The sequence below is a fragment of the Amblyomma maculatum genome, chromosome 10, assembly GCF_055883805.1.
Source record: "Amblyomma maculatum isolate TAMU_Amacu chromosome 10, ASM5588380v1, whole genome shotgun sequence".
Lineage (NCBI taxonomy): Eukaryota > Metazoa > Arthropoda > Arachnida > Ixodida > Ixodidae > Amblyomma > Amblyomma maculatum.
Window position 1 is genome coordinate 98,273,418 of NC_139353.1, and position 144,179 is coordinate 98,417,596.

The 144,179-nt window shown below is 45.9% G+C and overlaps 2 protein-coding genes, 1 long non-coding RNA gene and 1 pseudogene across 3 annotated transcripts; all 4 read left to right on the top strand.

Annotated features, from left to right (window-relative positions):
• The first annotated feature begins 48,776 nt into the window (after positions 1-48,776).
• LOC146177089 (uncharacterized) lies at positions 48,777-110,635 on the top strand (annotated as a pseudogene).
• LOC146177090 (uncharacterized) lies at positions 69,053-70,478 on the top strand. Its single transcript, XM_084580742.1, has 4 exons — positions 69,053-69,262; positions 69,887-70,011; positions 70,110-70,295; positions 70,361-70,478. Exons 1-4 carry the CDS (start codon positions 69,116-69,118, stop codon positions 70,476-70,478), a joined length of 576 nt encoding a protein of 191 aa, XP_084436868.1. The 5' UTR covers positions 69,053-69,115.
• LOC146177091 (uncharacterized) lies at positions 71,313-75,474 on the top strand. The gene is made up of 5 exons (XM_084581090.1): positions 71,313-71,703; positions 73,304-73,525; positions 74,740-74,914; positions 75,013-75,086; positions 75,163-75,474. The coding sequence occupies exons 1-5, from the start codon at positions 71,587-71,589 to the stop codon at positions 75,421-75,423; spliced, it is 849 nt and encodes a 282-aa protein (XP_084437216.1). The 5' UTR covers positions 71,313-71,586; the 3' UTR covers positions 75,424-75,474.
• A 19,677-nt stretch (positions 110,636-130,312) lies between the features above and the next one.
• Positions 130,313-138,907, top strand: LOC146177092 (uncharacterized). Its single transcript, XR_014701259.1, has 4 exons — positions 130,313-130,600; positions 131,495-131,554; positions 132,761-132,970; positions 138,227-138,907. It is a non-coding gene; the product is annotated as an uncharacterized LOC146177092 (long non-coding RNA).
• The last annotated feature ends 5,272 nt before the right edge of the window (positions 138,908-144,179 follow it).

Below are 144,179 nucleotides of genomic sequence, written 5' to 3' on the forward strand. Positions count from 1 at the left end.
CTTTCCCTACAGGCTGATCCCGACATGACGGAATCAGCGAAGTTGCGCCACCTGATGCAGGGCGTAAAAGAACCCCTCTTCGCTGGTCTGGTTCGGAGTCTACCTCAAACCGTCGCGGACTTCATCAGTGAAGCTACCCTCATTGAGCGAGCCCTGCAGCAAAGATACCGGCGCACGGAGTCTGCCTGTGGTCAGCCCTTCAGCAGTGTGGCCACATTGAACAGGTCCACTGACGATCACTCTCTGCGTGAGCTTTTCCGCGAGGTAGTTCGCGAGGAGCTCCTCAAGTTCAATCTTGGATCGCCTAACCCGACTGCCGTGGCTGTCACCGAAGCCGTGCGGGAAGAAATACGTCAGACATTGTCACCGCCTGAGTCGGAGCCACGTTCTATGAACTACGCAGCGGCTCTTCGTCGGCCTGCAGTGCCGCCTGCGCAACAGCTTCGTTTCGAAGCACAGCCGCCGCCCACTTTGCAGCCACCGTTCTACCAACCATCCTACCAGCCGCCATCCCAGCAAAGCCTCGTAATGCAGCCGTCCGCTCCTCAGCCACTGTTCTACCAGCCGCCATTCCAGCAGAGCCCCGTCATGCAGCAACCGGTTCGGAAGGCAGACGTCTGGCGCACTCCTCGCCAACGGCCGCTGTGCTACCACTGCGGAGAACCCGGCCACTTGTACCGTCGTTGTCCATACCGGGAACTCGGTCTTCGGGGTTTTGCTCGTGATTCCCCGCGTCCCCGGGCCGGCGAACGCCCTCCAGAAATCGAAGAATATCTGGCAACCCTGGCAACCTCTTCGAGCGACAGTATACAGTCTTCTCCCGTGCGCTATTCGTCACCCGGCCGCCGTGAGTTGAATCATGTGCCGAGGCGCCGGTCGCCAAGCCCACACCGGGGAAACTGAAGGCGGCGACCTCAGGGGGGCAGGTTGCTGACGAACGGAATCGATGTCCCGAAGACCCTCCCGTGACGACTCAGTCCGATGCTGTGACTACAATGCCTCCGCCGCCCCATGAACCCGAAACTCCCAGTCAACCTCAAGCCGATCACATTGTTAGCGCCGACCTTTCCGTTCTCGTCGACGGACACCCAGTAACCGCTTTGGTAGATACCGGCGCAGACTTTTCAATAATAAGCAAGAATTTCGCAGATCGGCTCTCCAAGGTTAAAACTGAATGGCTGGGGCCGCAAATTCGTACTGCTGGCGGTCACCTTTTGACGCCGATCGGACGATGCACTGCCCGAGTAACCATCGCCGATTCAATCTTTGTAGCCGTTTTTGTTATCCTGCCACACTGCTGCAAGGACCTCATACTCGGCATGGACTTTTTACGTGAGCATGGGGCCATTATTAATGCTCCTCGCCGCACTGCCACATTTTCGACGCCTGCAACGACGACCGCTGACTCCGAACGACGCCACGCACCTTTACGCATCGTTGACGCGGATGTATCTATGCCGCCACGTTCGTCTGCTCTCGTCACAGTCAGGTGCGACGACCAGTCCTGTGCTGCCGGCGTTGCCGAACAGAACACAGAGCTTCTGTTACATCGTGGAGTCTGTGTTGCACGCGGTATAGTTCATCTGACTAATGGTCTAGCTCACGTGCTGATTACGAACTTCAAGAACGAAGGGCAACGGATCGCTAAGGGCACCACGGTAGCCTACTTTGAAGGTGTTGCAGAAGCAGCCCACGACTGCTTTGTTCTTGAGACCAACACGTCTGCCAGCCAAACGCCCAACTTCGACCCTGATGTGAATTCCGCTCTATCACCGGCAGAGAAGGACAGACTCGTCGGGCTACTCTTTCAGTTTCAAGACTGCTTCTCATCCGCCTCCACGGTTAAACAGACGCCCTTGACCAAGCACCGCATAATAACCGACGACCGCACCCGACCAGTCCGACAGAACCCCTACCGAGTGTCACCGCGGGAACGCGAAGTCATTGCTCAACAGGTAGACGAGATGTTAAATGACGGTGTCATACAACCATCGAGGAGTCCCTGGGCTTCGCCTGTTGTCCTCGTTAAGAAGAAAGACGAAGTTTAAGGTTCTGTGTGGACTACCGTAAGCTCAATCAAGTCACAAAAAAAGACGTCTACCCGCTGCCACGCATTGATGACTCATTAGACCGGTTGCGCCACGCGCGCTACTTTTCATCGCTTGATCTTAAGAGCGGTTACTGGCAGATTGAAGTCGATGAACGTGATCGCGAGAAGACAGCGTTTGTCACGCCCGACGGACTTTATGAATTCAAAGTCCTACCTTTCGGATTGTGCTCCGCTCCAGCGACATTCCAGCGAATGATGGACGCAGTTCTATCTGGTCTTAAATGGCAGATGTGTCTAGTCTACCTGGACGACGTTGTTGTGTTTTCACCAACGTTCGAGGAACACATCCAACGTCTCTCCGCTGTGCTACGGGCTATCAGATCTGCCGGCCTCACGTTAAAACCACAAAAGTGTCACTTTGGCTATGAAGAGCTCCTGTTCTTGGGCCACGTCGTCAGCCATCGAGGAGGTCGTCCCGATCCTGCTAAAACAACAGCCGTCACCAAATTCCCTACTCCATGTAACAAGAAGACAGTTCGCCGTTTCTTTGCCCTCTGCGCCTATTACCGCAGGTTTATTGAAAACTTTTCGCGCATTGCCGCTCCGTTGACACGTCTCACCCGGGATGATGTCACCTTCACCTGGACGGACGAAGAGCAAAAGGCATTCGACGAGTTACGGCACCGCTTGCAAACAACACCTGTGCTTGCCCATTTCGATGCGAATGCCGAGACCCTGGTCCACACAGATGCCAGCAACGTGGGTCTAGGCGCTGTACTCGTCCAGTGGCAAGACGGTGCCGAGCGAGTTATCGCATACGCCAGCCGGACTTTGTCCCGTGCCGAACCAAACTATTCCACCACCGAAAAAGAATGTCTGGCTGTTGTATGGGCGGTGATGAAATTTCGACCCTATCTTTATAGCCGGCACTTTCGGGTTGTGAGTGACCATCACTCTTTGTGCTGGTTAACGAACTTGCGAGACCCCTCCGGACGCCTTGCACGATGGATTTTACGGCTACAGGAGTTCGACATGACCATCGTGTATACGTCTGGACGTCTGCACAACGACGCCGACTGCTTGTCCCGTTCACCTGTCGAGGCTGCGCGGGAAGACGAAGAACCAGACTTCCCCCTTATCGCAGCCGTCGACGCGCTCACTCTTTCGCAGCAGCAACGTGACGACCCGGCTCTCGCACCACTTATCAATTTTCTGGAAGCGCGCTCTACAGAAGTTCCCCGTCTCTTCGCCAGAACGCATTCATCGTTTTGCATGCGAAACAATGTTTTATACAAGATTAAATTCGCTCCGACGGGAAGAGATTACCTCCTCGTCGTACCACAGTCTCTTCGCGAAGAAATCTTACAGGCATGTCATGACGAGCCCACCGCGGGTCACCTGGGGTATGCTCGAACTCTGGCCCAAATTAAAAAGAGTTATTACTGGCCAAACCTTGCGGCCGCAGTACGACATTACGTGAGGACATGCCATGATTGCCAGCGACGGAAAACACCGCCTGTGAAACCGGCCGGTTTACTGCATCTTGTTCAAGTGCCAAGATACCCATTCGAACAAGTTGGCATGGATCTGTTGGGTCCTTTTCCAATTTCTGATTCGGGCAACAGGTGGATAATTGTCGCTACAGATTACCTCACGCGTTACGCTGAAACGAAGGCTCTCCAGCGCGGTACAGCAATCGAGGCAGCGAAATTTTTCATCGAACGCATCGTCCTGAGGCACGGCGCTCCGACAGTTATAATAACGGACCGAGGCACTGCTTTCACTTCCAAGCTACTGGAATCTGTCATGCAACTAAGCGGCACTACCCATCGCAGGTCAACCGCCTACCATCCACAAACTAATGGCTTAACAGAACGTCTGAACAAAACTCTCGCCGACATGATGTCCATGTACGTGGATGTTGAACATCGGTCGTGGGATAACGTCCTGCCGTACGTCACGTTTGCGTACAACACGGCGCAGCAGGAAACAACACAATTGACGCCGTTCTCCTTATTGTATGGCCGCGAAGTTTCGACAATGCTCGAAGCCATGTTGCCCCACGACGGCTGTGACCTCGAAGTTGGCGCCGAGGAGTTCACTCAACTCGCAGAAGCGCGACAGCTGGCGAGGGCACGCATCCGGAACCAGCAAGGTCGAGGCGCCCAGCGTTACGATCACCGCCACCGTGTAGTGACTTTCGAACCGGGCGATAGAGTGTGGCTTTGGACTCCGATTCGACGTCGGGGACTATCCGAAAAACTTCTGAAGCAGTACTTTGGCCCATACAAAGTGCTCCGTCAGCTGAGCGACGTCACGTACGAAGTGCTTCCGCACGGCTTTTCTTCTACTCGTCGCCAGCAGAAATCTGAGGTTGTCCATGTCGTGCGCATGAAGCCGTACTTTTCGCGAGGAAATTAGCGCACCGCCTACCGCATGTTTCTTGCTTTATTTTTTTTTTATCTCTGCTTTCGAATTCATCAAGTTGACATTTATTTTTTTTAGAGAGGGGGGTAATGTAGCGGGTGCAACAGCAGCCGCTAGGCGACTGCTTATCGAGAGTCTCGTGCACGGACTCGAAGAAGTGCCCCGTGGTGTTCGAGAAGAAGCTGAAGTTAGCTGCCGTCTCTCGGTGCTCCGATCCTGCTGTTCTGCGCCTGCTAGCTCAACCCTCCATTAAAACCCAACCTTCTGGTTACGGGCCTAAACGGCTACGTGACAATATTCACGTTAGGGATATTATTAAGCAGCCTTAAAATAACTCAATCCAGGATCCACCTTTCACTCATGAAGAAATTGAGGCTGTTACAACTTCAATGAATTTAGCGTCTTCTGCTGGTCTTGATCTTATCTCTCCTCGTTTTGTCGTTTCCTTGTTTAATGCTCATTCCTTCTTCTTTTCCTCTATTTTCAATTCATCTCTGTTTTGGGGTCATTTCCCTCAACGATGAAAAACAAGCAGAGTTATTTTTATTCCCAAATCCAACAGACCACCGGAACTTCCGAGTTCCTACCACCCGATTTGTATTATTTCTTCATTTGGTAGAGTACTAGAGCGCTTGCTTTATGGTCGACTGTACTGCTTTTTATCGAAAAATAACTTGCTTCACAGGAATCACTATAGTTTCACTCACGGCCGGAATTCTGTCCGGGACCTTTATAAATTACGTGAATTATTACAGGATTACAAACAACAGAAGCATCCTGTGGTTTTAATTTCTCTGGACTTTAAAGGTGCATTTGATAGTGTTTGGCACCCTTTATTTTTACGTTTCCTAAGGCAGCATCGATGCCCAAAAAATGTATATTCCCTTTTAGCTTCTTCCTTAGATGACCTGCATTTGACATATCAATCTCCTTCTTGTTCTATTTCCGCTCCTCCTCCTCCTCTTGGTAGTCCACAAGGATCGCCCCTTTCCCCATTACTTTGGAACATTGTGCTTTATGACCTCTAAATATATCTCTTTTTTTCCCCAATACACATTCAGGCATATGCCAATGATACCATCATCCTTGTACCTGGTAAGACAAGTCGCGAGTTATCTACAAGGGCAACCAGCGTCCTAACATTAGTCCAGCAATGGTGCACCGAAAATCATGTTCAGTTAAACGCACAAAAATGTTTTTATGTTTTATTTCGTAATGGACTACCAGCATTACATAAGCGTAAACCCAACACCCATCTTGTATCTCACAGCCCTAAGTGCGAGCCAACTATAAAATTATTCGGGGTTATTTTTGATTCATACCTTACCTTTATTGCCCATGTAAATCATTTGCATACTAAAACTTTGTCCTCCACCACTAAGCTCCTTAATTGGTTTAATTTACACTTTCGCGTTTCACCTTCTTATTTGCGTCAAATATATCACCAAGGTATTCTGCCTTCGATTACATATACTGCCCCTTCATGGTGGTATCACTGTCGTCTTTTTCGACTAAGAAATCGCGTCCTTTCCCTACAACGAATACCACTCCTTGCTCTTACTGGTGCCTACGAAACCACGCGAACAGCTGAACTTTATGTTCTGGCCAATGTTGTTCCATTGCCTATTCATGTAGACCAGTTATGGGCCGAGTTCAAGCTTTTTACACTCCGGCAACCTATAGTTTATGGCAACGTTACATACAACCCTCCTGAAACACGGCCATTGTTCAATTCCTGGACTGATCATCCCTCAATGAAGTTTAAATTTCATTCTATTAAACCAGTTATGGGCCGAGTTCAAGCTTTTTACACTCCGGCAACCTATAGTTTATGGCAACGTTACATACAACCCTCCTGAAACACGGCCATTGTTCAATTCCTGGACTGATCATCCCTCAATGAAGTTTAAATTTCATTCTATTAAACTCAACTTTCAGGAAGCCATGTTTTGTTCCTCTCCACGCGCACTGCATATCTATACTGATGGGTCATTCACACTTCACTCCGCGGGCGCAGCTTTTGTAGGGCTTAACTCAACCCAAAACATATTATTTGTTCATCGCCTTTCTTTGCAGCCACCTTCCAGTGCGTATGGATTATGCACTTAACAACCCTCCTACTACGGCTATTTATTTCTATACAAATTCTCTGCCTCTCCTCTCTGCCATCTCTTAAGTAAATTCTTTTAACCCCACAATTCTTACCATTAAAAAGAACCTGTCGCGCTTATCGTCTCTCGCTCCATACACGTTATTCCAAATCCGGGGCCACTCCGGCATTTATGGTAATGAGTTGTCCGACCAAGCAGCTGGTAGCGCAGGCCAGTACGGCCGTTTACATCCTTCTACCCTTTCAAGACGTTATGTCCGTTCACGCTTACATCGTTCTTCCCTTGTTTTGTGGAGCTCATATTGGAGCAAAAATAATGGCGGCACCGAATTCTTTAATTGGATACCTAATACCCTCAATATACCACGTATTTGTCCGCCCAAGTAATGCGCTAACAACTCTAATTACAGGGCATGGCAGATTTCCTTTTTACTTTAAAAGAGTACGTCTATCCTCCTCTTCACTTTGTTCCTGTGGCAAGATGTGTAATGACCTCCGTCACTACTTCCAAGACTGCTCTCTTACTGCTCCTTTTGTTCTTGCCTAAAGTCTTTTTGCTCATCAGATATTATAACTTGTCAATACCCCACGGTGCGTCGGAATCACGTCGCTTGTGCAATTTTAATTTAAATGGTTCAACACATAAGCAGCACTATACCTGACTACTCTCGCTGACAATCTTCTCGCAAGTGAACAATTTGCTTGTTATTTCGCATTCTTTAAATTATATGCCGCGGGGTTTATTTTTCTACATATTTGCTCTGAAAGGTTACCTATGTTGTTTGTTTTGCTCTTTATTTTTTTCCTAATTCAATATAAATATATATATTCTTTTGTTCTCAAATATTTTCCTAGAATCCATTATTTCTCTTCTCAGGTATGCTTTATTTCTTTTGTTCTGGCTGCCTTAATACTTGGATGCATTTTTGACCTGTTTCCTGTTTCCTGGCACGCTGCTGCTGGCAAAAGTTCATCCTTGGCTCTACAAGCACCAGTGGATTTCCGTTAGATCCTGTACTTGAGACTGGGGATGAGGGGCTTCTCGGAGTATCCTGCCGACTCCCAATTGCGCTCTGTGCAGGAGAGGAAGATTGTTCTTCCTTTCCGCCTGTCTGATTCGGACACGCCCACTTGATGGCATGGAGGCGCCTGTGGCTGTAGTGCGCAGGCCACTTATGCCTACTGGATCACGTTTCTACGAGTCCATTGGTATTTCGTCGTGGCGTGCCCTTGGATGCCGCCAACTCTTCATCTTCGTTTTTACAAGCCCCAGCGGATGACCTGCTGATCCTGTTATTGAGCCTGACGGTGGTGGGGGCGAGGGTCTCGTCGAAGGGTCCTGAAGACCCCCTACCACGCTCTGCACAAGGGAGGGCTCCGTGCTCCTGTGTTGAGCAGAGTGCTTAAGGCATGCCTTTCAGTTTTCTGGATCTGCCCGTGACTGCAGTCACTCTTGCCTACAGAGCCAGGTCCACATGGGCAGCATGCATACTGCGATGAAATGAGTGGAGTTATTTTTTTTTTCTTATTCCTCAATGATATACCTTTTTTACCCTTTCTGCGGCGGTTATACCACGAGTCCGATATAGTGGTGCAGTAGTTTTTTTTTAATGTAATATTATTTTGAATTATTCCCATCAGCTGTCATGATTAGTATAATAAAAAATTAGCTATTGAAGTCCATATTCTTTACAGCAAAAATAAGTGGCGAAATTTGTTACCTATAGAAATTTAAGGTTTGAATCAACGTACATTAAAACAATTTACTGCTAGGATATTGTTGCTCCCTGCTTTTTGCGATTTTTTTTTGCGAGACTAAAGCCGTTGTGTAGCAGGTGCATCATTTGAACATTGTAGTGGTTTCCAGCAATGTTGTAATCGAAGTGTTCACAAATACTAGACTGTTACATTGTCTGTGAGTTAACCATAAATGCCTGTCTGCTTTGAAAATAATTTTATGTAAAAATTTACAGGAACTCTTTAAGGTCTTTTTGAACGACGGACCGTATCGCAGATATCGAGGGCCAATGGCGTTCGACGTCTTTTGACGTCATGCACTGAGCCTGGCTGGAGAGCGTTTACTAGCTCGGAGAACGGCCTTTTCCTGCCGCCCTCTTGACGTAACGACCATACTCAGAAACCATTCGCAGCTGAAATTCTGGGAATGAAAAGCAGCCACTTCTGCGTTCACACAGAGCATCTGTAAAAAAAAACGAATATAAAAGCAAAATCATAATACAGTTACAAAGTAGAAATCAGGCTGATTATTTAGGCAGACACACATAGAAAGCTAAAGCACCGACAGCATACGTATACGTGTAATTGCGGATAATCACGTACTGCAACCATTGTAGAATAATTAAATATAAATCTTAAAGGATGACACAGACCACCCTATGAGAAACTTGTTGAGCTATAACAACGGCGTAGCGGTCACCATAAACTATATGCATTGTTGCAATAGTTGGGCATCCTGTTATTTAATGATATAGAGATACCATATTGTATATACAGGCTGCTGGCCGGTGCAAGGAAATCGGCTACGGCGCTTTGTCAACAGGTGAACTCAAAGCGCTTGAAAGCTTCTGCTCTGCTTGAATGGTATTTGTTCCTTCCCATTTATATAGTGTTGTGACAAATGAAAGAACAGAAAACCATACTGCAGCAATACATGTGGAATGCAAAAATGAATATTTCTTAGTATTTTGGGAATTCAAACTGACTGCAGTACCTAATTGCTCCGCTTTCAAATCCGAATGAGCCGTGTGACACCGCCAAACTAACGTTTTCAAAACCAAATGTCATATTTACTCTTCTATACAATATGACGCTTTTTTTAACCGCGTATAGATATGACATTTTTTAACTTCTTTGAACATTTTCTTCACTGTTTCCACGCAAATACGCCAGTACAGGTCGCTAGATATGCTGAACGAATCAATTGGATAGCAGTTTTATTTTCTGTAGCATAAATTAAAGTACACCCTATATACGTTAGTGTAACTGGGAGAAGACAGTAAAGGAAAACGTCGGCAGAATTATCTGGGACCAGAAATTGCGCACCTGAGGGAATTTATGCGCGCCATAAAGTCGGGATGCAAAAAAGAAACAACATGATAACATTAAACACTTCCTTAAGGCCGTTTCACATGAAAGTGAGCACGCTCGCCATTTCTGCCACTACTTCGCAAAAACGTATTCCGAGTAGTTGCAGCGACTCAAGCTGGAAGAACGATGAGATTCAAACAAGTTTCAAATATTTTGCCGTATCGATGCCGGTTGTTACGAATTGTGCTCAGTTGCCTGTGAACTAGACGTTACTGACTTGATGCATTGATACAGGAAGCGCTTATTAATTCTCTCGTGAATGAACGGTAGATCACCAACGTGCGCAACAGATGGAATACGACAAAGTGAAAGGGGTCAAAGATTCCAGGTTCAATATCATCAAAGATAATAAATCTTACCAATCGGTCAGTGCTGATTTTTGCATGACGTCAAGCTAGAATATTGTTAATAAAAAGGTTTACCAGCTTTTTGTCTCATTCGCCATTTGTGCGAATAAAAATCAACTGATATTTAGACTACATTTATTTCTGAACGATTGACAACATAAAATAACGAAAGGAAGGTGTTACTCATAAATACAGCCTTGCAAGCCGGGTTCTGAGGTACGCCGGAGCCATCACGGTCTGTCATATGTGGCGTTTGCTTCCGCAGATTACGAACAGCTTCATATATGCTAAGTTGGATCGTGCGACCATGAATCTTGCCGGAAGATGCACTGACGACAAGGGGACGCACTCGTTAACACAGTCAAAGAAAGCTAACTTGAATTACAAAAGGAGGGGTTGGCCAGAGACACGCACGGCATCGTGCTGTCGAACATCCGCCTATTCGTACTTCGAGGAGCAATGGAGGGCTTCGGCGAGCAACTTTACTGCTCTTTCTCTGTAGCGCCGCAGGCAGCGACAAACAAGTCGGATCTCCGGTCAGCAGCAGTAGCAGAGGCACGAATTCCGACGCCCCGTTCTGTTTCCCTACGGCCTTGATGCCGCGCACACGTGTGGAACAAACTCACCAACGGAATTGGAGGAGAGATTGGGAGCAAACAGACAACGAACATAGCGCGCTGTAAAAAACATCGAGGCACCTTATACGCTGACACATAATTCACAAAGCCCTTCTCTTCCCCCACGCAGCATCCCACTCCAATGAAAAAAGAACGCATACATAACACAGGAGGAGGGTGAACGCGGAGCGGCGCACAGTTGGGAGTGGGTAAAAACAAGTTTTGCCTCGCGCGGGGGAAGCTAGAACTCTTGTGGGCAAGGAGAGCGGGAAGAAAGATGGGGGAAGCGACGAGATTTTTCCTCATATGCAAAGCGTACTTGGCGGTCGTCTTTCTCCAATCCACCTGTCAGTGCTGGTATGTAAACGGCGGCAGCGGAGACAGAACCCGCGCTCTTGGTTTGTACTCGCAGTGACGAGCGGTATAATAAAATTGCAGGCGGTGGTCGCGCTCGTTTACAGACTTTGTTACTATTAACTTCTCTCGACCTACACCTTTCAGACTCCCTATCAGTCCTCTATTTTATTTCCTCTTGCTGCCCATTCGCTCACTCTTACTGCCAGCCGCGGATATCATGCTTGAGGCCGCAGCCCGCACAAATCTTTTCATATCTGTTTGTGTTATATTTAATTAATAAGCTCTTGCTACAGCTACTTTCCGACGAAAAACGTCCAAAACAGCTCCAAAAACTTGCTTTAATGTGCGGTGGTGTGTTACGGCCTGTTTGTTCATGCCGGAATAAAAAGTCTTCTCAGAGATAACAACAGATAAAAACAATGTCTAAGACAATAATCCAGATCCAGCCTCTTTGATAAACTATGACGTCGCACAATGAAAAAAAAAAAAAACAAATCGTAAATTTATTCATTCTCTTGCAGCTCGAGATATTCTATCCTTGTTACGCAAAACGTTTGGCAGGTTGGCCGAGCCTGTCTAGGCTATCTAGAAATAAGGCGAATGCATTGTGCAAGGCATTGATCCTACTCGTACTGCAAAACAACGAATAAATCAGGAAACACAAACCAAAATGACTAAATTTATAACTGACAGCTACTTCCCGTTCTTTATTTAATAATTTCTATTCGTACAAGTCAATAATTTGACAAAAACGAAATAAGAAACACATGGCACGGCACATTAAAAAAAATTCCGCAAGAGTTGAATGAGTTAGCAAGAAAACAACATTTACTGTATCACATTCGGCAGAGAAGGGCCGACATACCTCAACAAAGAACGCAGGAAGAAGCGTTATTACTCACTGCGTATTCTAGATCACATTTTTATCACGTCACTGATACAGTGTACAATTTTTCGTGCCTATACACGTTTTGCATGAATTGCGGCAGTAAATATAACTCCCTCTGTAGTTTGAGCAACGTCGAACGCGAAATTAGGTCACAATTAAACGTCTGACTGCTGATGACTTATATTGAATGCACCGTACGCTTTGCTTCATATGTCAACTCATTTATCAATAATTCGCCAATAAGGTATATAGACCACGGTATATAGACCACTGGGCACCCCAAATTTCAGTCCATTATTCCAAGTAGGACAGCAGCATTGCACCGATAGCGACTCCCGATTGGAAACTGACATCAATGTCGTACCTTCATTAGCACTAGATCCAAAAGCTAATATATAGCCGGGCTAAAACAAATGTAGGACCTATATTTAGCCATTAAAAAAGTCGGCATGCCTACGATGCTAGTTTTCCAGTTACAAACCGATAATTATATATATATTCCTATTGAATGGCTCTTTATATTGGCAACCTAACCGTATTTGTCGGCTATCGTAATTTTGCCATCGGATGTTCTTTACTGGCGTCTCAATATTTTCATGTTCTCAAGTTCATCGGCACTGCAATATTTGTAAGCCAAGCCTACCTTCTGGCATGCATAATGATAGTATCGGGATTTACTTATTGGTTTCATTTTTTTTTTTCAATCCGTTGTTTGGACCCATTCACATACATAAAGCTGTTTGTGCAACTCATTGAGAAAGTGCGCTGAAGCAAAACCAGAAATATGTATTTTGAAAGACGTTTCTTTATTTAGTAATGCAAGAGAGCGCATGTGGCCAAGAGATTTGAGTAATATCGGGTGCGGAAGTTGTGAGTGGTGCCAGGCTCACTGGAAGGCCCAGTGGCAATGTAGGGGAAGCAGAATCTGTATTTAGGTTGCTGATGAGTGGGGACTTTCTGAAAGGTGGCGCCGGTAGTGTCCAATAGCAGAACCAGGGGATAAATGGTGGGCATTTCCAGATGCCGTCTCAGAAAACAAAACCAGCTGTCTCTTTCAGCTTCTCCCGCGATCGATTGCTCTGGGAATCCATCTGATGATGAATACCAGTATTTCAGCGCTGTCAAGGTCGTCCATGTAATAGATAAGGCATCTGCGGAAACAGAGAAAATCAAAGCTAATATACTGTTAGCGCGGCTGGCCACGCGATATGTCCGTCAGGTAGATCTCAGCAGCAGTCTACCTGCCAAACTCGTTCAGGACGTGTAATATATGCTCAATCGTTTTCTTTTGCAGTGAAGTCTATAGTCACACTACCAGGTTTTGTTTTGGCGTTTTGGCGTTATAAGCCAGCACTGCATGGGAACAATAATTTAGGATGGGAAGCTCGTAGTACTGTAAGCATCAAGGAAAGCTCTTTTTTGCAAAAAACAAAATGGCCTCTTGCGCTGCATAATAATGACACGTGCGTGGAAATTGAGTAAACATGTGAAAGTCTACATTCGTGCTTTATTTCAGCTAATGCAAAAGCGGAGCGCTTTGCGGCTCGAAAGCGAGCTATATCAAATATCGCGCAATTGCAGACAATTAGCGGGAACAAAATACAGGACGCATAGACGTAATTTCTTTCAGGCGCATGGCAAGGTTCGTCTGTGGCAACGGAATTCACGCCCATAAAACATGTGACGAGGTCCATGCAGGAATAATTATTGCGTATCTTTATGGCAAAGAGATACAATGAGACAGCTGAACTGCTTAGAGGCATTGGAAATCTGTTATGGTTTAAAGTAGAGAACAAGGGCCAATGGAAGGTACGAAGCTCTGGACAATAAAAAACGCAGGACAGTTATAAGTTAAAGTGAAGTATGACCCGTTTATATAAAGCATCGCCTACTACCACTCCACACAACTGCAAAGTGCCTAAATGCTTGTTTTCTTTCTCCCATGCTTCTTTACGACATCGATGCTGATGGCACTCAAGGTATTGTGTTGCAGTCGCCGGAAGGATGGACAGCGTAATTGCAAGTGGCGCTGACTCTGAAAGCAGAATTTAAGATGAGATGGGCCTGGAAAGCAAAAAAAAAATTGAACCTTTATGCAGAAACGGATCAGACTAAATATTTCTGGTCATTAAAAAGGAAGTTAGAGCTAACAGCATTCTATGCGTACATCGTACATCGTACATCGCGCAGCAGTAACACATCACAGCATATGTGTACTCTCCAAGACTTATTACAATAATAAGAGTAATTTTCATTTGCACAGGAGATGTGAAAACAAAGGTCGCACAGAACCGCCTTTAGGCTTTGGAATTCTCGCCACACTACAGAATTTTATTCAACAAAATCATAATGTTCACTCAGTAACATCTGCACATATTTGGAGCTAATTGCATCTGTAAAGAACGCAAATTATTATAAATAACAATACTATTGCGTACAGCAAATAAAGCCCTAATTTTGGCAAAGTAATGTACTCCGAACTTAAGTCGGCATAGGGTGAGCGAAAAGCAACTCTGTCGACTATAGTTAGCGTAAAAAAAGAAAAACTAGTCCCTGTTACCTTAGGATCGCTCGCTTTTGTATGCGACCCTTTTGAAATGATGTACAAGTGCATGGAGCATGAAACTTTAGTAGAAGTAAATATATAAGAGGGTCTTCCTTGGGAAAATGTTCGCTTCAGCGTAAGGGCATATCTACACGTACATGCAAAAATAAAGTTAGGATTTCCTCAGGATCTCAGAAGAATAAAAACCTGTTCTAATCAGGCAAAGAGCTTTATAAAAAGCAGAACAGAATAACTTGAAATGAGAGTTTCATCTTTGGAATAATAAGCGAACATTTGGGAAGCCTCGGAGACAAAGTAGGGTTTTTTTTTTGCATTCTGCAGCTAGCCAAACATTAAGCGGAATATGCGTACAAAATATAACTTTTAAAATAGAACCAAAAATATGCGCGCTCATTTGGCGGCTAGTGCTGATAAGTGTACTGATGGAATTTAAAAATTTTGTTTTGCTCAGAAAGGGAAGTCTTGTTTCGAAAAGGCACATCCGTAATCAACCGTCCATCTTTTCAGTCGGCTGCGGCGCGCACGAGTGTTGGCGCTGGGCACAGAGGGAGCTCGAAGAGTAAAGCCGCGTTCAGACTACGTGCGCAACGCACGTATCGTTCGTAAGGATCGTAAGCGTAAGCGCAAAAAACGTAACGTGTCTGTTCAGACTGCTGTCGTATTGAGCGTAAAATGCGCAACGTACGCAGCAAACGTGGGCGTAAATGTCGGAGGACCCGCGACTTTTACGACTATTACAGATACGTCTGTTACGCGCGACCAATGCGCACAGCCGTTTCGGTTTTCCCTTTCCGGTCACGGGGCTTCCGGTCCTTTCAGATTTCGCGCGCAAACCACTAGTAGGCGACATCATCCAACGCTCCTACTCTGCTGCAGTGTCTCGGCTCGCCAGTGTTATTGGTGTTTTGTCGGTGATTGTGTCTGTGTCGGTGATTGTGTCTGTCCGCAGCTTGATCATTTGCAGTGCGGAATCTTCGCTGTGGAATTATCAGCCTCTCATAAAAAAAGTTCGGCAGAGGCCGGCTCTCTACTGTCTCTACTACGAGTAGCTGAAATCGCACAGAGAGAAGTGCAAAACGATGCCTGGTTGCAAATTGCCAGTGCGCTGAGTCAAAGTAGTAAGTGGTTTATCAATCCGTTTTTTCATGCGCGAACAAGCTCTCAACAAGCAAATGTTTCCTCTAGTTTAGAAAAGTGAGGTTATGGAGGCGGGGGATGCCCGCTTCATCCCCGTGCATTCTCGCAGCCCATCGGCTCCGTTGACAAGTGAGGAAACAGTTGGCCTGCAGCGAAAGGCCGATGCGGGGAGACGTTGCGGTCGGGCCGCAGAACGGAGCTGGTGGGGACTCGTCGAAGTTTGAAAGAAGCTCACCGTAAAAGAGAAAAAGAAAACAGCATTTTCTGAGGGGGGACGAGGTTCCGCGGACGTTTCCGAGTCTGCCGCGCGCCCCGGCTCATTGTTTGGAGTCAGTAGTACGGCCTTTGAGTCACCGCCCCGGCCCGTCTCCAAGATCGCTCCGGGGCACTGGTAAAATCGCAAGCAGGGATGCAGGCGGACCGTACGCCTGTTTTGGTGCGAGAGAGTGCGATCACGGGACACCGAGCTGGAGTGCGCAGTGCGTCGACAGTGAGAGCGGGCGCGTGAAATGTGCGAAGGAGTGAGCGGTGCGTCAACACGGTGAGCGGACGTTTGAAAACTGTGTGCGAACGTGCGTGTGTGAAACGAAGTGTATTTATAATCGAGTTGTTAATTGTTAATATACCCATTGTTCTTTTTCGTATTTTATTTGTGTGTCCAGTCTTTTCTTTCACATCTCATTTTGAGCTTGAAGAGCCCAGACCTCCGCTATCAGCCGCTGCTAACCAGCGCCATGTTGAGAGCGCTGATTGGCCGGTCGTAAAGAACGCATCTTACCGAACGGCCCAGTGTGAACATGCGCGGTCGCAAGCTACGTAAACGGGAGTTCCAGCCACTATGCGCACTGCGATAAATACGATACTTACGACGGATGCGCACTTAGTCTGAACGCGGCTTAAGAATCTTCATAGAGGATGAGAGGGGTGAAAAGAACAAAGAATGCAGCAAGGTTCAGTAAACAATCGAACGAAGCAAGCGTGTTCCTTGAGCAGTAGGAGGGACCAGGGGGGGTGGGGGTGGAGCAGTACTGCTTTTAGGTGTCTTCATTGCTTCAACATTCAACAGCTTGAGGTTGGATGAGGGGGGATAGCAGAGAAGAACGAGGTGTCCGTCACGCTTTGGCGGCCAGTGCATTGTTTGTACCCATTCGTTTCTACATATTCGCTACAAGAATATTCGTGTCGCTTCCAAATGCATGCGTCTTGGCAGAAAGCTTCTGTTGGAGATAATCAGTACAGTGTGCCCTCAACCGAACAAGCTTTTTGGTTCAACTGTGCTTGCGAATGAGAAAACATATTGGTTAAAATAACTGAAGACTTTGGGAACCTTTTATGTTACCGCTGTAGAGTGCATTCAGTTAACTTTGAAAGATTTGCGCTCAGATATAACTTCCGCAAACTTGTGAGGCTAAAATATAAAGAAATAGGTTAGACCATGGTTTATTGTACATTGGATTTTCATTCTACGTACACCTATCTGCTAACGAGTAAAAAGAATAAAATTTTCTGACATCATCATCATCATCATCAGCAGCAGCAGCAGCAGCAGCAGCAGCAGCAGCAGCAGCAGCAGCAGCAGCAGAAGCAGCAGCAGAAGCAGCAGCAGCAGCAGCAGCAGCAGCAACAGCAGCAGCAGCAGCAGCAGCAGCAGCAGCAGCAGCAGCAGCAGCAGCAGCAGCAGCAGCAGCAGCAGCAGCAGCAGCAGCAGCAGCAGCAGCAGCAGCAGCAGCAGCAGCCGCCGCCGCAGCAGCCGCCGCCTGACTGTACCATCTGTAGGGCGAAGAACTCTCCCATATTTCTCTAATTAACCCAGTTCTGCGCTAGCTGCATCCACTTCACCCCTGCGAACTTCTTAACCTCAACCGCCCACCTAATATTCTGCCACACCCTGCACGTTTTCCTTCCCTTGGAATCCCGTTTGCTACCCTAAGCGACCACCGGTTATCCTCTCTTCGCACTACATGTCCTGCCCATGCCCATTTCTTCTTCTTGATTTCCACTAGAATGTCAGTAACTTGATTTATTTCTCTGACCCACTCTGCATGCTTTCTATCTCGTAATGTTACCCCTACCATAGCCCTCTGCCTTGTCCTCAACTTAAGTAGAACCCTCTCGGTTAGCCTCCATGTTTCAGCCCCTCTCTGACAGAATTCTCGTGAGTAAGCTTATCGTTATCTTGGCTAAAATTTACAAACAATAAAGAATTAGGTGCCTATTAATATAAACACATTTGCTTTATTTTGATATGGTGTCCAGCGCAGGTATATGGGTATATCTAGCAATATTTGTATTCTGTAGTTCTTGAGCGCTACACAAAAGAGAAAAGCGGGATAGCGCACAGCCAAATGTGCCCGTAGAAAACAGGAGCGTCGCTTCTCTTTACGAAATGCAGCTGAAATGCCACTGGTAAATTTGATCAGAGTAACGTCACGTGGGAGCTTTTTCGAGACGCACTGACCGCATTAATCAGGTCAACGTGTTCCGTTTCTACATAAATCAAAGCATAGAGATAGTAATATTTTCTAGATGTTTTGTTGTCACAAATGTTTGATTGTGTGCAATGCTGCTTGTCTTAATCTTTTTAATTATCCCGTCTCATTGTCATCTTTTCTTCTGTTAAACTATGTCCACAGTGTCGTCTTTTTTGTGCATAGTCCAGCGCCATTCTTGTAAAGTGCATCGTCAAATGTAAGCTGCTGTGCGTGGTTTGTCGGCATGTAAAAATGACAAATCATTGAGTAAAATAGTTTGGCGCGGCTCATCTACACACTCTGGCGATTTTTAACAATACATAATCGCACGTACATCAAAGCTGTTTCGCAAGTACGCTATGCGAACAGGTGGACAGAAAAAAGAGTAATTGCTGTTTGTCACGAAATCGGCGCCCATTTTCATCAAGCCGGCACGGCGCGAGGCCCGCGCGGCGTCGCGTGGAAAGCATGTAGAGAAAGGCCCCTTCCCCGCGCGGGAGAGCGCGTAGCTTTGTACGCGTTGCCGTCACCCTCTTTTCCATTGCCCGGGGAGGACGGTGATTCATCGGACTGGAATCAGCCAGAAAATTCTAGCATCCTCTATGGGACCTAGCCAATGACGACGCGCGGCTCGACGGGAGGAGAAGAGGGAGCTATAACCAGCGAAGCTATGTGTGTGTGCGCGCTAGCTTTGGCGCGTGTTAACAAACAGACGCGGCGCGCCCTATTTAAAGCGACCGCGCCGCTTGATGAGTCAGTCAGTCAGTCAGTCAGTTCGTCAAGTGTTTTGCGACGTGATCGCCTGTGTTTCGGCTGGACTCCCGGGGATCACCCGCTGCTGGCAAGCCCACGGACTTTCAAGGGAGCGGCGCTCGCCTCGTATGGCGGCCACATCGTGATTCTTGAGGCGTCGGACTGCAACAGTGCCCGGTGAACAATTTGGTGTTTGTTTATGTACTCTCTCGTGTTTCATCTGTTGTAAAGCCTCTACGTTATTGGATACCTGTGTAATTGCATGCTTAGCGTTTGTATTCTGTGAACCTCTCGTCTGTGTATTGCAAGCGATCTTGTGTATTCCTTTGTACCGTCTCTTGCTGTGCATAAATTGTGTTTTGTTTGTTACTTCTGACTCCGATTCTTACTCTGGTTTGAACCGGCGACCGCTGGACACCAAACGACCACCCCCTTCTGTCGCTACAAGGTAGTTGAATTCCGGCTGAGCTTGCCATGCAGGTCGAGGGCATCTCCTTTGCGACCGGAACAGCTACCCCCAGTCACTCAAAGGGTGTCTGGGAGTGTTCGCACCGTTAAGGGCGCATCGTTAATAATACCCCCTAATTATTAACGGGTGACACTGTTGTCTACCCACGATTTTAGAAACGATGCATTAATAAAATATTTAGCCTCGTATACTGTCAGTTTGTAAACTTGGAAACCGTCACATTTCTAGATAGCTCCAATTTGTATAACGTTTCAAAGCGAGTGTGGCATCAGAAATTTAGCTCTAAATATTCAATTTCGATTTTCGTATTTACGCGTAACTGTTACGGTGGCCGCCTAAATGGTTTCAGCTGTGACTAAGTGTTTCACGACTCCTCATATGCCATTAGCATACTAGGCAGGGTTTGAACTTTTGCTTTAGAATATCGAATTGGAAGAAACGTTCCGATCCGAACAGCTAACCGCGTCAAGTATGTTTTTCATGGACTGTCGCTGCCTTGCGTGTGTTCACATAAACATAAAGGTAACGTTCTGAGCTTATGTTTCGAATCTGCACGTACACCGAGATGCGACTGCCTATAGTTTATAATATAACAATGCTCGGTATAGTTAGCGGCGGTTCATGAACATGAACATATCGTTCAAGTCTCAAATGTTCATGAACATATTAGCTGTTCATGAACATTCAGGCAACACTAGCATATTGCCTCAATTTTAATGTACCGCTATTAGATAAGGCGGACGCGAATTATTTCTGCAATTTGTGTACGCCTCGTTGCATAACATAAACACACGAGCAAGTTCAATGTGCTGCTTATTGTTTACCTAAGAGCTGTAAACACCATTTTAAAACACCAAGGCTCGTAGAGGAAGATATGCTTCTTAAAAGCCGTATCTTAACCAACGAAGCATTGTTGTCAACAAGTGCATGCCAATATATGTGAGATGCTGGCACTTTAAGGGAAAATGTTGACCAACGCTTGCTATTAGTCTGGATAAAAAAACGGGTAATGTTGAACAATATATGGCAAGCTGTACCTCATGTTGGCAGCGCGATCTGAATGAGCGCAAAATATTGGTCGGCATATTGCCAGGGGGTGCTGCGACAAAGAAAGAATACGTTGACGTGCCGTAAACTGGCGCTGTCGGTGACTGCCTATTGTGCCCACGTCTCATCTAATATTGGGCATCAACGCCGTGACAAATCTGGTGGAGGTAGGTGTACGCCAATCGCCTAGCCCTTGCCAGGAAAACTGAAAACAGCGACCCTCAAGGGTGGGCTTGCTGGACATCGCAGCGTGAGAGACCCCCCCCACTGCGAACATGAAGTGAATACGCATCGATGGTGACTACGTCCGCGTTTCACAATCGCAACGCCATGTCGACGCCCCAACAACGCATCGGAAATGACGACGAATTGCTGGTGAAAGAATGCCGATGCAGCAACGCACTCGGAACGAAGACATATTGCCGGTAGAACGGACGTCCATAACGCAGCCGCAACTACGGCACATTGCCGCTGAAACAGGCCGCTGGACACGACGCAGATTACTCAATGGCTCAGGAGGCTGATATGCGCGAACGCATATCGTTGGACATACCTGTGATACTTGATGGTCACCACGTTCGCGCTTTATTGGATACTGGGGCGGATTATTCTATTTTGAGCCGCAAGTTCTCTGCAGATCTTAGGAAGGCTCTCACTTGATGGGCTGGCGCACACGTTCGTACCGCGGGAGAACATCTAATTACTCCTCTAGGTGTGTACACTGCCGGAATAAAACTCCAGGAATAGAGGTTCGTGGTCAGGTGCCTTGTTTTAGAAAATTGCTACAGTGACCTCATCCTGGGCGTGGATTATTTCCGCGAGTATGGAGAATGTATTGACCTCCAAAACGGCAAAGTTTTCATTTGCAATGAGGAAGCAACAGTTTTCAAGCGACCGCGCCCAATGATTCAAGTTTCCGAGGACAATGTCTTGCTGCTACCCTGAACCACGGTCCCAACGAAAGATGGATTTTACAATTTTCTGGTGTTCTCCAAAGGAACTACAGAGACCTCTTCACTAATGTGGGGGAGCACGAAACCCGCTTTTCTTTGCACAAGCTTCAAGTGTGGGCCCTATTACTTTAGGAGACCAACGCATTGCCAACAAATACAGGCTTTAGGCATTACGCATCCCCATCGATGATTGACCATTGTGTGCATACTGCTTCCCTTCCAGGAAAGGCGGCGGTGTATGTTAAGAAACGCTTCCTTCACACATGCGTCTCTCTGGAAAACTGGTGCAACTCATACCAGTAAGTCGTTGCTGCTAAACTGCCAAAGGCAACTGTTTTGGCATTTTGGTTTTACGTTAGGCAAGCAGGTGACGCTCACTCACTTGTAAAAATAGGTTGGCTGTTCATTGCGCGTAGGAAATACTCCTGTTGCCCGATTCTAGACGGAGGCAAGTTCAATGCTCCATATCAAGATTAGGGGTATCTTACTTAAAGCCCCCTTCGCCGGCATGTGCGGGACGCCTTCGCGGATGCGTTATTTACTCTTCTAAACAATCCCGGCTCAGCAAAGCGGGCTGTTTGCAACATTCGCACTGCCACATATGCTCCTGATTTGACGTGGTGGTCTGGCCCTGGCACTCTCTCGTAGCGCATTGAATCTGATTGCTTGGGGAGTAATCATCACCCAATCATCAGCAGTGTCCATCTATCACTAGCCCGCCGGTTGCACCGTCAATGCACGGTAGTCAAATGGGATATTTTCCGCACTATTCTGCAAGATCTGCTTTTGGAGGCGTCACCACTGCTTGTTAACCACATACAATGTGCTTTAGACTGGGCTACCACTACTACACAGACAGATGTCAATCGACCGGTTCATGACATTGGTGCACTCAACTTGTGGGCTGCTCGCCTACAAGCCGACCTGGCAGCTACACGGGGCCATTCATCAACCCAGGCACGTATAAGGGTGAACCATAATACTGCTAAGGCTCGCAAGTATGAACAGTATCTAGTACGAAGGCAGTGGCGTAATTGGTGTGAGCAGTTTAATATAAATTCTTGAAATGCATCTCTCTGGCGAACGTTCCGGGTTATAGAACAAGGTCTCCGTCGCCAAAACACAGTGACTACCGCATACTTCGCAGCTAACTCGTCTCCGGACGATTTTGCAGAGAAGCGGCGAGGAAGGTTTTTTCCGAAGCATGTTGAGTTGCCTCCCTCCACTCCAATTTGTAACGTTGTAGGGATTGCAGCACACATAGACAGACTGCCAACAGTAGACAAGTCCAATGGTATTGCGAGTCCGTTCTACACGCCAGAGCCATTGTCGGCAATAGATGAGGCTAAGAGAAGACATCACCTTGTCAAAATGCCATTACAGACGAAGCGTGCAAGAGCCTGAGTAACGCTGTACTCCCTCAACTCCTGGACAGCATTTACTAGCTATGGCTAGAGGGCTCTGTACCAGAGATCTGGAAATCGGCCATTGCAATCGCAATTCGAAAAGAAGGGAAGCAACCGACGGACATCGTCAACATCCGGCCTATTTCTCTAACGTCAACATTGCACAAGCTGACAGAAAAAAATGTTACCCACACGATTGTCAGGTGGCTGGAGCACCAAGGTTTCTATTACTCCGCAAAAATTGGCTTTCGTTTATTCCTGTGTCACCGAAAATAGACTGGCTGTTATGGCCTCGCAAGTTCTGACAACCCGCAAAAGCAATTTACGTACCATTCTCGCGATAGATATCAAAACGGCGTATGATAACCTATAGCTATGTCGCCATTTTGAATTGTATTGAGACACTACATTTCCCTCTTATGGTACTCAGTTTCGTAAAATCCTGCCTTGAAAACAGAAGATTTGCATACGGCGTAGTGGCGATTCCATCGGATTATTTATCCCTGTTCGCGGTGTACCCCAGGTCTCGGTACGTTCGCCAACGTTATTTAACAGTAGTTTCATTTCCCTTGCACGGCGTTTACATAATGTTCTTGAATCAAATTTTTACCCTGTGCTGATGACATCACGGTGTGGAGTACACACCATGACCTGTTGACTCAGGTGGCAGCTTTACAGTGAGCCTTAGAGATTACTGCCCATTAAGCTAAATCTGCCGGCCTAGAGCTTTCCACTAGCAAAACTATGTTCATGCCGGTCGCTAACCGCTGGGGTTGCCGTAAACGCGTTGCGACAATCCTTTTCCAGCTATCGGTAATCCCCCTTCACTAAATTCCGACATTGAAAATTCTGGAATTTTCGATTGATCAGTCGGGAATGGGGACTGTCTGGCTTTCTCAGGCTATAAAGCAGGCGATGTAGACTTAGGGCCTAATAAGACGTTTTTCTCCTAACTCCGGTGGCACTCGCTCCCACGTCGCACGAAATTTGATGACAGCGGCTCTGCAGCCACGCTTCATTTATTGAGCACAGTTTCAGCACTTGACAAAAGCTCAATGGGATCGTCTGGAAGCAATAATTAGAGAGGCTATAAGAACCATCACTTGTCTCCTCCGCATCACATTGGTCGTGGCACTACAAGAGAAAGCTGAGCTAAACACACTAGATGAACTGGTACAGCAACGCCGCGACGCTCGTAGCCTTGAGGCTACTCTTTTTTACTCACCGCGAGCACTCCGAGCCTATGCTACATCGCACAACATATTGCCGCCGCCATCGCCAGTTATTGTTCCAGTGAATTTTGTTCAACTGATCAAAACCAAACCTACTGATCTTCATCGACCAACCACATCTTATGTGGCATCCTCCCTTCGTGAAAGGATCAGAGAAAAAGATGCCAAGCTGCCGCAAGGCTCCATAAGTATATATGTAGATGCCAGCATTGACGAAGTTGAACTACAATTGAACTTTATTGTCCTTGTAAGCCGGCATCCAGATATCGATTGGCAGAACCTCCTTCTCCTTTCTGTGCCGAGCTGGTTGCCGACCATGACGCTCGATCAAATTTCACGCTCGAGCATCGACATCTTTTCCGAGGCACTTCGGTATCTTTCGCCTAGCAAATCTGTGATATTGCTGAGTGCTTCATGTCAGAAACCGTGCCGCCACTCACGTCCGTCGAAAATTTTCATGTCAGCGCAGAGCTTTCAGCCAACCAGCATGACCAGCTGTATTCTTTGTAACGCGAATTCAAAGAATGCTTTGCTTCTTCGTCGAAAGTGCGTCAAACTAACATCGCCAAGCAAAAGATCGTGACGTTCGATGACGTTCACACCACCCGTCAGCACCCCTACCGCGTCTCTTCGACCGAGCGCGAAGTAGTTAAGTCGCAGGTTAAGGAGGTGTCCGACGATGACGTTATCCAGCCTTCAAACAGCCCGTGGTCATCCCCGGTTGTTTTCGTTAAAACGAAAGACGGCACGTTGCGTATTTGCGTCGATTATTGGAAGCTAAACACAGTAACCAAGAAGGACGTTTACCCATTACCGCGGATTGACTAGGCTCTCGACCTCCTTCGGCGTGCTAAGTATTTGTCCCCTATCAATCTAAAATGTGGCTACTGGCTGATTGGGGTGGATAAAAGAGACCGCAAGAAACAACCTTTGTTACTCCCGACGGCCTTTATGAATTTAAAGTTCTGCCTTTTTGAACTTGTTTTGTGCAAGCCACTCTTCAGCGGATGATGAACATTGTACTCACCGGCCTTAAGCGGCAGTGTTGCTGAGTCTACCTTGACGACGCGGTGGTCATCGCAGAATCGTTTCCTCAACATCTGGAGCGCCTGCGGTCTGTTATGGAAGCCCTTCATTCAGTTAACCTGACAATAAAGCCGAAAAAATGCCATATTATCTACCGAGATTTCAAATTTCTCGGCCATGTCGTCAGCGCCGCTGGAGTGAAGCCCGAACCTGATAAGCTTGCAGCTTTTGTAGAATTTCCAACTCAACGTGACAAGAAAGCTGTTTGCCGCTTTCTCGGCTTGTGATGTCTCTATCGGCGTTTTATCGAAAATTTCACAGACTAACCCGCGGACACGCGCTGTTTTGGACCCACGAGCAAGCAGAGGCTTACGCGAAGCTGCCCCTCCATGTCCAAACGCCGCCTATTTTGACCGATTTCGATGATCAGGGTGACTAAATTTACGCCATGTCAGCAACATTGGCCAGGGAATGGTCCTTGTGCAACGAAAAGTCAGCATTGAACGAGTCATCGCCTATTTTCATCATCATCATCATTAGCCTGACTATACGCACTGCAGGCGAAGGCATCTCTCATATTTCTCCAATTAACCCGGTTGTGTGCTAGCTGCATCCACTTGACCCCTGCGGACTTCTTAACCTCATCCGCCCACCTAACGTTCTGCCGCTCCCTGGTACGCTTTCCTTCCCTTGGAATCCAATTTGTTACCCTATACTATAATGCTCGCCTATATTACTATATAACTCGACTATAATAGCCGCACTCTATAACAGCAGCAAAAAAAAAAAGGAATGTCTCACCATTATTTGGGCAGGTGCTAAACTTCGCCCCTACCTTTATGGTCGCCCTTTCAAAGTGGCTAATGACCACCACTCTTTGTGTTAGTTGGCCAGTCTCCATCTGGGCGCTTAGCGCTGGAGCGTTCGCCTGCAAGAGGGCGACCTCACTATCGTCTATAAGTCCAGGCACAAGAATTATGATGCCGGCACGTTCTCTCATGCCCCTGTCGAGCTAGCTTCGCAAGACACAGACGGCGCCTGCAGCTTCCTCGGAGCTGTTGATACTTCTGATTTCTTCAACTAGCAGCGTGGCGATCCAGAGTTGCGACCCCTAATTGATTATTTAGAGAGCTGGCCAGCCACCATTGATGTGTGTTTCTCTAGAGAACGCCCTTTCTCTCCAAAACGGTGTGCTATATAAGCACAACATTAGATCCGAATCTAGAGCTTATTTCCTCGTCGTACCCACAGCTCGACGAGAAGAAACTCTTTCAGCGCGCTACGACGAACCCACTTCTCGCCACTTGGGATACTCTCACATGCTTGCACAAATAAGACAGACGTTCTACTGGCCCGGCCTCGGCACTGCTGTTAAGCGCTATGTCCAGAGCAGGTCGGCAATGTCAGCGTCGGAAGGTTCCAACATCAAAGCCTGCCGGCTTCCTCATACCCATTGCACCACTGAGTACACGTTTGATCAAGTGGGAATGGATCTTCTCGCCCGTTCCTTTTGCCATCTAGAGGGAATCCCTGGATAATCATCACCATAGATTATCTCACTCGCAACGCCAAGACCGAAGCGTTGCCTTGTGGTACACCGTCCGAAGTGGCCCATTTCTTTGTGTATCACATCGTACTTCGGCACGGCGCCCCTACCCATATATGTTATTATTGATGGAGGGACTGCCTTTATCTCCCAAATGATGGCGGAAATTTTTCAACTCAGTGGTGCAACCAATCGTAATGCTACTGCTTACCCCCCGCAGACAAACAGGCTGACAGAGAGGCTTAATAAGACCATGACGGACATGCTTGCGACGTATGCCGATGCCCAGCACAAAACCTGGCGTTATCTTACTGTACGTGACATTCGCGTATATACGGCAGGCCAAGGTACCATTCGTTTCAGGCAGTTCCGCCTTTTCTATGGAAAGGACGTTCATGCGATGCTTGGCGAAATGCACCGTGTGAACCAATTGGCCAGCGTTCTTCTGATGTCAAACAGTTTGCTTTTGATGTCGAACAGTCTGCCCAAGATTCCAAGCACGCACGTCAGCTAGCATGCTTTCACATCGCCCACCAAGACAAACATTCGCGGCGATACAACCTACGCCACAGGCACACCTGCTGCAACTTAGTCAATCAGGTTTGGGTGTGGACTCCTATTCGAAGCCAAGGATTGTTCGACATGCTTATTTGCCGCTATTTCTGTCGGTATAAAATACTGCGGCACCTCAGCGACGTCAACTGCGAGGGGCTCCCTGACTGCCCCGATCAGAGACGCCGCCGACTACCCCGTCCAGAGACTATCCACGTGATACGCATGAAGCTGTTTTTAGCGGTAAACCATGTTCTAGTCAAGACGTCATTGTTTTCCTCACGATAACCGGATAGCGTAGTCTGTCATACTTTTTGTTTGTTTGTGAGCGCTCTTATACACGTGTTCCGGTGCGCCTTCCCCTTAGAAAGGGTATAAAGCCAGGGGGCGCTCCGACAAAGAACGAAGTTGATGCGAGTCCGCTCCAGGCCCGGCAGCACATGCTGTCAACTGATGCTGTTGCTGACTGCCTGCTGTGCCCGCGTCTTATCTGATATTCGCCATCAACGCCGTGGCAATATATAAAAACCTTTATCAGAAGCTGGCAGTCATACTTAAATGAGCGAAAAATATCTGAAAATGTACATGAAAGTATGTGAAATGTTCACATTCCAATCTCAAGCAGTGACGAATATTTCATATCATTTATTAATACTGTCAGCCACTATACGGTGCAGTAACATGAACGAAAAATCCAGAACGTAACAGCAAGAGTTATGCAGAATACGATGAAAAGCAATAGTCAATCAAAAATTGCCTCTGAATACACACACAAACAAAACAAAAATGCATCACGCAGAAATCGGAACAGCAGCCATATGACCAAACAGCAATATGGCCCCATCGCACTGTGCTAGTGCCATAGATAAAATTTTCTAAATGGCGCGAAAATTTCCATAATGATAAAGATTGAAACGCAGAATCTGGAACAGAGTTCGCGGAAAATAACTAAACTTGAAGCGATTATTTTTTATAGCCCGCAGTGGGATGCGCTTATTATGAAAACGGCTTGATGTCTCATTAGTTGTGATCTCAATGTAATCTGATTTATTTATTTTTAGATAATTATTGATAAAGAGGCAAAGAGTTGGTAGACCAATCGAAATCATCGACGATGTTGCCGACCTGACACCAACGTATGCGAGATATTGACGACGCAGACGTGTATCTTGGACAATGTTAATTGCTTTTTTCCAGACATAGCACCAATGTCAGCAGGCAATGGCATACCTGGCGCGTTGTAAATTATAGATTGGCATTATGATAATTACACTGATAACAATGTGCAGCCCTCGGGCCGTGTTTTACCAGCATGTTTCCAATATTGGGCCGGTTAACTGTGCTACCTTGGGTGTATTTCACTCCCGGTTATTAGTCTTGCGAGTTTATAAATTGTAACATACATTTTGCTGGGCACTAATATGCAAAGAACACACCTAAATAATAGCATGTTTTAAAACAACGAGATCGCACACGAGGCATCGCGAGGACTCAACCACCGCGTCCCCCGCTACTCCACATATCGAGTACAGATGTCAATTATTCACGTACAACAAGCTCAATAAGCGCTTTTATCTTCAAGATAAGAAATTAACCCGCAGCCAGTCAGTAACGTTACGCTTGCTCCAAACGAACTCATACCCTAACCCCTGGCGCATGAAGCACATCGACCCAGACAATGACGGACAACATGTGTATGAACAGTGTAGACTTAAACCATATGCTGTGTGGTTGTGTATCGAGCGACGCCTACACCAAGAACAAGGAACATTGGGACAAAATGTTAAAAGGTGCTTCACTTCGTGTCAGCTTCGGGCTGTCCAGGATGCCCATGCGGCAGCGGTGAGCTTCGGGCTCTCTGTGCCGACGTGGGAGCTGCCCTCTACACCTGGCGCCTAGCTATGTTTCCTTCTGGACCCCTACTGTGGGAAATAAAGTATTACCAAACCAAATCAAAACTATTTTTCGCGATTTGGTATACGAACGACTTGCGTGCTCTTCTCAGGAGCCAAAGTATTATATTAAGGAAGCCTATGAATATCAGATGCACAATAAATTAGTGGACGGCAGAATCGAAGTTGGGCGAGTACAGTGATGCTGTGAATTCGTTTGAAGGCCATTACGCTCAAATATCAGTGTCACGAATTTGCAATGTCTTCTACATGCATGTTAAAATCATTACACTACTTATTTTGTAATAGCCAGGTCTTTAACGTGGTACTTTCAATAGGGGGACAACTTGTTCATCGTCTGCGGTTTTTAAAAACAGCATGATAGGTATCAGAAGAGGAGACAAACTGTTTATTATCGCCCGTTTTTAGAAACGGCACTGCCATTTTCGGAAGAACACGAGATTGGTTGGTCGCATATCAGCAATTTCGAAAGTAGCTCTTCTGATATCGGGAGGACACAGGAGAAACTGGTCCAGCGTTGCCAATTTCTAAATACCGCTAGTAAAGTATCGGAAGGGCACAGAACAATCTGGTCAAACATTGCCAGTTTTGAAATACGGCTAGTCCAATCGCGGGAGGGCACAGGAAGAACTGGCCTAATCTTCCCAGTTTCTAAATACAGCCAGCCTAATATTAGGAGGCCACGAGATAAACTGATACAATGCTGGCCGTTTCTAAATACGGGTAGTCCAATATCGGGACAGCACAAGGCAAATTTGTCCATTATGCCCGCATTTGATAACGGTGGTGCCAACATTGCGGAAACATGTGAGACTTTGTCCATCATTGGATGTGCTGTGTACCTGCTGAATCTGGCCGGAAACCACCGAAAATCCTGCACCATCGCAGGACCACCGTTATCCGATAATTTTCTAATATTGGACAATTTCCCTGTGCTGCCTGGATCCTCTTTTCATTCTAGCGGCTTACCACTCTAACCTCTTTAAATGTTGTCCTATGAGTATTTCTACCTGATCATAATACCAATCTTCCATGGGGCGTTTCTCTATTCCTTCCTCTATGTCTGCTGCTATTTGCTCTACTTGATCATCATTTATTTTTGCGTTTACTTTTTGTCTAAGTTCCAGTTCACAGTTCAGCAAGGGCCTCACCTGCAGACTAATACGTTTATGATTATTACCGAGACTACACTTCCCTTATTCGTCTATCTCCATCTTTGAAAACGTGCTATGTATTCCCTGCGACATTAAGCAGTAGTTAACGGTCGTCTGCCTGTTCCGGAATTCCCATGTGATTTGTCCCTCATTTTGTTTCTCCGTTTACAATAACTACGTTGTGTTGCTCACAGAAATTCAGCATTAGCTTTCCCTTAAAATTTGTGTATCCATGAAGATCATCTACGTGGCCAGTCATGTCCTCCACTAGAATAATATCGACCCCTTCTCCAAACTGGCTTAATAGTCCCTGAGACATTTCATGAAATCCTTATTTTCCGGCCCGGATTAGTTCAATGTCTCTAATTAAACTACCGCTAGCCCTGCCTTTATTCCGGCAATTGTTCCTGATCCCCAGATATATTCCCTTGGAAGTTGATTTTATTCTTTGCCAATTTGTTCCTTGCACATGTATCAACTTACCGCCCCGTCCCCATTTTGTTCGTTGTCATTCTCCTACACCCTTCACAGACGCAGCCTTCTATAAACGGTGGACATTCTAGATCCTTGAGATGACCCTCGCACACAGCGTACACACCTATTTTGTCGTCCTTCAACTGCTGTTCTATTTCAAGTCATTTCGCTTTCTTTCTACCCCCTTGCTTGTTTACGCAACTGATCCTACTGTTAAATGTTTTTTTTTTTTGCAAATTTATTTCTCAACCATCTCTCTGCCATTTTGTTGCGTTCAGCCTCCATTATTACGCTTCATTTGCATCACTTCCAACTATCCATGCGCATAGAGCCCTCGCTGACTCTTTAAAGAAGTTACAGCCCTGCCCGCTAGGCGCCAGCCGAACTTTGTGCCCACCCTTCTGTTAAAATGGATGAGATCTCGTAGAAAGGCTTTGCCAAAACCTGCTTTAAGCCCTTCTCTTTTTACTTCAACTACCTCAAAACGTTTCTGCAGTCTTAACATTCCTATGTGATGACTAATTGTCATTGCGTTCTTTTCAAGCTTTTCATTCATTCTTAGCACCTCCGGTCCTGTGAACACAACGATCTGCGCTTGCTGTGCTATCGCCCTGATACTGTAAACTCCCTGACCAAAACTTCAAAGCACGGTACAGCACCTCCTATGACCTGTTGCGCTAATCGTGCATGTCCTCGCTCGCGTTTTTCAGCAATCCTACTGAAACGTAGTGAAACGGTATTCGCGGTCAGAGTAATGAATATTCCTGGATAATGGCAATAATCTGCGCCATACAATTCTAACATGTCCGGGTTTTTGTATGAGGGTTATTCTGGGCACAACCTATTCAGAGAGGTGTAGCCAGCAGTACTACTCAGGTTTTTCAAGCATTTTAATATAGGAAAATAAGGCATTTGTTTAGCAAATACGGATGTGTAAAATCAATACCTTCCTCTTCATGCATAACCTGAACGTGTATAACGTGCTAGGACCCTGGCATTCACGTTCCCCTGTAGGCCACTAAGGCACGTTCATACGGCTTGGTTAAAGCGGGGCTTTATAAGTGGGCTGAGGAAGAAAGAGAAGAAGGAGAACGCTCGGTCACCTGCAGCTAATGCTTTCGCCCAATATTTGGTTCCGCAGGGTTGAACTCCTGTATTTTTTGAGATTCTAGTTGAAATTAAGAAGAATAAATGGGCATGGGCAGAGCATATAGCGCGAAGAAAGGACAACCGATGGTCTCTAAGTGTAACCAATTGGATTCCAACCGAAGGTAAGCGTAGAAAAGGGTGGCAGAAAAATTACGTGTGTGGATGAGGTTTAAACATTCGCAGGAGTCAAGAGGATGCAGCTAGCACCGTGCCGGGATATTTGGAAGAAAATGGGAGAGGCTTTCGCCTTGCAGTAGGTATAGTCCTGCAGATGAAGATGAGATGAGGTGTTACCTAATATGCCAAGGTAATAAATTTCTAAGCATGAAGAAAGGCGTCATTTTTGTTGGACATCTATACTAGTTCAGAGTAATTTCTTATTGTCTCGGCGCTGCAGGAAATATAAAATAATTGAAATAAAAACAGTGAGTGCCAAGAAAACATGTATTGCGTGCGGTGCAAAGCGGTAAAATTTCGAAAAGTTTGCCGCAGTACCTATCCGAATCTAGTGTCTCACTCCTTGTTTAAAACCATTCGGAGAACGAAATTGCAGCTGCAACAGCAGTTTTAGTAGAGAGGAAATGGAGACCGGAGCGTGTATCACAAGGTGTCTCTGAATGCGAGAAAATTGATTGCTTTTGAACTTCATCCATAGTATTTTATTGACAAGTGCACGATAGCCATGAACTGCGTCGACACGTGTCCCTGCTCTTAACAAAAAACAAATGCAAACCGCGATACCTAATGCCAGCAATGGTAGAAAAACAACAACGTTGTGGAGTCAGTGAATGCAGCTCAGTGTGCAAGCATGCCACCTGCATGAGCGCAGTACCTAGAAAGCCAGAGAGACATTGAGCACCGGAAATAATAGAGAGAAAAAAAAAACAATAGGAGGCCACCAGTCAGCTTAACACGTCAGATATAATCGGAGCCACCAGGATATTCCTGGATAAATTGTCGTTTTATACGCCCTTGTGAACTCGCGTATGCTCAAGTAGCACCGCAGCGACCGAGGGAGAGCACGTGGCAGTTTCGCAGAGCATGATGATAAATGAGCAAATTATGGGACCGCACTTGGGTTCAAAAACATAGCCAGGTCAAACGTGAGCCTCGTTCCTCGCAGTTACGACGATGTTGCTCCTTACTATGCTATGTTTAAAGTTTATGAGGTGAAAAAGTTGGGCATAACTACGTTTTTATCGTTGGGTTTATTTGACTGAAGCGAAAGAAAACTTTCAAACGAGGGCGCTGAATAGGGACATGTGCGCTAGACGCTTTAGATAAGACTCTGGAACTGACAGATTCTCGGCCTTAAAAATCATATATAAATTATTTCTTGTATCATTTAGATTTTTATGCGCAGTAATGAAAGGGGCCTGATTATAATACCATAAAAGTTTGCAGCATTTCTCAACTTATAGAATGGTGATACACAGTTCACATTTTGAAGCAGATGTAATACATGAAATTTATTTTGATAGCCGATGGCTGCGGGGAGTGATATGCTTTATAAATCGGAAACTTTTCAATTTATTTTATACATCTGCCTTTTACGCAGTGATATTGTGACGGACGAGGAAGACTCGGGCAATGGCACTGGCAGGGGGGCTCGCACTAGGCCCGAAGCGATCCATTAAAATCATCTCACGGTCATCGGTCACCTTCTCTCTGTTCTCTGTGTTCACCTGCTTGCTATAGTGTTACGGGGCGCAACACTATGGAAAAGACGGCCGGCACGGCGAGAAAGCACGCAAGCTTTGCAGATAAAATGATCGTCAGCGATTCGTCGTTGTTTCAGAGTGCGTTTTCGGAGATTGGATGGTACAAAATGACAACTGCTATATTAAAAAAAGGGAACATGACAAGTAGGGCTGGTCTAGTAAGAGATAGTAGGAAGCGGGTCCCTCCTGCTGGTGATTACTCCTGTGTAAATAGTGACCCTTACATAGGAGGAAGCGATGCTCTCAGCGGCAAGACTTCAGCAAATTTTGACCTAATAACATAGCAGATAGACGGCTGAGTGGGCGGTATGAAGTACGGAGGGCAGATGGTCTGCTACACGGAGTGTAGGAAAACAGCTGGCATTCGACGTTGTTCAGGATGAGGTCTTTGATGCTCACCATGAAGACGTACTGTTCCGAAGTTGCCAGGGTAGGCGGCAAACTAGCAATCATCATCATCGTCATCATCAGCCTGATTATACCCACTGCAGGGCGAAGGCCTCTCCCATATTTCTCCACTTAATTCGGTTCTGTGCTAGCTGCATCCACTTGACCCCTGCGAACTTCTTAATCTCATCCGCCCACCTAACTTTCTGCCGCCCCCTGTTACGCTTTCCTTCCCTTGGAATCCAGTTTGTTACCCTAAGCGACCATCAGTTATCCTCTCTTCGCACTACATGTCCTGCCCATGCCCATTTCTTCTTCTTAATGTCTACTAGAATGTCGGTAACTTGAGTTATTTCTCTGACCCACTCTGCACGCTTTCTATCTCTTAATGTTACGCCTACCATTTTTCGTTCCATAGCCCTCTGGGTTGTCCTCAACTTAAGTAGAACTCTCTTCGTTAGCCTCCACGTTTCAGCCCCATAGGGGAGTACAGGCAAGATGCAACTGTTGTATACTTTCCTCTTGAGTGATACCGGTAAGCTGCTAGTCATAATCTGCGAGTGCTTGCCAAATGCGTTCCATCCCAATCTTATTCTTCTTGTTATTTCCTTTTCATGGTCCGGATCTGCGGTTACTACCTGTCCTAAGTAGACATATTCGCCCACTACTTCCAGTATTTCGCTACCTACTGCAAACTGCTGTTCCTTCCCGTGGCTGTTGAACATTACCTTAGTCTTCTGCATATTGATTTTGAAGCCTACCCTTCTACATTCCTGTCTAGGTCATCAATCATTATTTGCAGTTCATCTCCCGAGTTGCTTAGCAAGGCAATGTCATCAGCAAATCGCAGATTACTGAGGTATTCTCCATCTACCCTTATCCCTAACTGCTCCCATTCCAAGTCTCTGAATTCTTCCTCTAAACAAGCTGTGAATAGTACTGGGGAGATTGTGTCTCCTTGCCTAACACCTTTCTTTATGGGAATTTTGTTACTTTCTTTGTGCAGAACTATGGTTGCTGTGCAGCCGCTATATATATCTTCCAGCACTTTCACGTATGGCTCGTCTACCCCCTGATTTCGCAATGCCTGCGTCACCGCCGAGGTTTCAACTGAGTCAAATGCTTTTTCGTAATCAATGAATGCTATGTATAAGGGCTGGTTGTATTCCGAGCATTTTTCTATCACCTGATTGATGGTATGGATATGACCGATAGTAGAGTACCGTTTCCGAAACCCTGCTTGATCCTTTGCTTGATTGCAGTGTAAGGCTGTCCTTATTCTATTAGCGATTACCTTAGTAAATACCTTATACGTAACAGAGAGTAAGCTGACTGGTCTGTAATTTTTAAGGTCCTTAGAGTCCCCTTTCTTGCGAATGAGGATAATGTTTGCAATCTTCCATGGTTCCGGTACCGTCGATGACACCAGCCTGGCTGGTGTCATCAAAGCCTGGCTCCGCTGGACAGACCGCCATTGGAAACTGACCCTGGCAACGTTTAATGCTAGAACGCTAGCTAGTGAAGCTAGTTTAGCAGTGCTGTTAGAGGAACTAGAGGGCATGAACTAGGATGTCGTAGGGCTTAGTGAGGTTAGGAGGCCGAATGAGGCATATACTGTACTGAAGGATGGGCATGTACTGTGTTATCGAGGTTTACCAGAGAGGCGACAACTAGGAGTAGGTTTCCTTGTCAATAAGCATATAGCGGGTAATATAGATGAATTCTATAGTACCAATGAGAGGGTTGCAGGCATCGTAATTAGGCTTAAGAAGCGGTATAAACTGAAGGTTGTACAGGCCTATGCACCTACATGTAGTTATGATGACCAGACAGTTGAAAGCTTCTATGAAGGTGTAGAATCGGCAATGCGAAAAGTAAAGACGCAGTATACTGTACTGATGGGCGACTTCAATGCCAAGGTAGGGAAAAAAACAGGCAGGAGACAATTCAGTAGGTCACTATGACATTGGTTCTAGGAATAGCAAGTGGGAGTTACTAGTTGAGTTTGCAGAGCGCAATAACTTACGAATCATGAATACTTTCTTTAGCAAACGGAAGAACCGGAAATGGACATGGAAAAGTCCTAACGGAGAGACTAAAAATGAAATCGACTTCATAATGTGTTGAACCCCCGCCATTGTGCAGGATGTAGAGGTAATCGGGAAAGTGCGATGCAGTGACCACAGAATGGTGAGGTCCCGAATTAGCCTAAATCTGAAGAAGGAACGCAAGAGATTAGTGAGAAAGAAACCCATCAACGAATTAGCGGTGAGGGGGAGGGCAGAAGAGTTCAGGATCTCGCTACACAATAGATATTCAGCTCTAACTGAGGATGGCGACATTACCCTAGAGGCAAGGAACAATAATTTCAGAGATATCATCACCGAGTGCGCGGTAGTAGTAGGCGGTAGGATATTTGGAGAGGAAACCGGTAAGCTGTCTAACGAGACGAAAGATTTGATTAAGGAACACCAGAGTATGAAAGCTTCCAATCAAACTAGCAATGCCCTCGTCGAATTAGCCAGACGGCTGCGTGAAATCGCCTTGATTTTGTACCGCAACAAAGCTATTCTACAGTGTTATAATGTCGCCTATGGAGGTGAGATTCCTGGGCAAGAGCATTTAGTAACCATCGCCAGTGATCCCTCTAATATGGTCGACTCTTTCATCCTCGAGCATGGACCTATTGACACCCTTCCGGAGTTCAATGCCGTTCTCAATATAGCTGGTAAAGTTTTCCATCAGAAAATCAGACTTTACATAGAGGTGTTGTTCAGCGCCGCTTTTACGTACACCCGCCCACTTTTTTACCTGAACGCACGAGCGTCGACCGCCGAGTCGATAAGCGCCTTACGACGGAACACAGCGGCGAAATGAGCGAGAATACGCGCGTGCGCGCAGTGAGCACTCAGGTGCAACTGTCCTCTGCCAGGCTGTTACGGGAAGCGGATGCAACCCCACCTGCTTTTTTTGCGCGTTATCGAATTTCCTTCTGTTTTCGGCATGCCGCTGGGAAAAGATTAGGAAAGGCCACGTGTACCGCGTGCTTTCCTGTATGCTAGTAAGGTGTGAATTTATAAGCGAAGTAATCCCATCAGAAGTCGTTGCCATCGTGCTTCATGATAATAACTCCTTTCATCCGTTTTATTCGGGAGTGTGCTTCGTATAGAGTGAATGATTCCGCCTCGGGTTTCAGAGGAAAAGAGAGTAGCTGCATGTCTTTGTGCGGCGCATCCCAAAGACAGATCGCGAGCACCATAGATTTACAGCTAGCTACAGTAAACAGGATAATTTGTGGGTTTAGAGATGAAGGGCGCATAGATGACGCAGCAAGAAACTGCGTTCGGAAGACGACAGCAGAGGATGCCGCCTTGGTTCTTGTCGCCGAGGCAAATCCCTTCATGACGGCCGGCCAGGTTAGAGATGCGGTGGGCGTGGATGTCAGCGAAGAGTTGGTGAGAAGACGGCTTTTGGAAGAAGGCCTGAAGAGTCGAAGTGCTGCCCAAAAGCCGATTCTATCGGACGCCGCAAAGGCGAAAAGACTGGACTTTGCCCAGGCCCATCTTCACTGGACAGCAGGTGACTCGCACAATGTCGTTTTTACCGACGAGTCTACATTCTGCACGCAGTGGGACCAAAGGCGCAAATTATACAGACCAGACCTAACCAGGTTCGGTTTTTTATTCTATCAATATTTAGTCAGTTTTTCCTGTTTCTGTTTTCAATGTCATTTTATTTTATTCGTTTTATTCTGGATTACAGAAACCGGAGCAAAGGCATAGGGCAAGCCTGATAAAGGCCTTTGCTCCGTATGCAGTTCGTCACACAGGGATTACATCGCAAACATGAGTAACTATAACTGCAAATAAATCACTCGTAATTATTCATAAATAAATGTTTCTGTAATGCAGAACGAATTTAATGTAATGCATTTTCAGCAGATTTCATGAGAATTGACCTGTTACAATGTAGCAGTTTTTCAGTGCAGTTATGTAAAGAATCGTTTTAGACTTTTCTTCCTGTGAGCCGTGTTTCTTATTGTTACTTTAGCAGAGTATATTTAGTGGGACTTGTCGCTGCTTTAAATTGAGTAATTGTTTTCATCTCTTATAGGTATGACCCCCCATACATCCAGAAAGTAAGATCCAGTGGACGCAGAAGTGTCAACGTTTGGGGGATGGTAACAAAAGAGGGTCTCGGTGCACTACACAGAATTGAGGGCCGATTTTGTGCCAAATGCTACATTAGTATTATAGAGCAGGAGCTCCTTCCTCATGTCCTCGACGGTCCTTTTGGTGACGGCTTCTTCATTCTACAACACGATTTGTCCCCCGTGCACACGTCTCGCGCTGCCAAAGGCCGCCTGGAAGAACTCTGTATCATGACCATGGCCTGGCCACCACAGGGTGCGGACATGAATATAATTAAAAATGTGTGGGGAATAATGAAAACTAACCTGTCCAAAATGGGGCTTCACAGAGCCAGCTGCGATGAATTGTGGCGCAAAGCTCAAGCCGAATGGGAGCTTCTGAAGATGGACCGCGACCTCGTATCAGCGCTGTACGACTCTCCTACGCGACGCATTGCAGCGGTTGTTCAATCTGGGGGAGGTTTTTGCAGCTACTGAAGGACAACCGGAAGCCCATAGTTTGTAAAGCAGCTGTATTAGGAAAATCTCTAATACCCCTTTGTGCTAGTACGAGCAAAGGTATCTTTATGGACTCTCTCCGTTTTATTTTTTTTTGTTCTCTAAAAAGCAATAAATTTATTTCTATTATGACATTGGCAATGAGTCTGCGCCTTTCGTTGCAAAATAGAAGTTCCTGCTCAACAGGAGTTCGAGTGGCAGATACCTTTAATTTGCCACAGGGAAGTGCTACGGGACCTATAGCAAAAAGAAACAAACTGTTTATACGCATGTAGTATAATCAGCCGGCGCATATCGCATTCCATCCAGCGTTATCACCTGACCGTTTATTTATAACTTGATGGAAGCGTTCAGGAAAATAAAAAAGACGATGACGATAACGGTGCTCAAAAGAAGCAGGGGTGACGTCCCGTTCCCGGAACAGCCTAGCAGAGGACAGCTGCACCAGAGTGCTCGCTGCGCGCACGCGCGTATTCTCGCTCATTTCGCCGCTGTTCTCCGTCATACAGCGCTTATCGACTCGTCGGTCGACGCTCGTGCGTTCAGGTTAAAAAAGTGGGCGGGTGTACAGTATGATGGCCAAAGACGTCCGCGAATCTCCTGAATGTGTAGCATTCGGGAGGCCGGCTTTTCGGTTGCGAAAGTATAGGTCGACAACTTTATTGAGGTAGAAGAGGGCGTTGCTTAGCTTCACGGAATCGGCCCACCGGTTGTAATTGCTGAAACGCTAGAGTATACCAGCCCATTGTCAACATCGTGGTCGTCGGTTTAACTGAAGGAAAGTGGCCCATGCTGCCATTGTAACCCGGTACAGAGGACGGTGGTAGGGATGATCGCTTGGAGAGTCTTTCATGCCGGCCTAAAAGCTCAGGTTCGCCTTCGAAGCTCCAGGGTAACGCCTTTTTATTAGGGCCGAGCGAAGATGGGATACCTCCACCTAGTGTAAAGGGTTTATTTGATTTTCGGTGAGTGAATACTGTTATTGTCGTCCTTGCCCCAAACTCCATTTCGTCTACTTTTTCGCTATGTCAATTGAGCTCCAGTCTCATCCTTGATATGATATGCATTCTTATTAACATGCTCTCGAGCCACTCATGACCAGTGTGTCTCCGGGATCATATCGTCCTAGCGCCCGATAGAATATTCGATGCTTGACTTCCACTCGCCGACATTCCGTTTTGCCGATGCTCTGATGATAGGGTCCTATACAAGAAAAAACTGAATGCCGAAGTTTTTAAGACAATTACGGCACGTTCGGGAGCTCCTTAGGTCCACCTTCTTCACACGCCAATGTTATTGAAGTATTTTTTCAAGGCATTTCTTTTCTCGCGCTGGTGGAAACGGACGTTGCTGTGTCCGTATTTAGTTATCCACTTTGCGGTGAAATTCGCCGCGCCAAGACGCCGCTTTCAGATTATCACCTCCTATACGTATGCAGGGTATGAGTTTGTATATACGAGGTATTGTACGTCTAGGAGGATGTTGTACTGTTTGACAGCTTTTAAGATATCATCCTCGGTTTCAACTTTCTCGAGACCTACAGTGCTGATATTGATTGCGCCTGTGCTGAAGCTGTATTTTCCCTGTGTATTGCTTCCTTGAGAGCTTATGCGCCCCGCTTAGCACCTTGTAGCTGCAGATATCGTCATTGCTCCATTTGTCTGCACTTGTTGCCATTTATGTCACCTCTGCCCTCTCTAGCCCTACTATTTACGTCCTATCTATTTACCTATATCTGCCCTCCTGCTTACGTCCACTACAGACCTCACTTGTAACCACCTCCTCCTCCTTCATTTCGCTATTCTCTCGATATTCAGTGAGAGTTGCGCCATCTGAGTCCCAAGTTTTATTCCTTCCTGAAGGCTATCCTTTGCGACAAATGCTTTGGCTACATTGAGGAGGTGGAGTCTTAACTTACGTGTTCTCCGAAACTCATGCTTTTACCCTGTCAATGCCGTGACATCTGGTACGACTACAATACATAAGCTTCCGAGCGATATTCACAAAAAATAAATGTAATAGCAGAACCATTGAATTTTGCCCTACAATAGAGATGAAAGACCTCCGGAGGGAATATGTATAACAGTAAACAACAATATTAATAAAACACGCAATTAAGCAAACAACGGGCAAGCAGAATTATCATATAAGGTAAAAATTAGGTGCACTGTGTTTAAATGTAGTTAGTTATTTGCCTTTTGGGACAATAGGTGTTAGAAGGATGAGTGGCAATAACATAGAACCAAGAAAGCCGCAGCTAATAAACCGAACATTGCACGCACACACTTATAAAAAGCAAAGAGCAGCATTACGAAAGGCAACAGTATCGATAATTTAAACAGGTGATTCCGGCTTTCCCAAGTGCTAATTATGGATAAATCATAAAAACATGCGACGCAACATAGAAGGATCCAAATTTTGTGGCGATGATCAACACGTGCTGAAATATACAAGGGTATTTTAATTAACTTTGCTTTTGGGTAATTCTTACGATAAATTTTATGAAAAGTACATAAAGGAGCTCTTTCCCTGAGAGCCTGAGATCAGAAAGAAGCGGGATGGAAAGGTTAGCTTTTTTTGCAGTAACACTGCTAGTTACAAAGCTTCAAACGACACGCGCGGTTTTGAGCAGATTGCAACTCTGAAATGAAAGTATCGATGCAGGATATTTCGATTAAGAGCGGACCGTTGTTTTACAAACTAACAATCTTAATGACAGAAATGCTTTATTATATCTCATGTCTGAGGCTTCTTTGGGGGCGTGGGGGAAGGGTTGCTCACAGAGATTGAGTTTGCTAAGCATGTAATTACTATTGCCTCAAATTGTACTTCTCGTGCCTTCGATATTGTCGCTATGACAGTCATATTGCACGACATTATGTGTAAGAGGACCCGACATAGCTCTAAAAGCCAATGAGCCTAGCACTTGTATTGCACCTGCACAGCCACAAGGAGCGTATCTGTTTCGGAATCTGAGAAACCCGATCGGATATAATCCCATGTTGCCCTTCATTCTGAACTCACCTACCTAAGCAGCGCCAGTCAACTCGAACAAGTGGCCTCGCGAAATGCAAGAAACCGAGAGTGAGTAAATGGACGGCCACATCACCTTCCAGCTACAACGTACCAGAGGCATATCCATTATTTTCATGTCACAAGGCCAACCGCACATTTCCTGGAGGTTTCGACTGTTGTAACGTCAAGCGACAAAAGTCAAACATAAGGATTGAGAAATGCTTAACAAGTAATGTAGGGAGCATGTCTGCAGACCCCATGCGCACGCGCAAGCGGTCGTCGAGAACCATTATACCCATTCGCATTGGCGTTCTAGACATACGTATAATAATAACGGAGCTGTTTGGCAGACTGCCAGGTTCACAGGGCGATAAAGAGGCGTGTAAAATTTTTTTGTACGATGCCAAGGTCTGCACTGTGAACGGCACGTGCCTACGCTAATGGCGCAAAACTCAGGATTTAACTAGATGAGCTTACCGTATAAAATTTGTTTTAATGACCTATACATGGTGTCTATTCTACGCACGTAGCAAGAAGTGGGACAATTGAAGCAAAATTAAAGGTGAAGTGGGACAACTGAAGCAAAATTAAAGGTGAAATTGGTTTCCACGCCATGCTGCTGCCGCGTCGGCTGTCAGAATCGGGAAGGCGAGGTAAACGGCATTTTTGCATTCAATCCGTGGAGCGCAAGGTGTTCTAAAGCCACAGATTCGCGGAAGAGGTTTGACTCATTTCCATTTCTCTCCCGATTTCGTCTTCCGTTGGACCCGATTACATGATTGATTGATTGCACGTCCTTTATTGATAGAAGGCTCATGGCCATGAATGGGGGTAAATGGGAGTAGGCAGAATCTTCATTGTTTGCACAGGTTGTTACTCAAATTATATTGCTCTGACCAGGTCACTAAGGGAGCAATACTTGGCAATTATCATTTGTGTGTTTCCCTGTTTTCGAAATGGCAATAATAACGTATCCCACCAACATGTAGGACTTTAGGCGGTGCTTAGTTTTTTTACGGGGGCCTATTTGTTTTATTGAAGCCCTTTCTTTCTGTAATAATGATCGCACCTCATGGTGCCTATAACTACCGGAGCGAATTTTCAAGGTCCATATTTTAAGGAAAACTAAGTAATAGCGCATGGTGGGAGCAGTAATAAAAGCTTCGTGTTTTTGTCATAGTCCTACATGCTTATAGTCGAGAACCGATGTGAATGTTCTGGGCAATATTCAGAAAAACAACGACGCTTAAGCTGGACCTGGTGTGCTTGTGTGTGAACTGATTCCTTGGGGTGTCGTTGATTCAGGGTCGTTCATGCCATTCAGAAACGCCCCATCAAAGTTTGGTGGATGGTATGTTCGAAATTACTAATTCAGGCGCACAACCTGAATCTGCGCTGCGGTTGCCAGCTTGGTCCGCTAATTATGCTTTCCGATATATTCCTATCTACAGAGGCAACACCAGCCCCTACCGTCTCCTTGGGGCAGCCTTGCGAATCGGATGACACCATCAGCACAAAGGGTGGAACATGTGTCTAGCTCGAGAAGCATGAAGAAGACTTCGCATCCTGAAGTATCTGTGGAAAGAGGATGAGAGACTTATAAGACACACGAACAGGAGGGAAAATCAGCTGGGTGGCCACGAAGATTATGAACAAGATGCCTAAGTGAAGAATCTCCAGAGTGGCTTCAGATATAGTTATGAAGCTCTAGAAAGCGTGCGATGAACTGAATTTTGTGTCTCGGTATCATTAAATCATTCCTCTGAAGGCACATGTGGAGTTCGCGGTTATCCCAAGATTCATAGAACTCGTGAGACCCTGTATAGTGCGCAGTTAATCTGTTCGGGCTGCCTGGTGTTTGACTTTGATAATTTGGTGATCGGCGAAACGGACACACAGGGTTTTCCTTACGACTAAGCGTTTAAATATTCACTCCGGTTCGGACAAATATGCACGACGATGTGTTGTAAAGGGCAATATTTTGCTAACTATAGCTACGAAATAATTTACTCCTGGTTCTCCTTAGAAAATAACGGGCTGCAAAGAGTTGAATCCAGCTAGTCTGTATGTCGCCTGCAATTTTCCTTTCCTTGCATTTTTTACAAGCGCCGCCTCCGACTGATCGAGGTCATGTTAAAACAAACATATTCACACAAATTATAGCGGCACCGTCAGTGCGCACCTCTGCAAGGTGAACATTCGAGATAGTTGAGAGCGTCCTTGCAAACGCCTGCTCCACTAGGAATTAACTGGGGCATATTTGTACAGCCTGTGCACGCTCTCATTCCAGTCTACGTGGCGTGGTTGAATTTTGCCTTACAGGTGACACTTTCACGCTTCATAGTCACATTTGGTGCCTTGCGGCCCATTTACTCCCTAAATAACGCTAATCGCTGCCATGAGTGGGCACGTGTCTAATGCAACAAACGATCCATGCATAGGGATTCGCAAACCGCTGTGCTGCGATGAAGACATGTTTATCACGAAGAAGACAGCAGTAAGTATTAGCGGACAGTGCTTGCACAGCCTTTCTTTCCTTTCAGACAATGCGTAAAAAAGATAATACAATGTTCTCCCTAGGCATGAAATGTATTATGTGTAATTGATTTTCTTACTGCGTTTAGGCTGCTACAGGTTGGCTACGTTGCAAAAATTAATTGAGTGCTTTTTTGTGCTTCAAACATACACTTTTGTGTTTCAAAATATCCAATATTGAGAATATTGTTTCGGTTCCGTGGAGAAACTTTTGACCTCTGCGCTTTGCAACATATGATGATGAGCATCATAATTTTGTGTACGTTAATAGGTGGTTATGAATGATTTGGATTGGAATTTTAAATCATTATTGTTTATGTTTTACCACAGCTTTTAAATGCGGTCGCACTGGATTTCCCTTCCTTCAAAATTCCGAAGTCATGCAAACTAAAATACGGTAGGCGCTAAAAGCAGCTGTGAAGCTTTGATACCTCTTAACATGTGGCCACGCCTTCGAGTTTCCCATCTGTGCTGATCAAATTCACCTTAGTAGTGCGGAAGCCGGTTTTCCTAAACATTTAAGAGCAATTATTCTACTGTGTACTGAAATTAGGTGTGTTTGTAGTTGCAAACGGACGTAAGGTAAGTGGGTATCACACTGCAAAAATACACACTGCATATACACTGCAAAGATGCAAAAGCCTTATTGTTGCTAGTGCACACAGTGCATCACGTTTGCTCTCAAATTATTATCAACTAAATTCAGCATCATTATCATTACTAATGTTATCATTGTCAATATTACTTACTGCAGCGCCAATGTCATCGATGCTATCATAATCCCAGCCGACAAAGCGAATTATGATGTGAGTTCCACGATCCCGGACGTGGCGCATTTTTTTTTTATTACCCACTCAACTTCAAGGCCGAAAAGAAAAGCATAAACAAACATTTTATAAACAACAACCGCACTTTGGCTGTTGGTAACTTACTAAAAGCGCTTGAGACTAGCTAGCTCGTCTAACACAGAATACCATGATGGTTGCTCTTTTTGAGCATTGAAAACTTCACGAGCGTATAAGACACTCTATATAAAGTTTACTTTTACAGATAGAATGTCAGCATCAGCGTAGAGCTAGCTATACGTGTCTTCCACACGGCATGCAAATTCAAGGCCATAAACATCATCGTCATCCATGAGCAGGAAACAGATACCCCATGGAGTTACGGGCACTTCTCTCTTGAAAGTGCGCTTAAGGATGTTGCGGTGAAAAACTCATCCATCGAAAGAAATATAATCGGCTGTTTATGGCTTTCAACAAAGGGGACCGTTCACCGTCCAAGGAACGAAAATCCCTTTATCCATGGAGCGAAGGATCGGCGGTGGATCTAAGGGAGGGATTTTTGATACCCGGTGGAAAAAAGTTTGTATTTTTGATCAGGTCATCATGATGGCATTTGTTTGACAGCTAGAGAGTGACCGAATGAACCAGCGCTGAGAGTATGAGCCCTTAAAGGCTTTCGCCTAAAAACGCCGTTTACACCATGTGTGCATACATTAAGAAACCGGCTTAGTATTAAATTCATGAAGTCTCCCTGATCAGTACTGAACTGTCCTTCTTCTAAAATAGGCGCTGCCAGGTATATTATTTGCGTGGCTATTGAATACAGATTGGCCTTGAACTCTCAGTTTGCATTACGGTAATTTGAATAAAGTTGCCGGACAATTATTTGATCATCAAGTAACTGGGATATTGCTGTGCACATATACAAGTTAATGGCTAAGCTTCTGCTGCTGAGCAAAATGTTTTAACTTGTTCTTGAAATTGTGCTTAGTATATAATTGTGCCATCGAAAATCAATATTCTTCATTTTCGAAATAATTTGTGAGACAAGTGTAGAATGTTGCGCAATACTCTTCATAACATATGTATGTGAATTGGTTTAAAGCTGAGATGAGTAACATTTGTTTGTTTCCAGGTCCCCCTCTGCACACAACGAGTAATAAAGACTGTCAATAAACAATGAAGTGCAATTTTAAAAATTAACAAGAAAAGCTACCACAATTTATAGAAAGCATTTACAACTATATTATTTTAATTCTCAGGACTGCGTAGTTAGTCATTACATCGCGCAGAGTGAAAAGAAATTAAACGAAAAAAAAGGACAAAATTACTAGTGCGGTTACTGCAGGTGCAAGTCGGTGGCATACTTAAAATTATGGGTATCCTGTATCGAAACTATGAAAAAGAGACATTGGGTTCAGCCCACACCAATTTGTTGATAAATAAATTTATAAACAGAATAGTCCCGTATGACAAAGTTTTTCTCTATATTATTGGACATCTAATAATTTTCCAATTTATTTATTTAATTTGAGCTTTGAAGACCTTGCGTCTTCCAGTGAAAGGATTCGGGACCCTCGGCTCTCCCATCGAGTGCCACAAGTTAAAGTAAGAACATTAATTTATGCTCGCAGAACAAGGAACTTGTGCCCACCAAGGCAAGAAATACGAGAAAAATTAATAATTTTGTGAAGAGGAAGAAGTGCACAAGGAACATGCCAGTTAGTGGCATCGTGATCGCTGCGCGTGCTGGATCTGACTGTGTTCGCTGCCGCTGTGTTCGCCGCTGATCTGCTCAGTCCTGCCGATCAAGTCCTGTTGATCTGCTGAATAAACCCCCCATTCTTACAATTTGTACTTGTGGACAACGCGTGAAACCGGCACATACCACTCTTAAGCAGAAGTCACTGAAGGAAGCATCAGCCTGGCTTGATAAACGCACGCATGAGCAAGCGAGGGGGGCTTTTTGGCGGCCGCGAAAGACGGTGTGTGAGGGCCAAATTGGGCTACAAACGAATGCAGTGCTTGTCCGGGCGCCTGGCCAGTTTTTCTATGAAGCAATAATCGTACATAGCAAAAAGCAATCGAGGAAAGCATAGAACAACTGGCCAGGCGCCCGGACAAGCACTGAATTCGTTTGTAGTCCAATTTGGCCCTCACACACCGTCCTTCGCGGGCGCCAAAAAGCCCCCCTCGCTTGCTCATGCGTGCGTTTATCAAGCCAGGCTGATGCTTCCTTCAATGGCCTCTGCTTAAGAGTGGTATGTGCCGGTTTCACGCGTTGTCCACAAGTACAAATTATTAATTTTTCTCGTATTTCTTGCAGTTATTTTACCTGCGGAAAACCCGCAGCTTCAAAGATAGGTCTCGCAGTGAAGAATAAAACCGCTAAAATATATTCCACAAGCAAGCCTCCTATTATGCCCTAAAATGGAGCCAAATTTCGATCACTTCCCTTCTCTCACCAAATGCTCCGCGAAATATTTTCCGATAACCACCATGTCCACGCCCAAGGACGGCAATGACAACGCCCGACAAATGCTTCAACATTCTACCGCCGATGATAAATAACCGCGGCCGCATATGCGTCCCTTTCTATGCAACAGAATCATTCGTGCGGAATCCTGGCAGTATTTGATGTCTGTCTCCATTGATAATGATTTCCGACCGCGATTTCCAAGACATCGATTGTGTCAACCTTGGCTCTTCTCATGAGGGCTTGATGGTTTAATGAAGGCATGTCTAGCACTTGTGGTCTTCATCTCTAGGCGAAGCCAGGCCCCGTCAAGCTGCTCTTTGAAGGAGCTTTTTAGCGGATGTTGCCTTCCATATTTTGAACGTAATAAAATCTATAATAATAATAATAATAATAATAATAATAATAATAATAATAATAATAATAATAATAATAATAATAATAATAATAATAATAATAATAATAATAATATTAATAATAATAATCAATCAATCAATCAATCTTTATTTAATGTGCGCAGGAACAACCATGTGGTCTTTGTGCTGCAGCACAAATAAAAAAAAAAAGAAACAAAAATGAAAAAGCACAAACATGTTTACACACACAGAGAGAACACAAAAAAAGAAATAAATAATACATGAAATGACAGACGAAAAGTATCACGGAAAGTAAGCAAACAATGAGTAGCATCACTTATATACACAGTGAGAGAATTTTTTAGCACACCAGGAAATAAAGAAAAAAAAAAGAACGGTATATAGAAGAAAAAAAAAAACAAATAACTGACATTGATTATAGTAATATAGAAATATACATAAAATAAACAACCCTTCCAGGCGCAACAAGTGCATGGTACTTAAAACACAGGCTAGAAATACAGAATAATACAATAAAGAAGTAAAATTGAACAAGGGGCAGTAAGATTCGAATATAAAGTTTAAAGTTGAAATAATAATAATAATAATAATAATAATTATTATTATTATTATTATTATTATTATTATTATTATTATTATTATTATTATTATTATTATTACTATTGTGGTTATTTTTGTCAGGTGTCACGGTAGTGCTTGAATGGAGCAGATTGCCGGCTAGTGTTGTCATATCGCCCGAGCGCATGTCCTAGTATATCCCACCGCTTCCAGTGCGCTCGCGCGCCAGGAAGGCACTCCCTGGTTTATACCTAGTAATTAATAGGTATAGAGGTTATATTTATAGTTATAGTGTTTCACGCCACGAAGACTTCACAACATGTTTACCTACGGACGCGCACAGGTGGTGGATGGAACGCGCTAACTCCTGTATTATAAGCCACTCGCGTGGCGCATCCTGACACGATAAAAAAAGCCCGCGGAAACCTACACCCTCTAGTGAGGATGATGGTGTGTGGCAGTGTATAAGCTTCCTTCATGTGCTTAAAATGCGTTGCTTGTTCTATTGACTCTAGTCAAAGATGAAGGCAAAGATTAAGGACGGCATCATTCATTCGCCTTACCCCGACTTCAAGGAGCCATCGGGTTCATTGTTCGAACTCCTCGCCGAAAGAATGCTGAGGCACACAGACAGGACGGCCATAGTGAGTCCGCCATCTTGGCTCCTGCTAACTACATTCTTCGTTAAATACCTTACCAATTCTCGTACTCGCTATGCGTGGAAGCTGGGCTACTGGTTTCTAGTACAATTGTGAGACATTCTTCCTGCGCACGCAAAAACACGGACAAAGGTAGAAGAGACACATGAAAACTGGCCCTAATGTGTGTATCTTTTAAATGTTTCCGTGTTTCTGCATGGGCTAAAAAAATGTCTCACAATTCTGCACTTGACAGTAGTGATGCACGTGACTAGTGTTCCGTGCATCACTACTGGCTGTGGCCACGCGTAGCCGTTTCCTCACGGGGCCTTTTGAAATGGAGATCGCGCTGCCATCGATTCATGTTCAGATCTATGGTGGAGAGTAAAAGTTTTTATTTAATTCTTGCGGGCTTGGGGACGTCTAAAATATTGTGCTCAAGTTACCCGAAGTATTCCCAACGTCTTTGTACAGACAAACATTTCATCATTTGAATCGCATTTTGTTTTTCATTTATCCCATAAAACTGGCTATTACGCCTTTTCTGCGCACTTAATGGGACAAATACGTAATCAGACTGCTGCTCACCAAGTATTTGTCTTCTGCGCATTGAAGAGAGGTGAATAAGGCGCAAACCCCAATGCGATTAATAGGCCTCGCCCGTGTAACATTGCTGCCTGAGAGAAGTTCCTTTAGCAGAACATTATTAGGTAGCAAGGAAAAGCAACAGACACAAGGAAAAGCAACGTAGCAAGGCATTTCTGCGCCATCTATTCTGGCTGCTCTTTTTTGGCGCCAAATAAAATTTGATAAGGCAGACTCTGCACTGTGTAACACTGTTGGTGAACTGCGCACTGTGTGCACGCACATTAATACATAGAGGTGCATGCACTATTTCTTGTTAACATATGACGGTCGTTCGGGCTTCTAGGAGACTAAAGATGTAGCCTTGATACGGAGAAACTCTCGGATTTAGGTTTTTAACCATATATTCCCCGAAGTCGTTAATTATAGCTACTTCCATTTTCGTCGGCACAAGATTCTCAGCAGCATAGAGCATAACAAAACGACGAATATATGCTATCTAGCCAATGGTTAACAAGTATAAAGTTAACATTTTCACCCATAGTATGACCCTTTATTTTCCATAGGCTTGTATTCCATCGTGATATCAAAAACAGCTTTAGGAATTTCCGAAATGTCATTGTCAAAATGCGAGACCAATATAAATATTAGGATCGGATACAAACATATGAATAATGAGGACTGAAACCCTATGCATCAAAAAGGATAACTTTTATACATCACAATATATCGTTCTCGATATCGTGTCTACATGGCATTAAAACTGCACTGTACTCCTCAGAATGCTATGCCGAAGAAAGTTGTCTCATAAGTAAAAGAATCCTGTATAGAATAATTGTGAAACATGTAAACGAATATTATTTCGCCAGGTGTACAAGGAGGAAGCTGTGTCGCACGGGGAACTTCTGCACCGTTTTCGCTGCATCACGGCCGGTCTGCAGGCCATGGGTGTGGGCAGGGGAGACCGCGTCTACGCCCGTTTCTACAGCCCTTCAATCAATGGACTGGCAGCCCTGTGCGGTGTTATGTTCTCAGGAGCTACGCTCATCATCGTGGGAGAGTTCACCAAAGGTGACTGTGGGGGACAGAATCTTTGCTGATAGAGGGAGATCACACGGACCATGCTTGCTTATATATAAATATATAAATATATATATATATATATATATATATATATATATATATATATATATATATATATATATATATATATATATATATATATATATATATATATATATATATATATATATATATATATATATATATATATATATATAGACATGGATTGCTTGTTACTAATGGGCCAGAGTTAAATTCAAACAGGGTGTCACACAACTTTCCCGATTATCTATTTTATTCCAACAGTTTCGGACGGTGGACCGTCCTTCTTCAAGGTAGCATTGAGTATGGAGAATAAGTCTGCACATTACGCCACTGTTAGGAGAGGGAGAAGGAATTCTCGCTCTCCGTCTTTGGAGAAGCAAACATTACTGAATAGATAGAAAGGGCGAAAAGCTCCAGTTGATTATTGGCTGGTGATGCAACAAAGACGGAGAAAGAGAGAAACAAAAAAAAAAGAAAAAAAAAAGTGGGGGGGGGGAGAAAAGGGGCAAAAAGAGAAAGTGGTGAGCCGACGAATGTTACATACGCGTCGTGCTTCCACGAAGACGACACTACAAGCAAGACAAGTCTCTCTCGAAGGAAATTTCAGAATAACATAAAAAAATTTTAAAAAATGTAAAAAAGAAAACAGAAAAAAAAGAAAAAAAAAGAAAAAAAAAGTGAAAAAACAGACAACGCGAGCATGCACACCAGGACGGCCCGCTCCCCAGCGGTGCAGGTGCTCAAGAAACCGTTGGGATAAGAGTTATGTGTTCTAGACGGAGTTGTTCCACCCCGCGACACGCCAGCGATCGGAGCCAGGGCGGCGCGCCGCCGCGGCGACGAAACCTTCAGGTTAACGGTACGGCGATGGGAACCAAGGTGGCACCTGCTTATGCCAATATATTCATGGCGGCCCTCGAGAAGCAATTCCTGGACACTCAGTCTCTGAAACCCCTCCTCTATAAACGTTTTCTTGACGATATTTTCCTCATTTGGCCCCACGACGAAGCCAGCCTGTTAACATTTATACAAAATTACAATTCATTTCACCCATCCATATCGTTCACTCACAGCTTTTCTAAATCCTTAATTAACTTCTTGGACGTTACAATACAGAGAAAAGGCAACGTTCTTAAGACTACCCTATACCGGAAACCTACCGACCGCCAGCAGTACCTACATTTCAAAAGCAGCCACCCACACCACTGTAAAACCAGCATACCGTACTCACAGGCCCATAGATTCCGACGGATTTGCTCTGAGCTAGATGACTTTGACCGCCATGCGGAGCAACTAAAAACAAATCTTCTGCAAAAGGAATACCCCCCCTTCATTGTTGATGATGCTATTGGGAAAGCTCGAGGCTTAGACAGAAATGAAATAATCAATTTTGAAAAATCTCAGCTGAACGACAGGCCAACAAACCTCGTTCTTACACATTCCTCAAACATGCCACGGGTTAATAATATCCTCTCGAAACATTTTAATATATTCCAGCAAAGCAGTCACTTGTCTTCCATTTTCAAACAGCCACCGAGAGCAGTGTATCGGCGCTCTAGAAACCTAAAGGACATGTTAGTTAAATCTAAAACGACCGCCAATGCTAACCCTAACCCCGGATGTAAACCGTGCGGAAAACCACGCTGTAAAGTTTGCAATCATGTGCAGGCGACAAATATTGTAAAGGGCAACTTCTCTGATTTCACCTTTAAGATCAAAGAGTCCTTGAACTGCGACAGTGCCAATGTGGTATACATGCTAAGCTGCGGTGTGTGCGGCATGGAATACGTCGGCCAGACCGAAACACCATTCAGGTTTCGTTTCAATAACCACAAGGCCCACGTCCACACACTGCCAAATCTCCCTTTTTCTAAGCACCTGTGCCTTCCAAACCACACTTTCGAAAACTATCGGGTCATTCTCCTTCAATCAGGCTTCCAAACAAATCGACAAAGAGAACAAAGAGAATCGTACTTCATACACAAATTTCAGACTCTAACCCATGGAATTAATGAAACATTGGGCAACTTTGCCTTTCTGAAAAGCCTACATAACTAATAGACAAGGCCTTTATCTCCCCCCATTTGCCCGCTCCTAAGAATATCCTCCTTCTCACGCAAACTATACTGTTCGCTATTTAGCTCCTTGGCCTCCCCCCTTTGGTCGGTTTTCTATCCCGCAACAAACGTCTTTACTTAGGACACGCTCGCGGGAACCACTTGACGCAAATGCCCGGCTGCGGCATTGGGTTTCGGGTTTCGGGAGAGCGCGTCTGGCCGACGGCTCTTTCGTCGCCGCGGCGGCGCGCCGCCCTGGCTCCGATCGCTGGCGTGTCGCGGGGTGGAACAACTCCGTCTAGAACACTTAACTCTTATCCCAACGGTTTCTTGAGCACCTGCACCGCTGGGGAGCGGGCCGTCCTGGTGTGCATGCTCGCGTTGTCTGTTTTTTCACTTTTTTTTTCTTTTTTTTCTTTTTTTTCTGTTTTCTTTTTTACATTTTTTAAAATTTTTTTGTTATTCTGAAATTTCCTTCGAGAGAGACTTGTCTTGCTTGTAGTGTCGTCTTCGTGAAAGCACGACGCGTATGTAACATTCGTCGGCTCTCCACTTTCTCTTTTTGCCCCTTTTCTCCCCCCCCCCCATTTTTTTTTCTCATTTTTTTTGTTTCTCTCTTTCTCCGTCTTTGTTGCATCACCAGCCAATAATCAACTGGAGCTTTTCGCCCTTTCTATCTATTCAGTAATGTTTGCTTCTCCAAAGACGGAGAGCGAGAATTCCTTCTCCCTCTCCTAACAGTGGCGTAATGTGCAGACTTATTCTCCATACTCAATGCTACCTTGAAGAAGGACGGTCCACCGTCCGAAACTGTTGGAATAAAACAGATAATCGGGAAAGTTGTGTGACACCCTGTTTGAATTTAACTCTGGCCCATTAGTAACAAGCAATCCATGTCTATTTCCACTGCTATGGCTGCCAGCTTCAACACAACTGAACGATTGTCAATTCACTTGCCCAGAAGACCCATCCGCACAGCTATTATTAGTGACGAAATTCTCAAGCACCTATATCAACACTTCGACCCGGACCATCCTGACACACCTGGCTTCATTATCTATAAGGGAGCAACATTCTCCGATGTTCCAGCCCTTCTGGAGTACCTTCCCACGACCACCCAGAAAGTGATTTTACATGTCGGACAAGCGGACATCGCGGCAGCCGGTGCCTCGGATGCCTTGTCATCGATGAGGGAGCTGGTGAAGAGGATAGGCCGTGAGCGGCCCTCGATCAGGCTCTGCATGAGCCTCCCTCTCCCCCGTGCACAGAACCGCCGACGCCACGGAGCCAACCGGCGGTTCGTCACCTGGTTCAATGGACAACTACATCGTTATGTGTTCCAGGTGCGTCGCTTGTGTCACCGACGACAGCTCGGAAGAAATGTGGTTTACTTGAACCACGCAATCGAGGAGCTGCCACCGTGGAGGGTCCTCGCGGCTGATGGGTTCCACTTGAGCTTCGAGGGCGTGGCTGTCGTGTGCGAACACGTGAAACGCACACTTGGCGCCTCGACCCCGACGACACGGTGGAACTCCCGTCAACATCCGACGCCAAGGACTTCAGGTGGCTGCAGGACAGTAGTGAATTCAACTGGGATTCGCCCGCTGTCTCAGGAATCCGAGACACCCCCCGTGCCACCCCGCCGCCGATACATGACCAGGAAGGCCTGCAGCGAGGCGGCACGTCACGGCCACCGCAGCGATTGACTCGCTACCGCCACAGGTACGGCCCGCTCCCCAAATACGCATTCACGTTCATTCCTAAAAATCCGTAAGATTACAGAAAAACGCGTCCGATACCGCGCTCACGTTAAAACACTTACGCAGTACTGTGAATCGAAAACAATACCAAAGGGTTTGCGGCTACAGCTATCCCCGGCTATGACAATTCTGAACGACGATGAAGAGGCGGAGTGGAATGGCATTCTACATGACAGCTCACTGCACCTTATGGACCTAATCATAAGACATAGCCATCGAAAAGCTCTCGAACTTGAACATATGGAAGAATGCTGCCGCCGCGAACAATCATTCACGGAAAATGAACTAACTGAGCTCCGCGAATTTGAAAATCGCAAAACAACAGAAATCAATGAAAAGAAAATAAAAAAACTCAGCCGGGATGGTGTGGTCCCTACGCCTAGCTATCCTCTAACACCGCCTGTGGCCAAGGATAAACCAGCCCCACCTGTGGCTAAAGATAAAGTAGCCCCTCGCCAGCCTTGCGGGTCTGCTGGAAACCAGGCTACCATGGCTAATGATAATGTAGTGAATGTGTCGAGTCTGCCGCTCTCACCTTCGGAACGAACGTTGCTCGCTAGGGGCCTAACATTCTGCCCTACGACAGGAAAATTCAATGAATTTCAGTTATTTCAAGATTTAGATAACTTTGCAAGGAGTCTGCGTCTCCGTGAATACTTCAGTAACCACGAAACGAAGCGTGAAATTAACATACCGGGGATATCTGATAAATCATGGACACCAAGGGAACACAGAGACAAACATTTAGATATGTACATCGCTGCTGTTCAAAAGGATATTCTGGCTACGTATACAAAATCAAAACCTAATGCAGTCCGTAACAACCTGTCACCCGAAGAGCGCCAAGCACTCGACGCTTTGAGTCAGCGGTCCGACATCATCATCAAACCTGCGGACAAAGGCGGCGCTATTGTTGTTATGGACAAGGCAGAATATTTAACAGAAGGTTTCCGACAATTGGAAGATAAACGTTTCTACACTAAATTGGATAGCGATCCCACAAGAGAGTTTGAAACCAAAATCAACAATCAATTAGAGTCTCTGTTTCAAAAGCAAAAGATATCCCAGGATATGTTTAAAGCAATGAAGCCCATCAAACCGGTTCCCGGGCGATTCTACCTCCTCCCAAAAATTCACAAACCCAACCGTCCCGGCCGCCCAATTGTGTCAAGTAACAGTACACTCACCGAAAATATTTCCGCAGTCCTTGACTTCCTATTTAAGGACATTATACCAACTATCCCTGCCTACATTAAGGACACAAATCATTTCCTGAGGGTCGTGTCCAACCTCGAAATTTCGACGGAAAGCTTTTTAGTCACAATGGACGTAACATCCCTGTACACGAATATCCCCCATTCAGACGGCATACGCGCGGCAGTGGATGCATACCTTAAGACGGACCCCTCGGTGAACCTGGATGAGGAAACCCTCTCCACTATTCTTAGCCTGGTGCTTAATCACAATAACTTCGAATTTGAGGGAAGACACTACCTTCAGGTTAACGGTACGGCGATGGGAACCAAGGTGGCACCTGCTTATGTCAATATATTCATGGCGGCCCTCGAGAAGCAATTCCTGGACACTCAGTCTCTGAAACCCCTCCTCTATAAACGTTTTCTTGACGATATTTTCCTCATTTGGCCCCACGGCGAAGCCAGCCTGTTAACATTTATACAAAATTACAATTCATTTCACCCATTCATATCGTTCACTCACAGCTTTTCTAAATCCTTAATTAACTTCTTGGACGTTACAATACAGAGAAAAGGCAACGTTCTTAAGACTACCCTATACCGGAAACCTACCGACCGCCAGCAGTACCTACATTTCAAAAGCAGCCACCCACACCACTGTAAAACCAGCATACCGTACTCACAGGCCCATAGATTCCGACGGATTTGCTCTGAGCTAGATGACTTTGACCGCCATGCGGAGCAACTAAAAACAAATCTTCTGCAAAAGGAATACCCCCCCTTCATTGTTGATGATGCTATTGGGAAAGCTCGAGGCTTAGACAGAAATGAAATAATCAATTTTGAAAAATCTCAGCAGAACGACAGGCCAACAAACCTCGTTCTTACACATTCCTCAAACATGCCACGGGTTAATAATATCCTCTCGAAACATTTTAATATAATCCAGCAAAGCAGTCACTTGTCTTCCATTTTCAAACAGTCACCGAGAGCAGTGTATCGGCGCTCTAGAAACCTAAAGGACATGTTAGTTAAATCTAAAACGACCGCCAATGCTAACCCTAACCCCGGATGTAAACCGTGCGGAAAACCACGCTGTAAAGTTTGCAATCATGTGCAGGCGACAAATATTGTAAAGGGCAACTTCTCTGATTTCACCTTTAAGATCAAAGAGTCCTTGAACTGCGACAGTGCCAATGTGGTATACATGCTAAGCTGCGGTGTGTGCGGCATGGAATACGTCGGCCAGACCGAAACACCATTCAGGTTTCGTTTCAATAACCACAAGGCCCACGTCCACACACTGCCAAATCTCCCTTTTTCTAAGCACCTGTGCCTTCCAAACCACACTTTCGAAAACATTCGGGTCATTCTCCTTCAATCAGGCTTCCAAACAAATCGACAAAGAGAACAAAGAGAATCGTACTTCATACACAAATTTCAGACTCTAACCCATGGAATTAATGAAACATTGGGCAACTTTGCCTTTCTGAAAAGCCTACATAACTAATAGACAAGGCCTTTATCTCCCCCCATTTTCCCGCTCCTAAGAATTTCCTCCTTCTCACGCAAACTATACTGTTCGCTATTTAGCTCCTTGGCCTCCCCCCTTTGGTCGGTTTTTTATCCCGCAACAAACGTCTTTACTTAGGACACGCTCGCGGGAACCACTTGACGCAAATGCCCGGCTGCGGCATTGGGTTTCGGGTTTCGGGAGAGCGCGTCTGGCCGACGGCTCTTTCGTCGCCGCGGCGGCGCGCCGCCCTGGCTCCGATCGCTGGCGTGTCGCATGGTGGAACAACTCCGTCTAGAACACATAACTCTTATCCCAACGGTTTCTTGAGCACCTGCACCGCTGGGGAGCGGGCCGTCCTGGTGTGCATGCTCGCGTTGTCTGTTTTTTCACTTTTTTTTTCTTTTTTTTCTTTTTTTTTCTTTTTTTTTTCTGTTTTCTTTTTTACATTTTTTTAAATTTTTTTATGTTATTCTGAAATTTCCTTCGAGAGAGACTTGTCTTGCTTGTAGTGTCGTCTTCGTGGAAGCACGACGCGTATGTAACATTCGTCGGCTCTCCACTTTCTCTTGTTGCCCCTTTTCTCCCCCCCCCCCCCTTTTTTTTTTCTTTTTTTTTTGTTTCTCTCTTTCTCCGTCTTTGTTGCATCACCAGCCAATAATCAACTGGAGCTTTTCGCCCTTTCTATCTATTCAGTAATGTTTGCTTCTCCAAAGACGGAGAGCGAGAATTCCTTCTCCCTCTCCTAACAGTGGCGTAATGTGCAGACTTATTCTCCATACTCAATGCTACCTTGAAGAAGGACGGTCCACCGTCCGAAACTGTTGGAATAAAATAGATAATCGGGAAAGTTGTGTGACACCCTGTTTGAATATATATATATATATATATATATATATATATATATATATATATATACAGTCGCAACAGTCGGCGAGGCCAAGGAAAGCATTAGGGTTGTACTTTAAGTCTTTTTTTTTTAATTTTTACTTCGGTAATCACATAAGTTAATAATGTAATCTGTCTAGGGGAAAGATAAACACAAAGTAGAAGGAAAAACAACGTGCCGATGGTGGGCACCGAACCCATGACCTCCGAATATCGCGTCCGGTGCTCTTCCAACTGAGCTACATCGGCCGCTGTCCCACCTGCTACTTTCTTGGGTATTAATGTTGTCTGTATACGAACCTTGAGAGTGTTCACTAGCTTCTTCGCACAGCACCCAAGGTTCGTATACAGCTATTCCCCTACACAGATTACATTACTAACTTATGTGATTATCTAAGTAAAAATTAAAAAAAAAAGACAAAGTACAATTCCCAATGCTTTCCTTGGCCTCACCGACTGTTGGCTTCTTTCCTTCATATATAAATATATATGCGTCCTAACTTGTGCCATGCTAGATGAGCAGCACTCGGTTCTCTGTCAGAAGATACTGAATGGTCGGGAAGAAGCGGAGATGCGCCATGCGTCCTGATATGATCACGACCAAGTAGAAATCTATCTTTAGAAACATGTGCAGGCGCAAACAACTCTGGCTATAAATCAAGTGCTGGCGTCCGTTGTGTTGGAAATCAAAAACGGCAACACTTAAAACCCACGTGTATTGATAGTTGGAGCAATAATAAACATCAGGGGCAACTGCCAAGGTTCGATAAATTAGGAGCTGAAAATAAATGCACATGTGGAACACGCTGCCGAGTCCAGTAAGTTCATTTTGACCTAGTTTCGAACTAGTAACATAGTAGGCGAATAAATCTGCAACTATATTCAGGCTCCTTCGCACAGCAGAGCGTCTGTTGGGGTGCGATTAGTGACGTCATGTACTCTGCTGCTGCGTCTGCTACATATAAAATTGAAGAAATTGAAGAAATAAGTATAATCATAATCAGCCTGACTATACCCATTGCAGAGCGAAGGCTTCTCCCAAATTCCCCCAATTAAGCCGGTCCTGTGCTAGCTGCATCCACGTAACCTCTGCGAACCTCTTTACCTAACCGCTCGCTCAACTTTCTGCCTCCCCTTGCTACGCTTTGCTTCCCTTGGAATCTAGTTTGTTACCCTAAACGACCATCGGGTATCCTCTGTTCGCAATACATGTCGTGCCCATGCCTATTTTTCTGTTTGATTTCCGCTAGTATGTAAGCAACTTGAAATATTTCTCTGGCCCCCTCTGAATGTCGGCAACTTGAGTTATTTCTCTGACCCACTCTGCTCGCTTCCTGTTTCTTAATGTTACCCCTAACATGTTTTGTTCCATAGCCCTCTGCGTTGTCCTCAAATTAAGTATAATTTTCTTTGTTAGCCTCCATTTTTAGCCCCATAGGTTAATAAGTATATTATTACTGAAATTTAGTCCATCTAAGCATTGTTTGATGGCATCGTACGACGCATCGTATGGTGTGGGCGAAGAAGGTACAATTTAGAAGTATGCAAATCCGTCACGTCATTACCACGCGTATCAGGGTATTTATAATAACAAAAACCGCTTTAGGTTCAAACGCCAATGACGTAACTCTTTCAAATACCTTCGCAAAACCATATCCGTTTTCAAAGTTCTAAGTTTATTAAGAAGTAAATACAAATCTTTTAATCTTACAGACGGTTACAAAAAGAGGTTCCAAAGCTTGATACGGTACTGGGGCCTCTATGTACACATGGAAATAAGAACAAATAACAACATGAAGGAGCATTGAATGAGGTAGAACTCGTTAACGAAATTTAAATATACAACATTAATTAGAGCACGCAACAAATACACTAAAGCTCGAAGTTTCGATAAGGGAGCAAACCGGATAGCTAAAAGGTGGGAAAAATACATCAATAATAAACAATGAATGAGCGGAGCTGACGTATAAATGCAGATACGCATGAGTCGGTGTTCATACTCTGAGGTAAAGAATTCCATACCTTTATTAGAGAAACTCCGACAGTCTGAATTCCATAATTAGTTAGAGCATTTGGAAGTGAAAAATTATTGTAGCAGGTAAATCAAGTAGTATTACGATTGAACAGTTCTTGCAAATGAATGTACTGTAGAAGGTTACGATAAGTTAACACATGATATGCAAACACTTCAAGTTTAATTTTTATTAGCTCTGGAATACGAAGTATATTGAGGTGAGAGTGTAAAGAAGAAATGGATGGATCCAGATTTGACCAAGTTATTATACGGACTGCTTTGTGTTGTGTAATCTGAAGTGCGGAAAGATGATAATGATATGTCTGACTCCAAGAGGTGATAGAATAGTTAAGGTGGCAATGAATGAAAGCATAGTTAAGTTGAAAAAAGTATGTTAACTAAAGTAATGACGTGCCTTTGGAAGACGTCTGATTCTACACGACATTTATTTCGAAGTTGTTGAATGTGGGTAGTAAATTTTAAGTGGCGGTCCAGTTTACCTCAAAAAATGAACATTTATCTAAAGTATATATAAGGTAATAGATTGAAACAAAATTTGGAACAGTAGTAAGCTTTGACCCATGAACTTGGATTTAGTACGGTTAATCAGAAGACCATTTTTGGTGCACCAAGTAGCAATGATAATAGGATCTGAATTGAGCTTGGATGTCATGATATCCAGCGATTTTTGTGAAGAGATAAGGGTAGTGTCTTCTGCATAAAGAATACAATCGGTGGTAGGAAAGAGACAGTAGGAAGATCATTTATTAAATTAGGAATAGAAGCGGATCAAGTATAGGGTTTTGCGGGACACTCATGTACAAACCTAACTCTTTTGTTAGAAAAGAAACATGGTATGCACACTGTTTGCTCGCGGTTAGATAAAAAGCTACGAATTAATTTGAAAAGAATCCTAATAATACCAAAAGACGTTAGTTTAACAATAAGAATAATGTTGAAATCCCATCTAAAAATCACCAGATGCGCACAAGGTGAAAGCACAGCAAACTGCACATAGTGGCGGACGCCGTCTATAACAACTCGAACTGCACACTTTGCTGAAGGGTGCAGAGGGACGCCATTTGCTCCACGAAGTTCAAGCCCATCATATGGTGACGTCACTTTTTGCAAACGGTGGCCCAAATCAGCGTGAATGGCAGAAATTGCAGCTCCTGTATCATTCAATGCTTTGACCGGTAATCCTTCAGCGAAAACAGAAATCACATTATACGGGCGATGAGGAGGACTTTTGGTAAGTGCACGCAGTGCCGTTTCACCTCCGGAAACTGCATCGCTTAGTTTTCCGAATGAAGGACATGGAGAGTTGGTGCTGGTCGAAGTGGAGAAACAGAACGGTGGTCTGAGAAAGGGGACCGGCGTCGGCATACATGGGCCCCACTTTGTTCAGACGAAGATACCGGTGGTGGCGTGGATCGGCGAGGTGGGCTGGGAATAGGGCGTCGCTGGTAACATGAAGCTATGTTAATTTCGAAGGCGTCGTAACCACGCCGCTCGTTCTGAATGCTTCGACGACAGAAGCGGGATATATGTCCTCGGATTCCGCAATAGTAGCACACTGGGCGAGAGGAGAGCCAAGGTGCTTGATAGGGTGGCGTTGGTTGAGCCGTCGCCATGGCGTTCATGTGGTTGTAGGGCGGTACTTGTCGGGGTGGGGGAACAAAAGGAGGAAGGGATACAGCTACGTCAGCGTAAGTCGGTGCTGGGAAAAGTGCAGGAGGGTCAGGTGCGACAGGATGGGTTATAGTTGCCAACTTTTCGTTAATTATTTTGCGGAGGCTGGCGTTATTAGAAGGCGGAGTACAATGATCGCACCCGTGCCGGTAGTAAGGGCTGAGGGCTTGGATCTTTCGCGGAGTTTCGCTCGAATTAGGGCTCGTAAATGGAAGTCAGCCAGTAGCGAAGTTGGGCTGCAATCGGAAGGACTGCAGCTGGTCGAGGCGTTGGGAGGTCTTAGTAATGGAATCAATACTTGAAGGATTCTGGGCAGCTAGGGTAATAAATGCCACATAATTCATTCCTTTGAAGACATGGTGCGGCGTTCAGGTTCCGGCATGGTGGGACTGATACGCCGGCAGAGTGTAACTAAGGCCTCTATGTAACACGCATAAGAATCATCGGCACCTTGACGGCGGGAAGCGAGCTTGTTCTTGGCGTTCTCAGTCCGAACAGCCCGGTCGGCAATGTACTTTCGGAACTTCTTTTTTAAAGTGGGCCAGTTAGTGGTATGGGGTTCGCCGTTCATCAACCAATTCCTGGCGACCTCAATAAGGTAGAAAGAAACGTTGAGGAACATTAAAGCATCATCCCACCGGTACTGCAGCGTTCATAGGTGTCGAGCCAGTCATCTATGCCTCCGTCGCAACGACCAGCGAACAGCGGCGGGTCGCGTTGTCGTGTGGGCACAGTCGGAGGTGGCGGTGCAGAAGAGGTACAGGTGTCCGGCCGGATCGGGATGGCCATTGAGGAAGGAAACAACTTAGGAGAGGCCGTTATCATTCCCAATGCATTCGAGAAAGTGTGGCGGAAGTGACGTCAAAGTTTAGGGTTAGCTAAGTCGGGTCATTAGCAACGGCATCGCTGTTGCTATGAAACCTCGGGCCACTAGCGACAGCGTTGCTAAGGGCCCGAGGTAAGTAAGCGTCGCGGAGATAGAAAATGCGGAGGTTAAAGGAGGAGGAGACACATTGCAGCGTCCGGACGCGGCGCGGCAGTACCGGCTTCAAAATGATGACGTCAGGGCCCCTCCTAAGTTCTTTCCTTCCTCTATAGGAACAGCTCTCGGCTGACATGACGATGGTGGCTGTTTCTAAACGGCGACCGGAACGTAGCCCCAGCGAGAGGCAAGGCACAAGGCAACAAGAGGACAAAGTTTCACCTCCACCCCTTGTGAGAGAAGGCCAAGCCGAGGCGGCAAGGTCGTGACGGCAAGGCGCGGTTTGCCGTGTCTAGCGTTTAATCCGATGGCGAACCCAGACGCGTGTCGGAGCGGACGAAGCGGGACGATGACGATGGTATGTACAAATGAAAAAAGAAGGTCATGGTATGTACACATCAAATAACATCCATGAAGGGCTCACACAATCGTTCTTCATTGTGCCAAAAGCCTTAGTAAAATCAAGAAAGACAGAGCTGACGTAGTTAAGTTTATCTATTTCAAGTTTACATTTATCGACGGAGTGCATCAAAGCAAGGTTAGTGGAACATTCACGCCGAAAATCAGATTGTTTCGTACGTAGCATATGTTAATTTTATCTAGGTAATGTAGAGTGTTAAGCAAATCAACATTTTATTGATTTTACTACAAATCACACAACACTACAGTGTTGTGTGACTCTAGAACGGCAGTGAAGAACTACGCCAAGGGTAGGGTATGTAGTAAGGCCGCGCGCATACTGCGCAAGGCCGAAGACATCGGACGCAAAAGTCCTGTGGTGATCAAGTGGTTTCCGGCCCACATGGGCAGTGACGTGTCGGAACGCGGAAACGTGAACCACAACGAGACGGCCAACTTGGCCGCGCGAGGACTAACCAACCGCGCGGCTGCAAGCACGGCCGACTCGGAGTCTTGGTCGCGGCGCAGTGCCAAGGACAAGATGACCACCTTCAACGAAATAGTGAAATGGTAAAGACTGAACAGACAGACTATGCCGCCACCTCACCCGGGGCTTACCCGGAAGGAGGCAGTGTTATACAGACAGTTACAGACGGGGTCCCTGCTCACCCCGGTGCTAGCTAAGCACATGTGTCCGAGTGTGCACGCGAGCGACATGTGTAGACTGTGCGCGAAGGAGAGAGCCACCGCGACTCACATCCTATGGGACTGTAGCGTAAATCCGCGCGAAGCCAGCGAGAAGACGACGATCCCGCCGCAGCTAGAGGCTGCAACGAGGAGCTGTGATCAAGAGACACAACTCAAGGCCGTCCAGCAGGTCTCGGCAGCTCTAGAGAGGCAGCGACCGAGCGAAACCGAGGAGAGGGGGGGCAGCACCCCCAAGAAGGGGGCGGCGGCCCTCTCGAACCCGCGGAAGTAGCGAGGGACGTAACAAGACCTCAAGGAGCACAACGCACGAGACTGACGTAGTGGCCGCGTCACGGTAAAAGCTTGTCCTCCCTGCTTGTAGGGAGCCTAACCGATTCTGCAGGCATTTTAAATAAAAGTTGTTCTCTCTCTCTCTCTCTCACTAAAAATGGAAGGATAGAGATGGGCTTAAAGTTATTAATGAGGTTTTTGTCCCCGTTTTTGAAAATAGGCAAGTCTTGCCTTAGCTCATGAGGAAAAACACCAGATTCAAAAAACTAAATAAAGTGTTTCCGAGGCCTTAAGTTGTCAAGCTTGACAACCTTTTCTCGGGACCGACGACGGAAAGTGAAGGTGCGTCTGAAACATTGCAATGCCTCGGTGCTATACCCTGCGGCGACAGGTCGGTGTCCGGCACGACTTCTGCCTGTGATGCGCTAGTGACTTCGACGACAGCAGATCATTTCCCCACAGAACTTTGACCATTCTGGAGCGAGGGTTGCAAGACATTTCTCTGGAGAAGTGATAACTTCCATCCCCACATCGGATGCAGAAAGGGAACGAAGCTTGTTTTTTGTCAGGACGGGGCACACCGGACTCTCTGTGCCATCCAACAGTTTATTCACTCAACTGCCTTCCACGCGGTTCTAGAAGGGACGTCAGCCCATCGGGGCTGATACGCTTAGTTCTCACTCCTCCCCACCTGACCAGCGCACCAAGAGACTTGTGCTCTTTTTAGAGCCCACCTCTTTGGTGCCCGTTCCTGCGTTGCGCTTCGTCGTTGGCGTTGGAGTCGGCGGCGTCGGCGTTGTCACTGTAACCAAATTCGCATCTTGAGCAGCGCGCTCCTTCACTCACGCCCCTCCCGCTTCCTCCGTGGCGGCGACCGCACATGTTATCGGATTACTGCGCGCGCTCCCCACCCCCTCTTCCTGCGTGGCGGCGAGTCCGGTTGCCGAAACGCCAGCTCGCTATCAGCAGATCACGGTGCCTGCATCCAAAGACGAAACGCAGTCACGTTCTCTCCACACGCTCGCGGCGTCAGCGGCATCAGTCAGTCGCTGCTATCTGTTCGTCACGCTACGTTCCTATGGGCTCACGCGCTGCATCATGGAACGTCCGATAGCCTAGTTGCTCTCTTCATTTCTCCGACCACAAAGCTTCTTTCATGACAGCCAAGAGCTGTTAGTGGAGTGCACTCTTAGAAAAAAAGGTAGTGAAAACGTAGTAACGGCTGCTGTTACAACGTTTTTTAACCCTTACTACATATGTACTATGTTCCTACAACTTTGTCACTACCTCAAAGAAAAAATAAGCAGTAACAAGGTAGTGAGGTCTGTTGTTACTACGTTCTTTGGCAGTTACTACACTTGCACTACCTCACTATTGCCCTGGTAGTAACCGTTACTACCTTGATATGGAAATGGATGATCGGAATATGCAGGTGTATGCATACTAACATTTCTGGTGACATTGCTACTCGGTGCCCCACTTTTTTATATAATGAAAAGGGCATCCTAAATGGCAACAAAACTGCCAGTGCTGTTTTTGTTTTCAATAATACATATATGCAGCACGTATGTGTCCGATTCTTTAGTTAAATTTCTTAATTGCACTTTTTCAACGACCTCAAACTACTGTGCCTGACTTGCACTCATTTTTCCTTCTGGTTTTACTGCAAGATGCATCCATGTTCAATGCTTTACCCTTTTGTGGTGGGGTATTTTTTTTTCCTTGGACATACGATGCAATTTTTTTAATCCGTAAAGTGAGCAGTCATTGTCAGCGACATGTGTGCTGTGTTCCAACCCTTACTACAGCCTCTCCATAGGCTAGAGCAGTTTGTCTAAATAAAATAAATAAATGGTAATAAAATACAAAAGTACTCTTTATTCTAGAGGCACAAAGGAAAGAAGTGTAAACATTTTCAACTAAACAATTGTAGCCAGCCTGCAGATAATACTGCCAGTTCAATCTGTGATCATTATTTCTGGCCTCAGTACTAGCTCCTTCTCAAAATACAGGTCTAGAACTTGGAACGATTGCAGTTCTGCAGGCTGTATAACTCTCTCTTCTGTTGTTCGACAAACAGTATATGACCAGCGGTGTCGCTGAAACAACACAGTTCTAAGAACACTCACATGAATAAAGACTGACCCACAGTACATATACAGAGCTATGATCTGTCCAAAAATAGGCAGCAGGTCTTTCTCCAAGACCACTACATCTAACACTTTGTATTTACAACTTGCAACAGTAACGGATGACACTCCCCACACAGGAACACCTTCAGGAAAGACTTCATGAGTGAATGGGGCTAAGTCCTCCTGTCTAAGAGGCTTGGCCTTCGTTGTCTGAATGCCCATGTTTAACTCATCTCCAGACAGCTCGAAGCTCTGAAGCAGCTGATGCCGTTCTGCGATTGACTTCGAAATATTCTTGAAATTTCTGTTGCGACATGCTATCATTTTCACATATTGGTGTTTTGCTTCGTAACGCATGCACCAATATTGTTTCAATGGGCCCAACTGGTTGATCAGCCTTGGATAATGCACCAAAAAATGGAGCTTCGGGGTCATTTTTCCAGGATAAAGAGCTACAAAATTTGTCAGAAAAAACCTAATTTCTTCTTGAAGGAAAGCAATATGGTCATGTGGGATATCATCGGAAAATATTATGTCAACAATCCTCCTGAGTTGAAGATACACTTCCCAATGCTCATTGAGATCTGGAACAATGTCACCAAATATAAGTGAAAAGAAACGAAACAGGCACCACTTCTGTGATGCAGTGCCTTTATAAGCAGCTTCCCCCTTCACAAAAGATTTCTCGAGTCCTTCAGGTTTGTTTTTCCTGTCGTGTGGCCCAAACTCAAACAAAGTGACACGTTCCAGATCAGAGTAACTCATTACTTTCGAACTGATGAGGCCTTGTAAGATCTGTCTTAAAACATGAGTTATGGATCCTTCGAGCAAATCATGCATGATGTCAGGCGGCAGTTGTTGCGTCACATCAAAGTAATTGAGACCTGACAATGGCGACATACTTTTCACCCCATGAATTGCTGTACTTAGTGGTTGGTTTACAACTGCAAGTTCAACATGCTTTTTGTGCGCAGTTGCATCTCGTACCTGTACATCTTTTTCGTGGAAAATTTTGCCGAGTTCTGAGAATGCCACAGTGCAAAAACGGCACGGGTGCCCTCGATTGAAGCAGCAAGTGAAACCACCTAACCTGTTCATTGAGAGGTTATCCCCACAGAAGGCGACAAGAAAAGCTGTGACTCTCACAGCTGTTGCATGCAGCTGCACAGTGAAACCAGTTGTGCTTATAGCTGAGAGCTCAATGATAAGTGGTCCCAAAACTGCATCGATTCCATGCTTAAGAATAAGTTTGTATTTTGCAATAATTGCTATATGTATGGCACTAAGCTGGGACCTGTAACGTGCGTGAAGGTTCAATACACTGAAATACACAACAAGTAGCTTGTGCACGTTGCGCTTGGGTCCTATCGGGTTAACAATCTCAAGTTCATCTGTATAAAACACAAGAAACAGTGTGAACTGAGATCCTTCCTGTATAAGTGCTGACAGCTTTTGCTTGTACATGAAACCATCACAAAAGTTGTGCAATAGTGGAGATGATTCTCCATTTGATGCCTCCTCATTTAAATGACTGCGAAAGGATTCTGAAAGCATTAGGTTTTGCAGAACATTAGTGACAGGAATATACTGGAATGTTTCTCCAGCAGCCAAGACATGCTCCACAGGTTTTGTGTAAGGAAGGCATTTCTTGGCAAACTGCTCTCTCTTGTGTTTGCTCACCACATCTTCAAAAATCTCATCCAGAAAGTCACAAGCAAGCAACGTGTGCAAGTCTTTTCCGAGCGGCAGAGGATGAATGTCTTGCTGAATCTTGGTGGAAAAAAGGCGAAACATATCGCACAAAGTCACTTTCATATGGCAAATGACGCTTTCCATTGTAGAGTGTGGCAACTTGTGTACTTCTGCCATGCGGAAGAAAAGTAAACACAGGTGCTTCTTCATTCGCGCTTTGAAGTCGATAGCTCCACTGGCAGCTGAAAAACCAGTACAGGATGCAACCTCTTGTTCTCCATCGGTATCGTCCATGAGGAGGCTAGAGCTTAGCAGTTCATTCCCACTTAAAACGTCGCCTTCCGCAATGGAAGCACTCGCCGAAGCGTCCAACCGTAGCTCCCCACTACTGCTTTTTTCCGCGACAGCGGCATCGCCAGGCGTGTCGAGGTCCATATAGCTTCTGTGGTCCCGATAAACGTGCCTCCGATACGACTCAAAGAGACGGTACGTCTTTGCGCAGCCTTCCACACCACACATCACAGAAAAATTGCTATCATAGCGGTGATCCCCTATGTGCCTGACCACTTTGCAAAACTTCACAGACGTAAAGGGACAACGCGGACACGTATGAATCATTTTGAAGCACGTATACTTGCGGGTGACGTATACTTCGCTGTCACACCATTAGGCCAGCCATTTGATGCACTCTGTCAACTGCAACAGCTGAGAGAGGCTTGGTTGATAAACATTTCCGAGGGAGGTAGATAAAAGCAAGCTGGAGTAGAGCAGTAGAGACCTCAGCAGCGCCGCTAGCTGAAGCCACTTTCTGAACGGAGCCTCGAAACTAGCGAAAGTGACCTTGGCCTGTCAATACAGGCACAACAAACATAACTGCGCTACGCGTAATGTCTGAAAAGGTAGAGCAGTGACAGGAGTAAACATGGCCTCCGTGATGAGGCGCGCCGACGCGCTGCCGCCGATCTCGGAGGGCTCAAAAGTACAAAAAAAAAGCAACTTTCTTTACTTATTGGTAGGTGGCGCTTGCTACAGTACCAGAAAGGGATCGACTTCAACTGGTCTATCCATAGTACTGGCCATGGGTTCTTTATAACTTGTCCATACGTTGTGTAGTCTTACTTTTGCTACTTTTGCAAATGGCGTGTGTTTTGCATCCGTAGATAGAAGAGCCCTCCTTTAGAACAACCGAATTACTACATGTGCTGGCCCTTTATCCTGCTATAAGCAATGTCTTCGTCGCCGATCGAATGCCTGGTTACCTGGAAAGGCAGGAAACAGGTTCTTCTTGTCAATGGAGATCACAAGAAGTCCGATGTGATTGATGCTGCCATGCTGACGGAATCGTGGACATCGTTGCAGTGCGACCGAATAGAGGTATGCACATTTTTTATACGATAGATTTTAATCGCTTGCTGCTTTCAGGGCCTGTACTTGTGCATATAATCGCGTTCTAGTTATGCGCTTCAGGCCAACGTAGTATCGTGGTTTGCTTATAGGCCTGTGCTGTGTCCAAAATTTGCGTGCAAGCTTAGGATAGACACCGGTGCCAGATGTATATATATCAGAGCCTGTATCTTAGCTGTGAGCAACAGGCGAGCATGCAATAGCGATGCCTGTCGCGCTGTTAACTGCAGCGCTAGTGTTGCTTCAGAAATTGTTTCCAAATGGATCATGACTCCGTTAAAAACGGTTTTTTTTTTTTTTTTTTTTTTCTACACTGCACTGCACGTGTGCGCGCCTCGCGGAGCTGGAGCGGACGTTCGCCTTCGCAGGGTTCAAGGTACGCGGCGCGCACACGGGCTGTGGAAGAGTAGTGTGTTTCCATACATGCGCGCGTGGAGAGTTTGGAAGCCATCATAATGTGTAGGCCAATCTTATAAACAGATGGGAAACTAAGTAGTTTCAGAATGCTCGTAATGAAATAATTACTAAATCAATTGTATCCACATTCATTATTATGTTTTTGGCTTCCAATTCATAAACACATTTTTGTTGTAGGTCTACAATTCCCGCTTTGAAACATATGTCGAGGTCCCGGAAGGACACAAATTTTGCGATGGCGACAAGATAAATCTGGTTGCCAGTGACAGCTGTGATGAAGAAAGCTTGCCACTCAAAACTGGGTTAGTAGGCCACCTTTAACCCTGTGCTGGAGCTATAACATGGGACATTACAGTCATGATACTTACGGTGCACTTAATTCCATCCTCTCTTTTTTCAGATCTAACGATGGTCCATCAGTGGTGGCTTCATGTATCAGTGGTTTTCAGCAAATGCATTATGAACTGCCTCCAGTTCCAGTTGACATCAAGTTCGACATTGACAGAACAACATTAGGAGAAGTGTCGAGTCGCACAAAAAGCCGCATTGTGTCTTGGATTACATCCCATTTGCTGACAGTTGACCTGTAAGTACCACTTAGTAGTGTTGTATGCTCAAATCCTGCTCATGCAACCTCTCTTGCGCTCGCAGGTATCCTGGGAAATTCTACGAGCCTGCAGCTAAGGCTCTTGTTCTGAAATATCCAGTTCTCCGGGATGCGATGGGAACAGGCTTTGCAAGTTCCCTACCTGCTTGCCAGTCTTTGTAAACAAATAGCTGGTAATATCTTTCTCAAAAACACCTTCCGAGGTTACTCCTACTATCAAAGTATAAAAACGAGCCGTCTTTTGAAGCATAAAAGGAAAGTATCTGTAAAATGCTTTGCACTGAGTAGGTTACTTTTTTTCTCAAAAAGAGAAAAAAAAAAGCATGCGATGAAGTGACTAGCCATGTATGCAACCCATGCTTGGGTTCATATTGCGACTGGTCGACCCATCAAAGATGAGACAGGCGAAGTGTGTGTGCACTTGGCGACGTCCGGTGCACCCTGTGCTTGTGTCGCGTTATACCGGTGTTTTACGTGGTATGTACGCCTCTTGCCGCGTAACATCTTGGTGGAGGTGCGGGGTCACAACAGCGTCTCTCGTAGCCTGAATCGCTTTGGAATGTGAAACCCCACAAACCAAACCTCATCACAGCTGCTTCTTTCCCTGTGTTTGCATCATATGTTTTACATACTGCCTGGCAAGCAAAATTTCACCTCCTATTTTCTTGACTGCTTACTTTTTTACTTAAGGTGGTATTTTTCCTTGAGGTAATATTTTTTTCTCGTGTGGAATTCACTGCTGCTTGTGGACCATTCTGGCATACATTGGGAATGTTCTGTGCACATGCATTGTCTCCTCTTCAATGATTTTACAAGGCATCAATTAACTGCAGTTTTTTGTGAACAAAATTTTCTTGAATATTGGTGGGATAGAACACAATACAGTAATTAGATGTGAATTCTCTTATGCCCTTGCAGGATGTTCATGAGGCCCGCACATGCACTATGGTTTGCAAACATCTTTGATAGGGAATTAAGCATGTTAATTTGCAGCTTTAATAATGTACTGAGCAGCAGGTGCGTCCACAGATTGCTCATGCATTTCGGCTCGGGCTCGAACAATGCAGTGCTGCTTTTAGCTCTTTTCCTGCAGTAAGAGCAAGTGGCTTGTGCGGAAGCATTTATGATGCCTATTGCCGTTTGAGTCTGTTTTCTTCAAGGAAAGTCTGTATATATTGTTGGCTGCTAGGCAGATGTTTAATTGATTTTGCATTTCCAATGTGATGGTTTTAATTTACAGGATTCTTGGAGGGTCGCATTTAAATACAAGATGTGCAATATTCGAAAATCCGTGGATAATAATCCTAAGGTTGAAGAAGCAAGAAAGAAGTTTTGTAGGAAGGGGAACTTTCAAGACAAATGTCATCCAAAGAAGCAGTGCCGCCTGGTAAGTGAAACCCCTGATTTACACCAGTATTACAAATATCTGGAAAAGTTTTGCATCTTTTCTAGCTGGGTTATCTGAAAAGAAATGTTGCAAGTTAAAGTGCCCTGTGAATGTCATTGCACACAAGTAGGTGCAATTTATTATAGTAATTCTGCTTTGTTTTGAGGTGGTGGTAAATACTGACTTAAAGAACAAATTACAACAGCCAAAAATAAAAACCATGGTATTGCACTGGTGAAACAAGGAAGACATAGCCACAAAAGTAAATGGAAGGCAGGAAATCGGTGCAGACCCCTCCCTGGCCACGCATTTCATGAAACGAGAAAAAAACTGCGACTACAACACCTGACTCTAGAACTTGCAGTTACTTTAAAACTGTAGAACAGCTGAAATTTGGAGAAAGTTGGTGCTTTATGTTATGTAACCAACACACAGTGGCAAAAATAAAAAAAGCAGAGCAGTAGCTGTATGTTTAACTGCTGTATTAAAAAATAATTATAGTAAAATCTTATTAATTGGCCTTTTAATACCAGCAATATATTAGAATTTTCCAAAGGTCTGATTGATCTATTGGCCTTAAAGAACTGCTGAAAACTATTTGCATCACAGCAATTTTATTTAATGAACACTGGGATTAGGGTTATGCATAAACTTGAGATGAAAGTAAAGAGCAAACCCGATTTTTCTTGGTATTGTGAAGTGCCATGTTTTGTGAATACTGTTGGGATTGTCGAAGAATTGCTTCAAATTTGCAACTGTTACCATCGGCCTTTTGGCAGTGCGACACAGTAGCAGTGATGCCTCGTTACAAATGGCCCTGTTGCGTTTTGAGGATGCTTCACCGTTTAGATGGTGACACTTGCTATCGGCACCGTGCGGAAACCCAGCGGGTAGCACTCGCGGTGAAAAGGCAGTGCAGCGCCACGAGTGGGCGCTGGAGGATTTTTGCAGGAACAGGCGTGGCCGCCTGGGTAGGGCACGCACTTGAAAGAGGCAGCCATGGGAATGTAATTGGGGTCTGCGCAGAAAAATAGTGGCAATTTTGGCCAGCTTGAGTGATGTAGTGATGCATAAACAATGCGAGAGCCACACGGCACAAGACGTAGAGGCACGGACAAGTCCTGGCTGCCTGCTGGGCGTTTATTTCTCGGCTGGAAACACAAGAAACAAAAAATGACAGAAGGAGAAGCATGCTGTTGGGGAAGGCTGAGCAAAAAGCTTATATCAAGCAAAACAAAGGTAAAAGCAAAGAAACGTTGGGTCCTGCATCCCTTTTCAAAAGCTGTTAGGTTTGCCAGAGCAAAAGAGATAGCAAACTGTAGCCTACACAGTTAATTGCAATACCTAAAAACGCATGCAATGGTGGAATTATAAGGAATTTAGCATTGAATGGAAGGAAAGCACTTCATAAAGGTAAGTAATACAGCTGTAGAGTAAGGGCTGACAAAACAGACTGATATTCAGTTGTGTTCAACCTTTGCACAGGTTGTAGATCATAAAAAAGATTTTGGAATCTTAGGTCTGCGTTATCTAAAAATATGATAGGCATTACTTGTGATATTTTACTCAACTGTGTTATTTTTATCATTTCTTTTGCAAGTCAACTGGTGCTTTGGAAACCGGAGGCGAAGAAGATGATGGAGTCGTTGCTGCTCACATAGAATTCATAATTAAAGAAGTGAAACGAAGCACACCTGACATCGCAAAATTGAAAGCTTCAATGAAGGCCACCTTCTCATCACGAAGGAAATGGATTCAAGAAAGCAGCCCATCAACAGCGGTGTTGCTGGAAAGGTACCCAGCGCTGGCACTTCGTGAACTGGTAAGGTTTTAAGACGTGTAGCATCAGGCCGGTTTCCTGAAATGGTTCTTGATGATGGGTCGTACGCATGCCATCAGTCGGGCTTCACAGAGACATGCAGTATATAGTCGGCTGTTGTAAGAGGCTCAATAGGTTATGAGAAAATACTCTATTTAGTTTAAACATTTGCAGTGTTTGCAAAATCAGGATGCAGAGATCCACTACAGAAGGTGAAACAGAAAGATTGCATTTTTGACAACATAAACTGACATAAGCATGGGAGAAATATTGCTTGGTAGGAAACATTTCAACTGAATAATTTGTCTTCATCTGGGTGAGCACAGTCATCACTGGTAAGGGTATTTAGAACTTTTATCTGATGGGGAGGAACAGGTTAGGTTTGCTGGAGAAGGGTGAATATGGGTGATTGATAAAGAGTGTTAGTGCTAATTATTTATTTGGTAGACTAAATGGGCAGTTTTGTAATCGTAAAAACATTGAAATATAACTGCTGAAGCCACAGCGGGTCGTGAAGTAATCATTGCTTATGTTTCGGCTGAAATTTGAGCACTTCTGCATAATTGCGTTCCTCTCTGTCCCACTTTTGTATTCTATGTGCTACTAAAAATGTTTATGCAAGGTCATGATTGCAGTCGCATTTGGATGGAGGGCGTTCTTTGAGGGGCATCTGCTGCTTTATTTTTAGTTGTGTTTGCCTATGGATACTGCATAATTTTCCAGCTGCAGTGGTTGGAAGAAATGCTAATGCACCAGTCAGCGTGCATGTCAGGCAAAGAGATATAGGCTCTGAATTTCGGTTCACAACGGGTTCAAAGATGCATTCCCAAAGGTGATTAGGAACAATTAGGGAATAACAGGGTGGAGACGAAGGACAAGGAAGAAGACAACACCTGCACTGTTGTTTTATTAAACAATTAGGGATTGATGGTAACAACGTACATAGTTACGTTTATTAATGGATTCACCCTTATTCCCTCAGAAAAAATTTCAGTGCATCACTGATGACATATTTAAACAGAAATCAGAATGATGCAACCTCTAAATTATGATGAAAGAAAGCAACTATGCAGCCTTTGGACCAGCTTTCCAACTTTGCACCAACAGCACAACTGTCCAGTGCTTGGCTTGGACACTTGTGCACGAGCGACGTGATGTCTTTTTGTATTTTGCAAATATTGTGCTAAATTCCCCCTATCATTTTTGTTCATTTTCAGCTTCGCCAGGAGTTCATGAGTATTACACAAGTGGACTTTGAGTCAAAGTTGCTCAGCTTTATTAACACACATGGAGAGAGGTGTCTCCAACTCCTGAAAATGTCCCGTACCGCAAAAAGTGCCCTCGCCGAAGCAGAACGGGCGATTTCAGAGACAGAAGGCGACTTGAAGAAATGTGAGTGTTCAGAGCTTTGTCTTTTAGTTCCAATTTATTTTCTTATTTTTATGTTTTTGTAATCGTCTGGGTGTTCTATGAATTTTCTTTGTGCACAGATTACTTCGCAGTTGCTGTCCTGCAGCTCCTCCCGCACTTAGTGAAGGAGCAGCCCTATTTTCTGAGAGGACCAGTAAGATTATACTGTTCATTTTAATTGTAGTTTGCTTGAAATTGTCTCGTTTCTTATTAATTCTATTTTATTACAGGACAGCTACCCCTCCCTTGTCATGAACAACAAGGCTCTAATTGCCACAGAAATATGCGCCACTTTTGAGTCCTACAAGGTGGAAGTGATTGACCTGATATCAGGGACAAGTGCCCTCATGGAACTTTATTGGATAATGAACATCCAGTATTCTAGCAGGAATAAGAACACATTTGCTCTGATGGAGCATTTCTGCGGCCTAAATTCGGCAGCACGGTCACCCCTCGTGATGCGGGCGATCAGCTTAATTGAGAAAGTTTGAGTCAACAAATAAAGTTAAACCTTTTGAGCTACACTTGTGTTGAATTTGTTTTTTGAAAGCCATATAGGCCCACTGCTTCATAGTGCTTCTAACATGCTATTGAGGTTAGTGGTTGCCTGGCCGTCAAACCAAAGCTAAGCTTACTACTAAGGTAGTAAACGAGGTTGTTGCTGTTACTACTTTAGGTAAGCTACCATTCTTACTACCCTATGGTAGTAAATGTTAAAAAAGGTAGTTGCTGTTGCTACCTGTCCACAGGTAGTAAATGTTACTACCTTTGCAGTTACTACGTACAGTCACTACCTAGGTAGTCATATATGTGACGGTTGTTGCTACCCCAAAATGTAGTAACCTCAACTACCTTTTTTTTTAGAGTGTGTTTCTTGAAGGAATACGTGTGAAAAATTTAAAAAGTCTTTATTTGTGCATACATGTCTTGCTCGAAACCTTTGCCTCAATCTATCGAAAAGGTGAAACAGCTGACAAGCTGCCCTCAAATTTCGCATTATGAAGTAACGTAATTGTCGGCATTTTTTTTATCAGGGAATAGAACGTCTTTATGGCAAAGACAGTCTTGTGAGTGTCTTTGTAGCCGAATGCTTCCTTCGATAATGTTAGGCACTCTTCCGTGACATCCGGTATATAATCAGCCAGATCTACATCGGCCCGCTTTACAAACACCAGCTTTGGAGTTCTTGGATATCGCGGAATTGTTAAAAAGCCACTAATTTGCCTTTTTTAAGGACGCGACATGACGCCATTAAAGGTTCTCATCAAAAGCTCCCCTTATGAATCTCCTTTTGCGTAAACTCATTCCTCACCGAAATGAACTATTAGTGCATCTTTAATCTCACAGAAACGATTAGCACAAAAAAAAATAAACAGTAACTGATAGAGATATAAGGCCTGTTTCGTTGCGGAAGCAACAATACGCTAGGTCTCAGTGATTTTGCGGATTCCCGGAGAGCCCCAACTGCACCTGAGCGAGGAGCGAGTGACCTTACATGGCGCATATCTAGAGAGGAGCGCGGGGCCGTCGCCATCTCCTCCGCTGAGCGAATAACTCCGCGGTGGCGTCGCCGCTGCGCCAGCTGTGCAATCTCAAAGAGCAGTGGCGCCACACGGCGCACAGCTGTGGCGGTGGGGCCACCGGCGGCGCCTCCACTACGCGGGTGAATCAGAGGTGCCACCTCCGCTGCGATTGCCTCCCCGCTCATGCCAAGCGATGTCATTATTCTTCGAAAAAAAAAATTGAGTACTATCGTGTCTCTCGTTTCGCTTTCTATGATGTCGTGTCTCAAGCGGAACATTACGTCTTGTGTGCACAGGCCGGGCCGGAACCCAGCCATTCCTTGCGGCCACAGGTCGTTAGGCTCCATGAAACGCGTTACTCGTGTTTGGACTACACGCTTCATCAATTTCCCTTTACATGATGTTAGAGAGATTGGTTGTAAGTTCTCTAGTTTCGGGGGTTTGCATGGCTTCAGTATCAAAATTACGTTTGCCGTCTTCCACTGTTGTGGGAGGCGGCCTGTCCCATACGACGCACATGTATTTCGTGAGCGTGCGGATGGAGTTATTGTCCAAATTTCGGAGAACCTTGTTTGTGATTCCGTCTGGGCCGGGAGCCGATTTAATTTTTAGGCCTAACAATTCTGCGCAAACCTCCGCCTCCGGGACCGGGTCAGTGTGGAGGGTGAGGCCCAACGTGGACGCAAGTTCCGCCAACTTACGTCCGCGCGACTCCTCCTTGCGATACCCCCACAGCTGACTGGGAGCGTTAAAGTCGCCCACGATCAGGAGGGGATCGCGACCCGCTACTCTTAGCGCGCGGCTGAAGAGGTCCGCGAATGTCACTCGCTTGAGTTTGGGAGGGCAGTACACGTTGAGTACATGTAATGGCGGGTCCCTGCGGCGGAGTGGTAGAATTGTCACCATTACATAGGAATAACCTAGTTGGAGATCGAGATCCACCAAGTTGGCTGTGCATGCTTTGTGTACGAGAAGACAAGACGCGGGATCCTGTTGGAACGTCGTGTAATTTGAAAGTGTGGCGCCTAGGCCTGGCTCCTGGAGGGCAACCACGGCTGGTACACACTCGAATGTTTCAAGGTAGAGGCGGAAATTGGCCCGCTTAGTGCGGTCCTTAAAGCCTCTACAGTTCCATTGTGTTATTAATGTTGAGATGGCCGAATTGGAGGTAGAAGAGCGCCTTTGACTAAGGTGTCTCGCCATGATTTAACATTTTTGGAGGGGAGGAGGAGGGAGTGGCTGCCCCAGAGCCAGCTACCTGCGGCACCAAGTGGGTTGCGGCAGGAGCGGGGCAGCTGTCCTCATTGTCCGAATTAATGATCCGACGGTTGAATTTTGCAGGACGGGATACGTCCCTAATGGGCCCCGACCGACGGATGAGGCGGGGGTTGTCCGAGATGTGTTTTGAGACGACCGCCGGTATGGCAGTTATGACCTTGGTGAAGATCTGGTCCATAGCGGCTTCTATCATAGATTGCATTTTTGAGGATAAGCGTTCCTCCATCGCGGAGATCGCTGTCACGAGGGCTGGCGAGAGCTCCGCGTCGCTCTCCATCGCGTCCGAGTTCTGCGAGCTCGGAGCGGCGGACGCCAATTTTGATTCTAAATTTTGAATTTTGTTCAGTAAAATTTCATTCTGTGCCCGGAGCACGTCAATCTGTTTTTTGTATTCCGCATCGAGCGCGGAGACGGTGAGTGGGGAAGAGGGGGGCTGGGGAGAAGAGGAGGCGATCCCCGCCCAGCTGCTCACCTGTTTGCAATGTTGGGGCGCAGATGCCCGGGCGCCGGCAGCGCCACCCGTCTTAAGAGCCGGGAAGTGGTGCTTGTCCATGCCGCTGGGCGGTGGCGGTGGAGGCGCCTTCTTCTTCCCAGGCGGCGTTTTGATGTCGGTGGCAGGATCAGTAGGCGGCGTTCCGCCATTGCCACCTGGAGCTTGTTGCCTTGGCTGCCGCCGTTTTGCTGGGGGCTCACGGCGTTTGGCCTTGGGGCCTGGTGCCTTGAGCTGGCGGAATTTTCCCGTGCAGTCACGTGAGTTGGTAGGGTGGGCTTGCCCGTAGACTGCACAGGATGGACTGCATTCATGAGGTGCCTTGACCCCGTCGACGGTCGGCACCGTTTGGCCACACAGGCCGCACTTTTCGTTGTCCGGGCAGGGGCATGTGTCCGCCCGGTGGCCCACAGTACCGCATCGCACGCAGGCCGGGACAGTTCGCTTGTACGCACGTACAAGGGTCACTTCTGAATTATAGTGAATAAATCGCGGCACCACTTTGCCCACAAAAGTGAGCGCCGCGACGTTTGATTTCCCAAGCTTGCGGATATCGGCAAGCTCTCCAGCACGCCACTGGATCTTGTTTTGGAGTGACTCACTGGTCTCGTAGTTTGCTACGGTGATGACGCCGCGACACGCATCACCAGTGAGTTTCAATTGGCCGTACATGGTTAGGAAACTCCGTGACACGGGATACGTGTCCGGACTTAACCTTCACTCGCAACATAAGACACGCAGACTGGCTCAACACCGAGGAAACCCTCAGTAGTGACCACTGCATCCTTAACATTACAATACACACACGCCCGCTCAAACGTCCCACAACACAAGCCCGTATCCCAGATTGGACGAAATTCAGGCAAAATTTTGACTCACTTGATAACACACCCATTTCCGAGCAGGGCTACTCAGCATGGTCCCAACAGCTGCTGACACACCTTCGCTCGCATGAAACACATATCCAGCTCTCAGAGGTGGTTACGGACGTGGATAACCACCTCCTACACCTCTGGGAAGCCCGTCGCAGCCTCGTCCGCCGTTGGCGACGCCAGAAACACAACAGAAAGCTTAAAGCTCGAATTGCCGAGCTCACCCAGAAAGCGGCTGAGTACGCGGCCCATCTCGCCGACTCCAACTGGGTGGATAGATGCAACACGGCCGCGCGACAAATGTCTAGCCGCAACACATGGAGCCTCTTTCGAGCCCTCATCGACCCAACCCAAACACGAACCGAAACACAGAAACATTTGCAGAGAGCCATGCATGCTTTCTCTGGCAACACTACTCAACTGGCACAGAAACTCCGGGACCAGTATCTGTGTGCAGCCCAAGACCCCCGTGGATCATCATACTCTTATGCAGGCAGAGAGAACACAGAGCTGGATCAACTTTTCCAACTCCATGATCTGCGGGCGGCTCTTGCCAAAATGAAACGGGGCACTGCCCCGGGAAGGGATAAGGTCACCGTCAAACTTTTGACGAACCTGCCCGACTCGGCATACCAGTCCCTCCTTGACTACATCAATGCGATTTGGCGCGGGGACATCCCCCTGCCAAGTGACTGGAAAACGGCTCTAGTAACCTTTATTCCTAAATCAGGGAAACCAATTGACACAGATAACCTCCGTCCCATCTCTCTCACCTCCTGTGTGGGCAAACTAATGGAGACGATGGTGCGGGACCGGCTATCTGAATATCTTGAACAAAAACATGTATTCGCAGGCACCATGTTCGGATTCCGCCCACACAGATCCGCTCAAGATGTCCTCCTGCAACTCAATCGGGAAGTCCTTGACCCACTCGAATGCCCCCATAATGACCGGGTAGTACTCGCCTTAGATCTCAAAGGGGCATTTGATAATGTAACACACGAGATTATACTCACCCACCTAAGCCAGACCGACTGTGGTCTCAACACATTCCAATACATCAAGCAATTTCTCACGGATCGTCAGTGCTACATTCGCATCCAAGATAATGAGCATGGTCCTTACCTACTCGGCACGCGGAGAACCCCCCAAGGCGCAGTACTTTCCCCGCTGCTCTTCAATTTGGCTATGATGCACCTGCCTGCCCAGCTCGATGGTGTCACTGGTGTGCAGCACGCCCTGTATGCCGATGACATCACCCTGTGGGCCACGCATGGCAGTATCGGGGACATTGAAACCAGCCTGCAAACAGCGGCGACGATAGTAGACAGCTACGCCCGCCGCTGTGGTCTTCAGTGTTCACCACAAAAATCAGAATTTGTGCACCTCCGCCCTCGCGAAAGTGCACAACTCAAATCACTCTTTCTTTAGACAGTGGTCCCATACACGAAGCTGACGAGATACGGGTACTCGGACTCTACATACACAAACACAGACGGTCAGACACTACATTGGCCAAACTCCGTAAGGTGGGGGACCAGGTGGGCCGCATGGTCCGCCGGGTTTCAAACAAACGCGGGGGGTTGCGAAGTAAGGATGCCTTGCGGCTGGCAAACGCCTTCGTGACTAGTCGGATTCTATATTCGACACCTTATCTCCACCTACGGAAACAAGAGGAGGATGCCCTTGAGGTTATCCTTCGCAAAATTGTCAAGCGTGCCCTGGACCTCCCCATCACTACTTCAAACAGCCGTCTTATGGCCCTTGGGGTGGTGAATACTTTTCGGGAGCTCCGGGAGGCGCACCTTACAAATCAGTACACGCGTTTGTCGCAAACGGAGTCGGGTCGCCGCCTTCTTGCTCGACTCCATATCCAACACACCACACTCATGGAAGACAGGTTTCGCATCCCAGAATTGTGGAGACGCGCCCTCTGCGTGCGACCTCTGCCAGCGAATATGTCACACGAAGATCATAATGGTCGGCGCTTGGCACGAGCGGAAGCCCTAGCCCGACATTATGGCAACAAAACAGGTGTATACTACGTGGACGCCTCCGGCCCTCACCACGGGGGATGGTACACGGCCGCTGTAGTTCACAACAGCAAAACGGTTAACGGTCTCACCTTCAGAGCCCAAAGTACAACACACGCAGAAGAGGTGGCGATTGCTCTCGCGGCCTCTCATTCCGACTCAAAATACATAATTACCGACTCGCGAGGAGCCTGTCGGAACGTCAGACAAGGCTGGACTCCCTTACTAGCCTATAAAATTTACTTCAACTGCATACGGGATACGGACCCCGCACACCGCTACCTTATATGGGCCCCTGCTCATCAGGGTTTGGCAGGAAACGAGGCAGCAGACGCAGCCGCCCGCGCGCTCTCTCACCGGGCTGTTTTCTCCTCCCTACCCGATCAGGAACCCGATTTTAATCCGGCCTACACCATCAAAGATATCACGACGTACTATCAAAATTGTCATCGCCTTTATCCCAGCCCATGCAAAGGTCTCAAAAAGGCGGATGAGCGGCTTCTTCTCCGCCTTTTCACCAATACATTGCTGTGCCCGGCAGCCCTAAAACATTTTGACCCCTCCTTTAGTGGCAGCTGCACACACTATGGAGCGGTGTCTTCTGACATCTATCACATGGTGTGGGCCTGCCCCTCCAACCCGGCTATTCCCCCCATCCCCAACCCAACCCGGGAGAACTGGGAGGCGGTCCTGCTCGGCTGCCACGACTTACAGGCCCAACAAGCCTTAGTCGGACGCGCCCGAGCGGCGGCAACCGCCACTGGGGTCCCCAACTAGGGACCTCCACCTAGTGCCTGTAAGGATCGGTCCCTTATGGGCCGATCCAAACATACCTCCTGGCCCTTGTGTAAATAAATGTTCTTACCACCACCACCGCCTCCGGGATCGGCGCGTCTAGGGCCTCGTTTGAGGGTCCTTCGTAATCCGGCAAGGGGAAGGCTTGTGTGTCGCCTACGTACATGTTAATTAGTTTCGCCATGAGTTCCTCGTCCGTGCCCTCGAATGCGTGTCTGCGACTCTTTCTGGCCTCCAAAAATTGGGGGTCGGAAAGAAGACGTACGACTACGTAAAAAACTTTTTGTCGGGTAGAACGGGAAAGATAAAGTTTCAGGAAATTGAATCCTCCATTATCAAACTAGGAAGCAGGGGTACACCGCAAGGTTCAGTGCTCTCGCCATTTCTCTTTAATGTTGCCACGCGACACCTCCCGTAGAACTGAGAAAGGTGGAAATCGTAAAATTTAGCATGTACGCGGACGCCGTCAACCTGTGGGCCACCCAGGGAGTGATGCAAACATTTAGGAGTGCTTCCAGGTGGCGGCAGACTCCGTGGTTTCCTAGGTGGCCGAAAGGGGCCTCTCGTGCTCTCCCCAAAAATCGGAATTGTTTATCTACAACCTGAAAGCGCTCAGGTGCAAACGCCAGATAATATCAACATAACAGTAGACGGCCAAACAGTGCCGAAAGTAGAACAAATTAGAATCATGGGGCTGTTTCTACGAGCAGATGAGTACAACTATACAACGGTAAAGAAACAACGCGTACGGCACACAAGTAACGGGTCTGTTCAGGATAATCGCACTCAAGGGCCTGGGCCTTAAGGAAGGAAGCCTCCTGAAACTAATGCTGGCTTAGATCACTAGCCGCATATGTTACGCCCCACCATTCCTAAACATCAGATCAGACGAAAAGCAGAGAATAATTAACGTACAATGTCTATGCACGGTAAAGATCCCCAGGCGGTCGAAATTACTCCGTAGCCCTCCACTATGACAGGGCGGCTAGGAAAGGTGCGATGAATGCGGCACGCTTTCCATAGAGAGGGGTGGCCCTCCGAGCAACACAGCCACATGGGCCAAACGGAGGGCTGCAGTCTGGGGCTCCGTCAGCATTCCGTGGAAACGAACGCGTCCAAAGAACGCCGATAGGCCGGAGACACTGCGCATGCGTGGGGTGTATATACGTAACACCGCGCCAGTACCGGCGCAGTCAGCCATGGAGAAATTGAGCCGAGCAAAGACTGATCGCCTTAGCCGAGCAAATCTTCGTAATTCTTTGCTTCCGCAATTCTACTTGGGATGGCCATTGGTCAAACCGCAGCCATGTTGTTTACTATACGTCGAACGAACGTGCGCTTTTAATTCCATAGCTCCACTGGCGATGGCAAACTTTTTGGACCAATTCGGATTTTCTCAACACATAGGCTTCGGTGATGTAGTCGCCGCTACTTCCTTTGCAGAACGGTAGTGCTAGTGCTTCGTCTGTATTAACGCATGACGTGTTTTATTGTATTTTGATACATAAACTAAACAGCTAAACGCACTCAGACCTCAAATTGAAGTGGAAAGCAGACTGCCGCGCTCGAAGGCGAAAGAGCCCACCAACACAGTACTGAAGTTAGCGCGTCCGTCTACTCCGCTGGATGACGCACTATCTCACCCAGTCACGGCATCTGCATTTTCATGGAGACCAAACACAATGCACCAGTGTACTGTGCGACGTCATTTATTGTAAGGAAACCCACGCCGTTCATATTGCCTGGAGACCTCCGCTGTTGTGTCCCGCATAACAATATTCACTTTGTGACGATAAAAGTTCATATTCATATTATGTTCACGCTATAGAGTTTTTGTTGTAAACAAGACGACGTAAAAAGAATCCGTGGAGTACGCTTAGCGCTCAAGCGTATAGGTCAGCTTGATCTGAGGGGCAGAAAGCAGAAAGATTTGGAGTGATGAAAGGCCTCAAGCGTAGGGCGAGAACGGCAGCGGCACGCTTCGCTCTCTATACCTGTTGCTGCTAAGGTCATAAGCACTATATGAAAGTGCCTGCGCAGTTTCACTCGGCGGACGAATGGTAGTTTAAGAAGCCGGCGATGTAGAGCACAGTAGGTGGCTTTTCAACACATGCGGCGCCCGGCCCAGTGGTATCCCCAAAACAAAACATCACTTCCTCAGTTTCAAGCACGCAGTTCTGCTCTCGAATATTTTGCAGCTGTCCTAATAAAACCGAGTCTATTTTCTTCCCAAATTATTCGATGCTTCACGGCTATGCAGTATGTGCACGCACCTCTTAATTTTTTTCTCATTAGACTACCCAGCTTATAGAAAATTAGAATGATCGACGGGCACTTGCGAATAATGTTCAACTCAGCAAAGTGGTGCAATAAACTGTCCTTACACTGCACTGATTCACCCTTGTGGTGAAGTGCACTTTACACTTTTGTTACCTTTCGTCGACTGTCCTGTTGAACTCGGTCGAGTATCTCAAAGCCTCTACACACAGGTTATGTAAATATAGCATACTTTGAGAGTATAATAATTATCATGCTTAAAAAGATATCCAGTTATTGCTTAGTTGTTCAATGCAGAAGCCAGGAAAGCTAGCAGTCGACTACTTCATGGGCTGGAATCGCGTTCAGGGCGGTGAGCTATTTATACCTTGTGCTCATTATTCACCCTTCACGCAGAGAGTGACGCCCCACTATGACGACCACATTGCGGTATCAGTGTCTCCGGCTTTTTAGCAGGAATTCCCCACCGCCACCTTTCGTGCAGCGCACTGTGGTATACGTCGCGCATATGGATGCATTGCAAATTACGAGCGCTGCGACGGAGAACAACAACGAGAGAGTAATGACAAGGACAAGTGCTCGTTGTAGTTCTCCGTCGCAGCGCTCGTAATTTGCAATCATGTACCAACTAGCTCAACTTTCCGTATTACTGCATATGGATGCCAAACAAGATCTCGCTTCGGCGCAAGCCGTGTAAGCGTAAGTGGGTCCCTCAAGAAAGCTGCTTTAATCTTTAAGAGATGCTGATCACGCTGAAAATATAATAGACATAGCACCATCGCTGAACGAATTAGGTAATGAAGCCTTATGTGCTTACAGTTGACAGCGTATGAGAACTAGCACCTCGACGTAGAAAAAACATGGGTGAAATGTAACCCTGCTAAACCTAGTAGGCAAAAGAAAAGCGTAGTTTTACTTTGCTCTGCTTTTGATTATAGGCTTACAGGTTTAGAAATGGGTACAGATTGCTTTAAGTTATTAATTTGACATGACTACACGGTCGCGCCCCCCGAGACGACACATTCTGATAGTCTGTTTCATTGTTTTATTGTTCATGGGAATAAAGACGATGGGTACACAGCTGTGCGGCAGGCTATTGGACGAATTCCGCAACTGCAGTTTTTCCTGGGGGAGATAAGCGTATGCGGTTTTAGATAAAAACATTGCGATCAATTGAAACCTTTCCTCGCGTTGAGTAAACTGAAGGAGCTAATTGGATCAGCCCCTCCTCTGGTGTTAGCTCAATCGACATAAACTAGTTATTTCATTGCCACCTAGGCGAGTATTTCAAATTTGCGTCGATTTCAGAAGTGCAGTGTTGTCAATGACCTACATTGGCTGCCAAAGCTTATTGTTCCGCTGTTTCCACATATCAGATGATGACAGAAATAGAGAAAACGACTTTTGAAACCGAAGCAAACACGCAATATGGGCGTTAACAGGTAAAAACGGTTAAAAGGCAGTAGGGGAACAGCAGTGAAATGATATAGGGTAACAGGTAGCCAATCGAAATAGACAGACTCAGGTTCCACCTGTCAAGACAAATTAAGTAGAGTCTCAATATACAGATAACAGAGGAGGCAGGTGTCAGATGCATTGAAGAGTGTAAAATATTGGCGGAAGGCTTAGCTTGGTTAAACGTGGAAGATTGCGAAAGCACGGCGCCGCCGCTTGGCTGCAGCAGACCGTTCCCTCTCGCCTTATACACATCATGCAACATACCGTAAGGCTGCGCCCCGATTACTCCGAGGAGCCGAGCCACAGCCCCATTTATCCTCCTGGCGTGATGTCACAAACAGCGAGCGCCTTCTCTCGGCTACGACACAGCGCTGTGTATGGACTCGCCGCCACCATCCAATGGCGCGAGCTGGCGTGACGTCACACGGTAACGTGAAAGGTCATGTATGGAAGCGCCACGACACTCCAAAGGCTCGAAATGCTAGCAGTATTGCTTTCGTAAATAAAAGCCTGGCTAGGTGTACAGGTTACGTCTGATTATAATTTTGTATATTTCTTTTGCATACCACCTGCCTATCCTGGGCAGGTTTCAGTCGTGCATTACGTGTGGTGGCCACCAACTATGACAACAGCAACGTTTCGGGCTGAAACGAAAGATTAGTAGTGCCGGAAAAGCAAACATAGAACTGAATCTCACGGATACCCAGTACTTTGGAAGCTATAGTTGAGAGTGGTTGCCACAGAGAAGAACCCGCGGAGTCTTTAGAGAGAAGGAATGATTTTTCGCAACGCGTTCCTGAACTGGACTTGTTTACGGCCTTGGTGGGGTTATTCTAGTTTCCCGCCTTTTCTGGCGGATGCATCAACCATTTATACCCTAAAAGACCAGAGACTGAAAAACAGTTTGATTTTTATTGAAATTATTGAATTGATTGGATTGAATGGAGAATGAATTTATCTTCGACCACTTGACAAGGTTAGCTGATGAAAACGCGGAAATCAGGTAATTTTATGTTCACACTTGCAGGAAATCAGGGAGAAGTTAGAAGGTGGCTGTCGCAAGAAAAAGTCAGGAGGTTGATTCTGCAGACAGAGGGAATTCGGAGGTTGGTGGTTTAATGTGCACCTGTAGGTAAATACTACCTGGAAAGCTTGGCTGGTAGTACCTATTCTTTAATCAGGATTATCCTATAAATGGCTAATGGCTCTTATCCATCCTACAATAGCTTTCGTTGATTATGGCTCCAAGCGATTTATTTTTAGGGAAAGAACTTATTTTTCGAAGAAGTTGCATTAAGTGGTCCTACGTTCACTAAATAACCCAACCTTATACCATTCGCCTCTGACAAGAGTACGATTCTCACGTTCTGTAGCGGAGCACCTGACCAGCATCCGGAGTTTGGACATTACACACCTCCTTACCGACTCGGGCACAGCGGACAGCCTCATTCCACTGCTTCCACAGCTGAAATTTAAGGTGAATAAATTCCGCTTCATTTAATAATTGTCGCGCTGCTAGTGATACCTAGTTAGGCACATTTCTGCCATCAACAAACGCAAAGTTACACAGACCATGTAACCTGCCCCAAACAAGATGTAGATCCTAATTAAAGGTCAATATCGATTGACAAAAGGCAAATTTGATGAGCTTATAAGAAAGCAATGAGGAATCCGAGAACATGAAAACTTTATTGAGAAAGTTATACAAACCAGCTATACGTATCGTGAGACACGATACAGCCTATAGCATCAGCGAGTTTATAACTACGGATGAACCTTTGAATGGTGCGCTCATGGTCTTGTACGTAGACACCTGCTGTTCATGGCTGAGCACATTGTTACAAACACTCGGAACTACAGATGATTAACTGTAAAGATTTTAGGGCGTTGCAGGTACCTGTACGCAACGAAGTAAGTGTATTTCATAAAACTGGCAGCTTTGGCAGCACGTGCTGCCTTGGGGTCATGTCCAAACGGTTGATTCGCTTCCTGAAACACTTTAAACAAACAAAATAACACCGAATAAAATAAAATAAAATAACGTGTAAAAAATGAGTACTGAGCAGTTGTAAGATTAACACGAAAGACGGATGCAAACACAGGTAGTAAGATGAGGTTTATTGACATGAACTGGCTCATACAGCCACAGCTTCACTAGAAAAGGAACAAGATCAACAACAAACAACATTTATGCAACAGAGGCAGGATCACCGCATTGCTCCATCCTATTCCGTCAACTTATTAACATGTTGACGGATGAGTATTAACATCAACTTTTTTTGCTCATGCGCAGGGATGGCGTGTTGACAAACGCTTCAGAAAATTTCTAAATGGCCTGAGCTTGTGCTTTCGCCTTTTTCGTGGTGTCACGGCATTTGCTCATAACAGCCGTGTTCTGAAATATAGGTGGGCAGCTCTTACGAACGGTGCAGCGTTTCTTTATTTAAGCACAGTTGACATATCATTCAGGCATCTTCTGTGTGACTACAGCCTTCGGTTAGCACAGTTCTGTATTGTTGTTTGGACATGGAAAGATATTTTAATGCAGTTTATGAATCGCGGACACTGTTTGGTGATGCAGCCGGCCTCTCTAATAATTTCAGAATTAACCTTGTTGCCCACCTGATGGGTACCTTTGGTGCCGAAAAGAAAATATCGGTTCTTTCCTTCTTTCCAATGTTTTTTTATGTTTCATAGCCCATACTGTAGATATTTTATCATAAGCACCTTCCATTGACACCAGGTTTCTTTAGATGGCTTCCAGATTTTTTTACTGATATTTCTTTTATAGCAATTAAATGATATGCTGGTAATGGTACGTCTTGAATACGATGCAGTTGGATCTGAAAAGTACCTCCCTCTCGGCGAGTGAATGATTTTTCAAGACACTCATGAGACAAATGTTTACTGTAATTCTGCTAACCAGTTTCCACTGCAGAAATTGCACAAAATAATAACGCAGGCAGCCCAACGCAAATGACTGTCAAAAAGGAGTTCGTTGTCACATATCTACATACTGTATCGCACAGCGTAAAAAGGTTTGGTTAACAAGCAAGATTGTGCGCTTTCTCGGCACTAAAGGAATCTCACCAGCTAAGCAAAAGAGTTTATTCAGGAAGGATTAAAGAGACCGACCGCGTCACCATACGTCGTCCGCGTCTTGAAAGTTGTGCCAAAGATATCTAGTCTATTCACCGGTCACGGGGAATCGGTATCGGCTGAACAAGAAGGAAAATAAACAACACAAGGTTGCAGAAACAAGAATAAATCTGAGATATGCCAACCGCCTGGGTGAACTAGGAAAAGGCTGCAGCTAGAGTTAAAACGGCGTCAGTCTTTGAAAGAGCAGCTGTTCTGTGAAGCGAAAGACAAAACCGAAATAGAGACTGCGGACTCTCAACAAATATAAATATTCACTAATACATGCGTCAGCACGCCGTTCGCTCACCTGAGCGAAAAAGGGTTCTTGATTTTAAGCACCAATGAATATGCTAGAGATTGGAGTTAAGGATCTTGAGCAACTATATAATTGTTGTTGCGTTTCTTTATTTTCTCAATTAGAATCGGTGACTGCATAATTAGGCGCAACTCAATGCTCTAATAAGCGCCAATGTTTGCTCCCGTCCTTAAGGATAGTGTTACTGCTCAACTCTGTTGTTCTGAATCACGAACCAAAGACGTAGTCACTACGTATTAACGTTCTTAAAACACATTAGTGTTGCGTCAAAAAATAATGCCTTTTATACATGTGTAACCTTCAGGGATTCCGTCATTTTAGAGTGTCCGGCTTGGTTCATAATTAACAAAAAAAAAATGAAAGCAGTCGATTTGTTGAAACGATCCTTTGTCGCTGAGTGACAAACCAGGACAAGGAAAAGGAGAATGACACTACACTTGTGACTGCTGAAAATACGCGTTCACGGGCTCAATCTTCAATTTTAATGCCACACTAATAGGGTTTTTATTATTATTTTCCAGGAGTACTCAAGCTCCGTTGTCGCTAAGAGCAACACATATAGAAGTGGTTTATTCATAAATAAGGCCGGAGTAGTCAACCTCCAGCCTACTTCTCGGACTTGAGGGAAAAAGAAAATATAGGAAATGCGGGTGTGCTAATGAGAGTGTGGCCATGTCAAGAAACAGACGTGTAAGAAGAACAGTTCGGTGGATACATACAAAAGCAGAGAGGGGTGCTCATTATTTTCGCGGAATCAGTATCATACGTGTAAAAAATGCACAGAGAGATGTATCAAGATGAACGTATACATCTGTGCAGTTAGCAGAATACGAAAGCTGTTTTCCATATAGCATTACAAGATACGTTGATGGCATCAAAGTAAATCTGGCAATATATATCAGAAAATTGGAAACACTCCCATTGACGCGCATTCTGTTTTTGAAGGACAGCCGCAGGAGATCCGGTCTGAGCTAATGGCGATGAATAGTGAAATGTTCAAGCCTATAATAACGTCCGTAAATCATGTGCAAGATTTTAGGTCGCTTAAACACTGACGACAAAGAACCCAGTGGTCGGCCATGTAAAAGAAATTGCAATTGGGTTTCGTGTTTTGCTGCAGTTTTCCTAAGTCGGTGCGATGCCTTGTGTACGTATGTTACCACGTATGTTAATGCGGCAGGAGATACGTAAGCCAGACCGAAAGATCTATAAATATAAGATTGGGTGAACATTAAAATTACTGCAGCAGAAATACCGACCCAAGCAACCTCTCCAAAAACGTTAATAGCTCTAAAAAATGTATCCCAAGGCTCGAAGAAACTCCTATAATCGGACACTTCACAGACCGACGCGAAAGAATAATCTTTGAAGCATATGAAAGGCACGGGCCGGTTCCTCGGAATTCGTAAGGGATCCGTCGATAACGCTGATGCAGAGAGAAATCCAGTTGTTAACAGGCCGCGTGATGGAAAGCGGTGCTTCATGGGTTATGGTTTGATTAATTGAACTTATAAACTTGTATCTGACATGTGTTTGTACATGTTTTCTTTGTATGTGCGTATATAAGGGGAGAAATACATGCAATAAACAGTTCAAAGTTCGCGCACGTACTAGTCTTGTATTGTTTTAATTAATCGTCTTGAGTTAAAGCTTAGCTCGCCTACATGATGATTTAAGAACACCCCTCCTATATATACGTTCTTGGGACGCTCATCCATGAGGACAGCTAGGTTATTGTTGAACTGCCATTGTTGATGACTACTTGAGCCCTTCTATTATCTCTTCCTTACTAGGGCAAGTGGTCATTAGACGATGTGCCGGGCTTCACGTGCCTTTCGTCTCTACAGTATGGCAACGAAGATACATTCTATGACGAAGGCGGCTGGGAAGACGCAGTAACGCTGATCGCCTACAGCAGCGGCACATCGGGTCTACCAAAGAACATCGAGATTCCGCAAAGAACTATCCCCTATTGTCTTGCTGCTGCCGAGTAAGAGCGCGATTCATATCTCCGTCGTGCTAAAGTTAGAATGAATCGAAACACTTGTTTTCAAAATCGCTTTTACTGCGATCTCTAATAAATACTGCGTTTACCTCTGTCTGTGTAAAATTAATTTATTTCTTATAGATGCTCTGGCGTAATTGTACAGTATCTCCGTGGCTCCAGAGGATCCAGATGAGCTGCAGTTTAGCAAAATACATTGTTGTAAACAAACTCTAAACTATGATCTTAACGACATGAAACGTCACATCGGCCACATGGAAAGCTACAGTGGACATCTTTGTATAAATTTTAATTACAAATGTGTTATTAAGGAGCGTGCGATCGCAAAGCACTCTTGCTCGCTTGTGCCTTCTCCTCCAAAGAACGCCACAATGAATTACTGCACATGCTACGTACACTAAGATTGATTTGTTTTGATTTGTTTCCTCTTCAGCATTATTGACTTTAGTTAGTGGATATGTTGTGTTTTTATTTATTTAATTGCTCGTATTACGCAGGGCCACCAAGAGATTGACGTCTGATAATGTCTGCGTCATGAACGCGGGAATATGTACCTTCATTGGATTGACGCATTACCTGATGGGACTCTACTGCGGCGCCACCTTCGTGATGACTGAGGACGGGGGCCTCAAAAGTAGCCTTCTGGACACCATCACGAAACACAAGGTGCAAGGTGCTCTGCTATCCAGAGCAGAACTAAACAAAGAGAAATCTTTCAGTCTCCGTAATAATTCGCTTTTCTCACAAAGAGGCTCCGCTTTCTTTCGCCTTTATTGAACCGACACCGAATCGACCTTCGCAGGTGACATGGTACCTGAGCCCGCCGCTTCGAGCTCTGGAATTGGCTAGGCAGGTGCGCGAACGCGGCTGTGGTGCTCCTTTTTCACTGAAGACCCTTGTGGTGGCGGGGACGCCACTGACAACATCCATCGCCCGGGAGATTGTGGCCACACTGCGTCCCCAAGAGCTTCGCAATAGCTATGGAACTACGGAGACTGGTGGTAATGTGGCTGTAACTCCCTTAGGGGAATGCGCCCTTGACAACGTCGGATTTCCGCCCTTCGGAACAAAAATTAAGCTGCGTGTGTTCTTGTGCTCAAAATAAGGAGGAAATCTCCGAGAGTTGGTTATTACAGAAGTACCGCCAAGCCAGAAACACGCACAGAGCCTTCTGTGCAAGCATTTTAGTGCAAGGCACCAAAGGAGAGGAGGGGGCATGCCGGAGAGCCCGCCTCTCCTACTTCAATGCCTGCAGAACTGTGTAATGAGCCACATACATAAGACGACCACATTCTGAATTATGGTAATATATACCCAACTCAGGTAGTGATAGAAAACTAAAAAATATTAGAGCTAATATTTGAACTTTGGCTATTTTAGCATATTTTAATGCGGTAACTTCCAAGGCCCGTTTTCCAGAGAGAAGCACTGCAGGGGAACGTAAGCTTCCTATGGTATGCGAAGGTAAGCATTAGGTGTTAGTCTAACTTCTGTTGATTGCTTTTAGAGCTTTGCTAGAAAAGCTCTAGATGGCTTTGCACTCGCTTTTAGATGGCGTTTTTCAGTCTAAATATTGGATTTTAGATTTGGCCCTTCTAGTCCTTTTTAGCAAGACCACTGGATTTTGTAGCTAAAAGTTTATTCGTATGACTCTAACCTAAATAAGACTGCTAAGATTTGCCAATATCAAATCAAGTGCGTACATTTTGCAACTTAGAACTTTCCGGATGGAGGGGCGCTGCAAGTGTGACTGGCCCGCAGCACCTAGTTTGGCACAGCGACAGCACCCGTTACCAGTACACAAATATGTACAAAGAAAGACCTCATGCACAGTATAGCATTACAATACAATAAGGTCTGTTATCATTGAAAGATTGAAGTGAGAGTGATCATATTCTAAATAGTAGTGCAAGCAAAGCAAGAGAAAAAAGGAAACGCAAACATACGAGCTCATGCAGTGTATAGTAGATCAATCTTACTTTGTGCAAACTATCCAATGATATATGACTTAATCTACTGCGTGAAGTTCATATATTTGCAGTTAACTAATTAAGAGTAATTTGAACACACAATCAGTCAAGCACAGCTATATATTCGACATATGCTACTCAATCAAACATGATTTGATGTTGCAGAGTAACGGTTTTATTTTAAATATAAATAACTATTTCATCCTCATCATCATCATCAGGCTGACTACACGCACTGAAGGGCAACGACCTCTCTTTTTTCCCGAAATTAAGAGGGTCCTGTGCTTGCTGCATATACTTTGCGCTGCGAATTTCTTTATCTCAGCCATCCACCTAATTTTCTACCGCCACCTGCTACGTTTACCTTCCCTTACAATCCAATTGGTTACCCGTACAGACCATCAGTTTTCCTCTCCTATATATCCTATATGACCTAGCCAGACCTATTTTTGTTCTTAATTTCAACTAGAATATCAATAACTCGAGTTATTTCTCTGCCATACCTTTCACGTTTCCCGTCTCCAAACATTACGCCTACTATTTTTTGTTCCATGTGTGTGTCTACTACTTAAGTAGAACCCCTTTCGTTAACCTCCATTTTTAGGCCCCATTGTCGAGTACCGGTAGGTGCAACTGTTGTACAGTTTCCTTGTGTGATACCGGTAAGCTGCTAGTCATAATTTTTGAGTACCTTCCAAATGCATTCAGTCCTAATTTTATTTATGCAGTGATTTTCTTTCGTGGTCGGTATCTTATGTCCATACATGCCCTAAATAGACACATTCACCTAACACTTCCAGCTCTTCGCTGCCTATTTTAAACTGCTGTTCCTTTCCTTGGCTGTTAAACTTTACCTTATACACCTGTCATACGAGCAAATATAATATCATTCGTATCGAATGAGAATAGCATCTAATGTCATTATTCCGCTGCTACACGAGGAAATTTAATGTCATTAGGTTCGAATGACATTCTTCATCGAATGAGTTTGGGCAACTCATTTGCATTCGATCGCGAACATTGTGTGTACTCTTGACGCCAGATGGACAGCAGAAACAAGTAACGCAACAAAATATTCTGCGCGCAGTGAAATATAAAAATATTATTTCTAGAGATTTGTTTTAAAAACGGTTAACCTGGTGTAAAATTATTCGCACATCAGGCTCTCGCCGAACGGTATTACTGTCCGTAACAGCAGTGGTCCAATCATGGCAGCAACTTACGATCATTTTAGGCTTTATGTTCCTTGGTGGCTGCATCTTCCGGTATGTTTACCTCGGAACTATTTAAAGTTGAGACTGAGCACCTCAAAGTGCGGACGTCAAATGCGTGCTTTATGTATCGCCGTGCGTCTCCGCACTTTGTATCGACGCTCCGCTATGTTCAGCCATATTGTTTGTTTACATTTAACGAATTTTTGGGTGACTTTATACTTGGCTTGGATTTTCATGGCTAAAATGCTACACCACAGGCAAAAATTATGTTTTTGGCTTGAATTATAGTACAGAAATGTCTTGATCAGCTTTAAAATGCTGCACAGTGATTTAAAACGCCTTTTACGCGCACTGATGTTCTTTAGTTGCAGTATATTTTTATAGCTGATCGTAATTGCCACCATTTGCGAATGACTTTATATTTTACCGTGTAGCACTGAAAGAAACCGAATGACAGTCGATGCATGGAATGACATTAAATCTGATCGCGTAACATAGGTATCAGTCTTGTGCATTTTCATTTTTAGACCTACCTTTTTACGCGTCCTGTTAAGGTCAATAATCGTATAGTTGCCGTTCGTTCCCTGAGTTCCTTAACAAGGCAAGGTCATCAGCGGTTAGGATATTCATCAGGTATTCTCCATCGACCCGGATTCCTAACTTCTCCCATTCCATGTCGGAAACACTTTCTAAGCAAGCTGTAAATAGCTCTGGAGAGATCGTGTCTCCAGGCTTAATATTTTTAATAATTAGAATTTTATCAATTTATTTAGGCAGAACTGCGATTTTTGTGCAGCCACTGTATATATATATATATATATATATATATATATATATATATATATATATATATATATATATTGTTACGGCGCGCGCCGAGGAGCGCTGCGCCAGAAAAAGAAGAGATGCGTAACGAGCGCGCGGCGCCAGCGAGAGGGCTAGAGAACAAAAGAAGAGCGCCGGGGCAAGTGGTGTTTGCCTGGTGTCCTCCGTTCTGTGGCTATCTCTAGGCGGGCACAGCGTCCCACAACATTTTGGTGGCAGCGGTGGGATCATGCCGCTCACCCACTCCCAAAGTCAAGGACCCGACGTGCCAGACGACAGCACTCTGCCACCAGGCGATGGCGCCAGCGACGCAGCGGCTGGCGCAGCTAGACCTAGACGCTCGGAGGGGCTCGGAGCTTCGCAGCAGCTGGATGGCGGTATAGAGCGCCTCCTGGATATAGTTACTCAGCGGATGGACGCATGGGAGGCCCGTCTGACTGCCCAGGCTGTGGAGATGGAAGCTCTCCGGCGCGACTTCTGCCGCTTTGTGCCAGCTGAGCCGAACACAGGTCATGAGTCTTTAGGCGTCACCGCCACCGCTGCCTCCAGCCCTGCCGTCGCTGCGTCTGCTGTCGTAGCCGCCAATAACGTGCTCGGCGCGGGTACATCATTGGACGTAGTGGAACTACCCACGTTTGACGGCACTATCTAGTGGGATGCTTACCGCATCCAACTGGAAGGTATTGCGACGGCGAGAGGCTGGGACGAGCAAATGAAGGCATGGATGCTCGTCGCCAAACTGAGAGGCCGCGCAACTGAGCAGCTGCAGAACGTTGCGCCCGACCAGCTGGGCTCTTACACCGTCCTGGTGGGCCTCTTGTCCGATCACTACAGTGTTTCAGGTCAACCCCATGCGCAGTACCACCGCCTGCGAGCCCGCCGTCAAGAGCCCGGGTAGACATACGAGGACCTCGCCGCCGCCATTGAGCGTCTGGGTCTGCAGTCGCTGCCGGGGGCACCAGAACGTCGTGGACCTGGTCGCGTAGTGCCTGAGGAGGCACTACGCGAGGGACTGTGCTAGCCTTCCGACGTCGGAACACGATTTGGCGAAACTCAGGGGGCACCGTTCCGCCGAATAAATACCGTCCCCACACTACTCCGTTATCCTTGTCCCCTCCTTTCGTCGGCTTCGATAACAACTGAGGCTCCCTACGTACTCGTCGACGTCGCTCTGCTTGACTGGCACGTAGAGGCCTTGGTCGACACCGGAGCGGCTGTCAATGTGCTGGACAAATCGTTTATTGTTAACGAGCCCAACCGGCTTCTTCCAGCCGCCAAAACCCGGCTCTTAGTTTTGAACGGCGCCCCGGTGGAGCAAGTCGGACGTGTCATCGTCAATCTGACAGCGCTCGGAAAGACCCTCTCCACCGAGTTTGTTGTAGCAGACAGCCATATTTGGCCAGTGGTCCTCGGGTGCGGGTGGTGCCAGCAAGCCGGAGTGGTCCTTAATTTTACGACAACAGAACCACGGGCGAACCTAACTGCGTGGACCGGGTTGGCTTAGCAGAATTTCCAGTGTCGGTGTCGCCCTGTGGCAGTCCCTGGCGTCGGCGATCAAGCGTGCCTCAGAATCTGTGCGTTACCTCGCAACGAAGTGGCCACGTCGAGTCAAGCCGATCGACGTCACTACCGTGACTATAGCGTCCGCCGTCACTCTGCCAGCGGGTGCGGCAATGTGGGTGTATGCCAAGCTTGACAGTCCGATCACAGTGGACCTGCTTTTCGAACCCATCCGGTGTTCAGCTCCAGACCGTGAGATGACCTCCCCTCGAAGCCTTCTGCCTGTGCTCAAAGGAGAGGCCCACGTATTTATGCTAAACATCAGCCGCACACCTCTCGTGCCGATTCCTGGCGCTCAATTGGGTACAGCCTCAATCCTAAACTCCGGATCACCGGTTGCGTCTCTGCAACCTGAAGCACCGCCTCAGCACCCTCCAGTGCCGGCGGTCCTACCATGGGAAACATTTAACTTTGGCCCCACCCTCACCGACGCTGAGCTTGCCTCTCTCAAGGCCTTGCTGCTCGAACATCGCAGTTGCTTTCCTCTAAGCGTCGGTGAACTCAGTTGCACTTCCTGGGCCCAACACCGGATCAACACCAAAAACCGCGGGCCCATTCATCACCAACCTCGCCGTGTAGCGACAGCCAAACGGAGAGTCATCCAGCAGCACGTATGCGACATGCTTGACCAGGGAATCATTGCCGCGTCTTGTAGCCCTTGGTCCTCCCCTGTAGTCCTTGTGCGCAAGAAGAATGAAACACTCCGCTTCTGCGTCGATTATCGCAAGGGTAATGCTATTACTCGCCTCGACGTGTACCCTTTTGCCCGCCTCGACGATGCACTTGATCACCTGAAGGGGGCGTTATTTTTCCACCCTAGACCTGCTCTCGGGCTACTGGCGAGCTGTTGGAGCCGGTTCACCCCGATGATGCGGAAAAGACGGCTTTCGTGACTCCCGACGGCCTTTACCAGTTCAACCGTATGCCCTTCGGTCTCTCGAATGCTCCAGCTACCTTTCAGCGCCTCATGGACTGCGTCTTAGGCAATATGAAGAGGACTATGGCGTTGGTCTATCTGGACGACGTAATTGCCTACGCGGCTACGTTTGAAGAACACCCAACGCGACTCAAACTCGTCCTAGAAGCTCTTACCTCTTCTGGGATTCGCTTAAACCCAAAGAAATGTTTCTTCGGTTTTGCAGAGGTGACGCACTTGGGTCACGTTGTGAGCCGGCATGGCATCCCTCCCGACCCTGAAAAACTAAAAGCACTTACGGCTTACGAAGCTCCCACCACAGCCAAGGAGCTCTAAAGTTTCCTTGGATTTTCTTCGTATTTACGTCGTTTAATTCCGGATTTTGCCAAGCGAAGCGCTCCGTTGACCGCCCTGCTGAAGAAGAATGTAGCATGGAGTAGGACGCCGGTCCAACAGCTCGCGTTCCTCGACGTCAAGCACGCCCTCCTCAAGCCTCCCACATTGGTCCACTAACACGAATCGGCCCCCATCGTCCTCCACACGGATGCCAGCCAAGATGGGCTCTGCGCTGTCCTTCTGCAGGAAGGCGAGTCTGGTGACCTCCAAGTTCTAGCTTATGCCAGCCGCCAGCTTTCCGACGTTGAGCGCCGCCGCCACTCTTCGGAACTCGAGTGCCTCGCCGTTTTCTGGGCCGTCGAGAAGTTCCGTCCCTACCTGTACGGCCGTCATTTTACAATAATAATCATCATCATCATCAGCCTGACTATACCCACTGCAGGGCGAAGGCCTCTCCCATAATTCTCCACTTAGCCCGGTCATTTTACTATAGTCACGGACAATAGCGCTCTCACTTGGCTGCAGTCTGCCAAACACTTAAATGCCAAGATTGCACGCTGGTCACTGATACTTCAAGAGTACAATTTCACCATAGTACATCGGCGCGATTCTGCCCATCAAGATGCCGATTTCCTTTCTCCCCGCCCTTGTCCAGTGACGGCTTTGACGGATTTCAGGACTGCACAAACGCAAGATCCCGACATTGCGGCCGCCGTCCCATCCCTTGGCACCGCCGCCGGCGCAGGTCTCCGTAAACTGCGCCGGGTCTATAGAATTAAAGATGTTCTCTTGTGTCATGTCAGGCGGCAGCTTGGTCGACCACCCGTGTGGTTGACAATGGTGCCAGCAACACTGCGGCCGCAAGTCTTGCGCGGCCTACACGACGCTCCCACAGCTGGTCACCTTGGTCGCGGCAAGAGCTACGCACGAGTGTCGAAGCGCTTTTGGTGGCCTAACATGTCCAGAGACGTCAAGGAAAACGGTGCGTCCTGCCAGAAGTGCCGGAAATCGTCCACACGAATAACCAAGCCACCCCCGCAGGCTTTTTCGCCGCCGAGTTCACCTTTCAACTGGTTGGACTGAATCATTTGGGCCCATTCCCGAAGACGCCCGCCGGAAACAGGTATATTCTGGTTGCGATCGACTACTTTTCCAAATGGGTCGAAGCACTGCCCGTTCCAGACACCTATTCCGCTCATGCCGTTCTGTTTGTAGAACAGCATCTCGTTCTTCGGCATAGTGTGCCCCGACGCCTCATCACGGATCGTGGGAGCTGCTTTATGTCACATGAATTTGAGCGAGCTCTCCGCTCTTCGGTATTGCGCATTCCACTACATCCGTCAATCATCCCCAGTGCAATGGCTTCGTAGAGCGCGTCAAGCGCACCCTCACGGATATACTCGCCTCCTACGTGGCTCCGTCCCATAGAAACTGGGATCGTTTTGTTTATGCGGTAGCTTTTGCACTCAACACTGCGAGGAAAGAAACAACGCATGTCACGCCGTTCTCAGTCGTCTATGGCAGAACACCCTCCATCCCACTCGACGCGCAGTTGTGCCTTCCCCATCAGACTGCGTCACCAGCCGACTCCGCCCAACGACTTCGTTCGACGCTCAGCGCAACCTTCTCACGGCTCATGCGCGTGTGCAAGTGGCCAATGCGGCAGCACCACCACTTGTGACTTGGTCCTCGTTCGCCGCACCATCCGCGCGACTGGCCGTGCCCTGAAGCTCATGCCCCGATACCGCGGCCATTACCGTGTCGTGGAACGGCTCGGCCCCGTGACATACCGCCTCGAAGACCTCCCCGAGCATGGAACATGTGGTGTGCACCACATTTTCCCGGAGCATGTGTCAAACATGAAGCGATATGTCAAGGGCACCAGCATTGACTCCGGCAAGTGGTGTTTGTCTGGTGTCCTCCGTTCTTCTGTGTCTATTTCTAGGCGGGCACAGCGTCCCGCAACAATATATATATATATATATATATATATATATATGTATATTATATATGTATATATATATATATATATATATATATATATATATATATATATATATATATATATATATATATATATATATATATATATATATATATATATATATATATATATATATATATATAATATACATATATAATATACATATATTCCAATACTTTCTCATATGGTTCATCTGCACCCTGATCTCGCAATGCCTACATGACTTCTGCGGTTTGGATCGAGTTAAATGCTTTCTCGTACTGAAAGAATGCTATGTATGCTGTCTGGTTACATTCCGAGCACTTTTCTGTTACCTGGTTGATAGTGCGGATGTGAGCTATAGTACAGAACCTTTTCCGAAAAACTGCTTGATTATTTTGTTGATTAAATTAATTATAAGGTTGTTCTGATGCTATAAGCGATTACCTTAGTAAACACCTTGTACGTAACGAATAGTAAGCTGATTGGTGAGTAATTTTGAAGTCCTTAGCGTCATATTTCAAGTTAGCTATGATGTTGTCAGCTTTCATCCATGATTCCGGTACTTTCGATGTCATCAAGCATTGCTTATAAAGGGTGGCCAGATATTCGAGCACGATACTCTCTCAGTCCTTCAACAAATCTATGTTTACCTGAACGTCCCAAGCTGCTTACCCTCTTTTCATTGCTTCTAATGCCTTCTTAAGCTAGTCTTTCGTTACTGGCGGAAAGTGTGCTTCATCTTCTCTACAGCCAATTTCATTTTTGTCCTGACTACTTTGGCTATTGTAGACGACCGTATAAAACTCCTCGGCGTCCTTAATTATCTTGTCCATATTAGTAATTGCATTGCCCGCCTTGGCTTCCTCAGTGCATACATCTGATTTTGTCTATGCGTGATTTTCTCATTACCGCTTTCAGGCTACAGCCTTCACTAAGAGCATACTTAAATTTCCCCTCGGTACACTTCCTTATGTCGGCCTCCTTGCGCTTATTGGCTAGCTTTGATATATCTGCCAATTCCATCTGGTCTGCTGGGTTCGACGCTGTCAATATTCGCGTTTTTTTATCAAATATTTGTTTTCTGAGAAAGTTTACCCATATCCTCTCTAACCACTCTACCGCGCTGTTCTGCCGCACCTTCAGTAATATCTCCGAAATTATAAATTGCTTCTAGGGTACTGTCAGCTTCCTCGGTTAGCACAGAACATCTATGCTGCAGCGAGAGGCTGAATTTTTCATCTTTTGTCCTTACGGCTAATTCTTTGTTGGACTTCTTCCTCTCTAGTCTGTGCCATTCCCTCTTTAAATCCAAAATAATTCTAGACCTTACCATTTTATCTTCACTGTATCAATCCTTTTCCCTTACCTCTACATCCTGCACAATCCTGCTCTTACTTGACATCCAGGGTTGGAATAGAGTATAAAGTCAATTTAATTCTTAGTCTTCACACTAGTGATTTGCCATGTCCACTTCCGGTTCTTCCGTTTTCTGAAGGAAGTATTCATGATTCGAGGGTTATTTCGTTCAGCAAACTCAACAGCTCCCGCCTAGTATTACTTAACCCAATGATATAGCAGCCCATTGATTGGTCTCCACATTGCCTTCTGCCTACTTTGGCATTGAAGTCGCTCATCAGGATAGTACAGTTTGTTTTCAGTTTCGCCATTGCAAATTCTACATCTTCGTAGAAGTTTTCCACTGCCTGGTCGCCATGACTACATGTAGGCGGGTTTGTTTGCACAACCTTCAGCTTATGCCACTCATTAGACTTAATTACGATGCCTGCTAGCCTCTCAGTAATGCTACATCCTTTATCTATATTACCAGGTATATCCTTATTGACAAGGAAACCGTCTTATAGTTCTTATCGCTCTAGGTAAACCTCGATACCACAGTGCCTGCCTGTCCTTCAGTGAGTATATGCCTCATTCGACCTCTTATCATCACTAAACCCTTTGATACCCCATTGAATACCCTCTAGCTCCGCTAACTGCTGTGCTAAACTAGCCTCACAAGCTTAGGTTGTAGCAATAAACGCTGGCAGGTTAAGTTTTCAATGGCAGCCTTTCCGGAGCCAGAAAGTCTCAGCACCCCACGCTCTCTCACAGTTGCTCCGCAGCAGCTGGTGACTGAGAGCCGAGGTTTTATAAAACTGTCTATGGGAGGTTGGGGCCAATTACTGCTCTAGAGGGGCCAACGACTGTTCTGGTTAGGGAGTGCTTTACCGGGGGGGTTCAGTGACATCAGGTTGCAGCCAAAATCTGTTTAGGCAATTCAATCAACACGCGGATGTTTTTTTTAAAATCCGGTGAGGAATCCGCGGAACCGGCATTCGAACCACAGTCCTATTGCATGCCAGGTAGATGTTGTATATCAACACCACCACTGCTCTGCTCCACGCTACCGCTGTTCTCTATTTAGAAATACATACAATTATTTGCTTTTAGATCAGTGCGACTGCACTGGACATAAGCTATTCAGTGTATAACACATGTGGTTATCATTCGCGACATAAGCTGCACAGCCTATATATCCTCCACATATACCCTGCGCACACGTTTTCACTTGGGTTTGATTTTTCAATACAAGTACGCGCATCGAGTATTCCAGTGTAGAAACTAACTTAACTGCCATCACAAGAATAGCTTAATGTCTCGATAATATTCAGCATACTTCCGTAGAACATCAAGGATGTAAAATGTCATAAGTTAGAAAAATCAGATTTTAGCACAGAAAAATGAATTCACGATTTGAAGTGCAACTGCAGACGAGAAAACCACAAATTGGTTAATCAAGATTCTAGATAGATGCTTTGCATGGTAATACACACAAAAAGGAGGAACAAATTTGGAGATTGAGAAGCTGTCTTGAGAGGTGTTAATGCCAATGCATTAAATTTTGTTCCAATATTGAGTTGGCATTGCCTTTCCCTCCGATACTTTGCTACATAGGGCGCAATAAATTAAATTCAATATAATGAATAACACCTCAGCATAGCTCCTCAAATGATCTTCAGCCGCGCTTCCCGACACTGCAAGTCGAAGGTAACTCATGATACTATGCGGTAGAGCCTTTTCTCGCATTTGTGTAGCACAGCGGCACACAGCAGCTGCGCGGCATCGAATCGCACACGTGACCTTGCTGCCTACGCGCACACAGCAAAAAGCACAGCACAAAAAACGAACGCTTCCTGTCATGATGCAAACGTGCTCACACACACACATAATAAAGCTTGCGTTTGCTACGCAGACATGTGGCGAAAGCGTCCAGAGAGAAAGCAAACTGCTCCTCCATAGCCCGCTATCCCGGCGGCAACAGTGGCACCGAACAGTGGCACCCTTAGCAGAAACAGCATGCGCAGCTGTAAATTTCTCAATGACGCGCTTACCCATTGCCGGAAATGCGACGCAGCAGATCGCACCTAGTGTGCTTTATTCGAGCGGCCGTGACACATTCCATGAATGGCACGCGTCAGCCATGTAAATGCTACTCATCATGTGGCGTCGATATTGCGAGCATTATGAACGAAAATTTGGCCGCATGGTTCCGGCAGGTGGTAGGTTGAAGGTAAAATAGCCGTGCACTTACTGTGCCTCAGCTTATGTGAAATCAGGTGGCCGCGTTTAGTGGAGCTGACAACTCAGGCTTCGATTGTCAATCTGGAGGGGGGGGGGGTGATAACAAAATCCACCCTCCAGGATCCTTGCGCTTCGAGTACTTCCGTACGGCTTCTTGAAAGTGATACTTTATATATATATATATATAACGTTATGTCTATCTTTGTGTAATGTATTATCCTACAGCTCTATGCCATTGAGAACGTGTGTAATAATAGACACAGAAATCAAAATATTACTGGTTGAACGAGCGACATAGTGCATATAGTAGGCGAACAATTGCTGCAAGGGGCTCCTACGCACTGCAGCAATTAACACTCTCAGGTCATATTCTAGAAGGTGGAGTTTACGCGTCTCCAATTGCTTTTTCTAGGTCATCGACATGAACACCTGAGATGTTCTGGGGACAATGAAAGCAGGCGAAGTTCTGGTACATTCTCCCGGAATCATGAAAGGATACTACAACATGCCGGCAGAAACAGCAGCCTGTTTGGACTCGCAAGGCTGGTTCCACACAGGTATGCAGCGTCAGCTGCGCGACACACACTACAAAATTTTGGCGTCGCTTACGGTGTTCTGCATTCGCTGACATTGTGCTGATAATGTGACGAGTAATCATGTTTTTTTTTTTTTTCACTAAGACATTGCCTCGGATTCTCAAGTGAATGCGCCGAAGTTTACGGCAAGTTTAACTAAAAATGCGGAAGAGAAAAGATATTTGAGCAACCAAGCAATTTACAAAAATATATTACGGCGAATTACGAAAACACACAGCACGACTCCAGACGTAAATGTTTTTTGAGTTCTGTGATATATGTAACACATGAAACTCGCCCAACACTTAGAATTTGAATAATGAGTAGGTGAAAAGATAAGTGATTTTTCAAGCATGCATATAACAAAGGCTGCTCGTTTCTGACCGCACTAATAATAAAGAGACCAAATTGGACGCCTTTCTTTTTATCGCTGGTTTAGCATGAAATAAAAGAGAGCCAACAATAATAGGCACCTCTTCAATAATTTGAAATTTGATTTAGCATTTCATACTGGACAGTATAAGTTTAATATCCGAACAAAATATACTCCTTTGGCGCTTGTTCGATTACTACAGATTGTTGCCTCCCGTGAACTAAATTACGCTACTCATGACGCACTCTACAAACTATTTCGCAAAAATGCTTGTCAAGCTCGCCAGAGGCTTCTATATTTATAAAATTGTTGCAGTTGGCACTTTAATCGGCAGTATATCCGGTCCTACTGGGTATTCCACACCGCAATTTTACTGCGTATGTTCGGTATTTTTCACTCTCATATTGAAGTCTCGCCGTTTTGTAAAGGCTCAACTTTGCCATATATCTGCGAAATAGTTTCACACCTTTTAAATAATCTTGCGATAACGTTTAGTTCAATTTCTAATTCCCTTCAGGGGAACTATACGTCTATCCATATATTCTGGCACGCACTCTACTAATGCCCATGCTTAGCCTGCCTAATGCATTGCTTTTGTACACTCTTTCAGAGTCCGAGGTGCGCCCCTATATCGCCATTATTACTTTCAATGAGCAACTGCTGTATGATACAATTACGCAATAAATAGGATGAAGGGATACAATTACCACAAACCTTTCCAAAATGAAAATATTCGTGGAACGACTTTTGACAGTTCTGCTAGAAAGAATCACCTTAAATATGAAGTAAAACTTGGTAGAGGACTGCGGCGTAATTCGACTCTGGGGGTGTCCTTCGCAGTTCGCAAGAACCTCAGCTCGTAAATGTTTAGTACGTGGAAAGCAGTTATAGAGGGTTCAATTAGATCGGAATTATTAGATTTGCGTCCATATCTCGGAACGTAAGTTGCTTAAGCGAGAGAATTCAAAGGCAAGCTTACTTTGACGAATTTTGTAGAAAGCAGATGCTTTCTCGGGCGCTGGATCTAAGAAGCGCTAACTGATGGGATAAGATTATGGGCCAAAAAAATAAAGCGGTGCGAAATTGTGCTGACGTATAGATAACACACAATAGTTATGATATGGTAAACATGATGCCAATATGGCAGCCGGCCTGTAGTTAGTATCTCAAAATAACAGCTTGAGGGGCTAGTTGGTACTGCATAATACCCAGAAATGTGGCGCAACAAACAAACAACATTCCACTGACCTGCGGTAAAGTATATATAGGGCAGACTGGAAGATGTATCAATGATAGAATAAGGGAACATGAGAAGTCCATAGAAAATGGGAAGTGGTAAAATTTACCCCTGCACTGTCAGAAGTGCAAGTGTGAGCCATTGTTTAGTAGGATTAATATTTTATGGAAGATTCGGGATAAGATGGTGCGCGAAATTATAGAGGCGTTCTGGATACATAAGAAAGAAGACATATGTATTAGTGAAGCCTCGCTGAGTTTACGTAGAAAAGAATTTGCTTCTATTGATGAATCGTCTTGAGTAATGAGAAGAATCGAGTTTATTATCAGGCCTGTTATTCTTAGAAACCTCTCATATATTGTGGCCTTGTTTGCTTATTGATCCTTCTTTCCCTCAAGTACATGTACTTGTCATTCTCATGTACTTCGTTGCTTCATAGACATGTTGGGCAGGTTAATATTTTCATTACATAGGGACTTCACAAGTGATTTGTTTTGGATGGACGTGTCTTACCGCACATGTGTGGTGGTTGGTTGTTAGTGTGCGACGATGTGACTATGTGGTGGACTTTGTGACTGTCCAGCTTTGATGATGGGTGTGGTACACTGGGACGATTGTGGTATTAGCTGCTGGGCAAAGAAGAGGTGTGTGGAGATGTACGGGAGAGTAGAATTAGTGACTGCCATGAATGACGATGTTTATGCTCTGCGAGGAAGAAAGTGCTACTATCTCCTTGGTAATGAAGAGGATGATGAGAAGATATACTTGGGTGAAGAAGAACAGGAGTGGGGAAAAGGAAGTGTGTCTGCAGATCCATATTACAGTTGGTAGTGTGCGCGTGTGTTGTGTCTCTTCGCATGTGATTGTGTTTGTTGTGCCACATTTCTGGGTATTATGTAGTTAGTATATTCATAACGAAATGCAGCGCAGACCTTCAGGTTTTTTTTACTGGCGTCCGACGAAGTACGGCCACCGCTGACGGATATCAAAACCGCCAGCTCAGTAGAAGTGTGTCATATGCTGTGAATCAATCCCGTGAGTATTTCGCCTGAAAAGCTTGGTAACTTTTCACACGCGACATTGGTTATTACGATGAGGACGGGCGTCTGTATCTGGTCGACCGAGTCAAGTTCACCATCGACTGCTTAGGCAAAAAAGTGAGCCCTTGTGAGCTGGAGGACTGTCTCCTAGAACACCCCGAAGTGGCTGAGGTTGCTGTGCTTGGCGTGCCAAGAGAAGTCGGAAGAGAAGAGGCGGGTGAAGTTCCCGCCGCCATTGTTGTTCCCCGGCCAGATTGCACAAATTTCGAGCACTTGGGTGAAGAACTCAAGGAGCTTATTGCAGGTGTGTGCTTTCAATTAGTAATCTCTCTAAAACGGACTGCCACACGTGAGTGATAATACAAAAGTCTGGATAAAAGCTCTCTCATTCATGCCAATTATCTGCTAGTTTTCGTATGAATTTCACATATCACCAAATAATCAAGATACAGCCAACTAAAAACGTCAACTAGTCTGTAAAATGCGGCATATATCTACTAAAGAAGGCTATATTACGAATTGGGGAGCTGTGCTGAGATCAATGCATGTATCTAAATCTCCTCATGATCTTGCATATTCATGCCCGCATATTTCACATCAATTATAAATTAAGATTTCACACTTCGGTACATATAGTCGCTCTAGCTCCTGGTGTCTAGAAAGCAAACATTTATTTGTCGATGTGGTCGGCCTGGAGGTTTAAAACGGCATTTCATGCAGCTCTAAAAGTAAAAGCATTTGATTTCTTTCTTGGGCCTCCTTTCAACTTGCCATTGCCGAAAGCAATTTTTCGTGTTGAGGCTTCCACCGGAAGCTCGCGAATGATAGCAAAATCTAGTTCAAAACATTTGCGGATAAACTACTTTGCGCACCAGATATAAATATATTTAATGCAATAAAAACATTCTGCATGCATATATAGGAACCTCCAAATATTTATCTTTCCCTAGCTTAACGCCGTTAACACGAAAAAAAATCGTGATGGTTTGAGTTTAGTTTACTAATCACATTGCCGCAGTAGTTATTGCAAATGCTGTCGCAGATTCCATAAAATACTAAGAAGCCGTTCAAAATACTTCCGTGCTTAAAGAACGGTAATGTGGCCACAAAGGAATTTTGAGGACGGAAAGAAGTATTTTTTCTGAATGCAGCTGCTACTGTTATCGTGACGTTATTCAAGTAACCTACCTAAAATTTTTTATCCGTTACGTTTTCTTTGAAATAAAACTTTATTCCTCAAAATTATATTTGAATGTTTATTTTAATCGAGAAATTATCCTGTATATTCAGCACCGGTAAGCGTTACTGCGGTTTGATCTCCAGGGCAGTGGAGGCCGCTGCCGGAGCTACAGAGGCACAGAACCCGCACTTCCCATTCGTATAGTGATGGTGTGAGTTTGGACGTTCTGCTCTATAAGGCATTGTTTGAGAAAATAGATATCCAGCCGCTGCCCGTGGGAAGCGCCAAGGCAAACCGAGGGGTTACTGAAGAGGCCAAAAAAACTTAGCTGACGTTTAGCTTTCGGGAAACCTGATGAAAGAGGAAGCTTACGTTATTGGGGACACTTAAGCTAAGCTTTGAAGGGCAGGGATCATAAGCTCTGAGCCCCCATATAAAGTCCCGCTTCAGCCTAGCCTTATGGACGTATTTGCATCTCCTAGGTGTACACGAATGCAAAAGGTTCTGGCAGGCTGATTCTGTCATCACCTTCCCATAGGAAAGCAGCGACCGAGTTGCCAGCTCCTGCCCAACCTAATTCAAGCAATCCTAGGGTAAGTTAGTGCTCAGACATGTCAGCTCCCAGCTGCGGCTGCCCGCGCCATGCTCTAAGGTTTGAACTTCAAGGTGCTCATGGGCAAGCCGACACTGATGCTTAAAGCTGGAGCTAGCTGGCGTGGTGAAGCTTCCACTTCAAAAGGTCACTACGGCATTGCCTCAGCACTCAGCTACCGGAATCGCTATCAAATTCATGTGCATATTCTAGCCCGAGCATCATCAACATGGCCGATGCCCCAAGTAGCACAGTAGAGTTTGTAATGGCGATACCCGAACCTGCACAGCAGGAAGGAAGTGAATCTCGAAGATTAGATAACAAAACAAGTGAGAAGCGTTTTTTGTGCTTGTGTGGTATATATCATCAAAATAAAGTCTTGTGTTTGTTTACTCTGAAATTTGACGTCGAGGAAGAACGTCATGGCTTTCCAACTGGCATGTATTTCATCAACTGCGCAACAAGTGCTTCCAGAATTGACATCTCACTGCCTTAACCCTCAGCTGAGGTTGTTGTAGCCTCAGAGTCACCAAAGTAATTAAAAAAAATCGAACGCATGAGGTTCTTTTGAAAGCTTGACGCTTTGTAATGGAGCACTGGTGTTCCCTAACGTTTAATCATTCTCACTGTCAACTCTGCACCCTGGACATCCGCTATGGAGCTGCTGGTCGGCTCCCTTAGTCTCGGCAGCCTCATACATTGCAGTGATGAGAAACAGAGAAAAGCTAATGCAGGGCGATGGTGCAGGTGTTAACCTTACAAAATTTATTTCCAGTTTGAAATAAAAAAGCTGAGAATGAAGGTGCGCAACTAAGTTCCATTTATTAGATGTACGCCAAGTAAATTCCCCATTATTTTTTAGGACTACCACACCCAGCTACTGACAGTAAGTGTATCGCAAAAAGAAATTTCCCAAAAAGACATGAATTTTCTACTGAAATGGATTACACTGCCTTTCCTGCGAGACAGTTTCATCAACTTCCAAATTCGAGAACATATTTTGAATCAGTATATAGAGGTCAACAATATTTACGAAATTGAGCCTATCATCCTGTTTTAGTATTATTCGCTGTTTTTGTGAGAAATAAAACTAATTGGCTTCAAGCCATTATACTGAAAACAGCGATATATATTTACTGAGAAAGTCAACCATGCATTCAAATGTTCTGCAAAATTTCTTTAGACTCTGTTTTGTTATTTTCCCCTAAACAGCACCACATAACAAAAACAATATTTTTAACAGTAGCCTGTCTGCGAGAGTGCTCACCGCACTAGTACCACGTACTTTAATTTTCATCAAAGGAATGAGATACCCGAATGCACATTTTGGGTAAATTGGAGCAGAATGTGAAAGCGCTGAAGTGGTGTGCGTAATCGAGACTTCTCCTCGCAGCTGCAAATAATAAATGTGCACAGAGGGAAGATTTGGCAGTGCATGAGCGCCCCATTTTTTGCCCTCTTTTTTAATATGTACGATGTAGCGTAACTGTCCGGAAGTTTTTACGCAAAAGTCCTCTCTTTTCGATATCAATAATAATGCGTTATCTCGTCGCCGTTTTTTTTTTTTTTTCAAAAATTTCAATGCAGATTCAACGTTTTCTGCGAATAATGGCATCGCAAAAGATATACTGCATCATCCACTTGGTGTGCTTTTTTGAACGGATGACGTTTAGGGTTCATTTAAGGCTGAGCGCCCTCATGGCTCATATCCACCAAAATTCGCAAACTGTGGATAGGGAACGGCATACTGTCCCCAAAACGAGTAATTATAGAATAAAAATTCAATTTCAGCTCAGCATCACGGTACGACTTACTGTCAACCGGGGTTCGCCAATAACGTACATTATTAGAAGGGTCGCTCGAGCTGTTTTCATTTTAATGTCATTTTTTTTATGCTGCGGATGCCACGTTCTGGATATACGATACACAACAACAAAAATGAATTGTACAGGCTAAAGAATTGACTAAACTTCCAATTATTTTCCTTTTTTGCTTTCCCTGCACAGCACGACTCTCTCCATGGAAGCATCTTGGAGGGGTCTACATATCGGATGCCATCCCGAAAACCGATACAGGGAAGATTCGACGACGGGAGTTGCCGAAATTTATCCTTTCGCTCCCCAGAATCGACTGCAGGATTTTGCTGCCATGACAGCGACAGAGATTCAGAAACTGCAATATAGAGGACTTTGTTATTGGCTTTTGACTCCAATTTATAATAAAATGGTATTGAGGGGGCGTTGAAATGCTCTTATTTTTAAAGCCTCAACGGCCCTGATTGTGACCAAATAAACAAATGAAGAGGTACTGATCGAGGAGGGCTTTCACTTTACTCGACGTCCGTCAACGTTTTTCTTTAATGCAGTGATGTGGCGGTTATAGTCAGTGTAGATGCGGGGCCACAGTGCAATACTTCGTATGAAACAACATCTCTTATCATGTTGAAACTAGGCCCAGGTACAATTAACATATACAATAGATGTCACAGACGCAATAGTGTCAGTAGCTGTGGTCGTCCAGAGGGTTAAAAACTTTTCCTGGAAAAAAATTCAGTCTTCAATTTCAGAAGAGTAAAGAGGGACCGGGCGTATACCAAACCTTTTTTGTTTGAAATTTTTTGCGCTACTGCTGGGCATTAGCTGGTACACTGACTAACGCCATGTAAGCAGAGGTAGAAATGCGGTTGGTTGACTTCTCATCAGAATAAACAGAAATGTTTGTGTCGAGGCAAATGAACAAGATTAGTACACATCATTTCTGGCCTATACTCTAACCCTGAGAGAATTTAGGAGTGATATGGGACTTTGTTGTTGGGCGCCTAAAAGCCATATGCCTTTTAAACAGCCGCCTCCGTCTAATGCCATCATTGTAGGGACACCTGTCGAAGAGTTTTTCTCCAATGTTAAAATAACAGGGCCAAACATATAGGTCAGACCCGATTTGATCTGTGTTGGTTTATAGGGCACGCCGTACGTTGACCTGAGTTTTTTTACTGGTAAACCTATGGTAGACATACAAAATTCCTAGAGCACTGCAATATCTGCAGTGGAGAAATGCAAGCCAGAGCGTTGCTGCTGCACACGGCACATCGCGCTCCCCTAGACGAACACAACCAGCATTCTGTTGAAAGCATGAAAATTCACCGGCCTTCTGTAGCTGGTTTACAGGAAAGGAAGGGTGCAGTATCTCCCGTTGGCTACTATCCCGCTACTAGTATCATCCTCGTAGACAAGTAGAATTATGATGTGAGATTCGCAATCTCAGGCGTGGCGCAGATGGTTACTAGATCCAGCAGCCGACCCTAGTGATGGATGTTCGACTGCCGATAGATAAGAATTTGTTTTAGTGATGACGTCGTCAGGATAATTCACAAATGGAATCCCGTGGAATCTCGCGGCACTTCGTGCACGCACAGACAAACACGCTGACGAGTCATGAGCAATAAAAGGCTTTCTCCTTAAAATCGTAATCCCCGCCGCGGTGGTACATCAATTGGACTCCCGACTACTATGCCTAAGTTCCCGAGTTCGATCTCGACCGCCGGCAGCTGAGTTTCGATGGAGACGAAACAGAGGCATCAGTCTGATGTGCAATGTCAGCGTTGTTGTTATTGTTGTTTTGGCTGTAGGAAGAAGGAAAAGCAAACGCACGGGCTTGCTACTAGCTCCGTAGCTGAGCCGCCTCCGCTGATTGATTGATTGATTTATAGAAAGGGAAAGGCGCGGTAAATTTCTCACTTTTTTTTTTCTGTGGACACATCAACCGCATCGTTAGGGAAGGGTAGAAGGTGGGAGAGAAAGGGGAAAGAGAGAAAGAGGAGCCCTAGTGGAGGGCTACAGAGTAATTTCGACCACGGGGATCTTTAGCGGGCGCTGACATCGCACAGCACACGACGCCTCTTCGTTTCGCCTCCATCGAAACGCAGCCGCCAAGGACGGGTTTCAACCCGGGTACTCCGGCACAGTAGTCGGACTTCTTACCACTACACCAGCCCGGCGGGGCAGCCACCTCCGCTGCTTCGTGCAGACAGAAGAAAAAATAAAGAAGAAAGGAAATGAAGAGGGAGAAAAAGACGTGCGCCACAACAGCCGTCGTCCACCACCGAAACGGTGGCGGGTGCAATGACGGCCTGCAACAGAACAATTTTGTGGCAGGCTAGCCCCCACCGCAACCGGCAGTGGCCTACCTGTCCCAGCCCCATCAGGGGAGTACTTGATGTCAGCGCGCGTTAAAGATTCCTAGGTTGTCGAAATCACTATAGTAGCCCTCCACTAGGGCTACTCTTAACTCTGCCTACTTTCACTCCCACCTTCCTCCATTCGTGTACGGCACGAGCTAGGTGTACACAGAACAAGTGGGACAGATACAGCGCCTTTCCTTTCCTGTGAACTAATTGCTATTAAAATGTCAACGTGGCTCTGCGCGCACTAGCCATGATGATGATGATGATGGTGGTGGTGACTATGCCCTTTGTAGCGGGTGCCACTACCTCGTCGCGTAGCGGAGCTAAAAAAATGGCACCAGTGTACAGCGCCCTCGCCTAGCATCTTCACGTAATCTGAGCGAGCCGGCCGACTCTATCTGCTGTCTTGCTAGCGTCTGCTCCGCCTGCACGTGAAACTCGCACGCTTTTTTGCTTTTGCTGCGGGCAGCTGTCAATGATCTACTTGGTGCGCGCTCACGTGCTTTAGAAAATTGGTGTTCCGAGCTTACCTTGTCAGCCGATTTTGTAGCGAGAGCTACTTCGGCCATAGATTCGCCGTTTCGCGAGCCTCCAACAGGTGCAGTTCTGCGCATGCGCGAGGAACCGAGTGGCGTCACAGCATAGCAGGCGCGCTCCTCGACGCCGCTCCGCCCGCTTCGCTTCACCAGCTATGCGCATGCGCGAAGAGCCGAGTGACGTCATCGCGTTGCACGCTATTGCGCATGCGCAAGGAGGCTGCGTTGCTGTATAGTGATACAGACGCGATATAGACCGTTTACAGCGAGTAGTTCAACTCTTTTGCAACAGGTGGCGCCACTAGGACGGCCGTCATTGTTGGCCTTCGGAACGCACCGGCGCGGAGTGCGGACTGCTGTTATGCATCTTGCGTAAGAATGCTGGCTGACATTTAAACAGCGCTGCTTTGATGCAGGTGTCATTTGTATAGTCGAAGTATTCTGCGAGGAAGTAGAGCTTATGACCCTGTTGTTTGCTGGCGGAAGAACAGACGATGCTTTCTACATAAGGTGCACATCATGGCCTAAGCCAGTTTTTTTCGGAGGTGTGCCACCAGTTCATGTCCCTTTCTGGGACAAGAAAGCGCCTTTGAATTGTAGAGAAAGGCTATATACACATCACGCACCAGCTAATTTTAGCACCGGCAGTAGCCATGGGAATGCGAGAACGACCCTGACGTTTTCTGAGGAATTGTATATTGCGTCTTTGCACTGCTGACGCGTTATTTTCGCAGGACGTTACGAGGTACCTTGACGTTGCTATTAATGTCTGTGCAGTTATAAGAATTGATTGTGTAGAGAAGGAAAGTCAGTGTGGGCATGTCAGTGAATCTGCTTATTTAATTAGGTACTGTTCCCAAGGATATGCGGGATCGAATATCGGCCTCGGCGGCTACTTTTCGATGCAGCCGAAAACCCAGGAGTCCGTGTGCTTTGCGATATCAGTGCACATTAAAGAACCCCAAGAGTGGGGGAATCTCCGTGGTCCTCCACTCACAGCTTGAGTCGCTTTGGAGCGTTGAACCTCACAAACAATGCCAAACTGTAATTAGCCAAGCACTGCTGCAATACATGTAATGACTGCTGCTTTTATAAAACTAATGCACAGGCCAATGATGAAATTTACCATGATCAGATTTTTTATATGCCCGCTTGTTTGGGCTGCCTACTGTGGGTTTTGAATTCCGGTGAAGTTTCAGTCACCTTCGCCCGAGCGCAGGTGAACGCCGCTGAGCGCCTGATGCGGCCTTCAAGCAGCGTAATAGTCTTTTGAAGCAAGGACGTTTACAGGAGGTGAAATTATACCTTATCAATTGTCGGGGATTACACGTGCGTCGATATTGAGCAGTTAATATTGTGCACAATGTTAAAGGAACATTCATAATGCGTCTCAGCCAGCACGGTCTTGACATGCGTTCGCCCTGTGCGCAAGAAAATAAAGAGAAACGTTTGAGGGGTAAATTAGTTTGTAATCTATTCAGTTTTACAGAAAATCCCGTTTTCCACAAAGAGCGCTGGAGAGAAAATTGATAAAAAAAAAATTACCAACGATTACGTTACTTCCTAATGCGAAATTTGAGCGCAGCAAATAAGCTGTTTCACCTTTTCGATAGATTGAGGCAAAGAAATCGAGAAACACATGTATGCGCTATCACATAATTTTTTCGTCCCGCTCATGGCTCAGAAAGAACTGGCAGATAATTTCGCAGTGGCGAACGGCAGCGGCAATTTCGGCTCGGGCGGTGCGCATATACAGATCCGCCGCCACCGATCTGGCTCTCTGATTGCCACCGCACAGGGCTTGCATTGGAGGAGGAGCGAAGAAAGGAATTAAGTTCGAGCCGGCGCTTTGATTGATTGATTTATAGGAAGGGAAAGGCGCGGTAACTGTCTCACTTGTTTTCTGTGGACACCTCAACCGTGCTATAAGGGAAGGGAGGAAGATGGGAGTGAAAGGGGATAGAGAGAAAGAGGAGCCGTAGTGGAGGGCTACGGAGTAATTTCGACCACCTGGGGATCTTTAAAGTGCGCTGACATCGCACAGCACACGACGCCTCTTCGTTTCGCCTCCATCGAAACGCAGCCACCGAGGTCGGGTTCGAACCCGGGTACTCCGGCACAGTAGTCGGGCGTCTTACCACTGCTGACAACCGAAGACTCGCAGGAAGAGGGGGGGGGGGGGGCGGTGTGTACACCCAGCGGCAAACGATGGGGGCAGAAGCGCGCGCAGCAAGCGGACAACGCGATAAAGGGAGGAGGGAAGAGATAGCAGCGACTGACATGCTGCTGACGCCGATAGCGAGTCAACCCCAGCTGCGGAGTTGGTTTCAGGGACAACGCCGCCGATGCCGACGCAAACAATATGATACCCTCGCTTCCGCAGCGCCAAGAACCAGGTCTAGCCGTGGGAATGTGGTCACGTATTCGTCCACATGCCATATATATAATCTAAATGAGTTTATGAAAAGCCAGAAGCACTGCTTTTATTGTGCCAGTGTTAGTATACCGCTACGGATATAAACATAGCTCCAGGAAGTCAGCTCTATAAACGCTGGGACATTTTTAAGTCTGTACTCGTTTTGGAAACAAATGGAAAGAAAGTTTCGCAATGATTTCATAGCACTCAAAACATGTAACTCTACGATCAGCAGCGGACTTTATTTTTGGCTCTAGAATTTATTTCAGCTCAATAAATACGTAAAATGTATCGAGTATGAAAGTATTTATTAAAAAAATACTCTCGAGAGGCACTTGTAGCTGGACGAGAAAGATACGCTGGGCAGTTTGGAAGTATGCTTGGTACTGCGTCAAGTCGAAGTCGTACTAGTTTCAGCTTAGCTTCAATCACTTTTCCTGTCTTCGCATCCACGTAACGTGTTTTGTCGACCCTGTCCGCAGGCTTAAAGGGACGCTCGCAGGCCTAGGATGTGAAATCACTCGTTAGAAGGATGCAATACCTGAAGGTAAAAAAAAAAACAGCAGCCCTACCTTTTAAGGTTCTAATGATCGCAATTTAGTTTAAAGTCCACGCGCACTAAACATTAGTAATACTGTGTCTCTAAGTCACATTCACGTAGTATAAAATAAGGTTCGCACCATAGCTATGGAAACTTTCTTTTTAAGGCGGAAGCCTTTAACGACTCATACTGTCGTGGACAAAGTGTGTCCCGCTTTTGCGGCAGCTGTCACTTGGCGTTCCTCGCTGTGCGTTCAAGTGTGGAATTCAGATGCAGGAACGCTAGACACCATGAGACTTCTGGAGGGAAGGCGCAGTATCCGTCGCATTTTCTCCGACAAGTGTGCGTCTGGATGTTACGCCATCGCGATCCTGTCGCGTGGCGTTCCTTGGCGCGCATTCAAGTGTGGGATATCAGATGTCAGGAACGCTAGACAAGATGAGATTTCTCGGGCTTACGCATTCCACTACTTTACTCGCTAAAGTCCCTTGTTATTTTTAAGGTAAGTATCACGTACACATAATTTCGAGTATCTATGTAGCGATGCAAAGAAGTTTTCGATAACAAATAGTAAAGAGGAAGATTTGCTTTACTACCGATCGCTTTCCTGGTGTGAAATCGGCACGATGGATGGCTTTTATCCGCTGAGCCCTTCTCACTGGGTCCGATGGGAAAGTGAAGACTCTCACTGTATCCCCACCTTCATAGTTTCCGCGGCACCGCGGTACACAGCAATGTCTAGGCATCCTCAAAACGTGCACACTTGATGAAAACACTGCAGCATCAGCGCAGACCTGTCACCGGCACTCATCCAGTGCTTATTTCTAAAAAAAAATCTGCAAAACTTTTCCGACACACGTTGCACAAAGGCGAAATCTCGCACTGCAGTTGGAGCATGAACAACACCACCTAGACTAATCACTCGCGCCCCTCGCACCCGCCTCCCGGATGTGCGCCGAGACGGGAGACGACGAAAGAGCTCCGTCGTGGTGTGATGACGTAGGCGCGAGGAGGAGGAGGATATGAAGAGGACTTAGTTAGTCTAGGTTGATACGATGCACCGTGCAGCTGAGTACCAGTGCGCCGGAAGCCGTGAGACCAGAAGGCCAGAAGGCCGGCGATGGCGGAAGGGTCACATGATCAAATATGGCAGCGCCCATCCTCTCGCGCTGCAAAGGGTCTATATAGCCGCTTGCTTTAGAGAAGGAGTCGGGCCGCTGCCGAGCGGTGCTGGAGGCTGAAGAATTTTAGAGAATCTCAACTCGTCCGGCCCCGAGGTTGCAGCTTGGCAGATGGCCGCCGAGAGCAGGAAGAAGGAACGGCGCAAGGCCAAGTCAGAGGCGCCCCGCCGGGTGCCTGAGTTCCCGGATTCGAACCCGACCACGGCTGCTACGTTTCGATGCCGACGAAACGAAGTGGCGTCCGTGTGCTGTGCGATGTCCGCGCACATTAAAGATTCCCAGGTGGTCGAATTACTCAGAGCCCTCCACAACGGCTCCCATTTCTCTCCACGTTCACTCCCGCAGTCATCCCTTCAATTACGGAGCGGTTCAGGTGTCCACAGAGCAAGTGTGACAGCTACTGCGCCTTTCCCTTCCTGTGAACCAATTATTATTATTACTATGATTAGGTGAGAGCCGGAGCAGAGATTGGAGCGCCTGACCAAGAGACTGCGTCGGAACGCGGAGCGGTGTGCCCTGACTGTGCTGCAAGGTGGTGCGGTGATGGACGACGACGTAAAGGCCAGCTGTGTAACCGATCACGTGATTAGACTCGGTGAAAACTGCACCGCTTGCTACGTATATGTATAACTATAGTATATGCTGGCATAGCCGAGCTATGCCACTGCCGCTTTTCGTTTTCGTTACGGCATGCTTGGATGCAATACAATGTGAAAATACTAAATAAATCTATGAAACTATTCCGTTTCGCTTTTTCGCTTTATACTGCATGTGCTCCTCTTGGTTCTGCACTGTTCGTGTCTTGGTCGCATTCATTTGCTTATTGTATTTTTGCGTTCCCGGGTTGCTTTATTCGCTTTGGGTAGAGAATTCTGACTCGAATGTCGCTGATTTCCTCGCGGCTCATTTTAATTTCGTGGACTAATACTATTAATAACAACCGGTTCACAGGATGGGGAATACACTTATTCTGTCATACGTATTTCTTTGGGCACCTGAGCCACGCCGTAATAAAATTGAGGTGGGAGTGAAAGTGGAAAGAAAGAGGAGCCGGACAGGAGAGGCTGGGATCTTTAACCACCTGTGTATCACTAACGTGCACTGACATCGCATATTCTACCACCTGTGTATCACTAACGTGCACTGACATCGCATATTCTCTGTCGATCGTCGCTTTCATTGCCGCCCCGGTTGGCTGCGTATGATTGCGGAATTACGCAGGCAGCGGTTGCATGCTCCTTATTGCAGTGTTTGCACAAGGCCATGGAACTTTCTAAGGCGTTGTCGTATCTAGAACAGCGTCCGTAACTAGTCGCCCGGCAGGTGGCCCTCATGTAGCCCTCTTCTTGGCACCCTATTTATATCCAGGTACTGCAACATAGTGCCGTGGCCCGCGACATAGCGGAAATTCGGAGGCGCCCACGTCATTGCCAGCTTGACAAGGCGGAAACCCTTGCTGAAGTGGTTCCGTCCCTGAAACGCGCAACCCGTGGCGGCACGCAGTTTTCCACATGGAGCCAGCACTGTAGCCAGGGCATTGTCGGTGACGCATGCAGGCAACCAGAAAACCGTAACGAACACCACTGGCGGCCCCGCCGGGGTGGTGCAGTGGCAAGACGCTCGACTACTGTGCCGGAGTACCCGGGTTCGATCCCGACCTCGGCGGCTGCGTTTCGATGGAGGCGAAACGAAGAGGCGTCCGTGTGCTGTGCGATGTCAGCACACGTTAAAGATCCCAGGTGGTCCAAATTACTCCGTAGCCCTCCACTACGGCTCCTCTTTCTCTCTTTCCACTTTCTCTCCCACCTTCCTCCCTTCCCTTACGGCGCGGTTCAGGTGTCCACAGCAACAAGTGTGACATCTACTGCGCCTTTCCCTTTCTGTGAACCAATCAATCAATCAACACCACTGGCGCAGCGAGCTGCACAAGCGGCATATGATTGCCGACAGACAGAGCTGCGACAAGTTTCATGTTGTGTGCCTTTAAAAACGCTGTGGCAAACTTGGTTCCGCCGAGGTACTGCAGGTATTGCAGTACCCTGCACCGTCGTACGCCTCGACGGCGTCGATGAGATCGTCTGCCGGAGTTGGCTCCGGCAAATGGAATATGAAGTACTCTGCATTTGTAGGCCTAGTGCTCGGTGGCGGCCTGTCCATTGCCCCACGCCAGTAGAGCCAGACAAGGAACGCGGTTCAGGACAGCAGGACTGGTGGGACCGCAGACATCAGAAATCGAGACTTCAGGAGGGGCCTATTTCAGGTGGAAGGGGCCCAGGAGGCCAGGCAGCAGGCGAGACGCCATTACATGACTGGCAGCAGGGCCAAGCAAAACTGGGGAATACTGCGCTACTTGATATACAGAAACAAGTGAAAGACGACACACGAATGAAGCGCGAACTTACAACTGTTTATTTTTTTCGACAAAACACGGACATATATACATATATCATTCTCGTCAAATCATAAACACATCATTCATGCGCGTGATCACGCGCGTTATCACTTAGACCACAACTCCGCATCTGCACAGCTATCATATCTAGCTCCTCTTTTGTCAGCGCCACAGATGATGTACTAACACGTGTATCTTTTTCTGCTGACTCAATCTGTGTAAATACATCTGCTGTGTTAGTACATAATCTGTGGCTCTCACAAAAGAGGAGCTAGATATGATAGGCGACCACCATCCACGACGGGTCGCCTGCGAAGCTCGAGATCGGTAGGGACTTAGTCTGAGTGGTGAGGGATGTGTGGTTTTCGTGAGTTTCGGTTTACGCCTTGTAACCCTATGTTTAGTGCGTTGAACCAGTTACGGCCCAGAAGGTTGTAACCGTTGCCTTCCATGACACGCAGTGGAATAACATAATCCTTTCACTAGGGCCGAAACTACACTTCAGTAGTGTCCACGAGACTGAATTGCTCTCCTGTCCACGTGTGAAGGTTCAAGACTGATTGCATCAGCAGAGGAGGTTTTGTGGGCCAATTACGCTCGTAGGTTTCCTTGCTGATTAGCGAATATGCTGCATCAGAGTCAACCTCAAAATCCAAAACCTTGTCATTGACGCGAAGCGGTAACATGAATTTTGGGGATGCTGGCAAGCTCATGACTGTATTTATGTTCCGTGCTGACCTCATTGGAGAATGGGCCATGCTTGTATTCTGGCTTACAGGCATAAGCTCGACATGATGCGTCTCAGTTTGGCGCCTTTTCTTTATGATGCAAGCTCTTTCGATGTGCCCAATGTTTTTGCAAAAATTACATGCAGCTTTGTGAAATTTGCACTCACTTGGGTCGTGCGAGCCATCGCATCTGTACCAGCCCAAACCCCACGAATACCTAACATTTCACTTGCATATAGAATTCCTGGGCCATCACACACCAGTGGGCGATTGCGTCATCCGAGAAACGCAACACACGAGGAAAGAGTGCAAGACAAGCAAGGCGTATCCCTGTTTTTAGGCAACCGCAATGCTATTTCAAACATCGCTAAACTGCCCACAGATGAACATAATCAGTGCTGGAAGCTAACGCAGGGTGTCTGCTTGCATCCACCGTTGTCGAAGGAGGCGAGCGCAACGGGAATGAGAGAAAGCGCGCGCATCTTCTGTTGCATGGGCAGTCAAGGCGCAGAGGCAGCGTCCAGTAGCACCGCAGATTTTGCATATAAGGGAGGAGCGCGCTCTACAGTCGCGCAGCCAAACTATGCTTGGAACACATCTTCTACTCTACCAGAGAAACTAGTCATGTCATACATCGCCTGCAAGCAAAGGTTGTGGTTCTGTCACCCTGCCTCAACCAGGACTGCCCCTCCCCCCATGCTTGGAGGACAGGGAGGTAATAGAGAAGATGGCTTCAAACCGATTACTGAAAAACAATTTGTATTACGTGGCGGTTTCGCATGACAATCCTTCAGCTGTTTTAAAGATGAAGCAGCTATTCAATGCAAAAGTCTCCCACTGCAATAATACGTTTCCTCTAAAAACGCAGAAATCAAATGCTGTGCCGTCTAATTTCAGTACGGCCTCTTAAGTTCTGTATGGAGTGAAGAAAATGGGAAAATTACTTAGAATAAATAAATACTTTTTGCATGTTACACTTGAGTTTAAGTACAGCAAACTTGTTTGTCAGTTTTGTTTTCTGTTATTTTTGCGAAGAAATTGCGACAACACATCGCTCATTTACACTTTCAAGAAGGTTTAACAATTAATTGCGACGGCTGACGTCCCCTTGTTAATCTGATCTGATTACGAATTCAAATGTGTCACAAGTTACATCCCACGCATGCAAGACCATGAGAATGAAGATTTTTAGGACTGTATTGAAAATGTCGTAACCAGTCTCAGTTCTTCCTTTATTCTAATGGCGAAATCAAAATTCAGAGCAGTGCGCAAGGCATGCCATGTTCTCCACATTCCAGGCAAGCGTGGAAACATCAGAAGCAGACGAAAAAGTGGGGCCTCACATGCCTTGGACATGATTATCAATGCTCGAGGAGTTTCAGCGGGAGAGAAGTGAGGGAGAAGAGTGACACAAAATATAGTAAGTTTTAGAGTAGGGTGTAGCTATCACCTATAGGGATACAGAAATATTGAGGCGAACGTGTGCATGCACAGGCCCTAAAACATAGGTGTTTTGGGAAAACATGCGAAAGTAGTTCGAAATTGCTGAATTTGGCAGCAGCAAACGATGTATAAGGTCAGACAAGATGGTGGCACCCGGCGACCGGTGACCAATCGTTTTCCAACAATTCGTTTCCAACAATTTCCACCAACAATTCGGTTTCGCCGCTCACTTTGTCCTGATTTAGCTGAACCGTAATAGATAAAGAAGCTTTTCGTCGGTGATAATATGTCAGCACAAGAAAAGTAGTGACAGAACACTCCAAATTTCTGAATATACGGTTGGATTTCGACTGTTGGAATGGTTTGCCGGTATGCATTCATAAGGATGACCAGCGCTGCATAGAACCGCACAAGAGAAGCTAGCACTGCTATAAACAGCGCTGCAGGCGTACGTTTAATGGACATACCCGCAAACTGTAAAGCCACAACCCAAATGGCGGCGGTGTTTTAGGGCTAGGCTAGATATTGTTTGATTGCACTGTACTGTAATATTTATTTCTTTACTTTTCACCGTTATGCAGCGATATCACTTAATTTGAGCCGGTAAGACACGCACGGATTAGTTTTCGTGCATATACTGGAAGCAAACTGCACTCGCCCATTTTACAGAGGCACAGAAAACAAACAGCAAAATCATGGATGTTTCGGGTCGCTGTGGATGCATTGTTCAAAAGTAAACAAAGCGACCAAGGTCCTTGATGATTGTATCAAAATGTTGATTATAGAGCGCATGTACAGGGGGGCCTATTCTCGACACGTCCGGCTGCCGTTCGGCGGTAATTTGCTTCTCCGATTGGTTCTAATAATAATTTTCTGTAATAATAATTTTCTAATTTTCTGTGGCTCTGTCAGCGCAGTTGTGTGTGTCCCTAGTCCTTTATCCTCGTCTGCCAGCGCTGTGACACCATAATGTTTAATAGCAACGTGTTTCAAATTTGGGACTCGAAATTTTCAGCTGTCGAAATGGCTTTTTGCGATGACGAAACAATTAGCTGTGGTATAGCATTGGGTTTAACCTAGAGTTACACGACAGCTATCTGCATGGCTACGCTTAGGTTTGACTGGAAAGTAAAAAATAGCTTTTGCACATAGCAGTTTACTCTATTGTTTCAGCTTTATTTTTTTCCAAGGGGACACTTTTGACCACTAAATAGCGATGAGGCGAAAGCCTCTATTACGCGGTGGTCCGAACCACTCCACTAGGCAACCTCTTTCTCTCTGTTTTCACTCCCACCTTCGGAATGACGCGTTAGCATAAGCTATCAGCCAACAAATAAAGCCCCGGGTTAATCGAGCCGTATGAACGTTCTTGCGTGGCCTAGGGATAACGTAAATATAATGGTCGTCGCAGGGTAATTCTGATATCACACTCCCATTGAAAAGAGAGGCCCGAGTTGTAAGCTCCTGCCAAGCGTAATTGCAGGAAGCTCTACTTCCAGTTGTTGTTTGTTCTCCTATAATTTGATGGCACATACCCACACAGGGCTTCAAACTCGGCTTCCCCATTTACAATAACACAGTGGAACTGCAGGGGTTTCCGTGCTCGCTGTAAGCGGGCCAACTTTCGTCTTTACCTCGCAACTTTTGAATGCTTACCAGCCGTGGTAGCCCTCCAAGAGCCAGGGATGGGCGCCGCACTCGCAAGCTATACGACATTCCAACAAGACCCCTCGATTTGTCTTTGTGTCCACAAAAATTATACAGCTAATCTTGTCGACCTCGACCTCCAAATTGTATATTCCTATGTGATGGTGACTCTCCTCCCTCTCCGCAAGCAGGACCCACCACTTCACATTCTCAATGTATACTGTCCTCCTAAACTGCAACACATTTCTTTTTCAGACCTCTTCAGCCGAGCGCTGAGAGTCGCGGTTCGAGGCCCCCTCCTGATTGTAGGCGACTTTAACGCCCCCAGTCGGCTTTGGGGCTACCACTGTGAAGAAAAGCGAGGGCGCAGGTTGGCGGAGCTTGCGTCCACGCTGGGCCTCACTCTTCACACTGACCCCGTCCACCCAACCCGACTTGGTAACTCCGTGACAAGGGACACCTGTCCGGACCTCACCTTTACTTATAACATCCAACATGCAGACTGGGTCAACACCGAGGAAACCCTCGGCAGCGACCACTGCATTATCAATACCACAATCAGAACTCGTCCACTCTCTAAACCCACAACACAAGCCCGTCTCCCAGATTGGACAAAATTCAGACAAAATTTCGACAACACAACATCCATTACAGAGCAAGGGTACACCTCATGGTCCCAGCATTTGGTTTCACACCTTCGCTCCACCGAAACTCAGATTCAGCTTTCAGAGGTTGTATCGGATGTGGAAAACCACCTACTCCACCTCTGGGAAGCTCGGCACTCCCTCGTCCGCCGATGGCGCCGGCAGAAACATAACAGAAACCTTAAAGCTCGAATTGCCGAGCTCACCCAGCGAGCGGCTGAGTATGCGGCCAAGCTCGCCGACTCTAACTGGGTGGATAGGTGCAACACGGCAGTGCGTCAAATGTCCAGCCGAAACACATGGCGCCTCTTTCGCGGCCTCATTGATCCAACTCAGACCCGTAGAGAAACACAAAAACATCTTCAGCGTGTAATCCACACCTTCTCTGGTAATACTACACAACTCGCGCACTACACAACTCGCGTGCAACATACAGGACACCCGTGGGCAGGCGTACTCTTATGCAGGCTCTGAGAACGCTGAGCTTGATCAGCCGTTTAAGCTCCACGACTTACGGGCAGCCTTGGGCAAAATGAAACGTGGTACTGCACCTGGCCGGGACAAAATCACTGTTAAATTACTAGCTAACCTTCCCGACTCAGCTTATACCACTTTATTGGACTACATCAATGCAATATGGCGAGGAGATACGCCACTCCCCATTGATTGGAAAACCGCTGTGGTCACATTCATACCAAAGGCCGGCAAAGCAATAAACACGGACAACCTTCACCCCATCTCTCTTACCTCTTGTGTGGGCAAACTTATGGAGACGATGGTGCGGGACCGGTTGTCTGAGTACCTTGAGACACAACATGTCTTCGCGGACACCATGTACGGATTTCGCCCACACAGATCCACACAGGATGTCTTGCTTCAACTACATCGGGAAGTCCTTGACCCCCTCGAGTGCCCTCATAACGACAGGGTCGTACTCGCCCTGGACCTTAAGGGGGCTTTCGACAATGTAACGCATGATATTATTCTCACTCATTTAAGTCAAACCAACTGTGGCCACCGTGCCTTCCAATATATCCGCCAATTCCTCACAGACCGCCAATCTTACATCCGCATTCAGGATAACGAACACGGCCCCTTCCCCCTTGGTACCAGGGGAACGCCGCAAGGCGCAGTGCTTTCTCCCCTGCTATTCAATTTGGCCATGATGCGCCTGCCGGCCCAGCTGGGTGCTGTCGAGGGCGTGCAGCATGCTCTGTACGCCGACGACATCACCCTGTGGGCTACACAGGGCTCACTTGGAGACATTGAGGCCAGCCTGCAGCAGGCGGCGACTATAGTAGACCGCTATGCTAGCTGCTGCGGCCTTCAATGCTCCCCACAGAAATCGGAATTTGTGCACATCGCCCCTCTCCAAAATGCACTACTAAAATTCAACTTACTCTTCAATCAGGTCCAATTCCAGAAACACAAGAAGTCCGAGTACTGGGACTCTTCATTCACCAACACCGCAAGCCAGACACCACATTGGCTAAACTCCGCAAGGTGGGGGACCAGGTGGGCCGCATGGTCTGCCGGGTTTCCAATAAACGCGGGGGGTTACGAAGCAAGGATGCCTTGCGGCTGGCAAACGCCTTCGTAACCAGTCGAATCCTTTATTCGACTCCATATCTCCACCTGCGGAAGCAAGATGAGGATGCCCTCGAGGTCATTCTCCGCAAAAGCTATAAGCGGGCCCTCGATATTCCGGTGACTACCTCAAACCAGCGCCTCATGGCACTGGGAATGGTGAACACCTTCAGGGAATTGAGGGAAGCGCACCCCACAAATCAATATACGCGTTTGTCGCAGACGCAGTCGGGCCACCGCCTTCTTGCCCGGCTCCACATAAAACATACGACACTTATAGAAGAACGGGCACGCATTCCAGCGCCGTGGAGATGCGCCCTCCGCGTACGCCCTCTTCCCGCCAAAATGGCACGCGAAGACCATGATGGCAGACGCCTGGCGCGGGCGGAAGCCCTGGCACGCCATTATGGTTCTAAACCCGGCGTTTTTTATGTTGACGCCTCTGGCCCGCACCACGGGGGATGGTACACGGCCGCAGTCGTCCACGAGGCGAAAACAGTCAACGGTCTTAGCTTCAGGGCCCGCAACATAACTCATGCGGAGGAGGTCGCCATAGCATTGGCTGCTTCCCACTCTGACTCGAAATATATAATTTCCGACTCGCGAGGGGCCTGTCGGAATGTCGAACAGGGCTGGACCCCTTATCTAGCCTACCGAATACTTCAAAATAGCTCCTACATTGGGGACCCCGCTACCCGATATATTATTTGGGCTCCTGCTCATCAGGGGCTGGCTGGAAACGAGGCTGCCGACGCCGCCGCCCGCGCGCTCTCTATCCGGGAAGCTTCCTCCTCCTCTCCCTCCGACCAGGACGCTGATCCTAATCCGGCTTAAACATTCAAAGATATCGTAAATTACTACCAATCTAGCCACAGCCTTTACCCCCGCCCATGTAAAGGCCTTTCAAAGGCGGATGAGCGCCTCTTACTCCGCCTCTGTACAAACACACTGCTGTGCCCGGCAGCTCTAAAACACTTCGACCCTGCTTTCTCTGGCAGCTGCCCGCACTGTGGGGTGGCGTCTTCGGACATCTACCACATGGTGTGGGCCTGCCCCTGAAATCCGGCTATCCCCCCTCACCCCAACCCAACCCGGGAGGACTGGGAGGCGACCCTGCTCGGCTGCTCCGACCTGAAGGCCCAACGGGCCTTAGTCGGGCGAGCCCGAGCGGCGGCAGACGCCACTGGGGTCCCGAACTAGGGACCTCCACCTAGTGTTTGTGAGGGTTGGCCCCTTCAGGGTCAGCTCACGCATAACCTCCTGTATTTGTCCTATATAAATGTTTTCTACCACACAGGGCTGTTGTTGCTCGGCCGTATCAACTGCGAGCTACCGCCTCCCACTTCTTCCTCTTCTGCTTTCTTCGCTCTTAGGATAGGCACGGACAGGCGCCGGATAGGCATGGCGAAATGCGAGACTGCGGCCAATGTAGCTATCGCTACAATTATGACGTCATCTTGAAACCGGCTTTTTAGCTTGTCCACTTATGATGCCTGAATAGTAAATATAAGTAAGGATGGAGGCAGGACGAAGGTGAATATGGCAGATAGAAAAGCCCTTTTGCTTGTTTAGGCGCAAGATGAAGCCAACTGCTTACTCGCAATAGCCACTTCCTGGAATCTGATTGGCTGTGGTTGCGTTGCCGAAAATACGCCATGCAGAACATCATAAGGTGATGTTATAATCACGTTTCATTACCTAACGTATGATCCGCCTTTGCTATAGAATGCAAAATTTGGGCGCCACGTTTAAAACCTATTGAGGCGACCACGTAAAGATCATGGCGAATTGAACGTGGATTATAGGTGGCTGTTCCTCACCGCATTTTGGTAGACATTAACCCTGTTTGATAAAGTAAGGCGAGACACTTTGTCTTAATTGCAGAAGGCACTGGAATGACGTAGTTAGGCTACTTTTCAGCTGCGTGAGTTCCACGCCGACCAAGCTGGAGAGCGGACGTGCAGTCGATGGGATTCATCGACCACGAACGCTTGCGCTCTATTTCGGCCACTGGATTTCAGAAATTTTGTGGGAATCGACTCTATTCAGGAAGCGCTCACCGCGGATTATCAAGGCTCTAAGGTGGGCCGATTCTTTCGCACATTTTTGAGGCTTTGAAGAACTTCGCCAGCCACGGGGGACACTAGGCCTAGTTAGGCCTACACACTAAACAATTTCTGACCCTTAAGGGTGGAAAAAAGGGTGCGCCGCGTATTTGCACCCCATAGCGCACACTTGAAACGCCCTTTTTGGCATTATCTCACATTTAAGGGTGAGAAAAAGGGTGCGCTACTAATTGCACCTTATTTCGGCCGATGCACCCTAAATTAAAGGTGCAGAAAGGGGCATTAACCAAAAGGGTGCGAACGACGGCGCTGAAAGGGAGCGGCAACAAATGAGTGCTGAAAGTACAGTATATATTCGAATGGTGTCACGTCACAAAGCGTCGTTGTTAATATGTATCACGAAAAAATAAAGTGGAATTGAGCGAAAGATAACCACAGAAAATATTGAACGTTTGTGTACGATATATAATCTGTCAGGAAAGTTGATTAGTTAGATTTCTTTTTTTTTCAAATGTATTGCAGTTAGCATGCACATATCACTCACATGACCTTTGCATCAGCAAAATACAATCAGTACTGGTTTAGAGAGTGCATGAAAAATTGTAATGATTTTAAATTGATGGCAGTGTGGGAAATTTGTTTGGGAGAATAGAAGTACTAAGTCATATTGGAGGGACGTTGGGTTCATGCAAGAAAATTTGGGATTTTTGGGTTGTTAGAGTTGGATGACAATGAACAATGAATGAACCAAATCTTGGAGGGTGAGGCGACATAATGGGTGAAGGTACCATTAAAACTAAGTCAGCTGATTGAAAATTCTGTATAATTACGTGTTTGCGCGTTTTTTCTTGAAGCTGTCAAGCGAATGTGAGCACCGAGCCCCCACTTCCAAACATGGTTTTATATTGCAAAGATTCAACTGAGTATGGGCATTCTGCGATATTCTCGGTAACACACGGTCGCCGCCGAGAATGCCTACATTTCATCAACACATTGACTGCGTATACACGTGAAGAGCTTGCAGCCTTTGCACCTTAGTACGGCACCTCTTCGAATTACGTACTGCATAGCTGTTTTAAAAAGGCTGCATTTGATTTCCTTACACCACATCGAATAAAGCACTTTTAAAGGACAATAGACACTAAATGTTGTTGGCATTTTTCTTTTTGTTAATGTGCGCAAGACATTCCTATATATGGATTACCAATCGGCTTTTGCCTACGGCCACTCAGTATTTCTTTTTTTTTTTGCGTTGCTTGCTAGTTTTGGTTTCAGCGGCTGAGAGATAGCTGTGATATCACAATCAAATCCACGTGACGCTCGGCTTGAAAAAACAGCAATATAATTGCAGACGCTTCATCTTTTGTTATTCTTGTCCTCCAAGAAAGACGGCTTTAGTTTTCTGCTGAATTAAAACAACACTGGAGCGATTTTATCGCTGTTTTATTCATGCCTCACGTGACCTAGACTTGACTGTGACGTCATAGCCATAGCTCGACGCCTTAGTCCTTAGTCGCGGAGGTTCCAGCCTCCGTTCCTCAGGCCTGCGTGCCAGGAGCGGGGAGTAGGGGGCCTCCTAAATCGATGGAAATTAAAGTTTTAATCAATCAATCAATCGACTGTTGAAAGCGAAACCAAAACTGTTGATAAAATAAATTTGATTATAAATTATACAGCGAGCGTAAGCGAATATCATAAGACGATTCATATACAGTAATGTCTTGCGCATTATTACAAATTATAAAACACGAATTCAAAAATGAAGTGTCTATACACCTTTAAAATGCGTAGGAAACGACGCGCAGCACTAATTAGAAAGGAGAAAAAGAGAAAGTTATCTGCGTCGTCTGATCTTTGTCGGCACATCTACCAGGCAGCTTTGTTCAGCACCGTATTATCTGCACGCACAGCGAGACACTTCTGTGCACAATAGACAACGGACTTCCTACTCGGGTTCCAATTCTGCTGCTTCATTTGCTGTGCTGCCGATTATATATTTTAGTCAGTTGCCTCGTTTTCGAAGCTACTGATTTTCTACAACAAAATTTCATGTGCACTTTGTTCGGCTTCGCTGATCCACCACCGGAAAATGAGAATCGTGTTAATGATGTCATCTGAACTGGCACGTGCACTTTTCAAACTCAACGCAAAGCAAGCAACAGGTTGTTATTTCACATTGCCCCCAACTGGCAATTTCCTGGGTATTGCTCCGATTTCTGCTGCCGTCAATATGCCTTTATGCCAAAATAAGGCACTAGAAATAACACTACAAAACAGAAAACACTCAAGCTTCATTTTTCTAACGAAACCGAAACAGAAACGAACTATACTCTATGCATTCACCCTTTCACCGCCAGGCGGCCGTCGGTAGCTACCTTCCTCTCGCCAACATGGCGGCTTCCACGCTGCGGACTTGACCACTTTTCGGCGACCGTTAATCTGCAGCATCGATTGCGAGTCGTCGGTCGTGAAATGTGCTGCGTTTCGCGTGCATAATTGTTGCAGAATTGTGTACGCCTGTGATGTGATGTTTCGGGCAAACGGGCATTAATCGTGCCGGCTAGTTTTCAGTGTTCGTGCTCTTTGCTTTGCTCAAGCGTATTGGTTGGTTCATCGTGTCAAGTTTGAGAAGCTTGAAGGAAGAATGCGTGAAAATGTTTTTCTGCGTGACCAACTGAACCCACTTGTTGATTCCGCACCGGTGGTGCGAAGGCGAACAGCTTTCTGGACGGCTTACGCAATCGTCTGTAAAGGTAAGCATACTCAATCACATTCCGAGGCGGGCAGTGCGGGAACAGTAACAATGGCCTACCGCATTGCTATACTGTTTGTCGTTTGTTTGGGAACGTGACAGAACGGGCTGGAACGGACCGCGCTTGATTTCGGCTGGCTGCAAAAATAACGCTCATGAAGTTTGATGTCGCGATGATTATTTTCGCAGATTTGCTGCTAGAAAATAAAACTTCTGCCTTAAAAAAAAAAAATACACATGCTGGGCTTTCTTGCCTTACACGCAGCAGGTTCACGAATGGAAGTTGGGTGATGAGCGCTGATTTGTCAGTCTCGGCCTCGTTCTACTCGTTTCTATTAGTGCTAATTCTCGTTATGGGGCAAAGTAAAGGAAACGCACTGTGTTGGTACATAAAATGTTTAGCTGACTTTCGAGATAACGCTAGCACTTTGCGGACGTAGGAACTCAAAAACCACTTTCCCATCCGTCATCGCGGCTTTTCCGCTCCGTTGATCATCCCTAGGTAGCAGGTTAAATAGAGGTGAAATAGAGAAACGCATGATATGGTGCCTTGTGAGTGCGTGTAGCGGATTTACTGAGGTCTAAAAATATTCTTTAGCCATCCTGTATGGTCATATCCCATTTGCCTCTGCGGGACATTAAACCGCATAATTTACAAAACACCATTTTGAGTGGCTACTATGCCCAACCGATGTTATTTTTCCCCAACAGGATTTACATTTTTAATCGCAATATGAGCTGATTTTATCGATAGGGTCTTGTATCCGCTTGCCTGGCGAATAAAGTCTTGCTTCTGGGTTGTGATGCTTTTCTTATGGTTTTTACACTTACTTCCTACAGTCCTTTATATTTTGTGTTGTCAGTAGTGGGCAATACAATGAACGGATATTTGCAGGTGATGCTTCTGCATTCAAGTAGAAGCTGACAGCTTGGATTCTAGGCCAAAAAGCGTGCAGTAAGTTGCTGTGACAGTGTTGCTATGTTTTTTGTTCTGACCAAATGTTCACTTTCTTCGCTCTTTTCCTTAAATCTACTTTTTGGAGCAGTTCTATTTGCCTGTTACAATACAGGCCAGCTAGTTTCTTTGTTTTCAGTTTCTGCGTTTGGTTTTGAATCAGCATTTTCTTTTTGTTTTCATATTGTGCTTGCTTTCGGCACAGGCCGATCGATCGCAGTCATGGCTTCAAATTGGCCTCTTCCAGGAGCTGTTCTTGCACGACACAAGCTATGGATTTCGTAGTCAGTAAAACATTGCTTTCTGAGTCTTGTGAGCAAAATGAGATTAAAATTGACAAACCGCTCTAGAAGCAGAAAAAAAAAGATTGCATATTCTCTACATTTTTTATTTTTGTTCAGTCCCTGAATTTTTAAAACTTAACCTCCTCGGTTTTATGGCTCGCATTCTTTTTTCTTCCTTTCGTGTGATAGTATGCCTTGCAATAAAGAACGATTTTTTACAAAAATTGGTACACACCGGATTCCCAAAGGAAATATACTAATCCCTATTGATAAGTGGTCCTTGCTAAATTTCCTTTGGATCACATTCATACCGTCCGATATTCACATCTCCATTTTTTGTTTTTGGTGCCAAAAGTAAGGTTCCACATTTGAATTTTATGCTGTCATTATTGTTTTTGAACCTAATGGATGACATCTCATCAATTGGTTTCCTTCCACAGTTTCTGCCAAGATATTTAAAAACAACTTTCTTAAACACCATTTATTCAATAGGATTTTTTTTTTTCATTTGTTCTGTGGGCCAGTATACAAAGATCTGCATGTTTTAGAACTCTGGAAATGCCTGTGTTGTACTCGCACTCATGTAGCTGCAAAATGCCTGCTAAAAGTTAGCAGAATTTCTGATTAATACTGTTTTTGATTTTTTTTTCTGGGAATCAAAAAGCTATCTCTTGTAATATTTTAGTAAAGGGAGCAATATTGTGCAGAATGGTGCATCAAAATTTGCATAATGTGCTCCAGCTTCTTTCCGCACTCTTGTGGAGTATATTTCTGTCAGTGGTTATATAACTGAATATGTAACTTACTTTTACATTTTTCAAAATACTTTTTTGCCAAATCTGATTGCATTTTAGGGCATGCCAATGCCATTATTACTGCTGATCAGTCTTCTTTAATACAGGCTTGTCTACTTTACCTGCAGCTACTTTGGAACCCTCTTCTATGTCACCACTCATCACTGACAAGGACAAGGTGGCTCAAGCTGCAGTGCATTCTGTGGATCCAGCTTCAGACCATTTCTTGCCTGTCGACTGCACTGCTGCACGCCCTCTGAGCTCTGGTATATTTATTCAAGCCATCACTCGCCTGCAACTAGAGATAATGGAGTCATGCAGTCACGTTTTCAACTCAGGTTAGTTACGAGACTGGTAAACAATTCTTAATTTTTGTATATCACCTCCTTTGACATTTTTTGCTGATTAGCATAATGCATACACCTACATGGCCTATCAGGACAGTAGGAACTAAACCCTAGACAACACATAGTAGCCTGCCTGCATTCCGTACAATTTATCTGAAAAGCTTTATTGTAGTTGGAACTTACAGAATACAAAATTCTCGCTTAACTCACTCGTATTTCCTGCTCTATGAATAATTGAAGGTACATTTGGCTGTTGGCCATTTTGTGCTGGCGCAATAAAAAAGGCTGGGCAAATTGAATACCTGTTTCATTCTGCACACTGATGAGAAGCATAGGAAATCTGCACATATGACGAGGATAAGGGTGTGTTCAGATAAGGACGGTAATCAAGGTCCCATGGCCATTTTTTGTCTTCAATGAAATCTTTATATGTGGTGGGCAAATGTCTCGATACAAAAAAATGAACCTTAATTTTGCATGATATGGTGTAGTTTTCTCTGGAAAAAGAAATTGTACATCACTACTTGTGGGAAATGCCATTTTTGCCCTTTCAGAAAGTTGCAACTTTGGAGACCTGCTGCTATTGTACAGAAATTTTGTCATCCATCCCTTTTTACCCACTGAATCTATGCAACCTTTACCTCTATGAGAATGATAAAAACCTGCTTTTCTGTTGCACTTGAGTTAGTAAAAGATCGCAAACATTACTCCAGAAACAGCACGCCACAAGAAAGTCAATTTTCAAACTTATATATGGGCTTGATGTATTATGTCGTTAAAATTAAAATCTTTTTCTGTTTATTATTCAGATTCTTTGCTTATTTCCTTAATTTCATGCAAAACTGGGAGCTCATCAAATAAAATATGATATAGAAAAAAAGTTAAACCAAGTTAAACCGTTCTGGCGTTCTGCCATGAAATTTTAAGCAATAGCGAATTTAATTCATTTCAAGCAATCAACACTGCCAACAAGCAGAAAAGTGACTTTATAAGCATTGAGAAGGCTTTGGATTTTGCATATGTTAGAATGAAACTAAATTCAGCAAATAATGAATTGAACTTCTAACTCCTACTTCTTAAGAGGAAGCCATAAGCATTTCTACAGCGACAACATGCATTCAGTTCTATATTTATTTTTATACCTTTAGCTTACATAGCGGAACACATTCTAGTACCAGATGTTTATAAAGTACTAAGGATTGTTTTTATGGGAGTTCAATGAAAAAGAAGATGCTGTAGTTTTTGAAATTCAAGTCACAGTTGTCTGTTTTTTTTTTGTTTTTTTTTGTAGTTTCAAATTTTTGCAATTGCAAGATAATGCGGAGGAAGAACAAGCAAGTCTAGAACTTCCAATTTTTTGAGAAATAGAGAACTAGGCCAGGATAATGTGCAGAAAGAGTTTTAGTGGCAGCACTTTATTTAGTTGTGCCAGAATGTAGGGTTGAATATTAACAAGCTTCAAAACCAGTGCTCAATTTTAAACTTTTTTTATAATGTTAAACAATATAATGCAGCCCTTCTTCAAGCTGTAATATTCATTAGGTACTGAGGATTCTTGAGAGGGATTTTCATAAAAATCGATGATATTTAAAAAAAGTTGAAATCAAAGTTTTGCATTTTCGCGGTTTTCAAATGTTGGGCAGATTTGATCCATTGGCAAGAACACGCAGGGCAGTCTAGAGCTCCCTGTTTTGCCTGAAAATAAGGAAATTATCGGATTTATAAACGAAAAAAGGCTTCATAAAAATATGATCATCATGCCCCTATATAAGGTTGAAAATGGATTTTTTGTAGCGTGGCGCCTCTGGAGCAAAGTTCCGGATTTTTTACTACATCAACTACAACAACAAAACATGTTTTTAATAACTCCCATAAAAGTAAAATTTGCATAGATTTAGTGGATAAAAAGAATAGCTGGCAAGCTTTTAGTACGCTAGCAGCAGGTCTCCAAACTTTCAACATTTTTAAATAGCAAAACTGCATTTTTCACCTGCAGCGATATACGACTTTTTCCCAAAGAAACTACACCACACCTTGCAAAACTAAACCCATATTTGTGCAGAGACGATTGCCCACCACATGTAACAATTTCACTGAAAACAAAAAATGGTCATAGGACCTCCATTACAGTTTTTATCTGAATACACCGATAAGATATTGTAGATTGCTTTTTTAAATGGCACATAGGCTGCTAAGGCTGGCACATTATGGCACATAGGCTGCTAAGGCCATTATGCATTAGGCTTATTTCTGTAACCGGAACCACATTTATTTCACTTTATAAGGTTACCTTGCCCGCTTTTCAGAAAGTTACTACTACCACTTTTTTACTCATACCTGGCAAACAGTACAGAAATAAGATCAATAAATCATCTTAATTCTGCTCACAACAGTACATAGAAGAGAAATCTCTCGCTTAAAGGTATTTTATAACCATTTTTTTTCTTCTGTTTGGGACATAATTCTACTGCCACCTATGAGCATCATTGCAGCTCTCATACGGAGTTCTCCTGTTATCACTGATGAAAAGAATTCATTATATTGGACCACTCTCTCATTAAATGCGACCCTTCTAAGTTCAGTCGGCAGCTTATATTTCACTTGGAGCATGAGCACATGCTAAGTTTGCCTTTCATTTCCTTTTATTTGTATTTTTCAAGTGTATTAAATGTGTATATGGCTTTTCTTTCTTGGTGCCTGCAGTATCTAAACTGTAAGACTACTGCCACTCTTCAAAGTTACCTCTCTTCAACTAGAGGACCTTAAAATACAATAAAATAATGATTATCCTTTGTATTTTGCATTATCTGTACACATTGTTTCCAAGAATACTAAGCAAGGGTTGAGGGTGAGCCTCAGTCCAGAAGCCAGCATTTCAATAAAGGTACTTGTCCTCATCTTGGCAGTGTGGTCATCAGATGTGGAGCTTGCATATGCTTTTGTTTTACAAGAAGAAAGCAGAGGAGGGAAGGAGAATAGAGCTAAGGGTTAAGAGAATGTTATCTTTTAAATAGCTTTCCCTGAGCTGGGCTACAGCAGCAGCAGCAGAGTACTTTTGAAAAGCATTTCGGAGGTGGCGAATTATATACCAGCGTTAGGTGTCCAGGAGTGTAGTGATAAAAAAAAAGAATTATATGTCGCACGTGAATAGTGAAAAATTATCAAACATTATCAAGAAGAAAAAATATAAAAAGACAGAACTTTGGGTAAACAGATTCAGTTTGCATTGGAAGAAGTATTCATTACCTACTGTCTAGATAAACAAAAATTGGAGAGACAGGGCAATGAATGAGCATAACATGAAATAGTCGTCGGGCAGGCACAAGCAAAACCTTCCTTAATGCAGTCTATAGCCTTTAAATAAAATTGGTCATAATTTTGATGAAATTAGGGTATTTATCTCGAGTAAGCTTTAATTCTACAAAAACCAACTATAGGGAGCCATTTCTAATCCATGAATTTAGACCAGTGGAAAATAAATATCTCGAAAGGAACGTTTGAATCCCTTAAATACAATCCCCTCACACCATAAGTAGTTGGCAAGGCAGTCACATGCACCATGAATGGTGCAATTTATTTACAGCAAGTGTATCTCCACTAGCATAAGCTCAACGTGTCTTTTAAACACTTCCTCTTTATCATTGGTGACTTTGGTTACCCCTTGAATCTTTCGTCTGATAATGCCTTTTTTGGCAGGTAAGGCTTACTCAAATTTATCTTTTCAGTTGTCCTTTCTCCTCAGCATTTCATTTATGTTTTGCATGGCATTTTTAGCCTATGCTAGTACTTAACCATTTCCAAATAGCTCTTAACAACTATTTAACTGCAGCTGTATTGCCTGTTCCTTTCAAAAAACATGTGCCAGCATTGAACCTGCTTTAGATGCTGACTTTCCTACCCCATACTGTAGTTTTCCCTGCTACTTCCACCCTTTTATTTTGTTTTTTTTTTGGTGATAGACCACCCAGACCAAAGTCATAGAAGTTAATACCCAGACAAACATAATTTTACTTCTCGCTCTGCCCCTCTTTCTCTCCCCTCCCTTCCTTTCTCAGTTTTCTTCTTGGGAAGTAAAAGGTTCTTTCTTCCCTGCCAGTGATGCTCATGGTGTCCAAATAGACAAGCGCCTTTTTAAACTTTTGGCTTGGCTTGCAAACTGAAGCTTTTCTGCTACCCTTCAATTCTCTTTCATGCTATGTAGTCACCTTGCTCTTGTTCTATCCTGGATCATTTTATAACAAGTAGTATGTTTATGTGCAGGTAATGGCCACAGTTCTATGGTCCTCTACCGCCCAAAAGGGAGTCTATATTCTGAAAGACTAATAGTAGTCCTGTCAATCTATATGCAAAGTAAAACCATATATAAAAGGTGATCTAAAGGCCTAAAAACATATTATGGTGAGCTGCTGAATGTCATTTTGATTCCGTAGCTTACTGTCTTCAGGATTTGTTATAAGCTTTACCATGTAGCATTTAAAAATGTATTGTGCAGAAGAAAATAATTCCTTTAGAGCTATGACGGTAAAGAGCAACAGAAGCATCAAAGAACCCTAGAACTGTGAGCAAGAGCAGGTGGCACATTGTATCTGCAGGTAGAGCAGTTTTTCAATCATACAACATGAAAAAAAAAACAAATGCTGCTTTCAACTAAAGGCTAAGTTTTAAAATGTGCGGTTTTCACGCGCATACCTATTGTCAGCATTCCACCTGCACTCGTGCCATTTTTTTTCTGTTTCATAACGAATTTTTAATGACATCTCTAAATAACTTGCAGATTACAGTTGGCAAAGAAATTGTGTCATGTATTTTCATCAGTGTTTAATTGAATTACAAACATATTGACATGAGTAAATTTGGAATAATTACAAAAAACGAAAGCTGCCAATTTAGACATTGTAGGTTTACCGGCCTTTGCCCACAAATTTACATTTGGCTTAAGCAACTTTTGTGTGCATAGAACATTCTTTGTATTATAGGGAGATAATTTGTAGCATTTGAGTAGCTATAAAAGAAGTGGGTTTGAAGGAATACTTTAACAAATCTTGAAGATGGGCTAGATGATGCATTGCAACTTGACGAAAGGTAAAAGCGCACAGGAAGACACAACCCAAGTGAAGACGACACAGGACACACGGGACAGCGTGTGTCGTCTTTACTCAAGTGTGTCTTCCTGTGCACTTTCAACTTTTTTTGCAAGAATACCTCTTCAGCAATCGGCACTGATGCAATAATTTATTGCCACTGCAGGACTCGTGTACCAGCTACTCTTGTCAGCATTGACTCTGGGGAAAATATTGAAGATGTCGACCTGCTGCGCATCCAGGTGGACCATGAAAAGCTGTTCTCTGCGACAAGTGGGTGGAGTGACTGGCAGCGGTTCTGTCCGCCAACATGGTCTTCAACATTCAGTATGACTGCAAGCTATTCAACACATGTTCTAGGTGCCTCTCCTTTCATTATGCATTGTACCTAGAGTGGTGGCTACCAAGTTCTTGAACAGTCACCTAAAGTATCTCAATTTTCATTGCTAGGAGTTGTATGTTCTGGTGTCTTGTCATAATGATACATGCCTTTTTTGTATATCTACACATTTCTTAGCCATTTGTGTAGGAGAGGGTGCCATGCACTAAATAAGTGATGCACTATTTTGCTCTTGCTCGGACATGTCATTATGTTGTGATACTACACTAATAAATTGTAGACATTCCTCCAAGGAATTTTGAGTTGTCCAACGCTATAAACCAGCCAAATAACTTGCTGATAGTGTGAATAAACTTTGCTACCAAAACTGTAGGTGTCACTTGTATATGATTGTAAAGCTGCCTCTGAGTAACTTTGCAGCACACACTTTTTCCCATTATTGTTTCAAGAATCTCCATGCCCTATTTTTGGTATGTTTTTGCTCAGCATGCTTGTCTGAACAGTTGCCAAGCATCTCCACGACATGTACAGATAGACCGTGAAATTGAGCAGTATACATGTCATTGTGCCTCATCAAAATTACATCTACCTAAACATGGAAAGTATTTTTGTCAGATGCTTATAGGATGTTCTTCATAGACTCGCCCTGAAGCAGAAGCCTGGGATTGATGTGTGGCAGGAAATGCAAGCACAAATATAGGATTCTGTGGCCCCATATTCTTATTTGCATTGTTTTTGCCCTCAACTTATTGATACAAACACAGGAACTCCTCGTCAATGCTGACTAGCAACAGAGCAGACTTCTCTGCAATGCTTTAACCAGTGCAGGGGAAAGTGAAAATGACACTTCGGACAGATCACGAGTGCAAGAAAACTTTTGAATATGAGTTTTCATGCACCCTTGACCTGTCCGAAGTGTCATTTTCACTTTCTCTTGCAATGGTTAAAACATTTCAAAGATGTCTGTTGGGTTGCCAGTCAGCATTGACAAGGATGTCCTGTGTTTGTACCAACCTGTTGAGAGCGAAAACAATGCAAACTAAGAATATGGGCCCACAGAGTTCTATATTTATGCTTACAATTCCTGCCGCATATCAATCCAAGGCTACTGCTTCAGGGCGAATCTATGCGGTGCACCCTTTTGCCACCTATTTCGTAAGGGTGCAAAGGAAAAAGTGCACCCTTAGAGAAGGGTGCAACAATTGCACCCTCTAAAATTTTAAGCTGGGCACCCTTTTTAAGGGTGCGGTATCTTCACCCTATTTTTTGCACCCTACTTGTTGCACCCTTTAGGTAAGAAAGGGTGAGCGTCTGGGGACAAGCCAATTTTCACCCTTAAGGGTGAGAAATTGTTTAGTGTGTAGGCAAACAAACGCACCCCCGGCCGTTTAGAAGCTCGGCAAAAATGATGGAAACCGTGGAGGGAACGAGCATAGACCCTGCGGAGCTGAAAGAACCTGGCCAGTGGTTTATTGCTAAGAAAAGAGGAAAGGCGGTGCCACTTGAGAACGAGGAACGCAGCGTCACCGATGATCAAGGGAGAGAGCGAGCCGCGTCCAAGCTCGCCGGAAAGAGATTGGCAGCAAAGTCGGTTGAAAGGCAATCGATCAAGGTACCCGACGTAACTGACAAAATAATTCTCCGCCCACGGGGAGGAGTCAGCCGCCTACTTAAGTACGGCAACATTGAACTTCTCGAGTTGATCGCTCGCACCGCGAATATAAACATCAGAGAGGCCGCGGAAGACACATTCTCGGTGAACACAAAACAGCAGCAGTCTATCCTCATTGCAACAGACACCGAAGAACGGAAAAGAAAATACGTCGCACTATGCGTCCTCGAATTCGAGGGCCAGAAAATTGAAATCACGGCGTACGTCGCTATGCCCGAAGACTGCGGCAAGGGGGTGGTACACGACATTCCCCTTCGCTTCACCGAGGTAGAAATAGTGCAACGGCTACGCACAATCAAAGGCAACCCCCCGTGCTAGGAGCCAGGCTCCTAGGCAGCAGCAGCAGCAGCAGCAGCAGCAGCAGCAGCAGCAGCAGCAGCAGCAGCAGCAGCAGCAGCAGCAGCAGCAGCAGCAGCAGCAGCAGCAGCAGCAGCAGCAGCAGCAGCAGCAGCAGCAGCAGCAGCAGCAGCAGCAGCAGCAGCAGCAGCAGCAGCAGCAGCAGCAGCAGCAGCAGCAGCAGCAGCAGCAGCAGCAGCAGCAGCAGCAGCAGCAGCAGCAGCAGCAGCAGCAGCAGCAGCAGCAGCAGCAGCAGCAGCAGCAGCAGCAGCAGCAGCAGCAGCAGCAGCAGCAGCAGCAGCAGCAGCAGCAGCAGCAGCAGCAGCAGCAGCAGCAGCAGCAGCAGCAGCAGCAGCAGCAGCAGCAGCAGCAGCAGCAGCAGCAGCAGCAGCAGCAGCAGCAGCAGCAGCAGCAGCAGCAGCAGCAGCAGCAGCAGCAGCAGCAGCAGCAGCAGCAGCAGCAGCAGCAGCAGCAGCAGCAGCAGCAGCAGCAGCAGCAGCAGCAGCAGCAGCAGCAGCAGCAGCAGCAGCAGCAGCAGCAGCAGCAGCAGCAGCAGCAGCAGCAGCAGCAGCAGCAGCAGCAGCAGCAGCAGCAGCAGCAGCAGCAGCAGCAGCAGCAGCAGCAGCAGCAGCAGCAGCAGCAGCAGCAGCAGCAGCAGCAGCAGCAGCAGCAGCAGCAGCAGCAGCAGCAGCAGCAGCAGCAGCAGCAGCAGCAGCAGCAGCAGCAGCAGCAGCAGCAGCAGCAGCAGCAGCAGCAGCAGCAGCAGCAGCAGCAGCAGCAGCAGCAGCAGCAGCAGCAGCAGCAGCAGCAGCAGCAGCAGCAGCAGCAGCAGCAGCAGCAGCAGCAGCAGCAGCAGCAGCGGCGGCGGCGGCGGCGGCGGCGGCGGCGGCGGCGGCGGCCGCAGCGGCAGCAGCAGCAGCAGCAGCGGCAGCGGCAGCGGCAGCGGCAGCGGCAGCGGCGGCGACAGCGGCGACAGCGGCGACAGCGGCGGCGGCGACAGCGGCGACAGCGGCGGCGGCAGCAGCAGCAGCAGCAGCAGCAGCAGCGGCAGCGGCAGCGGCGGCAGCGGCGGCAGCGGCAGCAGCAGCAGCAGCAGCAGCAGCAGCAGTAGCAGCAGCAGCGGCAGCAGCGGCGGCGGCGGCGGCGGCAGCGGCGGCAGCGGCAGCAGCAGCAGCAGCAGCAGCAGCAGCAGCAGCAGCAGCAGCAGCAGCAGCAGCAGCAGCAGCAGCAGCAGCAGCAGCAAGTATCCGGACACCACACCTTAGAGCGGCGGCGGCAGAAGGCGCTCGAAATTCAGAAGAGACCACCGTGACCAACGCGGGATATTCTCAAGACAGGGTCGGAGGCTTCCGGGCGCAGAGCGGGGACTTCTCGCAGTTGGGGATGCCAACAGACGTCACCGTTCAAGCTCCCGCAGCAGCAGGGAGCGGTCCGGATCCAAGTCCAGGTCGGGGTCTAAATCCAGAGCCACGGCCAAACTCCAGGGACCCAAGGAACCCGTCAGCCATCCAAAAGCGAAGCCCGATCGGGGACAGTAAAACCGTGAGTTTAAAGGTACACTAAAGACAGCCAAAGATGGTATGAAAATCTAATAAACTACATTTGGTGACACTGTCGCCGCATATCCGGCAGCAAAAAATCGAATAATCGCTGAGATATTGCGATAAGAAGTTGAGGTTTTTTCTTGTTCCCGCCGGTCGAATTCAAACGTACTCGGAGTTGAATAACGCACACTGTGACGTAAGCGGAGACTCCGTGATAGCTAGTGAGCCGGCGCAGCCCGCGGCGTCGCATCCCTCAAGGGCCAACATGGCAACAGCGTACTCGCAATGGCGGCCTCAGCCGAAATAAAACGATGAAGAGAGTAATTTACCGAGCGATGGGCCCATAAAGGAAGAAAAAAAAAACATAGAACGCTTGTAATGCACAATACTTTACATGTTTCTGAAGCTTTTGCGCTCCTGTGTATAAACAAACCGAGCCCTCGGTCATCGCAACGCTTCCTGACATGTTTACATACAAATAAGATTTAGTTACCAGCAAAATAGTGTCCTCGCTGCTGCGCTTGTCAGTTTTGAAGCTTCGTCGCACATTTTTCCTTCAAGGTTTGTGCTACAGCTCCGTGTTCAGCGAAAATTACGTCCACGGTAGCAGAACATGACCGAAGCGCAGGCGCCACTACATTTACCAGCGCTGTGAAATTCCACATGTTAAAATGGATCCAGTGCACAATATAGTGCGCATAGGCATCCAGAACATTAGTTACAAGACGTGAGAGCAGGCAGCATGCGCCGATGATCAAAAAGTTGTAATTTTTAGACCGACAGCAGAAACACTTTATTGTAAATGGGGCCATGACATAAAAACTGTAAATATTTCCAAGGTTCCTGTGGCGCGGCGTAGCCGAGCGGTTAGAGCCGAATGTTACGGAGCAAGCTGTAGCGAGTTCGAGCAGTTCGACTCTTACCTCTGCTGACGATTTCTTTTTACAAATCGATTTTTTTTAATCTTTTGTAATGTATTTCTGTTGCTTCGTTATTTTTCATTTTTACTTTTTACCCGAGGCCCTTTTTTCGCCGGGCGACGAGTGCAATATATCGACGCTCTCCTTGGTATGAACGTCAAGTATGCCCCTTTTGTTTACGACGCCTGCAAATAGCACGTTGAAGGTCTGGTTGACGCAGTATATGTTGGTCAGATGTGCCATGATTTAGTGAACAATTGAATGATAATGCGTTTTTCCTTCGGTACTTAGCATATGTATGCTTTTCGTGGCGTGCGTATCTGCAGTCAAGCGGTCAGGTTGCAGTCGAAGCGGCAACGGCGGCGATATGTTGGCGCAGAAGTGTGAACGAAGGAGTGTGTCGGCGGTAGCGGATTTCGCTCGCTCGTGCCTCCGAATGCTCAAATGGGAACCATCAAGGCGCATCTGCTACTCCAAGCTCGTAATTCAGGCGCTGCAGGTTCAAACAAACTATCCGAGTGCGCACGAAATGCCTGAGCCGAAACATAACCAAAACTGAAGTGGGCGCCTGTGGCGCCTCCAAGTATATTTTTGTATTTGCCTTGCAACGTTTGCGTTGTCTTTTCGCCGTCGTTTACGTATGATAAAAGCGTGTTATCATGTTTGAGAAAAAACTTACTACCGCATTCAAACATGCTACGTAATTCGCATTTGTCAGCCCACGGGATCCCTAGCGCGTCACGTGATTTGTAGTTGCGAGCCTCGGCCGTTTGGCTGTAGTGGCGATACATGTATTTCTGTTATTCTTCTTTACTACCTTATAACAGCTCTGTTTTCAGTAAGAGTGGTCTTTTTGTAATCAGGAACTGGCATTCTATCGATGCAAACCCACTTCCTTTCTCACTTTAGTGTCCCTTTAAGCAGTGGGGTTCCCCAGGCTAAAGATGAGGAAAACAAAGAAAAAGATAAACAAATAGAAAAGTTAAGAAATGAATTTGAGGAACTGATGGAGATAATTAAGAAACTCACCCAGGACCTCCACCAATCCAAATCACAGCCAAATTCCGGGGCTCCCCCGCCTCCACAGGCTCCCACCGCAAAACAAGTAGCCAAACCGACACCACCACCTGCGACGCCAAAGGTGCTAACACCACCGGCGGCGTCAGACACGGAGGAGGACGCAATGATCACTAAACAGTGCAGGCCACCTCCCCCGCAGAAACGAAGAGGCGGGGAAACGGATCCGCTGGCGGCAATAGAGCGTAGTCTAGACGCCAAATACGGGTCGAGACTCGAGCGGCTCGAGA

What these genes read in the sequence shown, in the direction of transcription:
- LOC146177090 (XM_084580742.1), top strand. Translation starts at nt 69,116, where the DNA reads ATGTCTTCGTCGCCGATCGAATGCCTGGTTACCTGGAAAGGCAGGAAA. An exon ending in TGCAGTGCGACCGAATAGAG is followed by an intron (nt 69,263 to 69,886) that starts GTATGCACATTT and finishes TTTTTGTTGTAG; the next exon opens with GTCTACAATTCCCGCTTTGA. An exon ending in CATTTGCTGACAGTTGACCT is followed by an intron (nt 70,296 to 70,360) that starts GTAAGTACCACT and finishes TTGCGCTCGCAG; the next exon opens with GTATCCTGGGAAATTCTACG.
- LOC146177091 (XM_084581090.1), top strand. Translation starts at nt 71,587, where the DNA reads ATGTGCAATATTCGAAAATCCGTGGATAATAATCCTAAGGTTGAAGAA. An exon ending in CAAAGAAGCAGTGCCGCCTG is followed by an intron (nt 71,704 to 73,303) that starts GTAAGTGAAACC and finishes TTCTTTTGCAAG; the next exon opens with TCAACTGGTGCTTTGGAAAC. An exon ending in CGCTGGCACTTCGTGAACTG is followed by an intron (nt 73,526 to 74,739) that starts GTAAGGTTTTAA and finishes GTTCATTTTCAG; the next exon opens with CTTCGCCAGGAGTTCATGAG.